This window comes from Sorghum bicolor, chromosome 4 (assembly GCF_000003195.3).
Source record: "Sorghum bicolor cultivar BTx623 chromosome 4, Sorghum_bicolor_NCBIv3, whole genome shotgun sequence".
NCBI classification, from domain to species: Eukaryota; Viridiplantae; Streptophyta; class Magnoliopsida; order Poales; family Poaceae; genus Sorghum; species Sorghum bicolor.
Genome location: NC_012873.2, coordinates 64,054,148 through 64,194,885, shown reverse-complemented (window position 1 = coordinate 64,194,885; position 140,738 = coordinate 64,054,148). Strand labels below are relative to the sequence as shown.

The 140,738-nt window shown below is 42.7% G+C and overlaps 14 protein-coding genes, 1 long non-coding RNA gene, 2 other non-coding genes and 1 pseudogene across 36 annotated transcripts in view; 9 read left to right on the top strand and 9 right to left on the bottom strand.

Moving 5' to 3' along the window:
• The window catches only part of LOC8075175 (ascorbate-specific transmembrane electron transporter 1), a 2,401-nt gene extending 1,525 nt beyond the window's left edge, over positions 1-876 (bottom strand). The window contains exon 1 of the mRNA XM_002452812.2: positions 544-876. Coding sequence (XP_002452857.1) covers positions 544-696 — 153 coding nt within the window. The 5' untranslated portion in view covers positions 697-876. The remainder of the gene's footprint in view (positions 1-543) is intronic.
• Positions 2,733-2,804, top strand: TRNAP-UGG. The gene has a single exon. It is a non-coding gene; the product is annotated as a tRNA-Pro (tRNA).
• Positions 3,301-3,972, bottom strand: LOC110434852 (proline-rich proteoglycan 2-like). The gene has a single exon (XM_021459608.1). The coding sequence runs from the start codon at positions 3,970-3,972 to the stop codon at positions 3,301-3,303; it is 672 nt and encodes a 223-aa protein (XP_021315283.1).
• On the bottom strand, positions 4,844-13,152 carry LOC8078888 (protein SHORTAGE IN CHIASMATA 1). 2 transcript variants are annotated; one of them, XM_021460434.1, is made up of 10 exons: positions 12,791-13,152; positions 12,546-12,629; positions 12,380-12,451; positions 12,240-12,293; positions 12,055-12,147; positions 9,553-11,510; positions 8,452-8,683; positions 7,048-7,770; positions 5,326-6,879; positions 4,844-5,247 (listed from the first exon to the last, which is right to left on the bottom strand). In XM_021460434.1, exons 1-10 carry the CDS (start codon positions 13,082-13,084, stop codon positions 5,131-5,133), a joined length of 5,181 nt encoding a protein of 1,726 aa, XP_021316109.1. In that variant the 5' UTR covers positions 13,085-13,152; the 3' UTR covers positions 4,844-5,130. The 2 variants fall into 2 exon arrangements, with proteins under 2 accessions (XP_021316109.1, XP_021316110.1); XM_021460435.1 differs by having other exon boundaries at positions 4,945-5,247; positions 8,476-8,683.
• LOC8075173 (O-glucosyltransferase rumi homolog) lies at positions 15,859-20,489 on the top strand. Of its 2 annotated transcripts, XM_021460473.1 has the most exons (8): positions 15,859-16,127; positions 16,858-16,902; positions 17,174-17,796; positions 18,064-18,256; positions 18,509-18,573; positions 18,654-18,683; positions 18,765-18,864; positions 19,918-20,489. In XM_021460473.1, exons 1-8 carry the CDS (start codon positions 15,969-15,971, stop codon positions 20,278-20,280), a joined length of 1,578 nt encoding a protein of 525 aa, XP_021316148.1. In that variant the 5' UTR covers positions 15,859-15,968; the 3' UTR covers positions 20,281-20,489. The 2 variants fall into 2 exon arrangements, with proteins under 2 accessions (XP_021316148.1, XP_002454569.1); XM_002454524.2 differs by having other exon boundaries at positions 15,862-16,127; positions 18,654-18,864.
• LOC8075172 (S-adenosylmethionine carrier 1, chloroplastic/mitochondrial) lies at positions 20,955-25,075 on the bottom strand. The gene is made up of 12 exons (XM_002452809.2): positions 24,817-25,075; positions 24,537-24,594; positions 23,915-23,997; positions 23,629-23,705; positions 23,220-23,310; positions 22,998-23,051; positions 22,823-22,918; positions 22,571-22,660; positions 22,129-22,180; positions 21,892-21,953; positions 21,736-21,816; positions 20,955-21,326 (listed from the first exon to the last, which is right to left on the bottom strand). Exons 2-12 carry the CDS (start codon positions 24,586-24,588, stop codon positions 21,204-21,206), a joined length of 861 nt encoding a protein of 286 aa, XP_002452854.1. The 5' UTR covers positions 24,589-24,594; positions 24,817-25,075; the 3' UTR covers positions 20,955-21,203.
• LOC8075171 (vesicle-associated protein 1-2) lies at positions 27,919-31,814 on the bottom strand. Of its 2 annotated transcripts, XM_021460420.1 has the most exons (8): positions 31,293-31,810; positions 30,930-31,000; positions 30,752-30,833; positions 30,544-30,659; positions 30,265-30,387; positions 29,752-29,793; positions 29,195-29,272; positions 27,919-28,322 (listed from the first exon to the last, which is right to left on the bottom strand). In XM_021460420.1, the coding sequence occupies exons 1-8, from the start codon at positions 31,348-31,350 to the stop codon at positions 28,215-28,217; spliced, it is 678 nt and encodes a 225-aa protein (XP_021316095.1). In that variant the 5' UTR covers positions 31,351-31,810; the 3' UTR covers positions 27,919-28,214. The 2 variants fall into 2 exon arrangements, with proteins under 2 accessions (XP_021316095.1, XP_021316096.1); XM_021460421.1 differs by lacking the exon at positions 29,752-29,793 and having other exon boundaries at positions 31,293-31,814.
• Positions 38,667-42,348, bottom strand: LOC8075170 (protein YABBY 4). Its single transcript, XM_002452807.2, has 7 exons — positions 41,534-42,348; positions 41,164-41,337; positions 40,768-40,957; positions 39,986-40,034; positions 39,758-39,833; positions 39,384-39,455; positions 38,667-39,140 (listed from the first exon to the last, which is right to left on the bottom strand). Exons 1-7 carry the CDS (start codon positions 41,645-41,647, stop codon positions 39,051-39,053), a joined length of 765 nt encoding a protein of 254 aa, XP_002452852.1. The 5' UTR covers positions 41,648-42,348; the 3' UTR covers positions 38,667-39,050.
• Positions 69,385-76,092, bottom strand: LOC8078887 (cyclin-T1-2). Its single transcript, XM_002452806.2, is given in 8 exon segments — positions 69,385-70,928; positions 70,999-71,150; positions 71,235-71,410; positions 71,483-71,617; positions 72,493-72,574; positions 72,860-73,160; positions 75,798-75,831; positions 75,833-76,092. Coding segments are annotated over 8 exon segments (2,109 nt in total). The 5' UTR covers positions 75,971-76,092; the 3' UTR covers positions 69,385-69,837.
• TRNAQ-CUG lies at positions 73,424-73,495 on the bottom strand. Its single transcript has one exon. It is a non-coding gene; the product is annotated as a tRNA-Gln (tRNA).
• On the top strand, positions 80,705-86,787 carry LOC8075169 (thylakoid lumenal protein TL20.3, chloroplastic). The gene is made up of 6 exons (XM_002454523.2): positions 80,705-81,171; positions 81,271-81,300; positions 81,785-81,891; positions 82,550-82,584; positions 86,018-86,146; positions 86,265-86,787. Exons 1-6 carry the CDS (start codon positions 80,852-80,854, stop codon positions 86,454-86,456), a joined length of 813 nt encoding a protein of 270 aa, XP_002454568.1. The 5' UTR covers positions 80,705-80,851; the 3' UTR covers positions 86,457-86,787.
• LOC8078886 (NAC domain-containing protein 7) lies at positions 86,977-91,445 on the bottom strand. 3 transcript variants are annotated; one of them, XM_021459128.1, is made up of 4 exons: positions 90,760-91,445; positions 88,293-88,468; positions 87,874-88,145; positions 86,977-87,758 (listed from the first exon to the last, which is right to left on the bottom strand). In XM_021459128.1, the coding sequence occupies exons 2-4, from the start codon at positions 88,450-88,452 to the stop codon at positions 87,147-87,149; spliced, it is 1,044 nt and encodes a 347-aa protein (XP_021314803.1). In that variant the 5' UTR covers positions 88,453-88,468; positions 90,760-91,445; the 3' UTR covers positions 86,977-87,146. The 3 variants fall into 3 exon arrangements, with proteins under 3 accessions (XP_021314803.1, XP_021314802.1, XP_021314804.1); XM_021459127.1 differs by lacking the exon at positions 90,760-91,445 and adding an exon at positions 90,391-90,747; XM_021459129.1 differs by lacking the exon at positions 90,760-91,445 and adding an exon at positions 90,391-90,747 and having other exon boundaries at positions 87,057-87,758; positions 87,870-88,145.
• Positions 99,390-103,989, top strand: LOC8078885 (annotated as a pseudogene).
• Positions 114,414-115,832, top strand: LOC8078884. Its single transcript, XM_002454521.2, has one exon. The coding sequence runs from the start codon at positions 114,809-114,811 to the stop codon at positions 115,430-115,432; it is 624 nt and encodes a 207-aa protein (XP_002454566.1). The 5' UTR covers positions 114,414-114,808; the 3' UTR covers positions 115,433-115,832.
• LOC110434931 lies at positions 119,137-123,453 on the top strand. 14 transcript variants are annotated; one of them, XR_002452518.1, is made up of 10 exons: positions 119,137-119,479; positions 119,587-119,687; positions 119,793-119,885; positions 120,463-120,623; positions 120,984-121,046; positions 122,028-122,318; positions 122,492-122,576; positions 122,703-122,774; positions 122,858-122,943; positions 123,089-123,453. It is a non-coding gene; the product is annotated as an uncharacterized LOC110434931 (long non-coding RNA). The 14 variants fall into 14 exon arrangements; XR_002452512.1 differs by having other exon boundaries at positions 119,773-119,880; positions 122,489-122,576; XR_002452516.1 differs by having other exon boundaries at positions 119,138-119,469; positions 119,587-119,683; positions 122,489-122,576.
• Positions 125,339-128,753, top strand: LOC8075168. Its single transcript, XM_021458732.1, has 5 exons — positions 125,339-125,642; positions 125,749-125,836; positions 126,101-126,293; positions 128,084-128,155; positions 128,251-128,753. The coding sequence occupies exons 1-5, from the start codon at positions 125,389-125,391 to the stop codon at positions 128,430-128,432; spliced, it is 789 nt and encodes a 262-aa protein (XP_021314407.1). The 5' UTR covers positions 125,339-125,388; the 3' UTR covers positions 128,433-128,753.
• LOC110434535 (cysteine-rich repeat secretory protein 15-like) lies at positions 128,812-133,352 on the top strand. The gene is made up of 3 exons (XM_021458731.1): positions 128,812-130,051; positions 132,875-132,976; positions 133,078-133,352. Exons 1-3 carry the CDS (start codon positions 129,280-129,282, stop codon positions 133,086-133,088), a joined length of 885 nt encoding a protein of 294 aa, XP_021314406.1. The 5' UTR covers positions 128,812-129,279; the 3' UTR covers positions 133,089-133,352.
• Positions 134,668-139,955, top strand: LOC110434652 (OBERON-like protein). 2 transcript variants are annotated; one of them, XM_021459198.1, is made up of 3 exons: positions 134,668-134,966; positions 135,908-137,124; positions 138,943-139,955. In XM_021459198.1, exons 2-3 carry the CDS (start codon positions 135,945-135,947, stop codon positions 139,548-139,550), a joined length of 1,788 nt encoding a protein of 595 aa, XP_021314873.1. In that variant the 5' UTR covers positions 134,668-134,966; positions 135,908-135,944; the 3' UTR covers positions 139,551-139,955. The 2 variants fall into 2 exon arrangements, with proteins under 2 accessions (XP_021314873.1, XP_021314874.1); XM_021459199.1 differs by having other exon boundaries at positions 134,966-135,088; positions 138,943-139,891.

The following is a 140,738-nucleotide window of genomic DNA, read 5'->3' as shown; positions in this document are numbered from 1 at the left end:
TCCTTTTCTCTCACTATAGTGTGCCAAAATCATATAAAATCTATATTTGAGCAGATTGTTGGATTCTAGAATCTGTGCAAGCTGGATTGTGCAATTTATTTTAGGTTAAAAAGCTATTACGTGTTAGAAAAGCTAGAATCCACAATCTCTAGACTCTAGCTGAAGGCTGAAGCAAAGAAGGCCATGCCACACGCTCACAAACAGAGCCTTCGTAAGCAGAACAATTAAGAATGAGTTAACAGCAAATAGGTTAAACGTATCATCATTCATCAAGACCACTGCACTATATAATTTGTTTTAATTCTAGTCTAGGTTTAAATTTCCTCACTTTCTAGCTCGTGAAGCAGCCTACAAACACTCACTGTCGACGCGACATCAAATCCTACTTTTACTGTATCAAAGAGAAAAAAAAAGAGCAAACAATTTTTTTTAAAAAAAAGAGGCTAAAAAAATTTGTCGGCGTCGAAGCAACCAGTGCCTTATCCAATTGGGGAGCACAGCACGGGGAGGGAGGGAGGGGGGAGGCACCGAGGCAGTACTCACGTTGAAGATGAGGTTCTTGTTGGTGGCCTCGATGGCGAGCCCGCCGCGGAACTGGATGGCCCAGACCAGAACCATGGCCGCCGCCGCGACGGCCAGCGCGTGCGCCGCGTACGTGAAGGGCGCCGCTCGCACGCCAAGGCCGCCAAGCGCCATCGCTCCGCGACGCTTTCTTCCTTTTCCTGTTCGTCTCGTCGGCCCGGTTGCCTTGTCCCCCTGTTTGCCCCCCGCGCTGCTTCTGCTGCTGCTGCTAACGACCAACGGCGACGCGATGAGTGGAGGGAGAGAATGCGGGAGCGTGGTGTCCCCGTACCGTCTCCAATAATAAATGGCGGTGATCTGATTTCGTTGATTTTTTGTTGTTGTTTTTAATTTCAGTTGAAAGGACTTTTTTTTATGAAAATAGTTTGGCGTTTGGATTGCCGTGACCAGGTGGGGTAAAACTTGTGCATGCTAGATTGGTGGTTGATGCGAACGAGGGAGGAAAAAAAAACTAGCACTATCCCGTCGTTCTTTGGGGGTTTTTTTCGCTGTCACTAGGGCATTCCATTGAACTTGTTCGGTTTACGGGTATCTTATTTATCGTTAAACTAAATTTCATATATCTGATTATTTGTAGATTCTCGTGTTACCGCGAGCTCAGGTTAACTGGCTACTCCTACTTCTGGCCTGATCCGTAGCCTTCGTGGCCCCGCGTGTGTGGGGGAAGAATCACGGTGCCCACCTGTGTCCGCGGGACCCAGCACGAGGAAAGCGACGGCAAATCGCTACCGTGGAAAAACTTGCACCGATCAGGCGACGACTGGTGGTTGTTGAAATTCGTGATCAGCATACTCTGTATTTTCCTGTGCTCGTGCTAATATTTTATTTTTATCAGGCTTAGTGACGACTGACATGGTAAGGCTTTCCTCCAAAACCATTTTTTTAAAAATTTTATGTCACATCGAATATTGTGGCACATATATAGAGCACTAAATATAGACGAAAACAAAAACTAATTACATAGTTTGCCTATAAATTATAAGACAAATCTTTTAAATCTAGTTAGTCAATAATTATTAAATACAAACGAAATTGCTACGGTCCCTTCTCACAAAAAAAGTATTGTTTGTAGGCCTTGTTTAGTTGCTGTTTGAAAAAAAATGAGGACACTTTAGCATTTTCGTTTGTTTTTGACAAATATTGTCTAATCATAGAATAACTAGGCTCAAAAGATTTGTATCGCAAATGATAGACAAATTGTGTAATTAGTTTTTATTTTTATCTATATTTAATGTTTCATGCATACGTCTAAAGATTCGATGTGACTGAAAATTTTAAATTTTTTTGGTTTTTGGAAGGAAGTAAACAAGTCCTTAGTGCTCAAGCCTGTTTACTATTTCCTAGCTTGCTTTCCTATTGCCTGTACTCCGATAGTCTTCCCTCCTCCAAGGAAAGGCTACATGCTGTCTTGCTAAGGCCTTCTTCAGTTGGCTGTCTTGCTAAGGCCTGGCGAAATGAAAAATTTTCGGTGACTGTAGTATTTTTATTTGTTTGTGACAAATATTGTTTAATTAGAGACTAACTAGTCTTAAAAGATTTGTTTCACGATTTACAGATAAACTATGTAATTAGTTTTTGTTTTCGACTATATTTAATGCTTCATGCATATGCTACAAAATTTGATGTGATGGAGAATCTTGAATTTTTTTTATTTTTTTGGGTGAACTAAACAAGACGCTCCCTAATGGCAGCCCGGCGGGCTGTCTTACCCAAAAATTTTTCAAACAAAGGCCTAACTGCTGTCCACCGGCCACCGCTCTAGACCGCCGCCTACAAGGCTACTCCCTCGGTTCCAAAAAGAGTGTCGTTTTAGGTTTTTATGCCACAAGTTTGACTTGATTTGTAGAAAATATATACAATATTTATATCTCTAAATAAATTTGTTAAAAAACTAGACTTAAAGATCTTTCCAATGATACTAATTATGTACTATAAATACTGATATTTTTTACTATATATTTAGTTAAAGTTATTTCTCGAGAAGCGAAAACGACACTTATTTCGGGACGGAGGGAGTATAGGTAAACTTCGTGATGACTAGAACAGGCCCGTGTGAGAGTTGCGTTTGGATTTCATAATAGCTGTTGCAATCTTGCTCGTCGCTTTGCCATAATTATTTAATACTAAATTAATTGAGCCTCTCACCATCAGGGCATTTGGTCTAGTGGTATGATTCTCGCTTTGGGTGCGAGAGGTCCCGAGTTCGATTCTCGGAATGCCCCATTTTTTTGTTTGTATTATTGGCACCCTTTTTCCGTTGATTTACTGGGTAGCATGACGTAAAACTCAGCTGGTTTCTTTTTATGTTTGTATTATTGGTACCATTTTTCCGTTGATTTACTGGGCAGCATGGCGTAAAACTCAGCTGGTTTTTTATTTGGCAATTTGTTTTGATGTTTTCAGGCATGCGAATAAGATGAGATTGATAAACATGTCGAGACCGCACTATTCCGCTAGACTCACAAAAATCGCTGTTATATTAATTCCTAGTTCTTGTTTAAAACATGAGACCAAAATTTTATATAGTATATAGATAGATACCAAAACCGTACTAATTCCACCAGTTTCAAACAGAATTACAAAATCGCTGCTTTGCAGCTTAATTCTGATCCGGGTAACCGGTGCATGCGTGCAACGAAACAAAAAAAATACTGTGCTAGAGCTAAGCTGTAGAGCTGTTTACGCTGATTTTCAGCCAAAAGCTAGTGTGCGTGTATTCTAGCTTGATTCGCTAGCGTTGGCGCCAAGGGAACTGCTGCTTGGCTCGTCCGTCTGCTGCGAGCCGCTGGCCGGATTTACATCCGCCTGCACCGTCTGCTGAGACTGAGAGTCGCCCGCCTCGCCGGCCGGCGCGGTCCTGTGCTCGTCGTGGTCGTCGTCTTGCTTATTTTTACTCGCGGCCTGGCCGGCTGCGTACCGCGTCTGGGGAGGAACCGGCCCACGCAGGCCGTACGGGAACGGGCGCTGGCGTGGCCGCTTCGGGAACGGCCCACGGCCTCCTTGGAACGGGCGGGGGCCCGGGAACCGGCGCTGCGGAGCTGGTGGGCGTTGCTGCCCTCGGAAGTGGAACGGGTTGGGCCATGCCTGCGGCGCGGGCGGGCGTCCTCGGAATTGGTAGTGGAACGTCCGGGGTCCCGGCGGCTGGGGCTGGTGGTGGTGGTACTGCGACCCGAACGCGGGGTGGCCTCCGACTCCGGGCAACGGGATCGGAGCCGGCGGACGGTCCTCCAGCACGGTCGGCGGCAGATCGCCTCTGTTCACCAGGTACTCCGCGGCGAGGCGGCCGGCTGCCATCAGAAGCGCTTCCCTCTCTTGCGGTGTCATCTGCTGTTCAGCCGGCACCGGTTGGGCTCCCCCGTAGCGGAAGCCGCTGCCATTGCCTCGCTGCATCGTCGGTCGTAACTAGACGGGACACCGGGCTTTTTTTCTCTTGATGTCCAGCCAGAAGACGAACGCCGCGTTGAAGGGTTCCACCGATTAAAAAGGCGCCCAAGTCCGATTTAGAGCAGGCATCGAATTCTTTTCTGAAACCATATGCATGCGTATATTCGTCTCCGAGTTTTTTTAACTCTACTTGGGCCTTGTTTACTTCTTCAAATATTTTGCAAAATATTTCAGATTTTCATCGTATCGAATCTTGTGGCACATGCATAGAGCATTAAATATATATAAAAAAATAACTAATTATACAATTTGTATGTAATTTGCGAGACAAATCTTTTAAGACTAGTTAGCCTATAATTAGACAATATTTATCAAATACAAATGAAAATGTTACTGTTTATATTTTACAAATTTTGCAAGTAAACAAGGCCTTGGACACACGGGGAGCGTTTTTTTATTCTCTCACTGAGGAAGACGCAGGCAATATGGCCTTTTTTGGGGGTGGGGGGGGGGGGGGGACAACGTGGCCTAGTTTTTTTTTTTGGAAAAAAAATAGCAATGTAGGGCATCTATCAGTTTTGAGTTATATATACTTAAGTCAAAAAAAAAAAAATTCTAATCTGCAACATTTCGGGAGTTTGCGGCTTTGTGCCGTCTCATAAAGTGATACCCCAAACACCCATATGTGATATGTGGACCTTTTACATGCCTAAGATATCGAACTAAGCCGTAGACAACTGAGATGTAAGCCTGATGCCCTGATAACATCAGTGCCATGCAGTCAAACGAATGGGATAGACAAGACTTTTGAGGATACGTACCCTCAGTTTCAGAAAATAAATAGCTATCCATGCAAAGCATCATAAATGCAAACACATTTCAACAAGATTACTGAAGTGAAACCTGAACCTATAGAAGATGATAGTGGCAGATAAATTTCATACGTGTAACAAGGATACTTTCAATCATTGCCAGCAGTGCTAAAAAATATGTACATTCACAGCTCCTGCCAGGTCAATGATGGTGCCAAGTTCTCAAGAAGAATTCATGTATTGTCTTAACCAATTAAAACATAAAAACCTTGCATATGGGGCCTTTTTTTCTCCAATCTCCAAGAAAGAATAACATGCTCTGGGTGTCCAGAACGTTACTAGACCTGACAATCTACGTACCTTCTTCCTGGTACCTCTTAGGGAAGCCACATCCAACACCGGGGCTGCTTTGATGTCTCCAGACCAGCTTGGTTTGTTTTTCGTTCCCATGTGTTGCAAATGTAAGTTTCTGCAAAAGATTATCTAGATTAACTGGCATCCTAAACACTAGCATCCAAAAACAAAAATGCAGTATATAAATACATACTTGTCTTGCTCTCTTGTCAAGAGGAGTCCATGTTGGCTCGATGGATGGCACTATGCTCTTTTCATGATTTATACTAGGCTGTGCCTTGAAATCCTTTCTTACCCTATGGCTCTGTGATTTAGTTCTTCCCCTGCCTTTCCCATACCTGTGAGCCTCATTTGAAGGGCCCTGGTCCCTCAAAAGCGTGTTTGTATTTCTTCGGTATCTGAAAGATTCAATATCTGAAGGGCTCTGGTCCCTGAAAGGAGTATCTGTTTTTCTTTGATATCTGAAAGATTCAATAGGAGGAACACTCAGAATTCTAGAGGAGCCATCCCTTGACCATGTTGCTGAAACATTGCATCTAGATTGCTCTTGGTGTGCTTTTCTGTTTTCATTCATCTGCCTTATATAGTCCATTTCCCAGCCTGAGCCTTGTGATGCTCCATGACAACCAAAATTCTGCTTCAGGAAGGAAAGTGAAGATGCTGGAGTCTGCATTACTTCCTGTCTTGGTTCATGATATCTGCTACCCAGATAATTTCTGCCAGAGCTTGTGGCGAAATCCCCATGCACATTATCTGTCCATGTTTGATTTATACCACATGAAACATCCCAGTTACCAGGGTCGTTATTGATCTCTAATGCGGATGGAAATGTTGGATGACTGGAAGTTATACAGGCTGATGGCATGCTGGCGGGAAAGGTACTTCTGATTGGTTGTTTAGCTCCCAATTCAGATTGCCTAGAGAAATTGCATGTGTCCACCATACTGCTAGCCCTTTCATTGTATGTTCTGAAATTTGGAGTCAGCTCATTGATGAAGTCATCATCTATTATATGAATCCCAGTTACAGCATCCACATCATACTTTCTTGGCTGACAAGAGACACCTTCACTACCCATATTCAACCTTTGATCAATCGTAAAGACTTCGGGGAGGTCAGGCATCATATCCTCTATGTGAGAGAATTTCCTTAACTTAGGTGGTGAGAATACCTTGTCATTTTCTACACAATCACCATGCAATTGAGTACAGGGATTAGTGCAAGCAGGGTGACTAACTGCTGCTGAAAAGTCTTGTGCGCCACGCCTTTTCTTTTTCCTCGCAGACTCCAACAATGCACTACTGATATCTGAATCTACAGAAGAGCATTCAGTCATAACAGACTTTGATTCACCTAGCTCACCGAATTTGCACAAAGCACTGAAGAGAGAAACGCTCTGTGGCGGCAAATGATACTTTTCAACAGCCTGAGTACGTTGCTCATGTGACCATCTGAGGAAATCCAGAAGACGGCCAGAAGAAAGTATCATGTGTGCAGACAGAGGACTAACTGAAGGGAATGCCGTGACAAATGACTCAACCAGACTTTCTGATTCAGGTATTTGTGGACAAGGAGCTTGATTTATCCTAACCGCATTCTGGATGCAATTGAGAATGATTTGATCTGTTGATTTGGGCGTTTGTGAAAAGAATAGCTGCAAGTTCATGTCCAGGCTAGCAGCTGAAGCATATAGAGAATCAGATGCCCCCAATACAGCAGAAAGCAAGTGATTTTCACCCTCGAAGACCTGCAAAAGTGGAACAGATATCTCATTGTGTTGCAACATACCAAAACGAGCACAAATATTAGTAAGAAAAACAAGTGTAACATATATGCATGCATAAGCTGTGAAAGGTATGGCATGGCCACTCTATTAGGGAAAACTGAGGACATTAACAGGAGCAAAAACAATTACCATTATGCAGCCACAGAAACAGAAGCTAAGTGCCATCAGAATGTTGGTAGCAATATCCTCTACAAAATTTGTTATGCCAGATGTGTCTGATGATACTGTTAATTCACTGGATCCAGAGGTTCTTGTATCATACCATAGTAAACAAACTGCAGCGGTAAGTATTAGGTCCACAGGCAGATCAACATCTCGCTCTACAACCTGCATACCTCCTCTCTCCAAAGCTAGTATCTGCTGATAAGATGATCTTCGAGAGAAAAGCATATTCTTTCCAAGATTTCCAGTATTTACAACAATCACTGCCTCTGGGCCAGGTAATCTTCCTGCTTTGGTGCTGTCCATTTTCTCACAGAGAGGCAGGACACCAGCAGATTGGTTGTCTCGGGGAGCTTTTATCACATTCGCAGATACAGAAGAAGTTGAACTGCTCTTCTCAACTGTAGGCACAAAATTTTGTGAATTGGCAATGCTTATTTGGTTCAACGTATTGAGCTGTTCAGATGCAGCCACAAAGTTGTGTGAATCAACAATATTCTTTTCGTTCAGATTTCCCTGATTGTGCAGTTGAACATCTGCGGGAATTTTTTTTGATGAATCAGCAGTGAGATGATTGGTCTGGAGATGTTGCTCTTGATTTGTTGCCGGTATAAAGTTTAATGAATCAACAATGCGCATTTTGTTCATCTTCTCTTGCAAGTCTTTCTGAAGTGTATGCAAAACAGCATCCTGCAAATAATCAGGAGAGGAAAACTTAGGATCTTCTGGTTAATAGAAAGATATGTACCCCATTAGCCTTTTGAGGACTCCCTCAATGACTTTTGAACAATTCAGTATGCAACTCGTACCACTTTAATTATCCAGTGTGTAAAATCCATGTTCATCAAAACTAGGAATCATGATAAGCAGATCTTATAGTTATTTACATATTTTCTATTACACATTGGAACAAATTTTGGTGAGTGATGTGTAGAAAAAACAAAATTATAGTCTGTATTTTACTTCCATTCTCTGGTCAAGGAATTTATGGAATTCCTAGAGACCAGAGAAACCTGTATGTAATCAATACTTAGTTTTATCAAAAAAATATTAACTTTAGTAGATAATACTTAGGCAATAACTAATAAAGCAGACCCACGTTTCATATTAGTAACATTTTTTTTAGAAAACCAGGAGGAGACACCCCCTACTGAACTCATTTTATAAAGATATCAGTCTGTACAAAAAGGAAAACAAACTTTTTTTCGAGACCGGGACTTCACTCGTTTTTCATTTAGAGGAAAAAAGGAAAACAAACTATACAAATACCAGTAACATACATGTGTGCTTATTAGTAAACAGCAAAGTTATGAACAGAATGACCAAAATAGATACAAAGATTCCCCCTCAACAGAATTTGATGAGTTTAACTGCGAAAAAGTGATTGATAATCACCAATGTGGATTTCAGATCCTGGTCTATGTGATTGTCCTCGACAAGAGCATTTGGAAGGTCTTCATCATCCACTGTGACATAGAGGAAATGCAGTGGTGGCAAACCATCTAATTTGGGAGCTAGAGATAACAAGATAGATGATTTATTTGGACCTCCATATTCCAGTACCATGCAAAACTCACTGAAAGGGAATGAAGCTGGGATGTTCCTTCAAGATGGAAAAGAAATGAATTATATTATTATTTGATAATAGACACACTGAAAACGTAAAGCACACAGGAAAAAATGTCGTTTATGAAAAATGACAAGAAACTTTTTGGACACCCTTATAATTTTGTGCTACTTTTCCTATAGTGTAGACGTGGCCTATATGTGATTTCTAAAATGTTACCTGTGCATAAAAATTTGAACTCTAAAGTGTTTTGTGATTTCAGTTATGTCAGAAAGTACAAAAGGCTACAAAATAATCCAATGAGTAAGCAGGCAAATTGTTAGCAAAAGAGGAAAATGATTCTAAGCATAAAAGGCTGATGCAATTTTACACTTGTGCTCACCAAAATAAATTTCAAATTTGATATTGAAATTTCTGTACATTTAAAAATGATGTGAGACCTCACCTAGTTTCAAATAATGAACATTTATAATAGATTCATAATCTCTTAGTAGACTGAAGCATTTTAACATTTCAATTAAAAAATATAGAGCAGCATATATACTGCAATGAGAACTGATTGCATCCTTCCAGAAATTACATTGATCTCTAGTGCGTACAACAGATGGAGAAATGATTTCACCAGTTACAATCAATTAGTGACATCACTTAATATACCTCTAAAATTAGGCATTTGGATTATTTGCCTGAAGCATATCTTTTATTCATCTTTATAGTTTTATTATATATAATAAATAGTGACATACCATGCTGAAGAACATATCAATATGAGAATTTACCATGAAAGACTAAGTGGCTAACTGCAGGAAAAATATGTTTTTAACATTGATTTTATTTGTAGTAACATAACTGAAAAGATAAGGAAACAGTGCAGATAAGCCTAATTTAAATTCACGTGGACTTACTTGTTATCTAGCAGAATGCAGTCTGATTTCCCTAATTCTTCCAGCATACATGTTTTAGAGTTTGTCTTGCTCACCGGATCTGAATAAGTGGTTGAATGGTATGTTCCAAACTGAAGATATGTTATCTTCATGGCAGTTAGCTTTTGACCCAATGGAAACCAGAAAGCTCTATCAGACACTATAAGGATCTTTCGGCCGATTTGGGTATTAGATCTAAGGATTGTCTCAATGACAGATAATGACGGATGAGACTCTCGTAGTTGCTTCTCAGCTTTCAACCGAGCTTCACCAATGCAGTGTTGAATATTTCTTAACCTCTCAGGAATATGTTCAAATGTTCCAGTCAAATTGCCAAGATACAGATAGGCAGCATGCAGACCAAAGAAACATAGGTAATATGCAACCTGTTTTAATGCATACAGTACAATAAGCTCCATCTTATCTTCATATTGACAGTAGCTATACAAGCCTTCTGAACCTTCCCCTGTTACCAGTTCAAGAAGCTTTTGCTTTGAAATGCTTAAACCTTGCCCATCGGACAAAGAATGCCTGAAGTATGCACTTTCTTGCAAAGCAGATGTATAACTTACATGGATGTCTTTGATAAGGCCTTGGATAAGATCTGAGAGGTTGACAGGATGAATTTCTATGAGTTTGTTAACTCTAGGTCTGGTTGAAAAAGGAGCTGCTTCTTTTGAAGAGGGGATGTCTAAGGTAGAAATATCCTCATTTTTCCTTACTTTCTTAGTGTTATTTCTCACATTTAAGTAGAAGCTTAGCCCATTGGACTGTGACGTTGACTCAAACAATGATGGTTCCTTTTCTGGATTCAACCTATCCATGTGCCTATGATCTCTGACATCACTTTCTAGCATGTTCTTCTGAGTTGTTTCCAAATTGGCTAATGGATCATGAGGTATAGGCCCAGGAACATAAATCTCATTCTTCTTGTCCTCATGTTGAAGCTTTGCACTTCTCGGAAAATCCTCCAGAAAATCAATGTCAAGCGCTGGCATCTGCTGGCAACTTATTTGCAGTTCAAAACTTAAACTGCAAGGCTTTACCTCCTCAACCATGCTCGCATAAGTAGAGCAACTCTCCTGATTGCATGGCCCTTCTGATAAAAGATGCCAATCCAAATAGATCCCATCTGCTGCAGATAGAGGAAGTGGTTTTAGGGAGCAAAGTACTTCTACAGGGGGAAGCATGGATCTCATTGCTTTTTCATCAGGTAAAATAGGTGTAGGTAGTGATTTGAAGGTATCATCAACTAGAGCCCATTCAGAGCTAACCACTGATTCATAGAAAGATTTTGCTTGATCAAAGTCATCTTTGAATATTTCCTCAGATGTATTCATCTCAGCTTTCACTGACAGTGACTGAACAAGTGTCTTAAAGGCATCCTCAGAAGGAAAGTTGATGGTCTCTACTTCCTCCAAGAGAATGGAGCAAGGAAAATCTGAACAGGTCCCATCAGGCTTGAGAGGGTATAATGCTGACTTTTTATCAAGTAAAATATCATGATTGATCTTCACAAAATCCATTTCTGCTACATCCTTTGCTGTAATTGGTTTATCTGCTTGATACTCCACACGTGGGGCATCTTTGCAAACCAAGGCAAAAATGTCCATATCACATGATCTCAAGAACTCAGTTGAGCCAAATGATGGAAGATGAACTTGTGCTCCATCATATAAGTGTTCAACAATATTATGAAAAATATTGGATACCGCTGTCTTTGCTGAGCACTCATCAAGCTCCCAAGAATTCATACTATCCTCCAACTGGGGTATTATTTGACCATTCTCTAGTCCTATGATTTCCATGCAGTAGCTATCTTTAGCATAAGGACAGTTCTCATCATCATCATGCTTTACAGGGACTTCTACTTGATAAATTGACTCTGCAAGTTCAGTTGGATATGGTATTCTTGTCTCAGTATCAGTATCAATGAAATCCTGCAAAAAATCAGAAGGAAGTTCGAGGACATGAGCACACCGAGAAACAATATAGTAAGAATATGATGCTTTGAGTTCAGACTTCATAAACCACAAGGGAATCAAATGAACAAATGAGCATGCTAATCATAAGGTGTTTACTCCTGAAACCATGGACAAGAAACTAACGTGAAAACCTTATGTTATGTTATCATGCATGTATTGCCGATGATGTACGTTCATGTTAATATTGTAAGTGCAACAGTATACAGCATAAAAAAAGCAACCATCAACTTGTATCGGAAGATATTAGATTTCAATGATCCCAGTTAACCATGTGCCAAGAGCTTGTGGTTCTAAGCACAGTATTTTCATCCACCTCTCAGAACCAAACTGCAGCACATAATGTGGATTAGTGATCCCTATTAACATGTAACTTGCCAAAGAGCTTGTGCATCCAAGCACAACATTCTGATTCGTTTCTCATAACTAAATTGCAACTCCAACAAATATGGAATGCATAGTAGTAAATAGCTTAAAACTTAAATGAGATGGTGTGGAGTACCGGATGGATTTTCACGTCTGGGACACCAAACGAATAGGTGACACAAGCATCTGACTCTTCATCATCAAGCGATGCAATTTTCTTCTGCAAAACCTTTAATACAATGAAACATCAGAGTTTGGGGCAGAGCAGGAAACTACATAAAAGTACAGGTGAAACTATTGAGAATAAGGGATGCATCTTACCAACAGGAAATCGACCTCTGGAACCTCAAACATGGACTCCAACAGGCCCCCTCGCTAACACCACATAACGCAGAAACCACAGAGATAAATCTCCTATGCAACAATCGCAGCATAAGAAAACAAGCAGAAACTACGATCACCTTGGTAACTGCTGAGGCCTCCAAACTGAGTCCCCCTTCCTTATCGCCCTTTGTGTGGCTGTCGTCCAGTCCCTGAATGAACACACATAATTTTCAGAAACACTCCATGGCGAGAACATCAAAGCCGAGAAGTACATGGAAAATCCAAACATAAAGCATCACTTGCCTTGGGGATTCTGAAAGCAACGGGATCCGTAGAGCTGAAACCATCGCCGTACACACCCCTACCGTAGAGATAATCATCTAAGCCCTGCGAGGAACCCTTGAGTTACAAAAATTTCACGCATAGAAGCACGGAATTGACAAAACCACACAAACCACGAGTTCATCACCCATCCGAACTGCCCCTCACTGAACCCAAACGGCTAGAGAGTAGAGAACTCCTAAGGCCTTAATGCGCGGCGGGCTCACCTCGTCGGCGGCGGGGATATCCGGCAGAGGCAGGGGCTGCGGGACGACGTCGGCGAGGAACTCGGTGAGCGCGGAGCCGAAGGGGAGCGAGTCGAGATCATCGTCGCCTACACTCGGGACGGGGAGGAAATCGGCGGGGAAGGGGAATGGGTTAAGGAGGTGGGGATCGGGAGGAAGAGTCGGGACCGGGAGGGAAGGGAAGGGCAGGGATGCTAGCGCTATGGCTAGGTCGGAGGAGGAGGCGGCCGAGGGCGACGGCGCGAAGTAGTCGGCGGTGAGGAAGCGGCTCCGCATGGTGCCTGGTGAGGTGCCGCGGTGGATGAGGGGAGGGAGCGGTGGGGACTGGAGGAGTGGCCTCTGGCCTGGCCGTTTTGGTTTGGAGGAGCAACACTGCAACAGGCTGTTGAGTGTTTTTGAGACGGTGAATTCGAAATTCGAATTGGAACACGAGCAGGCACTCGAGTATTGGGCCAAAACTGCTGTTATGATGTTGGGTGATGGTGGGCTAAAAATGCCTAAAGCACCCAGGACTCCAGACTACGAAGTCCAACACGAGGCCCATTAGCCCAAGTTGACTGGCTATGGAGCAAAAGCCCAGTCTCTCCACCGATGCCCCCATTGTGCTCAATCTATATGGGAACATCTATATGAATAGTTGTGTTTTGCTTTAAAAAAATGAATAGTTGTGCTGTACCCAGGAAATCTATTTTCAATTTTTTCATAGTATGCCACACAACGTTTTGCGTTGGACATGGTGCAAGCATAGAAGGATACTCTCTTTTCGGTATTTAATAATGGCTTTGTTCTACAAGGTCACTTTGTGTATGGAATTCTTCTCGGCGAACACTTGACTAGTACTTAATCTATTCTAAATCATAAGACTTTTAATTTTTTATATCAATTTTGACCACTTACTTTATTCAGAAATTTATATAAAAATATTACTTTTTCTGGCTTGATTTATTAATAAAAGTTCTTCAAGAATAACTTAATTTTAACTATATTTTCATAAATTTTTTAATAAAACGAGTGGTTAAACTTAGGGTTAAAAAATCAAACATCTTATAATTTGGGATGATAGAAGTACTAAACTATTTCTGTGTGATATCATATCCAATCTCCTATACTTAAAAACTGACACTTCAAGTATTGAAGTATTCTATCCCATCTCTATACTTAAAAACTGGCAGTTCAAGTACTGAAGTGCTGCAATAGACCTCATATCTAATCGCCCATTCTTATAATTTTAAGAAATCTCCTAAAAGAAGCACCATTTTTTTTTCTAACAACCTCCTCTCTCCTGTCGCTGAATAAAGAGAAGACAAGTTTTAGGTACTCTACAGAGGCACTCTCCTACAACAATTTATAAAAGATGCAATATAAGAAATATGGTCAGGATACTCTAACTTAAAACTGGATAACAAGCCGAACTGGCTCGGCTTAGCTCGTTCTGGATACTAAGTTAGTTTGACTTAGCGTGTTATCTTAACGAGCTAGAAAGCTGGCTCAGCTCGACTCATGACGAGCTTGGGCTGGCTCGTTAAGCTCGCGAGCTAGATATAAAAATTACATAAATATAATATTTATATTCATCTAAAGCTTAAAAATAGTAATAATACAATAATAATATATCCAATAGTCATAAGTTGAATAAAATATTCATATGAGCTAACATATTAATCATTTGTAAAATGTAAGACATTAAGTAATACAAAACTAATATAAATTGTGATGACTTTTTTTCTGAAATTGTAGCTCGTTTGGCTCGTGAGCTAGCTCGAGTTGGTTCTTATAGCTAATGAGTTAAAATCTTGGCTCGGCTCGGCTCGTTCTGAGCCAAGCTAACCATGAGCTAACGAGCTTCAAGTCTTTCGCCCAAGCTTACTCTAACTGTATATAATTCTTTGTGGTTGATGTACGACACCGAGAATTTTTTAGTTTTGTAGCAATGTCAGCATGTTCTGCAAAATCGCTCTTCATATAATATTGTGGAGAGACTTAAGAAGCAAATATTGTGGAGAGACTTAAGAAACAATTAAAAAATCAGTTTTGTTCGTTTATTCTTATAAATGGCTATGTATCATGTGGCTTCAAACATCATGTTGCTGAATAAATTGAAGTGTCTAAGAGCAACTCTAACAGTTTCTCATTTTTTTATTTCCCATATCTTAATATTTGCCAACTCCCCAAATCATATGGAAAAGGAAAAACAAGGCCATCTCCAATAGTTTCCCATAATTCACTTCCTAAAAACCAATTTTCTGGACCCACCTAAAATTTTCCTCGCACTTTCTCTTCTCGCGCCGTCTTCGCGGTCTTTTCTTCACGCCGTCCTCGTCAGGTCGCGACTCTAGATCAGGACGCCGTCACCAGGTTCGAAGGTTCGACCCATCGCCGGTGCTAATCCCAGCAGGCCATCCGTGCATTGTTGGCCAGGAGCAGGTCACAGCAAGCCATCCTCTCAGGTTCGTGCATGCTAATCTCAGCAGGCTGTCCGTGCATCGTTGGCCAGGAGCAGGTTACAACAAGCCATCCTCTCAGGTTCGTGCATGCTAATCACCAGGACAGCGACTCCTGGAACTCGCGCGGGAAGAAGTGACAGTGCGCGGGAGGACGATGTGTCGCGAACTCGCGATGGGAGACGCGATGCGCGGCTCTGAACGCGCGGAAACATGCGCTGGTTCAGATTATTTTTGCGACCTCTTCCAAAATAGAAAACCCAGATGGAAAACTGTTGGAGACATATTTTTTCTATTTTTCCTAAAAACCAAGGATGGGAAGGAGAGATGGGGAATTGTTGGAGTTGCTCTAATGATATCTTATGTTTTTTAGTGCTACTACTATTGTGCTGATTATTTTTTTTAAAGTTTGCTCTAGTAGCAACACATAGGCACACAACTAGTTATTACTGGCACTAATAAGTTATTATTAGTACTTAATTCCCTCCTAGTAATTTTTAAGTGAAAAACTATTATATCATCATCTGCATGCAGAGCCCCCGACACAGCAGCAGCACGTGGACGGTGGACGCGCCCTCCTGAGTGATCGGCGCGGACCGAACGTCCCCTGGCGACTTCCGGGCTCCTCCTGGAGGACCGGAGCCTGACGCGCTCGGAGAGAAAGAAGGAACACCTGCTGGTCCCAGATCTCTCAAAGCGAAGCGCTGGACAAGGGGGCGATGGCTTCGGCGGCTGTGGCTGTGATCCCGGACGGCCGGCGATGGAGCAATAAAGGCCCGGGCTCCTCGTCGTCGTCGCCGGTGACGACGGCCATTTTCCTCTTCTTCTTTGTCGTCGTGGTCGGCGTCCTCGTCTCCGCCCGCTGGATCACCACCACTGTAAGTGCAGAGTTCATATTTCCTCTTCTCCCATTGCGATATGAACTTGGTTGCATTTTTCGGATGTTCTTCTCTATTTAACTGTTGTTTTCGCACATTTGGATGGGATAATTAGGAGCAGTAATGGGACTCGGTGGTAGGAGGTTAGAAAATATTTTGTTTGTTTCGTGGTGCGACCGGGAATAAAAGTTTACAGAATCATCTCGCACCAATCAGTTCTCCGAGGAAGGATGATAAATGACTCTATCCTCGGTATTCGTGGTATTCCATCTAAATTCGCCCTCCGATTTTTTTCATTAGGCTGAGACTAAAATTCAAATTCCGAACTTAATTTTCTCCACCACTTAGCGCTAATTCCCGTACTCTTCCCCAGCAGACAGTAGTTGTCAAAGGCACCGTGAAAGATTGTTGACGCATTTCATCATCTATCGCTGTTCAATGATTTGCCTATTGTTCTTTCGGTTCAGTTACTCTGACTGGTGCAAAGAGTAGTTTTACTGAACCGATGCATAGGCATTATTAGCCTAGGAAGTAATTAACAATCTTTCAGTTCAGTCTGATGGATGCAAAGAGTAGTTTTACTGAACCGATGCATAGGCATTATTAGCCTAGGAAGTAATTAACAATCTTTCAGTTCAGTCTGATGGATGCAAAAAGTAGTTTTACTGAACCGATGCATGGGCATTAGCCTAGGATAGGAAGTAATTAACAATCAATTTAACATGTGCAGACTCATCTGTCAATCACCAATCTGGATCAGTGGAGCTCAAAGCCGGTAGGTAAGCTCCGACCCTTTATTTCAAAACAAAATTCATGCAATCACTTTCTTGCTTGCAAGCTGCAACACCCAAACTCCTATTATTTTCAGGATAATCATCTGGGGTTAAATTGGACGCGCCACTGATCAACTTATCATGTTCCCCTTTTCCTCCAAGTTATTTTTCCATTATTTTTTAATAATATAACACAAAAAGAAAAGAAGCTGATAGTCAACGCGGAAGCTCACTGAGACACGACCGTTGATCATCGTCTTCCTCTCCCTGCAGGCTATCCTAACCGCGACGCAGACCACCTCCATCCCGGCCATCCCCGCCGCACCGCCGCCGCCTCGGCCGACCTACTCCCTCTCCTGCACGGCGCCGCCGCTTCCCCGTGACCCGACCATCCCCAGCAACATCTCCCAGACCCTCGACCTCGTGCTCTCCCCCAACGCATCCTCCGCCTCCACCTGCGCCGCCGTTCCCGACCCGCCGCCGCTCCCCGCCAACTCCAACGCCTCCTCAACGTGCCCCGCCTACTTCCGCTTCATCCACGAGGACCTCCACCCATGGCGCGCCGCTGGGGGCATCACCCGCGCCATGGTCGACCGCGCGCGCGCCACCGCCAATTTCCGCCTCGTCGTGATCCGGGGCCGCGCGTACATCGAGCGCATCGCGCCGGCGTTCCAGACGCGCGACCTCTTCACCATCTGGGGCATCCTGCAGCTGCTCCGGCGCTACCCAGGCCGCGTCCCTGACCTCGACCTCATGTTCGACTGCGTCGACTGGCCCGTCGTGCACGCCGACCAGTACGAAGGGGAGAACGCCACGGTATTGCCGCCGCTCTTCAGGTACTGCGGCAACAATGAGACGCTAGATGTTGTCTTCCCAGACTGGTCATTCTGGGGCTGGTAAGCAGTCGATCATGCCTTTCTTTTTGGCATAAATTGTTTATTTTTGTTCTCGTGCATTGACACCGTTTTATATCAGTAGTCACTGCATTCGTTGTCTATAACACAGTTATTTCAATGAGAACCAAATGCAAAAGATCAGTGCCATTTCTTATTGTTTTACTTTGGGAGTTACTTAAGTGATATTGTGGTTGATCTGTTCTTTTGTGTTTTGATGTTCAGACAAAGCACAAACACTTATGAACTGTATGTGATGACTGATGATAGGCCTGAGATCAACATAAAACCGTGGGATGCTCTGCAGAAGGAATTGAATCGTGGAAACAAGAGGGTGAAATGGTTGAATAGAGAACCTTATGCTTACTGGAAAGGGAATCCAGATGTTGCAGTTATAAGGCAGGAGCTTGTTAAGTGTAACGTCTCCAGTGAGCATGAATGGAATGCAAGGATTTACAAACAGGTACTTTGTTTTTCTTTATGTTACATTGCACTTTCTTGTACTTGGAGAAATTGTGATGGCCCAATGTCTTTCCGTGAGTGAAGTTCCATTGTTTTGTCAATTTTATTGCCCATAAAATGTTTAAATCATTTAGAATTATTGGATAACTAATTTTTCAATGAAACAGTTCTTTTTTCTGAAAGAATCAATGAAACAGTTCTAGTAATGGTGACCCATGATTGATTAGTTTTTGTTTCCTTTTTGGTCATTTAGGATTGGCTAAAGGAGATCAAGGCAGGATACAAACAGTCAAATTTGGCTGGTCAATGCACCCATAGGTTTATTTTCTTTCCTCGCAGACAAGTTGAAATTTATGTTGTTCGGTAGATAATACTGAGATTCTTCCTTTGGGTGACAGGTACAAGATTTATATTGAAGGATCAGCATGGTCAGTCAGTGAGAAGTACATTCTAGCTTGTGATTCCATGACACTAGTGGTTACACCAAAATACTATGATTTTTATTCAAGGGTGCTGATGCCCATGCAACATTATTGGCCAATTTGGGACGACAACAAGTGTAGCTCCATAAAGTATGCTGTTGACTGGGGCAACTCTCACAAACAGAAGGTATCTTTTTGTGTACATCTTTATTATATCAGTAACAAAGCTTCACTGCATTACTTGGCTGAACTTATTGGTACAAGAGAATCAAACAGGTCCTTTGGTTATTTCCTTGTTTGATCATGCGATGTGATGCAGCAGGAGGTACATCACTAGCCTTGACAAGTTTGTGCTTAGTTGGACTTGGGCCGTTGTTTTGAGTTAGGTCCCATATATTAGTCACAGATGTAAATAGGTTAGCTAGATCCAGGTCTCAGACTTGTTACAGATGAACCTCATAACAAGAAGAGAGGACAACTTTTTAACACAAAAATTATAAGAGAACAATATATTTATTATAAGCCTTCAAAACTACTGCTAGGACTGTACAACATTTTATTAGTTGTAGAAAGGACAAAAGGTTGGCGAAAGGCGATAAGGGAGTACAGGATGGTTGAGAATTTCTTTTGTTTCCAAAACAAATGTCACCAGGTACTATTATGTGCAAAAAATGAGTTAAAAGAAGTGTGCTTTGTTTGATTAGGCGCGTATCATAAGGTAAAGAGATTGGTTGGTGCATGTTATTTGCATGAATGATGGAGCACATTGGTTATAAGGTGCATTGTGCTGTCTGAACTCAGGAGATATTTCTAGTGTCACCTATATTAATGATGAAACTACCATGACACATGTCATGCTCAACATACTTCTAGGAAGCTTTTGCCAGATTTTTTTTTGAATGCACCAGATAATTTTTTAGATTGTAGGCAGATTCATATTTTAATACAAGTTCCTCAAGCAGTATATAAGACTGGTTTTTCTCCTTTGTAGTATATGTTATGGCTGAATGATCTGTGCTTTAACCAGCACATAAGCATAGAAAATAACTGTTGAAACAATTTTTGGTTATTGAGTCATACTTGACTTGTAATCCAATTTCTCCTTGATTTTTCACAAGTAATAACATATTGGCGTTAAGAGCACCCGTTTTCTTCTGTAGAGAATGTTTTGTTACGTACATTTGTAAAGTTTTGCATCTTTTGTTAATAACCATATCCATGTATCCCATTGCAAATATAGGCACAGAGAATAGGAAAGCAAGGAAGCAACTTTATTCAAAAAGAGCTCAGCATGGAATATGTATATGATTACATGTTTCACCTCTTAACTGAGTATGCCAAGCTCCTAAGATTCAAGCCAACAAAACCACCTGAAGCTATTGAGGTCTGTCCGGAATCTTTGGCTTGCCAAGCTATAGGCCGCGAGAGGAAGTTCATGAAGGACTCCATGGTGAGATCCGCCAGCGATGCCGGCCCATGTGACCTGCCTCCTCCTTTCAATCCTGAGGAATTCAAAGCGCTGCAGCGTAGGAGAGAGAAGACAATGAAGCAGATCGAAACATGGATGCAAAAAGCTTCGAGGCCCGTGGATAAGAAGCCGTGAGAGCTTCATGCTTTTCCCTCCCCAATAGATACACCCATTTTTTTTGTAGTGCTAATAACCACAGGCATTCTTATCTGATTGAACCAAATGTATGGTTCTACAGAAGTTATAGATGGTTTTAGTTCTCCAGATCTCATCAATGTACTTCTATTTGTCGTGTGCCTTATATTTTTTCTATACTCCTGCTTTAGCTGTAGGATGTAGCGATATTGCTTGACCCTTTAGACTTCAGAGTAAGAGTAAAGAGTGTGTTTGTTTAGAGGTAGTTGAGGGGAGGGTTAATAGCGCTTAGATGGAGGGATTTTCAAAGACTTTTTGTTTGTTTCGTGGGATCAGAAATGTGGCTTTAGGAGCATGTTTGGTTTTTGTGGCTCTTGTTGGCCAAGCCAATATTTGGCTAGCAAGTTTGGCACCCATTTAGGTCTTGTATAGTTAATCCCGTACTCAACGGTATTGGAAGGGGACAAGAGGGATTTAATCCCTCTTAAGACCTTGTTTGGTTAATCTTGAATTGAGGGGATTTAGGGGGTGGGGTGACTTGTAGGGGATAAAGTCCACTTCCAATTCCCTCGGTCTGGACAAGTCCTGGATCCCCTCCATTCTCCAACAAACTAAACGAACCAAGGGCCAAGAAAACCGAGTGGCCTCGATATGACTAACACTGCAAAACAAGGTAAGCCACATATTCTTAGGTTCATCGATCACTATCACCAGAACTAGCAGCCTTGATGTGTTCAGTTGGTACATTGCTTCTCTTGTATTCTTTCTTAATCTGTCTTAAAATCCTTTGTAGGCTGAAGCACTACTGGCAAGTAAAATTGTGTATTCTGTTTATCTAATTTCACAGGATAAGGATTCAACGTGAAAAAAAAGAACTACAAGAATGATTCAACGTGGACATAAATTATTTAACTGATCTTCGTTCATTCGTCCTTGACGGGTAGCTCGCGTTTCCTCCTCTCGGCTAGCATCGACTTGGTTTTCTCCAGCACACCAAAAAATATGGATCCACCGATGCCAATCCACAGCACTCGCGGCTCAATGCCCTGCCATGTGTCAACAGAAATATATCAAGCCTAGTGCTCCGCTGCACCAACACTTGTCACTCGTCAGAGAACATGAATACCGAATTTCAGAACATGAGTACTCAGCATGTGACAACTGAAAAAAAAGGCAGTTGGACAAATGATGACAATGTCGGGGGCATGCACAACATAGGAGAGGCCGATGCAATAGAATGCTGCAAACTAGAAAGATCGTTGTATTGTGATCTGCATCATATGTTGGGCCAAAATCCCAAACTGTAACCGTAAGTCACAATTGAAAGCTTATCTAACTGGGAATCTAAAAGCTTATACAGTTTAAAGACAATAAAAAGCTTCCAGTTCACATAACGTAATCTAGTGCTTCTTTTACATTTTAAGAGTACTGAAGCTGTTTAAAGTGGTGCTTTACCTTCAAGAATGCCTTAGGGCCCTCCTCTCTGAGGATTGTCTGAGCACAGCTTACAATTCCAGTGTATTGGTTCCCTTGTCCCTGCAATTACAACCAATATGGAAATAGTCAGTAATGCAGAAGATTTGTGTGGAAAGTCTTCATACAAGTATTCACCTGAACCATCAATCTTGTCTTCATGACATCAAAGGGAGTAGTTATAGCTCCAGTGATGGCGCCTATCATAAAGTTAAAGCACAGAGTATATGGAAGCGATTCACAAAAAAAAAAAGTATGTGGAAGCGATTTTGTCAGAAAGAGGAAATACGAGAACCCATGAAAGCCAGGCAGATTACAAATACTGAGGAAGCAAGGTGAGAGTTACAAAAGATTAGACTGAGAATTTAGTTATACCAGAAAAAGCACCAATAAGCGCATTCTCTGGATCATTCAACTCCCTCCTTGCCTGGATAAATTGTCAAAAAACAAGATAAGAATCCTGGAGAGTTCAAGTTACAGTTTATGCTGGACATTAGTTACAACAATTGATATCTAGCGAGACTAAAAATACGAGCCATCAGTCAAGTCATTCAGTCCAAGAAATCATGTGGAAACAGATTCTGGTGAAAATAGTGGCATGCCAAATCACATCTGCATGATAGCAAAATGCTGATCATAGATCCATAGCACAAAATTTAACCCTACCAAACAAAAGTCATCCAGGGACAACATGGAGCAACTAATGAATGCTCAATCATATTTCTGAACTGTAAGTGCTTTCAAGCCACGGATATTCATGAGTAGTTCAACAGCCAGGAGAAAAAAAATAGTAGTCTCAGCAATGAAAGAGGAATACCACAAGTTTGTAACCAATTCGAAGCTGCTCGTAAATGCAGAATTGAATGGCATCGAATGGAAGATCTCGAAGTAGAAAGGAACCATAACCCTATAAACCAAAAGAAGCAAGCAATATAATGGATAAGATTGAAAGAATTGTGAGTGGGAATAAAATCTACAAAACAGATAAACAGTAATTCATTCTTCAAATAGAAGTCAATATTACACCTTAAAAGATTGTTGACCAAATAAGATGCCAGAATATACGTACAGCGTACAGTCCTTTAAACCCTTCTTTACCGACAATGAGACGAACAGCATCAGGCGCAGACTTGAATTGACCGGTTTGCATTCTTTGTTTGACCACCTGAATGCAATGGGCCAATGAGATCTAATTTGGATGCAGCACAACACTATCTGGAGTAGGAAAATATAAAATTACAAACCTCTGTAGGGACACGGACAAGGGAAGCAGCAATACCACCAATGGCCCCTGCAGTCTGTAGAAATCGCATTAATCAATATGCTGTAGTAGAGATTAAGCATCCACAGAGAAGACACAAACAATATTCTTTGGTGATGAAAATCCTAAAACTTGCAGGTATAAAATGAAAGTACATGGTATAAACAGCAAAGTTGAACAATAAGCTCTGTTTGTGCTAACTTACAAAATGGGCAACTGCACTCAAATTTTCAGGAAGTGTCTCCAGTAGTTTTCTTTTAGTCGGCTCATACACTCCGACGAATATTGCAGAGGCCCTGCCATAAATTACAGAGTATGCTATGAAAATCAAATGCACAGGAAAGACGGCACAACAGAAACAAAATATAGCAATTTCATCTCATGGCGTCTTCAGGAAAGTTAACAACAAATTACCCAATGAACATGAAACGAAGACAAGAATTGCACCCTATCATGAATTGTTACATATTTATTTCTTCAATACAAACCATGATGATACTTTGAGGTTGGAGCATGATGGATACATCTTGCGCACTGAAATTGCTTATAGGAAAGCATCATCATGCGCAATTAACCAACATAAGAAGTATGACCAAGAGATGTCGTGTACTCACGGCAGGACACCAGCTAGATTTCCAGCCAATCCAGAATACAAGCCTTTCCATTCAATTCGGCTTCCACCACGAGCAGCCTGCGCAGATCACAAGCTTAAGACAGCCAACTCTAATATGCCGGTAAACAATAAGCAGAAGAAAATGGATTCATTTAGGAAGCTAAAAGCGTAAAACAGTAAATTATAGACTAGAAGACAGAACACTATTTGACCATCAATGGGGAACGGGATTGAAGGCACATTTAGATAGGAATTTCGTACCCAATACACATCACTTCTCTTATTACCTGAAGCCTGGTTTTTATAGTATCAATAGGGTACAATGCTGTTTCCACAACAACACCAGCGGTTCCTCCAGCTATGCTTCCCTCTGAAATGAAAAAGGTTATACATAAGAACAAGTTTGCAACTTTTTTTGTTTATTCTTCAAAACAACAATTGCCAATTTTATATCAGAAGAAAAGAGCAGGGAAAAGTGCCAAGCCACATTCTATTTAATGGAATGAGCAAAGTTTGTAACAAAGGTACAACAAGCTTGCACACAAACCCTCCTGACAATAACCACATGTCCAAATTTTCAGAAAGTAACCTAGTAACTCCCAGACCAGCAGGATTAACATATTGCATTTAGCGCACTCCTCAATCCTCATTATGCCACCTAAATAGGGAACTGCCCAACAACACTGACTCTATGTTTGAACATTCATTTCCAGCATTGCAAAAGTTGAATTCCAGCATGAAGCATGTGAAACCAATTTTGTAGTGGAAGTTGAACCTTCCTAGCTTACACCAGTGACAATGAGCAACCACGAGAGACATCCAACAAAACGAAGCAGAGTGTGCTGCTGAAGAGATATCTTTCAAAAAAAAAAAAGTACTACTGGAGAGATATAGGAGAGACTGACGCACCGAGCAAAATTTGAAGGAAATTGAACGACTTCTCTTCTCCGCCTTCTCCCATGTCTGACTGCAGTAGCGAGCAATGCAGGAGCGGACCGGACATGGATATGGGTGTACACATATACAGCCACACAAACTCAAGTTAGTACGTAACATATCTATTATTTATTGTAATAAAAAAAATAAATGGGTCAGATTCATCAGATTCAATCCAATACAAATTACTTATAGCAGGGATTGGAGAACTCTGTTTCGCGCTGCAGTAAGGGGATAGAAGAGTCGGGCATACCTGGTGGGGTGGTCGTCGCCTGCGAAGAACTGGCTAAGGGCGGCGGCGCTCGCCCAGTCGTGGCAGCAAGGCAAGAAAGGCGCGCGCGAGAGCCGGGGGCCCGTGAGGCGAACGGGGGAAAGAAAAGGAGGGGAGAACCGAAGAACCCAAAGCAGCGACGCTCTCGAGCCGTCACTCCGTCAGGAACTCAGGATGGATGCCAGTGCCTGCCAGGATATGGCTGATTGTTTTATCTGTTGTATAAGCCTGCCTCTCAAATGTATTTTTTTTCTACAAAATACTTATATAAAGGCCTTGTTTAGTTCACTCTGAAAACCAAAAAGTTTTCAAGATTCCCCGTCACATCAAATCTTGTGGCATATGCATGAAACATTAAATATAGACGAAAACAAAAACTAATTACACAGTTTAGCTGGAAATCACGAGACAAATCTTTTGATCCTAGTTAGTCTATGATTGGATAATATTTGTCACAAACAAACGAAAGTGCTACAGTTCCGAAAAGTTTTCACTTTTCGGAACTAAACAAGGCCAAAGTTTGATATACCTAGTGCTAGGCCGCCATTGGTTTGGTTACTTAGAGCAACTCCAGCACTAGCCCCAAAACTAGGCCTCTACTTTTAATTTGGGTGATCCTCCTACTTTTGGGGCTTAACTTTTTTGCTTCAACTCCAACAACACCTAAATTTGGACCCTCAAACCTATTCTAGAGAGAATGACAAAAGGGACCCACTCGTCATTGTCTTTTTCTTCTTCCTCTTTCTTCTTCCTTTGGACATGGACACAATTAGAGCATCGAGCCGGTTACTATAGGGTATCATGCACATACAAGGGAAGAGAGAGAGGGAGCATGCGCTGGGGCTAGGACACGCGATGGAGGATGGGGGCTGTCTTGTTGGGCCAACAGGAATGGGGTCTGGGGGAGAAATATGGGTGCCCAACCAAATATGGGGTCTGGAGTAGAGGCCCTACTGGAATAATGATTTTAGCCTGGGCATCTATATTTAGCTATTGGGGCTTGAGTATGGGCTCTATTGGAGTTGCTCTTAGGTCCTGTTCGGTTCATCCTGATTTTTTTAATTCTCTAAATATTTAGACACATGTGTGGAGTATTAAATATATACTATTTACAAAACTAAAACACAGCTAGAGAATAATTTGCGAAACGAATCTTTTGAGTTTAATTAGTCTATGATTGGATACTAAATGCTAAATAAAATAAAAATGCTATAGACCATATTTTGTATCCATAATCTAAAATCCAGATTCCAATAATTTCTAGGAGATCCAAGCAAACCTTAGTCAACACCAAAACTTTGTTGAAAGTGTGTACTTACCATCGGCATATAGTTGGATTCATGTGTCTACACGAAGGCTTTTCTAACACTAAACTATGTCACTAGATGAGAATGACAAGAAGAGGATTGAGTAAGTAAAAAATAACTCGCTAATGAGTAGTCAGTCATTCGGTGCTAGCTTGGAGCCTCAAACACAACACATGAGTGATCTTAAGAGCATGTCCAATAGTTCCCAATAGATCACCTGTCAAATCTATGATTATTTCGATCCTAAGAAAGAGTAAGGATCGGATTTATTATCATCTCCAACTATTTTTTTAATAATTTACTTCTAGACATTCAAAACACAAGGACTACCAAAGTTTTTTTTCTCGGTCCTCTTGTTTCTCCTTGTGTTGTGGGTGTAGTGCATCAAAACACTTAGCTAGTGACAATAGTGTAGATGCAGTGCATCTCGGGCGACAACTATGCCTTCTAAAACAAACCACATACTTGAGACGCTCATGGTCCTCATGTAGCTGCAAGTCAATGGCCTCTATCGCCAAGATCATCATACTTGACCTCGAAATGATAGCAGAGGGGAATAATGATGGAGATGGCAAAGGGATTGGACTCGATGGACGGTGGACAACCACAATAACGATTATTGTGGTTTGTGTAGTTGATAAAAAAGGAGACGGTGAAGAAGCTATAATAAATGTATGAACATGTCTACAATGATAAGACTTGTTGTCCAAGCTAGAGATTGATTGTATCTTGATCAGAGGCCAAACCAACCTAAGGGAATAATGTCTCCAGTGCAGCACGAAATAAGAGGAGATCTCTCAATCCATTCAAAGTTGTAGCCACTAATCATGTAGTTACTAAAGCACTGGGAAGGCACTCCTAGCTCTACTTGTCTAGATTGCATCAAGCAGGCACGAAGACTTCAGCGAACCTATGACAACTCAATGAGCAAGGTTGCAAACCATTTGTTGATTCATGTTCTTGTGTCCTTGAGACGAAGCCAACAGTAGTAGTTGGTCGTTTAGGGTATTGAGAGGTGCGGGCTTATCGATCAAGTTTGATGTGTACTACGTGATAACTTGAACATCGTGGAGGTAGGAGCTTTCGTGTCTCTGAAGTTAGGTTGTGTTTAGGTTAGCTTTAAAGTGCTTCTGCTGCCAAAAAGCATAAAGCCAACCAAATGGGTGGAACGTAAAGCTGGTTTTCCAAAAACATGTACCGTTTTTGCAACGTCTTAAACCCTACTTTTGTCTTTCAACTTTTCCAAATGGATAGAAATAGAGAGATGTTTTATAGTTGTTCCAATGGGGATAAAAAGGAAGGTAGGTTTTATAGTTTTTTTTTTAAACCAAACCGCTATAGTTTTTTCACAGCATGTAGCTTACAACAGTTTTCTGAGATGAACTGAACATAACCTTAGTATGCCATATTCTGATGCTTTGTGTTATAGTTCAGATTGTATTAGCTTGGACATTCTAATGCTTTGTTAAATGGAAGCTGATAGGGTGAATAGTTACTGAAAGGAGGCGATAAATCAAGTACCATGAGATGTCTATAATTCAGATTGTATTAGCATGGGCATTTTAACGCTTTGTTAAACGTAAGCTGAAAGGCTGAATAGTTACTGAGAGGAGGCCGTCAATCAAGTACCACGAGTACCCAAAAATTCCACCTTTTGTTTTCTTTATTGATTTCCAACCTGTAGCAGAACCCTAAATATGAGTTTGGTACTTTGGTCCCTCTTAACAATGAGTAAATCACTTCACGCAATTCACAAAGAATATATATATCACCACAGTTTTAAAGAAACCATTCTGTTTATATGTGCAAAAGGATGCCAACAATTAGTCAAAATCTTTCAAAAACCAAAATGCTACACCTCAAGACCTCAAGTCGCTTGCAAGCTGATAACAGCTGGTGTTGGTAACTATGACTTATTGTTTGGCTAAAGTTTATAATATGAATCAGAAAATTACAATAGGCATCAGATCCTATGATAAACAGACCACTGAGTTGTACAACAGCAACCATACAGAGAGCACATACAATTTTGTTTAATTCAGAAAAAGCCAACCAGATAAATAATACATGCACTCATCTCTTCATGAGGAACCCTAGCAGTATTCCCAGAATAGCAACCACCAGTACTAAAACTAATGAGAAACCACCATGCTGCCTGCTGATGTCTCGCCTCAGAAGGTCCTGTCAAATTCCAATAAAATTATAATCAGAATAAATCTGCCCTGCCACTGAAATTGATCCAAGTGTTCAGGTATCCCTGTGGCAGGAAGCAATGCAACAGTAATCCATCCAAAGAGTATTGCAGGCATATTTTGGTACACAATAGTTTTAGAAGTAACTTTAACCTTTAATTTCTCTTATATTATACGTTAATTGCTACAGGATCAAAACCATATCAGAAGCATTTAAAATAGGAATTTGATATAACTTCTGTACACTAGACAAGCATATAATTTGATATAGTTGTTGGTCAAACCTTAGAAAGTTTTTTTTAAAAGTAATGGCAGGAGTGCTGCCCTTCAATTAAGGTAGGAAATAGAGGTTTTTATGTACAAATCGTCATTCCAGGACTCGGCCGAGAAAAAGACAGAACACAAACAAAACTCACTGAGGAGTTACTAAGCCAGTCTATCAATGGCCCTCTTTCTTAACATAATGTCTTCCCTCACTCTTTCTTAACCTTAGGAAGTTATACTTCAGATAAAAAATATGCTTTATAAAAGTGGATGGAGGGATCATGTGAATCTGCACATGTAGTTCTACGCTTGATGGAATCATGAAAAGGAAAAGGAACTAAAAGGAGAACGAGAGAAAGGGATGGAAGATACAAAAAGGACAAGGCTATATGTAGCCCATGTAAAACAGATGTACAAACAGGAAGGGTACAATCTGATATTTATCTGTAGAGAAATGCACAAGCTATCAACAGAGCTATAATACAACTTTGTCTAGCCTAGAAAATAAAAGCTAAATGTAGCCTACAGTCAAAGGTAACAGAATTGCAAGTCTATTAACAGTTTGCATAATAAGCAAAAAACCAATGTGGTACTGACCAATTCTTGTCGAAGCTTGTTGTTCAGTTCAACAGCAGAATTCTTCTCCTCCATCAGTTTCGAAATCAAAGCAAATGGCTACAAAGGCATAAATAGACCATGTCAAGCCTCTGATGGAATCCATGGCCAAGGCCTCGATTGCTTTGTTTTTAAAAATTTGCTGACATGCTCAAGAATTCGATACAGGTAGAATGCTAATACATGAGACCATAAGTTGAATTAACAGTTTGAAGCAATGCTACGGGCTTATAATTGAATGCTATTTGAGAGACTAGTCATAGGATATGTCATTTAGAAACAGTATCTAAGACGGACCATCTCTAATTTCTGAATCTTCAATATTTTTCATCCAGTGGCAGACAGATACCAGAATGAGCTCAAGTGATACATTTAGAGCAATGGTTAACTCCATCTACTTCAGTGCAATATTTAAGCAAATGACGTGCTGATGCTACAAACTTGATGACTTTTGAGGTATGAGTATTTCAAGTGCAAAAGTACTACATCTAGAATCTTTAGTAGGTACAGCTTGACAAGTTTTATATAAAAAGGTTCACCTCAGTGATTATTTTTTCTGATTCTTTAGGTTCTTTTGTTTCCTGCAAAGAAAGAACCACTCTCAGTTTTAGAAGGTGGATATTGGGAGAGAGAATCAATTATCAGTGCAAAATGTTATAGTCAGGAACTACAAGAGAATAAGCCCAAGTGTTCTATCACAGTAAATTGTTGGTGTAGATCATGAAATACATGCTGTAATTATAGAAGAGTAAATTCAAAAACCTAAAAAGTATTTTGACAAGGGTTGAAAACTGCAACTTCTGGGGCCTATTATAGAAACCTATACTATTTTGACATCTTGCAAAAAGCAATAACTTCCTCAAAAACATAAAACTATTTTGACATCTTATTGCAGATTGCATTAAAAAAACATCTTATTGCAGAAAAACTGCAACTTAGGTTTCTGCAATATGCCCCAAAGTTGAATTTTTTTTGCGACCTTAGTGTAAATACTTGTAGGTTTTCGAAATCTACTACTTATATAACAATCAATTCTGAAATCAAATTCTTACCTCTTGATAACTCAAACTGCCCAGATTACCATCCTCATATCCCTCGCTTTGAGAGGACGATTGCGCTAAGTAAACTACCTTCAACTTCACTTCATCCACTATATTGCCTGAATCTTTGGTAAACTACATAATCCATCATTAAGATTTTTTTTAGTGAACAGAAGGGGCACCTCTATAAAATGATAAAGAAAGTCTCCCTCTAAGTCATAATAATTGGACAGAGAAAACTACAAATATAAAACGCTGAATCACAAAACACACTAAAACGTGACTTATTACCATGTCTCCAGTGACCTCCTTTGGCATGATCTCCTTGGCCACAATGGCGCTCTGCACAAGGAACTTGTCCTTGCATTGCATGTCTGGCGGCACTTCCCGCTGCGCTTGCATTGTAACTGAACCCAAGCGATTCACGGTCAGTATAATTAAGATGTTAAAATAGAGCCAGTTATGTGATGATAATTATGCGATCGATCCACTAAATTACCAACAACATCAGCTTTGGACCGGGGTGCCACCATGCCATTGTTTGGCCGAACACAGTACTTTTTCGGGCTTGTTGTCTTAACCTACAGTCGCAATGTTGCACAAGTTTAATCTCTACGGTACCATTTTGTTTTACATAGCTTCTTCTGCCCGAGAATCCACAGGAAGGATTCGTTTACCTTGAACGCGACCTGCTTGTCTGTCTTGTTCGTCAGCTGCAGCGTGCAGGAGATCTGCTTATTTAATTCGACTGCATGATTCAGGGAGCAGAACAGAGAGAAAATCAGGAAACAAAAGAACAATACAGGACGACTGCGGATTACGAAACCAGAGAAAAATCATCGAAATGAACCCAGAAAGGATAAAAGAAATGAACCCAAGAAACAGCCCATAGAAAATTATCGAATGGAAGCTCGACACAGCACATCAAAATTTCCACGGATATCTATCGAAGCTGCGGTGATTATTCAATCAGAAAATTTCAAGGAAATCAATCGAACCCGCCCCGCGACGAAGGAAACAAAAATACAAAAGACACGTACATGGAAACCGGAGCTCGATGGGGTCGATCCCGAGCAGCTCCCCGGGCTCGGTGCTCATCCTGGGCAATCGAACGGGGCGACGCAATCCGCGGTGGTGGGAGCGGCGAGGTGGGGATTCGGAATTTCGGTGCTTCCCCTCCCCTCCACTCCCCCTGCCTCCTCTCTCTCTCTCTCTCTCTCTCTCTGTTTTTTTCTCCGACTATCTATATTCCTGAAGCAGTGGAGCAGAGGAGGAAGCGGAGGAAAACGGAGGGTCGAAATCGGGGGGAAAAAGCTCGGGATTTTGGAAGGGGCGAGAAGAGAAGCTGCCCTGGCCGCTACCGCTACCGCTACCGCGCACCGGCGACGTGGCGACGCAGAAAATTCGTGTGAACGGACACGTCCGCGCGAGGGAGGCGGGGAGGTTGTCCGTTCACACGAGCGAGGCAAGGCGAGGCGGGGAGGATGCGCGCGCGTCGGTCTCTTCCCCCAGACGGCCAGACCGCAGCTCTGAGCTGCTGCTGTCTGTCTATCTGCTCGCTCGTTTTTCTCCGGAGGCCGGAGGAGGGGAGGGGTCGGAACTCAGGACTCGGGAGGCGGTTGGTTGCCGCGTTTACATCCGAGGCCGTTTCGCGTCCGCATCATCGCGCAGGACTCGTGCCGCCCGCGCCTGCCAGTTCTACTGGATTTCCAGCGGTCGCCTGTCGCCACGCTCGGCTCGGCTCGGCTCGAATCCGGGCCTCTCGTTCCGCGACCGGCCCGGGCGTCAACGGTGTCTTCCTGCTCCTGCCGGCGGCACCAACACGCAAGTCGCGCGAGGTGTCACTCTCCGGGCCACATGTTTGTCGCGGCCGGGGTGCTGTTTAGGTTCCCGTGCCGCCATCTTGCAACGACCGGTGGCATCGCTCTCTGTATGAAGCCACTGTGAAGCTTAAGGGCCGGTCTCAATGGTCCGTTTCAATGCATTGTTTTCAAGACAAATTTGCTAACAGAGCATCAATGAAACAACATCTACAATGCATGAATTTCACCTTGATGTTTCCTAGGCTGAGCAAAGCATTTAATTACTGCAAAATGATTGGATCACATGCAAGATGGTGAAACGATTTAGTCCTCAATGGGGATTTCATCCTGTTTCACCGCGTGGGAAACAACGCCAGCGGAGTTTCACCATGGTGAAACTACTTCCTTCTCTCTCCTCTTCGTTTCATGCAAAAAGTGCAGTTTTGCTGACATGGCGCTCTAATAAATGTGCATGACATCCTGGTGAAACCCCCAAGGGCACTCACAGTGCAGACTCTATCATAGAGTCTAAAGTTATTTATTACCTCGAACAATGTGGACTTGGAGTCTAAATAAGACTTAGAGTCTTATTTTTTTCTACCTCTTTCTTCAATAAATATGCTGCCACATCAGCAAAATACCATAAATAATATGTAATTAAATGTGTTGAACTCTGTGATAGAGTCTTACATCGTGAGTGCCCTAGTATCCCGTCGTATACTCTCCTGACGAATAATATCCCCGTCACATATGGAAAAGAACATGCCAAAGGGAAAAGTAATACCTGACACTCGGGGGGTCGCGACAAGGTATACGGTATACCAGATGCACATGTTGGAATTTGGAAATAGAGAAGGGGCTAGATGAGTGGATGATCCTGGGATGCTGCTCCGTTTGTTATAATACTGTATCGTATAGGAGTAGTGTCACCAAGGAGTGACTAAGGAAGGGCTTGTTTGATAGAGCTCAATCGGATTTTAATTTTCTATGAGAGTTGATTCTTCGAGAGAAGTGATTCTATGGCTGAAAATGATTCTCTTTGATTCTTTAGCCTAAACTTTTAAAATTACGATGAAAAAATACTTTACAGAATAGTAGAGCTTTGAAAAACTATTTGACAGAGATCTAGCTGCCATTTGAGGCTTAATGTTTCTTCACGTGTCTATGCTAGCTTCAGATGGCTAAGTTATTAATAAATAATAGAAATATGCTCCTTCCATTTTCACCTAAACTCAGTCTTGGAATCTCTATGAAAGCTACGACAACTTGCAGAGAAAAAAAAATCTCATCACGTAGACTTCTAAGAAAAGAAGTTTCCCGTGTACAAATAGATCAATGATAAGCTTATAACCTTAGCATCAGAGCTTCCGGAATTTCCTGGAGCAAGTATCGATTGTCGCTCTAGTAGCCTAAAGAAGATTGCGGACAGTGGCAACCACTTATTCATTCACTCAAGAACAATGTAATTCTAGCTACATGTGTTAAGCACATAGTTTTAGATTGACCAATTAATTATTACCGTCAAGCTAATTTTCCTTTTGACATTCTCATGCCACCACATAGAGGCATGTAGATATAAAAAGGGGATTCTTTTTAGCGTGAAACAAGGTTAACTCAAAATACTCAATAAGCAGAAGCATTAGTTATCCTTGAAAATGAGATAATCCACCCACACCTTCTAGTAAGACTATCTTGTTATGACTTCACTCTAGTTGCAAGCCTAACCTTAGGCATCCCTCTCCTTATGGTTAAGGTTAAGGGTAATGATTTCAAACCTAGCGAACTCCTATAGTGTGATGGGTGGAGTGTACAAGGCCTAGGAACAAATTTACCGCCTATGGATAATTGGTGATTACTAGCGATTTCTACTTCATGCAAGTGAGTTGCAGCCTGCAATCTGAACTACCAAACTCGACAAATTAGTACCCTTAAGTTGGGACATGAGAGTAACTAGGTCTGGTGATACTAGATTTTGAGAATCCATACCATAGTTCTACCCCTCAAACTAGGGTTTGTTTTGTCGACAGTGGCCCAAATGTCTACCAATTTGTACCCCCTAAGTTGGGACATTATTTTCACCATATCATTAGATGATCGTTATCTTCTTGGCTGACATAGTGGACCCCACCGTATGATCTGACGGGCCTGATCAAGTAATCCAGTGAATGCTACAATGAAGAATCTTTGTCGTTTGTTCTCCATTTTAACTTGGATCTTGATCAAACTTTAAACTTGCATCCCTAGGACCTATTATAACACGTTTAACACATCTTTAACACACATTAGTCTTAGACTTGTGTTGTTGTCTCAATCACCAAAACTACAAGATATAATCATGGGCACATAATCATTACACGTGAGGGTTAGAAATTAAAATATGAGTAAGGTTATTTTTAAAATATGAGCTAAAATGGGTTAAAATAAAACTCCCAAAGCAAACCACACTAACTGTCAAGAGCGAAGCCATCCATGAGACAGGGTGTCGCGGTTGCCCCACCTACCACCCCCTCTTTTTTCTCCCTCCTAGTGAGGCAGCGACTCCTGAGATCTTCAACAAGGTTGGTGGCATGACTAAATTGCAACATGACTATCGAGGAAAGAACTATGTTGTTGTGGACTGAGGTTGCCATGGCCATGGCCCATGGCCCACTTTGAAGCCCAAAACATTAACACAATAGACGTTGAGGATTTAATTAAGGCCCCTTCTCTTTGTTGACATTAGGTGGCTCGTCGTTGCTCCTAATTGTAGTCCACCACCATGGGTTGGCCGGTCCTCTTCTTTTTGTGTGATCGTACATTGTGGTTATGGAGAGGTGGAGGATGGTGTCGAATTGCAGGGGAGCAATGTCAGCAGTGAGGATTCTGTCCTTGGAGTGGGCACCGTCGGTTCTAGGCCAAGTGAGGCCATGGATGAGGTGTTGGCACTCTAAGCCCAGAGAGAGAGCGCGCGCGAAAGAGAGAGAGTCATTGTTGGGCAAGACCAAGGCACCCTTTCACTTTTTGTCTAAAAAAGACCTGCAAATCTTAAAAATATAAACAAAATCTTAATAAGAGTCAGTGTTATGAGTGCCTTGGTTCTTTTCTTATTAAGATAAGACTAAGGCACCCATAACACTGGCAATCTTAATAAGAATATGGTGTGCATATATGACCTTTCATCGTGTTAGTTATGTCATGTTATTTGAGAACGGAAATCGTCAAGTAACACGAAGTTCCAGCTACGTTTTAATTTCCACCACGAACACGCGTCCTCTGGCTGCGACAGCTAGGCTACATTTCTTTGATCACTTTGAGAAAGTCAGAATTCGTAGGAGTTTCGTGAAGGATATCAGACACTTCACCTACAGTATATGGAGAGAAAAATGCTGAGCAGCTACAGACAGTGGTCACGGTCCAACAGTGCGACGCACGAATGGTGTATAAGTCCTGGTCACACACAGTCCACCGTGACGCTTGACGAAGCAACAGATCGATCAACAAGCGAAGTAGTTGGGGGATTTGCTACCGTGCGTCATGCACAGGCCTACAGTAGATGCGTAGTCAGTTGCCGTTCTTCTACGGATGACGGACAGAGACGTGTGCGCCCAGCGAAACTAGAGGCCATTATCTTGACTTGAGATACTGGGCCTTGAATGTCGTCTGGTGGGCTTGAGGGGTTTAGGGCTTGAATGTTGTCTGGTGGCATGGGTTCGCAAAAGGCCCGCGAAAGGAATGCAAATACTTTATTTATGTGAACAACCATACTTATATATTCATTTGTACAGGGTGGTGATTTTTACGTTTTAACTCAAAAGTTGACAGTAGCCCGATCAAAAAGAAAAAGAAAAAGTTGACAGTAGCTGGCGCCACGGGCACCGGCACGCGTACGCGCGCTACAGCGGCCAAGGAAGGACCCATCAGCGACGATCAGGCGTGAGCGTGACCCGCGCGCGCACGCGTCGCTTCGATCGGAAGCACGACCGTGTGACAGCCGGTGCCGGCCGGGGATCAGTAGTCACGTCACGGGGGCGCAGCCTCATGATTCATGGGCACGCAGATGCAGGCGACGCGCTCCGACATGCTCCGCCGCAATAATGCATCGCGCTGGTGGATCAGACACTTCGTACACAGAAATCACGGCGCGCACCCGTCGCGTCAAGGAAAGCACACGCACGCCGCAGGGCGGCAGTGCTGGCCGCCGGCGGGTTTCTTCCTTTGCTCTCGCTCAGGCCGGAGGATATTCCGGGCGCGCCGTGCAGTTGTAGCTTCGCTCTCGGCTCTCAACAACCCTCGTTGTTTGGGCCGCGCCGCGCCCGGCCGGGAGCGTACGTATGTACGTGTTCGTCCAGGGAGACAACAAAAGCAGAAAGCACGCTCTCTGTCTCGACGCATGCATGGTCACTGGACGGATGCATGGGTTGATCCACCGGCCGGTCCGGCCGGGCAGCAGTATATCAGGACTTTGGAACAGCTTGATTTTGGCACGTTTCGGACTAGACTGCATTGCAGGTTGGACCATGCATGTACACCATTGCAATTAGCCAATTATTAATAACTAGGAGCACATATACTCCTACTATGTGATATTCTAAGGCCGATCCAAATACTTTATGGATTTAGGCACTATAGCACTTTCGTTTGTATTTGATAATTAGTGTCTAATTATAGACTAATTAGACTGAAAAGATTTGTCTCACGATTTGCAGGTAATCTGTGCAATTAGTTATTTTTTTTTAATCTATATTTAATGTTTTATGCATGTGCCGTAAGATTTGATGTAACGGAGAATCTTGAACTTTTTTTGAATTTTGGGGTGAACAAAACGAGGTCTAAGAGCATTAGGTCAGATAATCTATTCCCATATCCTAAAAATTTATATATGTGATCTTCTATTATTAGTTGCGTATTTTTTCTTCTTCTTTTACCTAAACAGATCACTGATACGTTTTTAAATTGATACTAGAGAGGGCTTAGAGGTAGACGATTTAAGTAATTATTTAAAACTTGCAGTAAGAAGTGATATGGTTTTTGAGAAGAAATGCCAACCCAAATCTCTTGCAGGTTTTATTCAAAAGGAACACACTAGCTATGACATTGGTCACAGTTGCAAAGATGTGTGATGAAATCAAGGACCTTCTCTCAAGTTTGACGGGTGCTAGAAATCAAGGATTGATTTTTGAGTGGGTTTGGTTTTATATGTTCCTCAACTTTTGTAAAAAATTGGTCTGATTCTCTTGGGTTCGAGATGAAGCCCAATCCTTTTCATTATCTAAAAAAAGGTATGAAAATATATAGGATGAGTACTTTATTGGATCAACCACAATCCGTTATAATGCATTTAATTGACATTTGTGGATGAATTGTTACAAAGCTTGAATACTAGTATAGCATATTACAAAGCTTGAATACTAGTTTCCTTTTCCTAGCTTCCTAGCATAAAAATAAATGAATGAGATGTTGTGTTCGTGTTGCTATTTGTATTATGTGTGTATTGCCACCTAATCATTAAAAACGTATGGGAACACTCTTCCTCCAATGACCACATAAAATATTCTCATTAACAGTTCCAAACATAAATTGTAAACACATAATATAACATGTTTTCCCCAATAAAAAGAAGAACAAACATTCATTTTTTTCCTATTCAAAATGGAAAAGTACATATAATTGTCTTATAGATGATATATTTTAGAATTCACTACTAAAATGGTGGAGTTCTCCTAGTGTTTTTAATTAGTAATAAAACGATAGCACTAGGAAATCCTCACTAGGAGAGATTTAATAGGGAAAGTTTGTACTAAATTTTGAATGTTAAAACACTAGGAGAAGCCACATCATTAGGAGAAGTTGAAAATTGTGTTTGTGATTTACTGCATAAATTACTCCATTAGGCGAAATCAAATTCCATTTTCCTGCATTAATGTTGATGATTTTTTTTTCACAAATTTTAATTATTGAAGCGGAAAATACTTTGTGGGCAGGGGGGCGATACTCGGACGCACTTTTACAAATGATTTATGCACTATTGAACTAAACAATATAGCTAGTTTATTTTGGGGATTTAGTTCGACTACTCTCCATTCAATTTTGATTTCCCAAGGGAATGGTGCATATATATAGATCTAATCACCCATATGGATTACTTTGCAGATCACTTTTTCATTAACATGGGAAACATAATTATTATTCCTAAGTTAGATTTGAATTGTACACTTTCAAAGGATTCTTAAGTAGCCCTAAACAGTATAGTTCATTTGGTGAACTTAATTTGTTTTTCCTTCTGAATTCCATTCCCAAGGGCACAGTGCAATGTGGATCAAACAAGTCAAATTAAAATTATTTACCTATGTTATATTTTGCAATCCCTTTTTCATTAGAAATTGTGCCTATTAATATAGACTATTATTTTGAATTGTCCGGAGTCCGGACAATAGTGACTGTGCAAATTGACAGCTAATTTAACCGCAAATGAATGCAATTAAACCCACACGTTGAAAAAAAATCACATAGTAGCAGTACATGGAAAATGACAAGAACACGAAGGAACATATATATATATATATATATATATATATATATATATATATATATATATATATATATATATATGGCACTGTTGCCAGATTTACCAGATGCCGATCGAACTAGTTCTCCATGGTAAAAAAAGATGTCCTTGATGAACAGACGCAAACATGGGACTGGAGGAGGCACAACGACTTTTCTACAGGCGAATTGAAGGGGTCCAGGAACAAAAAAATAAAAAGAGAGAGACAGAGAGAACATGAAATGAAAGGGATTGTTGAAATAGAGAGGAGACAATCAAGTCTGTACCTATCGATCGGATCATCAGTGGCCTAGGTGTTCTGACTTGATTCTCCATTTCTACCCTCAAACTGGAAATACTCTAGTTAAACGACACGCGATACTGAGATCAAGATCTGAGATGAAACCCTAGAATGCAGCACAAGGGCGATAGCCACTCTGCGTGCCAGATTCAGAACATGCCTGCCTAACCGGCTAGAATGGAGTGATGCCCATGTTGGCTGCTGCAGCCGCTGCCGCTGCAGCGTAGAGTCCATCTTTGAGAAGCATGTCTTCAGCGCCATCCTGTATATCACAGCCCAGGAAACCGCTAAAATTAAGATGGGTGTGTGCTTACAAAGTACAAAACATTGAATTACTAAATTAAACTCATCAAGAGAAGCATATATATAATATTATATATGGTAATAATATAGTGTTGCTGCTGGGGATGCTCTGAATTCTGTCAAAGTGTCAAGTGAGGATTTGGAGACATACAAATATACATCGAGTTACTACGGTTTTCAATGTCAGTTTTATATTTGATACCTGAGTCTTGAAGGTCTTCTTGAGGCCCTGGTCCGGCATGAGGCCGAAGTGGATGTGTGGGAAATGGGCCCACTGATAACAAACACAAATGAGAGGAAGACAATGCAAAATCAGGATCGCATTAGTATAGAGTACTTCGAAGCAAATACTGAAAACGAACACTATCTGTATGCTTTGGCTGTGCCGGTGGGGCAGCAAACAGAGCCTCAGCCCACACCCAGGCACAAGCAGCCAGCACCAGACACATGCTGTCGCTGTGTCCATGCTGACATTGTAAAGTGATGGGTCAAATCACAAGACACGCAGACAGCAAGCTAGCCACGAGTATAGTTGTTGTTACTGCTGTGCGTCTGGGGAGGAAGAAGAAAGTTTACATTCTTTGCGGCTGCGCTGAACGCCTCCCGGTGGGTGATGTCCGGGTTCCCGGCCTTGATGCGCTGGATCTCGTCCCTGCAGTGCACGCAGCCAGCAGCACACATTTACTAGCTAGAAGACGATAGATGAGCAAGCATGCAGGAGCAGGATACGGTGGCACATATGATAGAGCTAACTGGTAAAGGGAAAATGCATGCATTTTATATGCAGGGGGGAAAAAATCTTACTTGATGAACCGGTTGTATGCCGACGGGACTCTCTGCCGCTTCTCCGGAGCTGCAAAGTTAGATTTGTAGGGTTAGATTCGAGTCAGCACACAGCATGCACATCCATAGGAAACATGGCAGAATGGGTACGCTTATCTAGAGCTAGCAGCAACTACTCCACTATGCTGCATGCCGACTGTTTGCAACAGATGAAGAGCGATGGATATGGGCAACCTCTGCCTACAACAAGACATGATTGTATGTCTCGCGCGCTAGGCTTTCCATCGATCCCGATAAGGTCCTATATTTTTAAATAGAGTAACCCCCTATGTATGTTCCACGCATGGACATGGTGAAAAATGTTCATGTAATTTAACCTTAGCTTTTGTATATGTATTCTAACACTGCACGCAATAAGAAGGGGTTGTCATCCATCCAGTTTTAAGCACAAATAAAAAAACTGTTATTGTTATTCCAGCAGACTGCACGAACACGGTGGTCTGGCGTCTGCGTTCCCCTCTACTCAATGCAAAAAACTGTAAAACAACAACAAAAAAATGTACGGGAAACTAGGGCGGTGTTTGTGCTCCCAGGAACAAACAGTGCGTTGCACGGCTTTCCCGAGTTCACCCCCTCCACACATCACGCTGTTTGCTTTGAGCCTTTGATTAGCGTAGTGATTAATACCCTTGGTTCGGAAAAGTAATGCAGAAGTACCCAAAAAAAAGAGGGGTGAGAGAGAGACAGAGAAGATCAGGAATCCAAGGATCGGATCGGAAACAGAAAGAACAAGAAGTCCTTACGCCTGTTCACCGACGGGGCGGTGGTCTTGGGCAGTTCGGGCTCCTGCTGCACAGGCTTGGCTGCCGGCATCGGCCCGGCCGGCAGGTTGCTGGCGCAGCTGCTGTTGCTGCCGCCCGTCATGGTGCTGCTGCTCAGGTTGGCGCTCGCCTGCTCCATGAGGAGGCTCGGCGCCTGGAGCGCCAACTCGTCCTGCATGCGCAAAGAAGCAAGTTACACACACACACACACTCACTGATCTGACCTCAGTTGTCTGAGGCTGGCTCTGATGAGCGCGCTAGCTAGCTGCAAACTTTTGAGTACTAGATTAAGCTAACTAGGGACGAAGAAACGTCGAAACTTAACATGCACTAGCAGAAGGTTAAAGTGTTAAACTGATGGGTTTCGTCCATACATACCAAGAGGCCATGCGGGGATGTGGGCGAGAGCAAGGAGTGACCGAAGTTGAGATGGTTGGCCGGCGGCGCGGCGGGCGGGAGCAGGAGGCCGCGGAGGTTGACGGAGAGTAGGTTGGCGCAGTGGCCGCAGCGCACCGTCACCGTCTTGAACAGGCTGCTGCAAGGCACGCCGACCTATATAGACAGCTGAATCGATCAACACAAAGAATGGAAATGGATAATACGTAGTATATAACAAACACCGGCCCCGGCCGTCAACAAGAAGAAGCCGGGCGGCGCAAACACAAACAAAGAAGAAGCGCGCGGGGGTGTGTGTCGGTAGGTGGGGGTGGGGCGCTCGAACTCGCTCGGCGCCACCGCATGCACGTACGGCGAGGATGGTGTCGCAGCAGTTGCAGTGCACGTAGCAGAGCTGCTCGGTGGGGGACGGCGCGAGGTGGTCCAGCGGGAAGGCGGCCGACGACGAGGACGAGGACGACATCATGATACGATCTCCAAGTAAGACCGAAATGTAGCAGCTAGCTCCCACCACCACCTGATCCACCTGAGGCGCTGACGCTGTCGAGAAGATCGATCGATCCGACGAGCGATGGAGCGAGGAGTCGTCGTCGAGGACTCGCCTTCTTGCTCGATCCGGCTAGCTAGGGCAAGCAAGGAACGGATCGCAGGGAAAGCAAAGCAAAGCAGGTAGCAGAAGAGGGCGCGTGGTGAGAGATCGGATGAGGAAGGAGGCCGGGCGGGGGGAGTCGAAAGGGGAATTTTATACGACTACTAGGAGAGGGCCGGGGCAGGAGGCCAGAGATATCCTTTTGGTCCCCTTTGATTTGATGAGTGTGATTTGATGGTTAGCTAGCTGCGTTGTGGGCTGGCTGGCTAACTTGCGATTTGATTTGATGGACCTGCCCGATTCGAGAAAGCCTCGGATCTGTCGTTGTTCCTGATTTGATTGAAAGCCACAGCCCACAGCACGCAGCAACAACAACCAACCAACCCACCCAAAGCAAGGCTTCTACTCTTGCTTGCTTGCTTGCTTGCTAGTTGCTACTCCTACTACTACTACTACTACTGCATGTGGATCTTGCCGCGAGCGGCGAGGGAAAGGCAGGCAGGCAGGAGGAGGAGGAGGAGGAGGACGGCATGGGGTGTGGACCGCGGCGCGGACAGTGTGGTGGATATATGGCCCCTGGACAAAGGGAAAAGCGAGCGAGGTGCAGGAAAGCGAGCGAGAGCCGTTGGTATATGTGACTGACGACGGGCGGCAAAGCAACACGCCAAGCGCTACCGGTCCGCCTCGCCTGTCTCCGGCCGGCTCCGCGCACTGCACCGGGCCGGTCGGCATCTCGAGACTGTGTTGGCGACTGCGAAAAGCGGGATGAGTGGTGGGGATCGCCCGGGCCCCGGGCCCAACTGTGCCACGATGCGCGCGGTCTCCCCGGCCTCAGCTCGCTCTAGCTAGTCCCCCCTGTGCCCCCGCGCGCGCGATCCATCCATGCATGCATCCATCGGCAGGCAGCCCGGCCGCCGGGGCGAGGGGCGACGGCACGCAAGGTCGTGCGTGCATCCATGCGACCGATCGGTGTCGTGCTGTACGTGACTCGTGTGCGTGCGCGGGATATACGGAGCAAAGCGCGATCGACGGCCGGCCGCCGGCGCACCGTAGCATACGTGTGTCGTGTGGTACGTCTCTCTGTCTTTCTCATCAATGTGCCTGGACGCGTTGTGTCGCCACGCGCGCAGGCCAGCTGATATATAGAGCAGTCACACCACACGTATAGGAGGAGTAGTATATGTGAGGGTGGCCGGCCGATCGATCTGACCGGTCCGGCGCGGGGTGTGTTTCGTCGCATAACCGGGAGCGTTTTCGCGAGACAAAAGCCTGACCGTGGCTCGATTTTCCTGGGCACGGTACGGTACGGTGGAACCCAGGCTTAAATGGGGCCGAGCGACCAGGTACTTCCTATATACCTACGTAAAGGTAATGACCCTAGTACGTACGTGCGTGTATGCCTGTCTCTCCGAGACATTACGGCTGACGATAAGTATATCCTACTTCTTCCTACGATAAGCACCGGTTCAGGAATCTCTACATGCGCGCGGACTGCAAAACTGCTTGGTCTCAAAAGCAACTCAATGTTGGGAATCCTATCTGCCCATCTCTTTTCCCCGTCATGAATCATGTTGTCGCTTGAAATTCTGTGGGACGCTTGCATGATATTAAGTCAATACACATATACTATCTCCTGATTATATATCTTGGAATTTTTTTCGATTATTAGGTAGGGCTCGGCTCACGCTTACTCTCTGTGGCTTCAAATGTAGGTTGCTATATAACCTTCTCGACTTTTCTCTAAGCATAAGTAACCCTACACTAGTACAACCAATTTTTCTACTGGTTCGAAACGAACACACGCCAGTAGAAAGAAAACGGTGGGCCCTCGACTAAAAACCACCAGTGTAAACATACTTACATAGGTGTTTTTGTAAGATAACCACCTAGAAAAATATGTAGTTTGTCCTAACAGTTTTCCTTACTAAATCGCCTGCAAAAACAATTTACACTGCCGGCTTTCATGGAGAAGCCGCTTGTAGAAATTGATTGGCGGTTTCTTTATCCAACCGTCTGTATAAATGAATTTACACTGACGGCTTTTGTTGGGCAACCGCTTGTATAAATTGAACCATTTCATTGCTTGTTTTCTTTACCCACCCGCCTACATAAATGAGTTTACACTCGCGCCTGTCATTGGTCAACGCTTGTATAAATTGACATGTTTCACTATTGGCTTTTAATGTCAGCTCCCTGCAATCTTCAACGGTCGACTGACCAATAACAAGAACTTATTGTAACAAACAGTTTAGCAATTTTCCTCTTCAGGAGTACCGGCCACTCCCCATTTCTGGCGACTTGGATGGAGCTCCAAACACCAAAAATATGGGGGCACGAAGAAGGTTAGCGATCGCGGAGGTGCTGGCTAATAAATAAAGAAGGTCAGTATGTGTACTGCCACTCCTTTTGCATTAGTGTTTAAGCTTTCTCACTTTCGGGTTAAAACTAGCTAGATATAGAGAACTTAATTTCTTGCATATGGTTGTGTTTTGTGAGACGCTTAGTGCATGGTGGCTTCGAAGATTTGGATTAGTGGTGTGCTCTCAAAGTTAAAAACAAGTTATAGTTATTGAACCATAATTTCTGAAGTAAATTAGAATGCTGGTGGTGAACCAAACTTCTGATTTTCGCAGAGAGATATTCATGCATGATTTTCACATAGAAAGATTTTCGCATGCAATCCTATGTGACAAGCTAAAAAATATGCATACAGAGCACAACCTAACTTCAATAAAACAAGCCAAGCAGTTTTCCTTTTCACGAGGAGGTGCCACAGTCATATGCATAGAAACATATAGTCCTATGAGAATTGATATTGACAAAGATGGAAAGTATTTTGATCCTCATGGCGAGTTAGCTAAACCAGAGTACCAAGATATGGTTGTTGACACCTCGGGTGGCACACAAAATTAACCGCAAGCGCACGACTGTGAGTCGTAGCTTTTCACTTAAGGAGTACTCTTAGGGTTATCGAATCCACGAGGAACGTGAAGTGATCTAAAGGCTAGAGGGAAAGATGACTATGGGGATAGAGGTATAGAGGCTAACTACTAGGGTTGGTCCACCACCATCACTACACTAAGGACTTATATATATTCCTGACTTATGCACTATGAGCGTATGCGTCCTAAACTCACCCAAGAGGGTTGATTAGGCACGACGCACAATGAGCTCTACGTTTTAAGAACTAGGCCCAACGTGGTGGAATACATAGGCTAGCAGGGTTGTCACCACCTGCCGCTACCATAGCTATCCGAAGGCCTAGCCATATTCAAGGGTAAGTTATAGCCTAAGCACCACGCTTAATCTACGCACTTACTACTCTAATCCAGATCCTAGAACTAGAGCACTCTAACCAAGCAATGAAACAATCACATAAATAGGAATAAATAAGTACTTAGAGATAATAAAGGTTGATAGGATTACCAAAGAAGAAGCATGGAGTAGAGGGAAGCAGAGGTCGCTGACAAGCACAGGTCCTCTCTTGACTTCTCCTCTTGTCCTCTCTAACTCCTCTTCCATGGGAGGCAACTAGCTACTCACTAACTTTAGGAGTCTAACTATCACATGAGCCTGCCTACTCTCGAAGTGACCCGAAAGGGGGGGGTTATAGGCTGAAGGTGATGGGGGCACTATGGGAGCTCTGAGGAGTGGTGGGCACCTGAGTGGAGTGGCGGACGCCATGCCCGAAGTGGCGGCCGCCATTTGATTGAACCGCTTTGCCATCCCATGGTCTAGTGGCGACTAGAGGCAGTAACTCACGCCGGTGTAACGTTTCCCATGTGCCAACCATGCCATTTGGAAGTGGAGGTTGGGCAAAATCCTTGTGTGCTATCCCTGAGCCGTCCATGTCAAAGCGACTTAGTTTTGATGGCTGTGGACGCTTGGGAGAGTGATGCGACACATCGGTGACATGGTAGAGCTGACTTGGCGAAGTCAGGCTGGCGGGCGCCACCTCCTGGCTCGCGGGCGCCACTTGGCAGCGTGCCAAGTATGCCACTTGTCTCCATTCTAGTTGATTTCGCCTTGTTTTGCCCTAAAAATACCTATTTTGCCCCTGCACTCACAATTCTCTATGTACAAGTGGAACCAAGTGAAATATGACATAAAAATTAGGCATATGTTGATTTTGACCACTTATTTGATGATATGTTGATGGCAAAAAGGTGTGTTAAGACTTAAGAGTCATAAACAATGGTTGATATTGACAGGCTACAGCTGAACCATGAGGATTATTAGAGTAGTCATGGGAACTAGTAAGGAATGAGTGGAAAACTTTGTTGTTGACACTTGGGTACGATGATTATGGATTTATAATTGTTTGTAATCTGCCATTACACTTCCTACAAAGAAAAACACTTCCTATCATTTATTTATATTTATAATTGCCTAAGATATAACTCACTATGATTTTAATTTATATATAATCTTGAACTTCTGATAGGGATCAGAACTTCTGACCTTCGAAACCGCAAACGGTCGATCAAAAGCACCGCTTGTGCAAAAAAAAATCCTAAGGCAGCTTGTCCAACAAACTGCCACCGTAGAAATAGACTTCACACGCGACTAGCGTGCAAATCTGCTAGTGGTAAATTCTTTCCACAGGCGCTTGATGTAACCAACCGCCTATGTAGCTGGCATTATCGCTAGCGGTTGACTTATAGAACTGACAAGGTTATCAGAATTATACTAGCGTCTAGTTGCACGTGAAAATGGTATTATCGCTTGCGGCTCACTAAAATGTACCACCAGGGAAAGTTGATTACCACTTACGGTTTCCAGGTAACCGCTTGTTTATTAGTTAGTTTCTACTGGCCTTTTCCACTGGCTGTTCCAGCAACCGCTAGCAGAAATGCCTCTTGAACCGCCAATGGAAAGCTCGGCTGTACCAGTGCAACTTACTTGGTGATTTCCTTGTGCACTGCCTATAGAAAGCTAAAAGTAATTTCAAATGATTTCTCTATGAAGGAACACACTATCCTAAGATATCAAAACAATGACGTGACCAAAAGTTAGTGTGGCATTATTAGATCAATAATACAATTCATGAGTGGATTTAGTAGAGAATAGGTCTCATCCCTCCCGGTCCTCCAACTCAGGAGATGTTATTTTTGAGTCGTCAAACTTTGCTTCAGGTGTTATTTAGTTCCATAGCTCAAGAAATGCCTCTATTTATAACCTGGTGGGGTGAACGCGCGCCGTTGGATGAAACCGACTTAACAAGCAACCGAGATGACTCCTCAAAGGCGGTGGAGAAAGCTTCTAGAAGGGGAGGCCAAACCCTAGCCATAGAGGGTCCCCTTGCTTTGAGAGTCTTCTAGAGTCTTCCTGATCCCTCTAGTGTCCTCCTTCCGCCGCGGATAAGTTTCGTGGTTAATTGGCACTTAAATCCCTCTTTTAAGCTCTTTCTGAAATAATCCATGAAAATTACAGAATATGTAAAACTTGTGAAAATTGTCACTTTAAACCCTAGATTAATATGGTTTCATATTTTCCTTTGAGTTTTAAGTTCTAATAAAATTGACGTTATCAACCGTCGACACAGACCCAGGCGTAGGAGTCTAGTTGCTTGGCTCTAGCGGCGACTGCTACGTGGAGTGATCCGGACCCTAGGGGCGTGTAGATCCAGACCTAGTGTTGCATGTCCGGTTGTAGGGTGCTCAAGAGAGGAGTTGATGTGGCACGATTATGTGATCTGCACTCCACGGCGGTGGGTCTGGTCAGTGATGTTGCACCTAGTCTGGAGCTCTTGGGAGCTCTCGATGTGGAGTTGATGTCGACCGGACCGTGGAGCTAGTGAGTCCGATCAGGTGATTTGCACTCCACGGTGGTGGGTCTGGTCGGTGATGTTGCACCGAGTTCAGAGCTCTTGGGAGCTCTCGGTGTGGATTTGACGTCGACCGAACCCTAGAACTTGTGAGTCCGATCAGTCTCGACCAGGAAGTCTAGTTTGAAGACTTCGCACCCGAACTGAGATAGCCATTGGAGATGAGCGATATCAGTTCAACGTAGGCACACATGGTGTCAGCTGGCGATCGAACCCTATGAACAGTGCGGGTCTAGTCGGCCAAGGAGGGTCCAGTCCAGACCCTGCGCAGAGGGGTTTTGAGCAATGGCTCTTTTAGCCCCTTGGGCTACAAATAGAAGTCTTGGCCAGCATTGGAGTGGTTGCTGAGCATCCTTTGGGCTTGGTGGCTTTGTGTATGTGTGCTTGGAAGCCCTTTAAATCACATACACTTGATAGTGATCATCCGATTGAGTGTGAATGTGATTATTGTGAGAATTAGATTTTCTTGGTTATTATGAGAATTTATAGGGTTTATGTTTCTTGCTTATAGTGCATCTTGTGAGGATTAACATGCAGAGTCTTTTTTTGAAACATAAATATAGAAGCAGATGCTCATATAAGTGCATGCGTACTCACTCCCCTATGAACCTGTGCACACAACGTACCCTACTCTTGTAAGCACCTCTAAAAGGCTAGGATGCTCGGCCAATCGATTTTGAGATTGACGAAGTTATTATACGGACCTGGTTGATGACGAGTGCTGCCACTGAAATAATCTTATCGTTAAATCTAGAAAAAATACGCACACCCCTATTAAGTCGAAGATTTAACCTAGTTAAACAACTTTCACCACAAAAAAGACCTAACCTGCTGGACTCACTCAGTTCTCAAGGTGGAAAACTCCTTTGGAGCCTCTAATTACTAATAGTATAAGATTAAAGGTGAGGATTTTTATATATAAGCGACCATTGGTAAAGGCATTCTTGCTTCACCGACACACATTCACACATGGAACAATATTTTCTCTCACAACAAATCATCAGCCAAAAAACAGCCAGCCAAACTAAGAAAAATCGCTGGTCGTTATCGTCATTTGAATTGTTATATCTACTTTGGCAATGTGACGTGTACTCATATGGACTACTGTGGGTTGTTTTGCTTGCTTGAGACGATTCACTTTGTTCCTGTGTTAATAAAGGAGTGCTGAGTGCAGTACACACCTGAAGTGCCTGGTAATGGTAGTGCCGTAATCAGTGAACAGTCGCTATGAGGGAAATTGTAATCAGTGAACAGTGCAGCATTAAAACTGGAGCACCCAAAAGTTTTCCAGACGGCCGCCTGACAAACGATGAATTTAATTTGACGAAGACCATACATATACGGAGGTAATAAGGCCACTCGTTCTCAAATTTACGAGAAAAATTGACGTAGAGTATACTCCTGTCTACCGTTAATCTATTCCTATCCAGCTACGGGCAATATATCGAAAGATGAGTTACCCACCGCCGGTGGTGAAAATTAGATCACGCAGTGACCTGAGAAAATGCATAGTAGTATGCTCGTAGCTCGCTGGCGCTGCCGTTGGATGATGGATCCCAGTCCCAGCAGTATTCAATCGTTATTCCCGAGAGCTTGCGCGCTGGCTGGCACAGCGCAGCAGCCGCGGCACAGCAGGAGCAGGAGCAGGAGCAGTAGCAGTTCACTAGAGCACTGCACAGCAGCAGGCCGGCCAGGCAGCAGGGCGCGACAGAGGTGGGGGGACGGAGAGGAGGATGGAGGAGCTGAGGACGACGACGATCGAGCAGGCGACCAGGAGCCACGCGCCGGGACGAGAACCAAGGAAAAAACCTAAAGAAAGGGAGGCGCGAAAGGGACGTGTGCGTGAGCAAGGTTGCTTTCAGCCTTTCACGCGCTAACCAGTCAGTCGTCAGCCCATTTTAGTTTGTCTTCACACACAGGATCGCCGGCCGGTTTTGTCTAAAAAATCAGTAGCAGAGAAATGCCGGCCGAGGGCATCCTGCAGATCGGCCGATCGATGTGAAGGCATGCAGTAGTACAGCTCGTCATTGCATGCGTATACGCGCGTGTATGCTCCTTCCTTCTAGTACATGCCATGCGTGTATGTACACGGCCTACTCTCTGCATTCGCATGTGATGCTTGCAGCCTTTTGCAGGTTGTCGTTGGTTCGATCGATCAGCTAGCTAGGTCTAGATCCTCTTCTTCCTCTCGCTCCTCCCGTTCGCCATTGAGGGTATTGTTTAGTTCACTCTAAAAATCAAAAAGTTTTCAAGATTTCCCGTCACATCAAATGTTGTGGCACATGCATGAAACATTAAATATAGACGAAAATAAAAAAAACTAACTACACAGTTTAGCTGTAAATCACGAGACGAATCTTTTGATCCTAGTTAGTCCATGATTAGATAATATTTGTCATAAACAAATGAAAGTGATACAGTACCGAAAACTTTTTACTTTTAGGAACTAAGTCCGAGGTGCTACAGCGGGTCGAGTATGGCCGCAACAGTTGCCCTAGCTATAGTATGTCCGGTAGCTAGAGCTAGCCAGCTATAGCTACAACGTATTACTCACATCTCCAACTGGTGCAACCGTCCGCTCCTGCTGTAGTAGTGGCCAGTAGGAGGGAGTAATCGTAACCTTGTAGACGGACGCGATAGATACCTTTGCCGCGATGAAAAGCTCATGGCCGGAACGGGTGCATTGAAGATGGTGAATGTACTAGAGGCCTCGCATAGGCAGAGACAGGGAGAGACGAAGGCATGGAGGGCAGCAATTATAAAGAAGGGAAGGCTTTTCCAGGAGTACTTTTTGATGATTTGACCTCACACTATCCCATCGACGCTCGGCAACAAAAGAGTCAGCAGCAGCTGCTGCTGCTGCACAGCGCACAGGGAGAGAGATCCATCGTCTATGTAATTGCACACTACACACTGCATGCCACTTTTTTCTCTTTTCCCTCGACATCGCCGTGCTACACATACTACACTTTTGATGATTCCTCAAATTCCTCCCGCCCTATGCTTTCCCTGCCGACTGCCGAGTTGGTCTCCCGGGGACACAGGGGATTTTTTAGTATACCGCGCCGCGCCGGCCTTATCGATCAAAGCCGTGCATGGGATCCTAGCAAAGCTACAGCTTGCTGCTTGGCGTGGCCGCCGCAGATGCGTGATCGCCGGCCGGCGATATATGATCAATCGCAAGCTCTTGCCCATCGATCCGCATGGATTTGATCTTTTCCTGCGTGAATCGTGATGACAAAATAATGACAACACATACCTATCTATAGATGAAAAACATTTATATATAAAAAAATAGGTTAAAACCATACAATACCTTACTGAAACATTACTCATCTCTACGTACCCACTGCAGCAGTATTATCTTAAAAACTCCATATTATTTTATGCGTGCTGTTGAATATACTACATCCATTTCTTATGTTAATGACACATATATAAATAAAACCAGGAATGTCAGAAACTGTACATGACTATAGAAAAAGGAGCAGGGGGATCCATTAGACAAATATTAAAGCCATGTAAAGATTTTGCACATACATGAAATACATTCTAGAACGTAAGGTAACTTGTAATCTTATATACTAATTGACATGTCAACCCATCTCTACGTACCCACTGCAGCAGTTGGTATATGTTTAAGTGCCTAGAAATTACACTTCCTCCAACCAATAGATGATAAAGACATTCTATACATGGTCAAAACGCATTTGGCAGGTAATTTGAAAACATACAAAAATTGACTTGTAGGTGGTTTCATGAAAAAAACACCTCTTGTAACAGGTTTTGAAAGTTCTGCCATCTATAAATAGTGTTATTCTAAACGCTAAACAGTAAACAGACATCGATCATCCTCTGTTTACTGCTTAGACCATATATGATATTTGAATGGAGTTAAGCGACCTAGATTAGTTTGTATAGTACCATTAAAATTAGCATATTTATGCGAGTAAAAGTATGTATTCTAACAACCAAAAAAATGGGAAGCAAGTTAGATCCCACTCCCCTCATATATTTATGATCAATGCCAGTTAGGTGGCTGCAATTCAATTTGGTCGCTGAATATCCAGTGTTCTATCGCAAATCTTTCTATTGACTAAATGGTGAACTGAACAGGCGTTTAGCCCATCTAATAATGTTTACACATGTTCCATAGGTTGTTTTATTCCCCCATTTAAATAGTCAAACCGTTTAATAGATAGATCGTTTAGGGTCTAAGGACACTCACAATGCAAGACTCAATCACAAAGTCTAAGACAATCAATTACATATTATTTATGGTATTTTGCTGATGTGGTAGCATATTTATTGAAGAAAGAGATAGAAAAAATAAGACTCCAAGTCTTATTTAGACTCTAAATCCACATTGTTCGAGGTAATAAATAATTTTATACTCTATGATAGAGTCTGCATTGTGAGTGCTCTAAATGACATGGTTAGCATTTGTTTAATGTTTAAACGGGAACTGTGCCTAGAAAACCCTGCACGTGAATTTTGACATAATCATATTTGGTAGTTAGTAAAAAGGACCATAGTTATGATAACTTGGCAAACTTGACGTATTGTAAATATGCCTTGTGAAATGCATAGGAGTTTTTGCAGTATACTACATCTGATTCTGAAAGTATATCATTTTGGTATTCTCTTCTGTTAAACTTTAACTTAGACTATCACTATATTATAGGTTACATAGATTCATAACACATAGTTGATGTGTTGTCATATTCATCATGGTGCTTTGCATTATATAATTTCTACTATACAGAATGGTATGTTTTAATGAAAAAAATGCGAGCCAAAAAGTATCACATTAGATACTATGTCACTACATATATCCTAAACGACCACCTACATTTGGAATTGTAAGGAATATATATATATATATATATATATATATATGTGTGTGTGTGTGTGTGTGTGTGTGTGTGTGTGTGTGTGTGTGTGTGTGTGTGTGCACGAGGTCATGCTGCAGGAAAATAATGATCGAGTCCTGTTCATCCATGTGCTATTTTCTTTATTGACGTGATAATAAGCATCTTGGATATATAATTAATCATACAGTAGATGCTGGTTGACCACACCAGGCATGCTCTTAGATTTTGCCAATCCACAAATCCAGAAGTACTATGTAATATCACATCATGGAGTTCACTTTACACTGGAGCTGTTCGTTACTGTCTTGGCGTAGGTGTTGCTTTTTGCTCATGCATGTGAAGCTGCTGGCCCATCCATAATCCGCTGCTTCCACGAGCAAGCTGCCAAGTAAAACCAATATAAAAAAACCACATGAAGCTGCCAAAAGCAGTGAAGCACCCACATGGGAAGACCAGCATCCCAATCCATCTCTCCCCAATCTTGTCCTCCAATATCCATTCCCTCTAGTAGACTTGCATTGCATGGCTGATGGCTGATGCTAATCCAGACTGCTTTATTTCCCTCCATTTTACACTATAGCCTGCTGGGTGCTGGGCACAGCTCCACGCAAACCAAGAGATATGCCCTTGCGGTCGTCCATCTTTATTCCCTTCTCAAGTAGTGCTCGTGCCTACACCAATTGTTCGTGGACAGGGCGCACAGGCAAATAAACCTTTTCAGAACGTGGGGGATCACTAAAGATAGCTACAGCAAGTTAGTGTCACCGGCCGGCTAGCTGCTGTTAGGTTTCCACTCCAAATAGCATGGTAAAATATCTGAAAAAACGATTGCATCTCGATCAGTTATATGTGCAATAATCCTGTTCCGGAAATGCGGTTCCAATTCACACGCCTATATTCGCACGCCTAATTAGTCTGTTGTTCACCCATTCTGAATTTTAGGCAGAAGAGATACCGATTATATTAAAAAGAAAAGGTTCGGCCGGACTAGGTAAAATGACAATACAACGGTAAACCCTGGTCAATATAGTCACAACAACCGAAACAACTAATCACAATGGCCACCCCATCCCGCGGTTCTACCAGTAGACAATTTTTGCACCTACACCCGTACCTACTACTTCTCTAGCAACTAACAACCCTAGAGCAAGCGAGGCCTCTTTAATCTTTGATGATGAATTGATGATCAGTTCGTTGGGAGATATATAGCTAGTTCCTCCGTCTGGGATTTGCAGAACGTGGCGGAAGGAAGGCAGCACTCTGGGCGGCGCCTCTCCCGGCCTGCAAAATTGCAGATTTGTTTTTGACGCAATAGGTTTTCCGTTTCATTGGGGCATGCAGCTTGCAGAAATGCAGAACAGATTTGCAGACCGGCTGCAAATTACAGAATGGCAAAGAGTAATAACCGCTTTGTGACATTATTTTCTCTGTGCAGCCGGGCGCATGCATGCATAACACAGGCTAACAGCGATCGGGCTGATGCCACTGCCGGAGCTAGATTATGTCCTTACGGCCGGCCGGTTGGCCGCTAGCTCTCGTCGGTCTCTCGAGCATGCAGCTGGTCCCCGTATACGCGTGCAACAGTCCACAGCTAGTACTCCTCTCTCCCTTTACCGTTCTTGGAGAAGAGAAACGGACAAAAGAAAAGGCAAGGCGCCCAGGCAGAAACTATGAGATAGTCTCCACACACTTGACAAATCATATAGATCATTACTCACATAGAAACCATATATATTAGCAATGGTTGGTTTCTTCATGATAACTTTTTGTTCTAATCATTTTTCTTCTCATTATATCATCTACCTATCACATATTTTTTTTCTATCTTGTACTACGTTAGAATCTTGTATAAGAAACCATTACCTTCTCTCCCTTCCCCAGTCCCAATATATGTCACATCATCATTTTTCTTAGTTGACCTCCTAATTAATAGCCATACAAAAATCATCATAGCTTTTAGGTTGAGACTGGCCTAAGGCATGCTGCATTGACACCTTAAAATCGGGTTTGGTACAAGAACCATGGATCTTTTTGAAGGAACGTATATATAAGTTTACATAAAACATATGGGGTCCACATTAAAAGTCATACACTGGATTTAAAATCACCTTAGTTTTTTTAATCAAAATTGGTTAAAATTTGTTACAAATGATTCAATACAACATGTACTGCTTTTCTGCCAATTAGCACACTGCCAGATCAACATGTTAGCTCCACATTAAAACTGGAGCTTAGAACCAAAAGTTCGTGTTTACACCTTAAAATTAACAAATCTGACTGAAATTTGTTATATATGATTTAAAGTAATAAGCTACTAGGTGCCAATTAATTAGGCCATGAAGATAAGGGTTCCACATTAGAAGCTGGACCCAGAAAACAAAATCTTGTGTTGATACCTTAAAATTGTAGTACAATCAATGACTCAACCTATTAGACACGATGTATACTTGTAATATATAGAAAACCAAACAACACCCAATGGTTCAATTAACCAATAAACTCAACAAAGGAAAACCCCAACAAAGTTCTATCGAACCTAGCTAATTTTTTCTATTAAACCGAACCCAATGCAACTTACTAAGATCCATTCAAACCCATCCAAAATGTACCCACTGGAGGAAACCAAACACATTAAACCTATTTCATCAACACAGTCCATTTTGCAGACCTTGGCTAGGCATGCATCCGATGCATGGAACGATCGAGCTAGCCAAAGGTGTGTCTTGTATTCTTGTGTGGCGGTCTCGATCTGTAGGCGGCTGCAGACCAAAAACGCGACTGTTGAAGCTATTGTGGGCGCATGTGGCGCGCCGCTGCAGCTGCATGCGCATACACGTACAGGGGCACCGCGCACTCATGTTCCCATCGCCATGCAGTAGTCACGCAGAGACGCAGCAGATTAATTGATGCAGGCATGGGCGCGTTGCAAGTGCGGCGCATGCATGCGTTAAATATGATCCCTGCATCTCCTCGGATCCATGCAATGTGCATTATTTGTGTCGTGTGTGACGCCGGAAACCGGTGTGTGTGTAAATCGATCTCGAACCAATCCATTGCGCTTGCAGGAATCAGCTCGAAACATGCAGGCATGCAGGCACACAGCTGCTTTGGCTCCGTGCTGACCGGAACGGCCGCCGTAAGCAGGCTAGCTGGAGCTGCAACAAGCTGCTACTTGTGCTGCCGTGCCGCTAGCTCAGAACGCAGAAGCAAAGGCCCCAGCCCCACAGGGCTAGTCGAGTAAACAAACGCAAGGTTGCGGTAGTAGTAGTAGTAGTAGTATAGGATCTAGGGGATCCAGAAAAGCAAAGATGGCCGCCACGCATGCAAATATAGGCCTTGTTTAGTTCCAAATTTTTTTTTGTAAAATCGACACCGTAGCTTTTTCGTTTGTATTTGACAAATATTGTTTAATCATGGACTAACTAGGCTCAAAAGATTCATCTCGTCAATTTCGACCAAACTGTATAATTAGTTTTTATTTTTGTCTATATTTAATACTTCATGCATGTGTCTAAGGCCTTGTTTAGTTCGCAAAAATTTTCAAGATTTCTCGTCACATCGAATCTTTGGTCGCATGCATGGAGCATTAAATATAGACGAAAATAAAAACTAACTGCACAGTTTATCTGTAATTTGTGAGATGAATCTTTTAAGCCTAGTAGTTACTCCGTGATTGGACAATGTTTGTCAAATAAAAACGAAATGCTACAGTAGCCAAAAACAAATTTTTTACGAACTAAACAAGACCTAAAGATTCGATGTGACGGAAAATGTAAAAAATTTTGCAAAATTTTTTTTGAACTAAACAAGGCCGCAGTGTACTAGTAGCTAGCTGTAGGATCGTCTACTAGCTCGCAAGGTCAACTTAGCTGCAGCCTGCTGCCTGCCATGCAGATGCAGGAGCTATTTAGCTTGGGGTCAATATATACTCCCTCCGTTCCTGAAAGAATCAATTTCTAGAGTTGTCCTAAGTCAAACTTTTTAAACTTTGACCAAATTTCTAGAAAAAAAAATGCTAAGATTTATAGTATCAAATTAGTATTATTAGATTCATCATAAAATATATTTTCATATAATGTGTATTTTATATTATAGATGTTGTTACTCTTTTATATAAAGTTAGTCAAACTTTAAAAAATTTGACTGACACAGATCCTATGAATTGATTCTTTCAGGGACGTTCTATAGGAGTACATAGGACTATGTAGGAGTATGCATGTACGTATGTATATAGTCAGTCAGGTGTGCCAGACCGGTACGTAGAAGCTACAAATAATTTACACAAGGATCTTCTATTCGTTATGATATCAGGGCCTTGTTTAGTTTAAAAAATTTGCAAAATAGACATTGTATCACTTTCGTTTGTATTTGACAAATATTGTCTAGTCATAGACTAATAGGCTCAAAAGATTCGCCTCGCAAATTACAGACAAATTATACAATTAGTTATTATTTTTATCTAGATTTAATACTCCGTATATACGTCGTAAGATTAGATATGATGAAGAATCTAAAATCTTTTGTAATTTTTTTTAAAAACTAAAGAAGACCGGATCATACAAGGGCCAGATCCTGATCGGAATTCAGAAATGGATTGACAGTGCTGATGCAGTGGTGCACTGGTGCTGGTGTTGGAGCAGATATGATTGTGGTCGGGTTGGGGATTCCAGTCGTCGATCGAATTTAAGAAGTTCCTTTGCGGAAGACTACAGCCTTACACTTATAAGCTCAAGTGAATAGTTATCGTTAGGCCTTGTTTAGTTCGCAAAAATTTTCAAGATTCTCCGTCACATCGAATCTTTGGTCGCATGCATGGAGCATTAAATATAGACGAAAATAAAAACTAACTGCACAGTTTACTTATAATTTGTGAGATGAATCTTTTGAGTCTAGTTACTCCGTGATTGGACAATGTTTGTCAAATAAAAACGAAATGCTACAGTAGCCAAAAACAAAAAATTTTGCCAACTAAACAAGGCTAGTTGGCTGCAGCTATCTACAAGCATACTACTCTTTCCGTCCACAAATAAATGCACATCATCTCATTTTTTGAGGAATCAATTTTTTTTAGTTTAACCAAATATATACAAAATGTACTAATAATTCTTATATGTAATATATATCATTAGATTGAGCATTAAATATATATTTTTATAATATATTTATTTGTAGATACAGATGTTCATATTATTTGATATATTTTTAGTTAAATTTTAAAAAGTTTATCTTCTTAGAAAACGAGACATGTATTTTTTTATCAACCATATCTGTATTAAGTTAAGGAAACAGTACACGTACATGTAGAAGTACAGATACGGTGGAGCAGGATACAGAGTACAGCTCTACCACCATAACAACACAGATGACCTTAACAAAAAAGAAAATTACACATAGACCCTCCACGCCTCGAAGCATCCGGAAGAAGCCACCAGCCACCGCCGACGACCACCGGAAGCCATGGCCACAAACCCGAGGTCGGAAGGAGCTCCATCGCCACATGGCTTTGAGAAGAACCGCAGTAGACACTCGCCCTTGGACGAGATGAAGGCAACACCGAGGAAACATCGGTCGGGGACACACCCCAAGCTCCAACGACCATGGAGCAGAGCTCACCGACGGCGACAAAAATCACCGCGGGAAGACGAGCCTGCTCCACTCGCCATACTACCACCAGAACCGGAGCCAGCTCTGCACCTACCAAGCAAAAGGCCGGCGTACATACCTTCGTCGCCGGACGCGCCCCCAGCGCCACCGCGTCAACGGGGCCCCAAGCAGCGCGGTCTTCCTCACAGATCTCGCCGACCTCCTCACTGGTGACGCGGAAGAGGACAGCACCGGGGCGAAGAGCAGGCCGCGAAGGCTTATTCGCCAGCGCCGTCGACGCATCGCCTCGCCGCCGACGCCGAGAAACAGCAAGCCGCAAAGGAGATAAGCCCCCCGGCAAGCCCTAACTCCGTCGCCATAGATTGACGACGAGTATATACTAGCTACCCTAGCTATACAGGCCCTCCCGCCAAGGAGCCGGGCGCCCCTCTCATCCCCATCGCCGGCGAGAGCGCCGGAGGAGAGGGGGCCGGCAGATCGACGGAAGAGAAGAAGGTCGCTCTCGAAGTCGCCCTCTTTCACTGTAGAAAGGGGAAAAACGATTCGACTGACCTACGGGGGGTAATAAAGAAACACGAGACATGTATTTATTTGTGAAGAGATAGAATACACCACAATGTGACAGGTGTGAAAGGCAGAAAGAACACAGCTACCATCCAATTCCAGAGGCATGCAGAACTGGCTAGCGTGCTAGCTTCAGCTCCGACCAAGCACGTGGACTCGCAAAGTGCCATAACGAGTTAACGACCTATCAGATCAACGTCATCCCCCAATGCAAGTTGGACGTTTGCGGAAAGCTAATTGTTCCGTTCATCCATTTTATTTACAGGGACATGAGTCGACACTGAAGGCATGTTGATCCCGTAGGGTTAGTTCATAGATTTTCCCTTCCTTTTATTTACCAAGCATTTCTATATTTTCTATATATATCATAGCTATTTGAAATAATGGGACAACTTGATCTGCTTCCCTAGTGTTCCCAGATCAAGAGTTTACGTTTTGGTATATATATAACTATTACTCTGTAGCTGGCTATAAAATAATTTATTTTGTAGCCACTTTAAATTACGATAATTACTATATTAATTTACGAGATTATAGTAACTCAATACTAAGTGGTTTACTATAACGTTATGGTAAATATCTCCAACTATCGTAAATATGTATTGATATTATCGTAAATTAGTATATAAAATTATCGTAAATGTAGGCGGCTACAGAATAACTTATTTTATAGCTCGCTACTTGTGAGGGTATAAACCCCTATACCCTCATGGGCCGATATGGGCCGCACCATCAGAGGTGGCTCGGCCCACAGGATGAAGATGTGCGGCGCACGACTGGTCGGCGCGCACCGCAAGGCTACAAGATATTGTACCAAATAGGATACTTTGCTTGTAACTCTGTCCCTTCAGGATATATAAGGAGGGGTAGGGGTCCCCTAGAGGACAGATCATACATCATATTCTCTCAACACAAATCAATACAATCAGACGCAGGACGTAGGTATTACGCCAACTCGGCGGCCGAACCTGGATAAAAAGCTTGTCCGTGTCTTGCGTCACCATCGAGTTCGTAGTTTGCGCACCGTCTACCGATAAACTACTACCGTGGGTATACCCCAAGGTAGACTGCCGACTAGCTTTCGTCGACAGTGGCGCGCCAGGTAGGGGGTGTGCGTACAGCTCTCCTAGACGAACAAGATGGCCATCATCCCCGACTTCGCGGCCATGGCGGGCAGCTTCACGTTCACCGTCAGCTTCAACAGCTTCACCGCCACGACCACGGAGGAGGCGTAGATCCGATTTGCGCCAATCACTTCTTCATCGACGTCGGCCGCGGCTTCAACCATGCTGGCTACGACTCCGACTACTCCAGCAACGTCTCCGACCATGCCGACAACGCGTCACCTGCTTCCCTGCTACAAAGGAAGGCAGATCGACGACACCGACCTGCTCGGGCTATCGACCAAGTTTTTTAGCCTACTTGCTCCTCCCACCTGTCGCAATAATAATCGCCGCGAAGAACGGCGTTACGACAACCGCGACCACCGTCATGACAAGAAGTCAAAAAGCTCGAGGTCCAGATAATTTTGTCGTCACCGACCAGACTTTCGTCCAAAGATAAGTATACTTCTAATATTTTATTTATTTTTGGCATAATATTTTTAATATTATTATCCTTCAAAACAACTTTTTGCTTAGCGGACTAGTTTTTTCTCCTACACGAGTTTTCCAGAGCCGGTACTGTCTCCGACTCCTCCCTACACGTGCATGAGATCCGCCCTCTGCGTTCCGGGTGGTCGGCAGTAGCTCTCTGGCGAGGCTGGCAATCCCACGCATGTCTAGGTTCCGCACCTCATGCTGATTGTTGGCTAGACCAGAGTTGGTACAAGCTCTAGGATGAATTAACTACTCGTGCTAATTTTATAACAAAAAATCTAAAACTTATCTCAGTGCTGATTTTTTATCTAAAGTTTATCTATACATCATGTACTACCTATTCTCTATATTTATTTTCCAGGTGTAATACCCGATTTTATGGACAAAATCAGATATGCACCATATGTGAGTCTTAAAAACCAAATCTCACATATAGCTACAAATGAGGGGTAATATCAAAAGACAATGCGTAAATTATATAGCGTACTTAATAAATTAGAGATAACCTTAAGCAGCAAACAACGAAAGATAACTCCAACTTCGGGTATTAACTCCACTCTACAGGATCCAACTGACTGGTTGATCACAAGCCTAAACTCCTCCTGAAGTTTGGGGGAAATAGCAAGAGTGAGTCCATGTCGAACTCCACAAGTATAGCAACTAGATTGTATAGCTCCCACAATCTCATGATCAATGTGACATAAATAATGTAGAGCATTAAATAATTAATAATGAGTATTTTAACACACAGGAATCATCACCCTTAATGTAGATGTCCCCAAGGCCGCTCCTGACCGTGAGCTCGGCTAGTATACTAGTTTTAACACTCTGCAGAGGTTGTACATCTTTACCCATGAGTCATGATTTACCCTTTCGCCCGAGGTGATCAGCCTCTTAACCCACTTCCAAGGAAGGTCGGCAGGGATCACTATGAAGCCTTTCAAAAGTTCGTCTAACATGTTAGGGCCGCAAGGTTTCCTTTGCGCGCAGATATAGAGCCCCCCTTCCGATGGCACAATGACTCGCAGCCTATACACATACAGACAGAGGCCACACTATACCCAAAACGGTTCAGCCCCTCCGCCCTTTCGGGTAACCTCTAACAAGCTAGAAAAGGTCTTCATACTGAGCTAAAGCCAGAGCCATTATAGCCCTCATGGTTGCACTGTTATCCCGGTTATCACTTACAGATAAATCATCAAGTGGCTAAAAAGTCATTTTTATCATTTATTACTTAACATTAATCTAGTCACACGATCATGGTCACAGAAATAAAATCCAAATGCTATACTTGCCTTAATCCAATTGCTCTTGCTTATCCTTTTGGTTCAGCTGGTCTTACTTGTTGCCAAAGCTCTTATCTTGATCACCAAAAACTGCTCTCCGACTAAACTCGATCATCGATCACACAAACAATCGAAGAAAACATACACGAAGCAAACAAGGCTACAATTAGAACAGTACACCAATCAATAAAAAGGTTTGAAAACAAATATACGCAGCCCCAATCATGCAGACACGAAAAGCACACTAATCGGAGTTACGATGAATAAGAAACGACTACCGAGACTTTTATATTATATTAAAAAGACTATATATACTTGATTTATTATTTTAATTGAGCAAAACTATGTAAAAAGTTATTTAGGTTAGGTTAAAAAAATAATTTAATCCAAAAACTAACCTAAAACTACTCATATTTTATTTATAAACTGTGTCATATAATTTAATCAAATTAAACGTTATTTTTGCAAAAGAAAAAAACATATATGAAAGCAACTAATTGAGTTATCACATATGCAACGTATTTAAACTAAGCAAACTTAGAAATATATTTAAGTTTATTGTTAATAGCATTTATTAATAAAAAGCCACGGTGTAAACCCATGTTTGTTTTAAATTGCAAAAGAAGTTCCTATACTTTAATTAAATTAATATTTAATTATGATAAATATATAAACATATGGCATGGCAAACATCTCTACTAACTTATAGATCATGTGGTCATAAATACAACACAAAAGAACAAACCGAAAAGAGTCAAAAGGATGAAACGCATAGACGCTAGGAGTACGACTGTAACACCTATTATTGTAATCAAGAGTTATTTAATAGATCAGCAGGACATAACTATATGGAATTAACATAACAGGGTTGATTAACCGAAAGCAACATGGCATAGAAGATAGGACCTGCCCTAGCACGTCTTGAAGCTTCGCTCGTTCCTAGTAGAAGCTTCTCTCCAGGTGGGCATCAACCAACAGAAACAACGGCACGGTGACAGGCAGCAGCATCGGCATCGCAGGGGCTGGTGCACCACGTCGACGTCGTAGGAGTGTTGGGCACGTACAGGAGCCGGAAATCAGGTGGACTGCATTGGCTTGGTTGGAGCTTAGAGAGGATGACCACCACAGCGGGGGCGGCCGGGGAAGATGTACTGCACGTCTCGGCAACGAAGTATGAAGCAGAGAGACAAAATATTATTTACTACTTTAAGAGATTTCCAAACTAGACTCTCTTTATGTAGTTTTGGTGTAATTTGACCAAGGGGTTAGTACATATATATATAGGGAGAGAAACTCCCCACCTCCGCGTCAACTAGCGATATGGTACTAATTGATTTGCAACCTTTATTTTTACTAATAGGCCTAACTAATTATTAAGCCCATTAGTAAAAAAAACATTTGGCCTTTGAATCATGATGACGTTGGCCTAGGGTAAAATGAAGGATTTATTATTTTCGAGATTAATTATTTTCATGGATAAAATAATTCTAGAAAAGTCCAGAATTAGTAGTTAAGCCACGAAAAATACTTCAAAAGCTCCGAAAATTTGGGAAAAATTCTCAGAAACAATATGAAACATGAAGAACCCAAATAAAGTATTTGGGGCTCATGATAAGATAATTTGGAGCATCTAAAATTTAGATTATGCTCCACGGAAAAGGCCAGAAAAATTCCCGAGAAGTTTATAGAGATTGGTTGATGGACCAGGAACTAAAAGAAGTGCTTGGAGTGACAAAGAAAAGATTTTAGGAAGGTCCTAATCAAAATTTGAGCTTAGAAACAAGGAATTTGGTTGTAGATAAAAGATAACTACGTGCCAAATAAGGAAGATCGATCTACTAAACGTATTTTAAATATTTTTCTTACTATCAACACATAAAGGAGCAACAAGCATCACTTCAAAACATATGCACCAGCATGTATGCATAATAATATTGCTATGCCTTATAATAAATTTTAATTTAATAAAAAATATTATTTTTCCTATATTTTCATGAGCACAAAAATACAAAATTAAATAATTTTATCTATATTTCAAAACGAGTAAATTTTAGGGTGTTACACCAGGAGTTTGGCCCAGTCGACAAGCTACGCTCGGAGATTCGTCGACTATTCCCTACGCTGTGCCCGGGGACTGCTCCGACCACCGAGCACGTTTACGTTCCCAACCACGCTCGGGGACTTGTCGACTACTCTCTATGCTGTGCTCGAAGACTGTGCCGACCACCGAGCACGTTTACGTTCCCATCCACGCTCGGAGACTTGTCCACTTGTCCCTACGCCGTGCTCGGGGACTGTTCGACCAGCTCACCAATTTGAGAGTTTTGGGACTGCACCGACCACCGAGCACTATACGCTCGGGGACTGGTCGACCAGCCCACCAATTTGAGAATTCGGGGACTGTACCGACCACCGAGTGTTATATGCTCGGGGACTGGTCGATTAGTCTATTCAATTGCAGACGGACTGGTAAATTTAATTTTTTAGACCTTGCTATAATCGATTAGTCTCATACTTCGCCTTCCAGCAAGCTCGGGGACTACATCGGTGCGATGCATCTGGCGATACATCTCAGTTTCAGAATTTCCTTGAGGACTTTTCTTTTGACCCTGGCACCACGTGCCTACGTCACCTACTACCAGGCTCGGGGACTAAGTGGGCACACTTCACCTTGCGGTGAATATGCTTGCTTTTTGAAAGGCTATACTTTTCAGAAAAGTAAAGTGGGCACACTTCACCAGGAAAGAAATCTTTTTTGATTAAGAGCACCATGCATTCTTCGAACAACCTGCTTCTTCGACGTCAATGTTGATCAACTGTCTTTTGAGTTGGTCAAAATACCGTTGCAACTGTTTGGATGACTTTCCTGCTTATTGAAGACGTCAAGTCTCACTGGTCGAAAAAGCTCAAGACGGTGTGTTACATCACAATACATGGTGCTCGGAGACTAGCTGTGGGGGTATAAACCCCTATACCCTCATGGGCCGATATGGGCCGCACCATCAGAGGTGGCTCGGCCCACAGGATGAAGATGTGCGGCGCACGACTGGTCGGCGCGCACCGCAAGGCTACAAGATATTGTACCAAATAGGATACTTTGCTTGTAACTCTGTCCCTTCAGGATATATAAGGAGGGGCAGGGGTCCCCTAGAGGACAGATCATACATCATATTCTCTCAACACAAATCAATACAATCAGACGCAGGACGTAGGTATTACGCCAACTCGGCGGCCGAACCTGGATAAAAAGCTTGTCCGTGTCTTGCGTCACCATCGAGTTCGTAGTTTGCGCACCGTCTACCGATAAACTACTACCGTGGGTATACCCCAAGGTAGACTGCCGACTAGCTTTCGTCGACACTACTGAATATATAATCACGTGTGTGTAGTATTTCTTAGAGGAGAGAGAATGCAAGAAATACATGTTGAAAAAAATTCCACCCAACGCATAATGTGAGCTTGAATCTTGAGAGCTTGGAATGATCAATATATGAATGCTTACCGAAGACATTAACTCTTCCTCTAATGCATATTTTGTTTTTTATCATCTCTACACTACTAGAAAACCCTCATCACCACTGGTTCATAACCCATCTTCACCACTAGTTTCAAACTACCGATTAAAGAACATGCGCCCACTGTCACGCCCTCAGCCGCCGCCCATGCCCTTGGTTGCCGAGAGGGAGGGGGTTTCATTGTGTCCTCGGTCGTCATCATGCCCTCAGGCATCTTGCCTCGGGTGCAAATCTAGAAGGCTGGTGCCACCACACCTTGCCTGTTGGACAGAGAGAGGAAGGGGAGGAAGGGAGGGGGAAGGGCGCAAGCCTCGATCGACTAGTGACTGATCGAGAGAGGGGGTGGATGAGGGAGAGAGGGGGCAGGTGATGCGAGAAAAGGGGGCAAAGATTATTGTAACGGGGACAAGGGGGAGGAGTGTAGGTGGGTCGGGATGGGTGTTGTCTAGGGTTTCCCACTTATATATCAAGATCATTTTGTGGCTTGAATCGGTCATTAAGACTAGGCTATTTTCACCTCTTGTGCACGACATGAATTGGCGGTGATATACTATCACCAACGGTTTAAATAGAACCAGCGGTGAAAATGCTATTGACGAAAACCATTTCTGTAGTTGTGTTACTATTTCAAGCCAGCTTGTTTCTATACTTGATCCATGCTATTAGTTTCATTTTTCATAGAAAGCTTAGGTTACATGGGCAATAATGAACTTTAGGTACTTTGACGTCGATGTAGGATTAATAGGCATCGTCATTCTTGCCTCTTTTACAAAGAAGCTTGGTAGGTTCATCTTCTAGACTCTAGAGTATGTTAGCTATTGTGATTAACATGTGTTTTGTGGAACAATTTGATGCTACGTAACAAATAAGCACAAGAGGAATGTGACCCCCAATTTTGATGCAAAGGCAATCAAGGACATGGATTCAAGGCTAAGGACATTTTAATAAAATCATGTATCACAAATTATATGATGAAAAATTTGGTAGACAGGTTTTGCTAGTCTTTAGTGTTTCACCATAATATAAAAGGGGAATGAGAGCTAGTATCTTGATCTTTAAGTTTTGTGAGATTAGTGGTGCACATTTGGAGTGCAAATAGTCTAGAGAGGAACCTAAGGAATCAAGATTGACTCAAAGCTAAGCAAGAATGAAGAAGTTGGACTCAAAACAAATTCGTGAAAGTTTGAAAATTGTAACACCCCTGTTAAGGGTATACATTTCGTGTGCATCATAATTTCTAAGCATAACTAAACATTTTATAATTCATTATTAAGGATAAAATTGATTTAGAATAAACTCCTTGCTAAAACCCTACACGTGAAATGCATACCAGATCAATCACCAACTGGCCCTAACAACTCGATTAAGCACAATCAGTATGAAAGTCTCTAAGACTGTAATAGGTCTGAAGTGTAAGTCTAGTTGACTGACAATGTTACTAAGATGCTATGTTTAAGGCTGAGTAACTAGCTGTCTCGATTAGGTACTTAATAAATTTCAATAATAAAAGTCATAGTATTAAACCTTAGGTGAAGTTAGAAAACACTAAGTCTGCGGTTGAAAACAAAAATGCATAAATGCTTAACCTGATATATCTCGAATCCATGTAGAAACCTAGCCAAAAGTTGAAATGATGTGCTTCTTGACAATTTCAATTTTAGCCTCTTGGGAAATGATTAGTGGATTTACATTTGGGGCAGCTCCCTTTTCTCTTTTTTTTTAGAACACGCTTGGCGCGTATTTCATTAAGGAGTTCGATAATTTTACACGGCCGACACCACATGATGGCGAGATGCCATTTAGCAATGGGCCGGGTAAACATGAACACAAAGTACCGCTAAGCGGTGGAACACATACTGTTGTGATTACTAAAAGACCCTCCCTTTTGCAAGAATGCCTACAGAACACTTATAGGGTTAGCTTTTGCACCATGGCCTTTTATATCGTTATGGAAAGCAGTTATAAAAGGCAAGCATAAATTCTTTTTTCTCTCCTTCTTTTGTTCAGATTAAACAATAAATCTCCTCCAAAGAAAACACTTTTCAATACATTCTTTTGATTGTGTGCTTGCAGTTGTGTTACTGAGGAGACTTTGGAGCATCTCTTTACTTGTACCTTTTGTAGGTGGTTCTGGCGTCTTATTGGGGTACCATGGAACCTAAATGTTGATCTTATTGACAGAATTGTCTTGGCCTGAACCTTTTCCTTCAGCCTATTTTTTTTTATAGAAATAATCATGGTGACCTATTGGACTAGAGGACAGTGAGGAATGGCATTATCTTAGACAAAAAAGACCCTCCTTGGTCAGTGGGAGTCCTGCTTTAACGAGGATTTAGCTTTGTTAGTTCTTATATGAAAATACTTCCTCCGTCCCTAAAAGCTTCAATTTCTAGAGTTGTCTTAAGTCAGACCTTTTAAATTTTGACCAAATTTATAAAAAACGTTAAGATTTATAGTACCAAATTAGTAGCATTAGATTTATCATAGAATATATTTTCATAAGATGCTCATTTTGTGTCATGGATATTGATGTTATTTTCTATAAAGTTGGTCAAACTTAAAAAAGTTTGACTAACACGGATTCTAGAAATTGAAGCTTTCAGGGACAGAGAGAGTATTCAAACAAATCTCTTCTTAAAAATTGACTCTCTTTTTTAAGCTTTTGTTTTCTTCTCCTCTTTTTTGATATAGCAGGGGACCCCTCCTGTTTTCTAAAAGAAGAGTTTTAGGTGTAGATGACATGCAAATATATCCCAATTTCATTTAAGTTGGTTTAGTCTTGAGTGATCCAAGTCAGTCAAAAGTAATCCAAAGTCCATATCCAAGTGAGACTCCTAGACTATAGAAAACACTTAGTTTGAGGTTGAAAACAAAATGCACAATTTTCTAACCTGATATACCTTCGAATCCATATAGAAACCTAGCCAAAGTTGAACTAGGATCCCAGTCTCAAATGAGTTCATTTAGTTATTCAATTTCGAACTCAAACGAACTAGGGAAGAATCGAAGGAACCCAAGTTCTTAACTTGAATTCTAAACTTGGAGCACTAGGTCCCTTCATTTGTGGATCCAATACCTAAGTGTCTAAATGAAATTTGTTTGTCTTTAGCCGATGAACAACTTTCGTATTTACAGCTCAACAAATTTCCATTTGAAATCACAAAAGAGAACGCATTTGTGCTTGTTATGTGGTGCTCAGATAGCATTTTGATTGGTTAGAAGCAGACATATATGGAGTTTGAGGGGGTAATGTGGGATTATGCCATACACAATATATTTGATCTCTGTGGACTATGTCAGTACTCCTTCCGTCATAATAAATTATAATATATTAAGGTATACGAAAATTAACTTCCTAAGACCTCAATCACATGTGAAGTTACCATTGATGTCTTTGTCAACTAGCCACCAGGCGCAAACTACAGTAAGCACCACTATTATGGGATCGGAAAGTTAAATACACGACCATTGCACGGAGCGCAGACGACGTGACGCGGCTGGCCCACCCTTTCTCTTGGGCGCATCTCCCTCTGACCCTATCCCTCTTGTGTTCTTCCTCCCGCCCATGCCCACGCCCGCACTCGCGAGCTCCTCCCTGTTCCCCTGCTTGCGCCCCCCCCCATGTCGGCGAGCTCCTCCCTCTCTCCCCTTCGGCGGCGGCGGCGGTGGATTCCGGCGGCGGCACCGGCGAGGTAGGCGTCCTCCTCCTCTTGGATCTGCTTCTTAGGGTTTTGGCGAGCTCTCCCTCCCTTCTTCCCAAACTTCGGCTGCCTTAGAAGAAAAGGGGTTGGGGAGGAAGACGGATCAGGCTATGGGGATGCTAACGAGCGGTTTAGGGGCCCTGGCGGCGGAGGAAGCGGAGGGCCAAGTCGAGGCAGGGGCGCCATGTCCAAGGCGACGGCAACAGCCATGGCGGGGGGAGAAGGTGGCACCATGGGCGAGCTAGGGTTTCGCTAGAGCTCCACGGCCGCGGAACTTCAGTGAAACCCTAGCTCGCCGCGGCGGGGTGGTGGGCGTTGGCAGGGGCGAGGACATGGTCGAGGGAGGAAGATGAATAGGATAGGGGTCGTGCGATGCGCTCTCCTATCGCGTGACGGGCGTCGCGCATATTATCTTTTATATTAAGGTACATAGAGAGATAAAGGAGAGAGATTTAGAAATGTATAGATAGAGATTTGGGCATCCCAAGAATATCCGGATGTGTGTAAAGAAAACAAATGACTCGACAAGACAAACTCGAACAGCTAAATCCATCAGAAAAAAAAAATCTTTTTTTTAAAGAACGTGAGAAAATAAGTCAACACGATACGATTTACGATGCCGTTCAACGGAACATTCATCATCAATTTATAAACATCATATCATATACAGCACTAACTACCTTTTCTTTTGTTAACAATAAATTTACACCGAAAATAACTACTACTTTTCTTTGGTTATCAGTAACAGTTACACTGAATCGTTTTCTCGTCGGGCTTAACACCAGAAAAACCCTGCTACAGTTACACCTACAATCTAAAGCCGAATTTCAGGCATGCTAGATATACACTCACAACAAGGAACAAATACAATGGATACGATTCTGCATTCAAGAAACTGGTAAGGTTCCACTGTGCACACACCCCTTGTGTCGAACTATTCCGAGGTGTTTTGGTTAAAGAAATAAAAAAGGAAAATATTTGATGGTCTCATCGGTGCGACATCTATCTTTGGCTTCAATGTGTCCTAGTCGCAAGGTACTATATCTGCCATTATTCAACCTGCTTGGAATCTGGCCTCTGAATGCAGGGGCTTAAGAGCTAACACCTCGACTCCAGCCTCCGCTTCTTGATAGCAGGTGCTGGCTCAACGATGATCCCAGACTCAAGCTCCCTCTCAATCCAATCATTTTCACTCAAACCATCAAAAGTGATTGCCTGCTCATTTCTTGGTCCTACCACAATCCCTGACTCGAGCTCTCTCTCAATCCAGGCTTCATCACTTAGTTCATCTGAGATGGCAGCACAATTGGCTTCTTGTTTTGTAACAATCCCAGTCTCAAGCTCTCTCTCAATCCAGGCTTCTTCACTGAGGCCATCTAAAGCAATGGCTTGCTCTTGGATCTCTCTCCGGCTCTTCCTCTTCATCAATAAACCTTTTATCCTGGCAACATCAATATTTTCAAGCTTTGCACTCAAAGGATCAGACTCCACCTTGGCCAGAAGCACGGATGGTGCATCATCTGTAGGGCCTGAAGCAGCAACAGCCAATCTTTGATCAGGGCATAAGCTATCCACATTAACACTGTCAGTACAGCAACTGGAGTTTGCAATCAATGGTTCCACACACCGACTGCTTTCCTTGTCCACCTTGGCATCCAGTGATACCACGTCAGGTAATGGGACACCACCATGCTGATTTCTTGACACCTGGTTCAAGCTTTCGTCATTGACTCTGATATTGAAGTCATTACAATGGCTTACATCCTGCTTCATAGCACTGCCCTCAGTGCCTATAGTAGCATCTAACGATGTCTGATTACTAGAAGACATCATCCCATTGTCATGTTTGGTTATTAAGGCCTGATCCAAGCTCTCTTCATCATGTGCTTTACAAGAAACATTTCTATTAGCACAAGTATTCAACAAACTGCTGTCAGGACCTGAGACTCTACAATCACCCGTGTGACTGCTTATCAAGTATTGACAGGAATCCACCTGCACTTGGTCAGGCTCGCCAATATCAGGACTTGAGCTGCTTATTAACAAGCTTGATTGATTCAACACAGAGTCTGGGCTATTAGATAAGCTCAGTTTAGCTTCACATAAAGTTTCCTTTAGCTTAACCGGATTGGGACGAGCAGGCATCAATTTTTTCACAGCCGTAAGCTCCATCATTTGATGAATGACAGCTGCAGAAACACATCTTTTCATGTTCCAAAAAGTAAAGAGTGCAATGATGATATGATCCACCAAACATACCTTCCAGCGGCTTTGGGGCAACATCAAATTGGTGCCACCAAACTTGCGCTCCATGCAAAGGAAGCTTGATATTGTGAAGCTTTGCAGCCAGGTAAAGGGAACCAGCAGCTATGTACTGGGGTTTATACTGTAGGCACAATGTTGTTTTAAGCCTGAACATAAGTAGCAGAATTAATCCAATTTGCAATCTTAGAAATATTGGCACTGATAAATATTGAAATAGCTTATTCATATACCAGTCATTCACAAAGTTCCATGCTACTTGTTTCACTTCTTTTTGATTGATGCCAAGATTTTGCATAGCATCAAAAAGTGGTCTATAAGGATGCTGAATGTTGAAATCAAATCGAATAGTTGTAAGAAGCAATCTCTCTCCAATCAAAATGAGCGCTTTCTGCTTCTCAAAAACATCCTGTATAATAGATGCTGATCAAACACTGAATGGACAACAACATAAAAGTTTCAAACATTATTTTAGTGGTACCTTCTGGCGGATCCTTTGAGCCGCAGCAGTGTCCCGCCTATACATTGTTTCATAGGCTACTCTAACTACATAGTCCAGGGGGCAAGGAGTATCTTCAACTTTCGACGCCAGAAATACACATACTGTTGCAACTGTCTGAAATAGGGTAATAACAAAAGGAACCATTAAAACCAGTATAAGGAAATAAAAGTAAGTTCCAAAAGAACTACTGGTCCACAATGAACATACCACAAATAGATCATGCACTTCGAACAGAGTAAATATTATGAATCCACATATAATAAAACAGAAATTTCTACTAGTGTTTCATAACTAGGGGCTGCATGATAACAGAGAGATGATTTCTGGAAAAGTGATCTGGTAAATATGAACTAAACAAATCTTACAAAACTAAGAAAAGAAATGCAGTAAAGTGAGCCATTTCTATAGAACTTACTGGTGAATATGTAATTTACAAGATGATCCGTCAAAGTATGTCAAACTTGCTTAAGTGGTAACAGTAAGTTGCAACCCAGTTGGCTGGTCAGGGTTAAGTAACTTCAATAGGAAATTTCTGAATGCACTTGCCCAATTATGACGAAGTATTGCACTTAATCACACTAGTATTATATCTGACAAACACAAATTTCCCAGGGTAAACTGATAACAACTGTTAACTACCTCGAAACTTTTTAGTATATTAAGAGAAGTGAATTAAGACTTAAAGTTCTAGAAAAAATGTATTCCAACAACATTGTAGCTAGGTAGATTCCTTTGAAATATCCAATCACGAAGTGATCTTGAGGTAGAGTAGCATCAAGTTGAATCAGCAATTAGCATGTAATCAGAAAACTAAAATAGTTATAGTATTACAATATAAAATACTTCAAATGATTTGAAGGATATTTTGTAATGTTAAGTTAGACATGGAGAACATATTGCCAACAAATGCTTGGCAATGAAACTCTGCACTGTTGTCACTTTTCATAGAAATCAGCAACCATCACTGCCACAACAAAATAGTCTCTCACCTGCCATCCATTTTTGGCAAGGGACTGATGTAAATAGAAACGATGGCAAAGCATGACTGCTGTTGCTAGAGTCATCTGAGGTCTGTGGAAAAAAAAAAGATGTTACCACATATAGAAAATCTTACCAAGTTGCCAAAATAATACAATCTGGTAGCAGAGTCAAACATATTGGTCGTATAACAAAAAAAAAGAAGCTTTGTCTTAGAGAAAAAAAAAAAGGAAGTCACTTATATTCATGACAGATTGGGTCAATGTAAACAATCATGTTATGAGCCACAATATATATAAAGTAGTATAACTAAGAACACCCTAGAATAAGGTTGAACAAAGTCAATTTCACTTATGAGAGTCAAAAGTAGTTTCGTACAGCTTCAGCCTGATGCCGACATCCCGGATAAATGAACAATATAAATGCCGAATTTCTGACTCCTTGTTTTCAGTAATACCATCTTTCCTTGATGGAGAAAATTTCTCTAGTTCTTCCCTGGTGAAGTACCAAGACTGCATGCATTCATGTGACGATTTCTCAAGGATGTTGGATGCCCCATCCATCAGTATGTCTGAGACACCCTGCTGGATGGGCTCTCTGCAACCTCCTCTAAATCCAGATAAGGTTGAAGGAACCTTAATTAGTTGTATCCTGGACGTTGCAAGTTTTGCAAAGCAACCTGTAGAATTGACATATCTTTAGAACCAAATATCCACTGCTTTGCATTGATATACTGCTAGAGAAAAGCAAGAACATATAAATGTACAGACAAATAAAAAATAATAATAATATATTTATATAAGTAACGACTAAAACATGCATGTGGTACCCGATCTTGTCAGCTATAATTCTATGTGTCCATGCATGTCCAGGTTTATCATGTCTAGGTGCATTCTTTAGTATTAGCAGATTTTTAGCTAGTAGTTTTGACGGAGAAAAAATAGGTCCCACCGAGATTTGAACTCGGGTTACTGGATTCAGAGTCCAATGTCCTGACCACTAGACCATGGGACCTTTGATTTTTTCAGCTAGTAGTTAAGGAGAACAATAGGCAATCATAGGAGTTATGACTACAGGAATTAGGAGGATATCATGGCAGGTGTATCAGCTATATATATGAGAAAATGGTGATGGTTGAGAGAGAAGCATCAACCAAAAGAAGGGAGAGGGAGTGATTTCCTAGTGTGTTTCTGTGATAAACACTGAAGACTAAGGGGAGTGATTTTCCTAGTGTGTGTTTGTGATAAACACTGAAAAGGAGAGGGAGTATTTCCTAGTGTGTGTTTGTGATAAAACACTGAGAGGGAGTGATTTCCAACAGAGCTTATTACTTTGCCAGCATGCTATGACTGTTCTCCAGGACCTAGGCCATCAACAGTTTCTCATATTTCCATTTTTCCAGTTGTGCAAGCAGCACAGTTTCCTCTCTCCTAATATTGAATGGGGGAATGAATGGCCATTCTCCTACAGGGTATAAACGTTATATTTTCTTTACTGGAGTTGAGCATGCTGGAGAGAACCAGTTTCAAAACCTGACAAGCTTGTGTTAGGGAAAATCACCGCTTGAGAATGGTTGTAACCAGCTCATGGACCTGTTTGGTACAGCTTAAAATTATGGAGAAGCTAGCTTTCCTCCTGCTGCCCACAGCAGCCACTTAGTAGGGAAGCTCGGGCCCAAAAACTGTTTGGCAGGCTCTAGCACCCATGGTCGTTTCCACCACCACCTTGGGGGCAGCAGATTCAGGAGTTTGGATGCAGAGGAAAGGGTGACAGGTGGAGGGGAGTCGCAGCGGAAGGGAGCGTGAGTGCGGCCAGAGTGGAGCTCGGTGCCGCTGCAGAGGAACTCAGCGGCCTTGGGAGCGTGAAGGTGCTGGCCGCGACAGGGTGGAAGGGCGGTGGAAGCAAACTAGCAAAGGGGAAGTGGCACCCATGTGGGAGAGGGGGGGGGGGAGTGAACTTCAGGGACTGTGTGTTTGGCTGCTTTAATGGTTTGTTTTTTTATGGGAAGCAATTCAAACAGCACCCATACTGGTTGATAAGTCATGGACTTTTTGGACTTCCACTGTTAAGTGAGCATAGGCCTGATCAACATGCTACAATGGACTCTATTTCATCAGTAATAGAATCACGATGTGTTAAACTATCTCTGTGTGTGTAGGGTTGATGGGGTCGAGGGGGAGTTTTACGCCTGCCAAGTCTCTCTCTATTGTTGTATAAACAATATGTTTCTGATGGTCATTCATGAGAGGTCTTTATGGAATATTGTTGAAGTGGATGGTTACTAATAGAACATTCTGCTTCACAAAATGGTGTCACCAGTTAGGTAATTCTCATGGAACTATCTTGAAAACAAAGTTTGCAGCCTAGCCTGGGTATTTCAGACTCACTAACAACAATCCATGTTTAGGTCAGAAATACTAAGAAGATTCTGCAAGCAATGCATGCCCTCCACTCATGAACCATAGTGTTTAAAGCTTTTCAGAGACAGCAAAGAAAAAATAGTTGAGAAACAAGATGTGTAGATATATTTCTGATTTACTGAGGTATTGTTTGGATAAAAAACAATCTCTCCCAATCCATATGGAATGGATTGGAAAATGACCTAATTTTCCACCTCTACCCCTTCTAAAACGTATGGATTGAAGGGGATTGCTGTGTTTCCAAACAAGCCCTAGAGGTAAGTAAGTCAAAACTCATGACTCCCATAGCAATTGGAACTCCAATCTATTTAAGGCATCATTATAAGATGCAATACAAACACTGTCAAGCACACTACAACTACTGCTCTTTTGGTTGAATATCAATAAGTTTGACTTAAAGCTCAGCTCGCACCATCCTCAGAAGAAAAAAAGTTGCTACATGATTTTCAGGTAGGTAAAACAGGCTGATTCAGCAGGTACAAATAGAGCTTCTGCCGAGCAACAAGGTGGAGTAGCACTAAAAGCTTTGAGAAGACGAAAACTTGCAATTATTTAAATACACCAAACAGCAACCTAACCTCCACCAAATTCACCCTGTTAAGGGGGGCAATTTCTATTTCTACTCATGCACCTTATATATATATACAGAAATAAAAGTTAACAATCTTAAAGCCTTAAAGGACATGGGTGTACATGTAGACCCAATTTTTTTTGCCAAAAACGAAAAAAAAAATCGAAGTTTGCAGGCATAATCGTGTATACTACACTAATAATTGGATCAGGTCAGATCAGATCCAAATAGAGATAGCTTGGGTTTGGGAGCTCGGTTTCGCACGGCAGGAACGGAAGAGAAGGGGTGGGAACAGAAGGGGCGGGGAGAGAAGGGGTGGGCGTACCTGGTGGGTGCTCGTCGCCGGCGAAGGTCCCGAAGATAGAGGGCTGGGCACGGCGGCGACCGCCAAGTCGTCGCCACCAGAAACAGATAGAGCGCACGGGAGAACGACGCGAGAGAACAGAAGCAAGGCCGCAGGGTAGAAGGTTTGGGCCATGCATTAATCTCTGGGTACATGTAAGTACGTTTTCCCAAGTCTGAAGTCGTTTACGGAAAAAAAAACCGATATTTGGGCCACATGTGAAATATTGTCCGACTTGCTACATTAAAAGATTCATCTTGCGATTTACAAGTAAACTATATAATTGATTTTTATTTATATTTATATTTAATGTTTTATGCATGTGTTACAAAATTCGATGTAACGGGAAATCTTGAAAAAATTTTGGTTTTTGGGACAAGGCCCAAGTTAAACCAGACCTCAGTAAAATTTTTCACAAGCCCATTCCACGGACGCTCAAGTTGGGTTATAGGGGGATTTAAAACTTGCCTAACCAAAATTAAGAGGGTGTTTAGTTTCCTTTTTATTTTAAAAAATTTTGAGTTTTGGTCCATTATTTTGTATAATAGAACTAAACACCGTGTAAAATTATTGGCAAAAGGTGATTATTCTTCATTTTGGATTTTGGCCTCAAGATGGTAAAAAAGACCAAAAGAGTCTCAAAAAGCCCTCATGAGTGCAATAAATTCTACATTTGAACTAAATATAACCCTAAAAATTTTGGCATTTTGTATTCCATCATTCCAAAATAGTTAGCATTTTACATTTTGTGTTTTATGGGGATCTAAACACCCATAAAATGACTTCCCATCCATAATTTTTTTAGCAAAATAAGAAAAAAAAAACTTCTCCAACTGTTTGGAAACCCAATTCTCCATATTTTCTAACTTGACATATATGCTTGTCTAGCACGTAAATATGCGCGCGAGCTCCATGCTTGGTATCGGTCTTTCTTCTCATGCTTAGCGGGGCTCCGTTCGCTTAGTGGGGCTCTTTGTTCACGTAGTGGGGCTCTTCCTTTCGTTAGCGAGTTTTTGGGTTTTTGACAAACTGTTGGAAATGGAATCTTTTTTTTCTCTCCATATTATTTTTGGGAGTGTTGAAGATGCTCTAAGGCATATACCTTTAAAATCTAGCTATTGATTGGTCCATCTCTATCTCTATCTAATCTTATCTTATCTAATCCAATCTAATATATTTTTTCTATCTATCTATCTATATAATATAAATAATATAATTATAATTATATAATATTATCAATCTACACCTAAAAAGACTCTAAAGTCATCATCTACCCAATAATATCAAATCTTGATCTTTTTTTATATAGAAGACAAAATTTTGATCCTCGTACTCACATATCTGCGTCCGACGCGAATTCTATTTTTATCGAAGCTCACACATCCATGTCCTATTTGATTCTGGTCCGAAGACCGGATCCACACATCCACCATCCAATATGAAGTCCTCGAATCTCACTGCAAAACGTTGTGACCCTGGTGCATTGCATGGACATATATATCTAGTTACAAAAAATTGGTAAATCAATTTTTATGGCTAAAATCATGGCAAAACTAAATTTCTTCAATCTCATAAAAGGAAAAAAGCTCACTACTATGTCATGGCACTCAACCAATTGCGTCTTTACATTTGTTGCCCTAACTTTGACAAGCCTTAATTTTGGCTTGCCATTATTTTGGTTGGGCAAGTTTTGAAACCCAACCAAGCAGGCCTATAGTATCTCGAATTTAGTCCATTTTTTCATATTGTGTGAGAGTTTGTTTTTTTCTAAATCAGGTTTGGAATCAAAACTTATGGACATACCTAAACTGATGGTCGTTGATTCAATTAGCATGTGTTTGGTTTTGGGATAATAGAGAATGGGATGGGTGAGTACGTCTTTTGTGGTGTTTGGCTCCGAGGCAATAGGGGACAAGACGGTTCTAAGTAGAATATATGTCGTCCTTCGTGGTCCCTATGAATCGAGGGGATGGAGATAGAGGAGTCGTTCGCGTGAGTGCGTGGGGGAGGAGAGAAGGACACGTCACATACCTGCTGAGACTAGTCAAACCCGTGGAAGTGAGCACAACAATGGGCGAGCTCTGCATTGGCTACACATGGATAGTCAGGGCGGCGATTGCGTAGATAGGAGGGTGCCAACATTCGAGGCCCGCACCAAGCATAGACCAAGGGCGGCGATGGCACGCGTTGAGAGCCGAGGGTGGCAGACATGAGGAGAGTTTAAGGCACTGGCATCTGAGTCATGCACCAAGCGTGGCCTCGAGGGCAGCGGGCGCGCAGGGGTGATGCCTATGACCATGATCTTGGACGAAGAAAGAACCAAACGAGGAGACAGATGGTAGAACATCAAAATATAAAGACTAATAGGTCAACACTAGCCCCACATATAAGGTGTGTGATCTAAAATTTTGGGTTCATGAACTAAATAAAAAAAGATAACAAGAATCATTCCACCCTCACCCAAACAAAGATCATGGATTGTTCCATTCCTAGAAATTAGGTTAAGTCCATCTCATTGCACCACATCTTTATAATGCATTAGTTGGTCAACTTAGACTTTTTTTTCAAGCGGATTATCTAAAGAGGTGACTAATCTTTTTTTTTTTTGAAAATGGTGTCTTGTGTAGTGTCTATTTCTTTTCAGTATATAAAATGATATATTACTTAATTTCTACATTTAGCACGATGAAAACAAACCTGGCTCAAGCCCACTATGATGGCAGGTTAAGCTCGACTCACGCCTCTTGTGTTAGAATCATGACAGCAAAATACAAATCTCAAAATAATTTAAATCGGTCTATTGCTCTTACTTAATAACTGCAAAAGTGGATAGAGACTTAATATGATCCAAATAGGGCGTCCAACCCCACTTATTCTTTCAAGACTATAATTATCCATGACCTTGCTCAGGGCTACAACATGCACCAACCACATGATCTGGGGACTAGTTTTGCACATTTTTTATTGTACATGAACATATTCTAGCGCTTCGTTATGGTTAAAAAATCAAGATACAATATAGTTAGCTTGTTGAAGCTATTGCAACATAGTAACACCACATTGTAACTTGTAATTTGCCATGCATACCAAGAAAAAGATAAAAAAAAAAAAGACTTGTAAAGGTGCATCTAGCCATCTAGCTAGCCCTTGGATTTTTGTGAGTTGTAATGACAAGGTGATTAATGATTAATTGAGATGAACTGCATGCTGATATATACCGATGACCTCAGCTCTAAAATTATTTAGATTGAAATTATGATATTTAAAGTTATTACCTAGAGTTTAATTCTTTCATATTTTAATTTTGTTTATCAGACATGTCATGCTATTAAAGGAATATATAATGTACTCACTAAAACATGTATTATAAACACTCATTAGTTGTCATTGTAGATGTCGGGCTGTCCGGATCTCATACGGAGTGTGCGGCCGTGCTAGGTCCCATTAGCCTGGGGAGTATATAGCGCACGGACGTCCGGCGGACAGCACGCGTCTGGACGCCCTGCCCGCAAATATGAAGATGGGCTTCATCCCGCACTAGCATGCCCCACCAGCGTCCATCACACGCAGTGCCCTGCGTACGGATGCAGCACCGCCGCTCGCATCCCATCTCGCTGAAGAAGCACTGAACGCCACATCAAGGATAAGCTCAAACTGTTGCGGAAAAATGAAGAGAAGGGAAGGGGGAAGGAGAGGAGAGGGTGAGGTGCGCCGCATGAGGTAGGAGCCAAAAGCCCTGCAACAAGCTATTGTTCGCCAGTCACCGACGCCATTGCAACATGTACAAACACCTCCGAACTACTTTTGAAACATGGAGATTGAACAATTGCAACATACTTTTCAAGGTAGATGAAACACTTAAAATATATTTGTGAAACACATATGAAACACACTTGAAAGCCATTGCAACAATACACAATATCCGAATAAAACACTGCAACATCCACATAAACACAACATCAACGTGCATCCAGAAAACACACATGAAGCATACCTCTTATACATCTGAAACATTTGAAACATGCTATTGCAACATTCCCTTGAAAATAATTACAACATATGCAACATGCCCCGATTTACTTTTGCAACATCTATATATAGATTTCACTGAAACATACCTCTAGACCTTCTGAAACAATTGAAACATACAATTGCAACATAGGGTGGGGAAGAGATCCTAGCACTGGGAGCGTCATGGCTGTCGGGTGAGAGGAGCTCAGTCACCGGGGGTGAGAGAGTGCCACCAGAGGATGGGGATGATGCTGTACCGAGGTGGGGAGAGTGTCGCGCTAGGTTGGGGGATCCTGGTAGGAGAGTACGCCATGGTGGAGGAAAGCAGCCGAGGGGACACCGGTGTGGGGGAGGACGCCGCGCTTTTCACCACTGTGCCTCACCTCGTCCTGGTGTGGGGGAGGGCGCTGCACCGAGGGTGGAGAGGGCGCCGCGCGCTTCGCCACGGGTGAGGGAGGGCGTCGTGCCAGGGGTGGAAGCGCATCGCGAGCCTCGTCGGGGTGTGGGGGAGGGTGCTGCGTCGGGGATAGGGATGAGGGAGCGAGAGGCTGATTGGGCGTGTGTAGCGGGAGTGGATAAGGATGAGGGAGGCAGAGCGAGAATTATTGCAGCTGCAACGCCGAGTCGATCGAGTCATTCCGTGAGCGGTCTGTCCGGACACGACGACGGACGTCTGATAGGGAGAATTACCGATTAGCTTTAGCTATTATTGGCCTATTGACCGAAATATCTAGTTTCATGCTAGATAATCTGACATAGTTACTCAAGCGTGGGAAACTTCTTTGGTTCTCTCCCTAGAGTGTTTGTCTTCTATAGAGAGCGTTTAGGCTGTGAATGACTGAATGTGATGGAATGCAGTAGGCAGTTTCCTTCGCGTCCGTGGCCCGACTAGCAGTTACGTGTTCGCGCGCAAGCCACCACTACCCGTCTGTCCGTTCCCCACCTCACCCACACCCACCCAAGTCACCGTCTTCTTCCCTCTACTCCCTGCGGCCACTGCTCCTCGCCTTAAACCCGTCGCCGCCATGACTCCCGCATCCACCTTCCCTCTCGCCGCCGCCGTCCTACCCACGAACTTATCTTCCTTCTCTCGCTGCCCCCCTCGCCGCCTCCCGCGCGTCTCCTGCCTGGCGGCGCCCGAACGCCGCGGGGGCGGCAATGCATCGAACGCCTCGCGGGCGCCGCAGCAGCAGCCGGGGTGGCGCGCCGCGGTATCCGCCGTGCTCGCGGCGGCCGTGGTCGCCGCCTCGATGCCAGCTTACGCGGACCTGAACAAGTTTGAAGCCGAGCAGCGGGGCGAGTTTGGCATTGGCTCCGCCGCGCAGTTCGGCTCGGCCGATCTCAAGTACGCCAGCACCTCTGCTTCTTTCGCATCTCTTCTCCATGATCGTTTTGTTGTTACAATTGCATTGCTGATTTGCTTTTTGTGTGTGTGGTCCTACAGGAAGGCTGTCCACGTTAACGAGAACTTCAGGTGGGTTCTTAATTTCACTTGTTCCGAGTTAGAAAACCCCAATTATTCAATGTCACCCCTGTGATAGATTAAAGGAATAGTTAGTAGAAAGGAATCCTATTTTTTAACTTTCTGCCAGCTTCGGTCTGATGTGATTTGGCCAAACTCGATGGCCACTTCCCAGATGTAACGATTGATAACTGTGAGTTTATAAACTGTATTGTTGCCATAATTGTTCAGCACTGTGTCCGTATGCATTTTCTGACCATTGCTTTTAGGTCATATATGCTAGATGTTTACAACTTGTTGTATAAAATGCCTATTTATGGAGAAAATGTGTAACAAATATGCTACAGAATTACTGTAAGTATACTGTTGTGTTGCCAAACAAAATTTTAGCAGAGTAAGAGTAATTATCTGTGATATGGATAAGGATAACTAAAGAAACAATAGATTTTGCTATTCATCACCTCTCCTTTACCAAATACATCATTTATTGATGTAGGCGAGCCAACTTCACATCCGCTGATATGAGAGAGTCGGATTTCAGTGGTTCCACATTCAATGGTGCCTATCTTGAAAAGGCTGTTGCTTATAAGGCAAATTTCACTGGTGAGTGAAACAACAGCTTTTTATTATGCAGATAGGTTAATATTTTCTTTCTTGAACACGTGGGAGAGGTGCGTATTATTATATTAAGAAGAAAAAATGGAAGAACCCATACAAAGCTACACCAACGCACACCACTAGGAATTATTTTCATCATGATGTGTGTGCTTGATGCACATAACTACCTTTGTATAGTGGTCAGTGGTCCTCTAATGTACCTTACTCTGGAAGTTACTCAACCAGAGATATCATAGAGAACCTCTTATCTGCTACTTGCCTCACCACCATTTCAGTATAAAATCACAACAGGAAGCTAACTGCAGTTTTTTTTCCTTTTTCTTTTTCTGGTTTCAAGTTGACTAATCATGCTATTTATATCGAAGTTCGGTAGTAGTTCTGGTCTTCTGGCATTCACTGAAGCCTGGCTATGTGGGATTCTTATATCTGTTGTTCCAGCACTTTATCTAGAATTGTAGAAACTTCCCTTATTTTGAGCAAAAACAAAGTAAATTACAGAACTTGAACTCTATATCTGAATCTTTTTTATCCTGTTGATGTGATTTTTACCTCATTTGAGTATATGACCCTTGGAACATTTTAGAATATTCATGCAGTTATTTTGTGATTTATTTTTAACAGTGCCGTTGTTTTACCTTTCCAGGTGCCGATTTGAGTGATACATTAATGGACCGCATGGTAAAAACTGAATTAGTACTTTTAGGTTTTAGCTTTGTCATATTGTTGACCCATACTGATCTTTTTTTCCAAATGCATGAGATTTCTTATGTTTATTGAAATATATAGTTCATATTTCCAGTGATAATAGGCATAGATGGAGCATACACAATTACACATTCTAGGTCAGCTTTAAAGGTTGTCCCTATGTTTTCTCCTTTCTGTAGTAATAAACTATGATGGCGACAATCCTTCTTGATTTTTGAGGTTAATAAAAGATATCACAATAGGACCCAAGTTGGTTAACTATTGGAATGTTATCTCCACTTTTAGTTCTACAAATAATATCGATGGCATTGGCTTCCTCTGTTTCTAGTATCCTTTCAGAAAATGTTTGAATAGCATGGATAAACCTTTGGCATTTGGTACATATTACAAGTACATCTAACTGAGACTAATCAACAAGACTGACACACTGCATCTTCTTCTGGGCCATGGATTTGTTAGGAAAGTGAACTCTGTATTCAGTAGAAGGGGCTGAAGCCCAATATGTGTAATGTACAATATGCAGGCAATATACAAATACACATATCTCTAACAGGATTCATATACATCTAGAGGCTCAATTTAAAAGAAAAAAGATAAAAAGAAAGGAAGAAGGAAAAAAAGCATCTGTTGTGCAGTGGAAAGTCATTGGAAATTTAGGAGCAGCACTACTCATTTACTCTATGTTCAAGATATCTATACATATACCACTTTCTGAAACAATGTAAACATGCGCTTGGTCGTATTTTGAAGAATTGTCTGCATTACTAGAATAAAATATAGAAATTTATAAGTATGTTATCGGCTCTATAGTTATATATGGCCAAGTTCAAAACATATCCTCTCTTAAGGAAAATTCTACATCCTTTTGGGAATGTAATATCTCCCTCACATTCTTCCATACTACCCTCACATTTGTTCAAGTACAGGATTTTGAGATTGGGGTGTTAAAAATAATTTAATGAAGCATAAGTCTTGCTCAGAGTAGATGTACTTTTTTCATAAATTTATATGTAGCAGAGCTACCCACATAAATATATTAAAAAATGGCCATGGGGAGGGATTTCCCTTTGGTTTTTCTTGAGGGAGGAGTACCAAGTACCCAACCTTTAGGTACTCATGCAACCTTCGAGCACCTGGGTTCGAACCTGAGTGGGCGACCTCTCAACTGTTGGGGCTCCACCGACCAAGCTATTGTTCGGTTCTCCCCACAATTATATTAGAGATGCAAAATTATTTTACAAATAGCCTAGTGGCAAGCCATTCTTTTAAAAAAAACTACTGGAAGAGAAACTGAACAAAGATTAAGAAACATAAATAAGCAAAAGCAGTAGGCAAAATCCTTCTCTTTAGGCCTTGTTTAGTTCCCACCCAAAAACTTTTCACCCCATCCCATCGAATGTTTGGACACATGCATGGAGCATTAAATATAGATAAAAAAATAACTAATTGCACAATTTGCATGTATTTTGCAAGACAAATCTTTGAAGCCTAATTGGTCCATGATTGGACACTAATTGCTATAGTTACAAATGTGCTATAGTACCCAAAAACTTTTCTTTTCACGAACTAAACAAGGCCTATATTCTGAGACAATCATATGCTCCAAAGTTCTCCCATGGAGGCATTTTGCTCTAGCCAAGGTCTAAGTGATGCTTCCTCCATGAGAACAAACTTAGATTTGCAGTGTGGTGGCCAATTTGTTTGGAAGATGCACTTGTTTCTTTGTTTCCTTTACTAGCAAACCTTTTGAGTCATTAGTCCATTATTTGGCAGCTAACCCAGTGTCCAGTAGATGGGAGAGAGTTGCTAGCAGGCCTATTCATCCACGGTTTTGGGAGATTTGCTCTGGTTTCTGAAACTAACCTGTCGATCTTAGCTGAATCGGTCTGTTTTCTATGGTTTTATGGCTGATAATTGCTGGGTTGGTTTTGTTTGGGTTTTAGGGTTTGGCTGGGTTAAACCATATCATACACCAGAAGCATCTAGATGAAGCTCGCACCCAGCAAGGGGCACTTGAACTTTTCTGGTTATTCCTCTATACATCTGTTGTTGCATGTCAGAGAGAGGAGCGACATCATGGATGCCACTGCTAAACAAGGGAACGAGTCCCACCCTATATACCTTCTCTGGCTGAAACAGGGAATGGCACATCACCATGGTTGCTGCCTCCGTTTGGGATGAGGAGTGGTTCTATTGTTGTAGCTATCAAGAACCAGAGTGATGTGACAAGAAAAGAACAGCTAGAGCTGAAGAACAGAGAGGGGAATGCCTTAACTGGCAGATAACTGAACTGATTGAAGGATTCAAGTACAGGACAGCTGCTTTACTCGACTACCACTACAGAACTAGGGTTCTTCGATTAAGCCTTACAGCCAACACTCAATCTCCTTACAGACTGAGGCATCGATGACTACATAATTAAAAGACAAACACTTTTAACTTCTGAAAAATAAGAAAGTAAACATAGTTTGGTGCTAAGCAAGGCAAGTGACTCAGTTGAAGCAAATTCGTTGGATAGCAATCAAAATGCTGAAGAACGGAGTCTTTGAACTTGAGCATTCAGCACTGGCTTCCTTTCTGACGAAACTGAATGAACTAACTGAAAAAAGTTCAGATAAGGATCCTGACAGTAGCTAATGGCCATATTAGGTTGCATTGTGGATGCTACATCAAGCCGAGACGGTAACCGCCGGCATGGATGACAGCCTTGGCCCTGCTCAAATGGCCCTGTGTCATCTATCTGGACCCCCCTGCTTGGCATGGATAGACTACACTGTACTCTGCGCTTCCTCATCTAGATTTGCACCACTGTTGATGACTCACACCTGCAGTGATGTTCCCACTTGTCGACGATTGCACATTTGTGGTTTGCCTGGTGGTGCTTCAGCTCAACCATTGTCTCAACTGCATTCATCATGCGGCCATGGTATATGGATGTGACTGACGCCATGAGCGCATGCACAGATTGGTATGGCTGGCAAGTTTAATGGTTTAAGACCAATCTGTGAACAGGGATAGTTGTCAGGAAGCAGTTATTGACTACTGTTGCTGACCAGCGAGCAGTTTCTGTGTGTGTTTGAGCTCCAGTTACACATTGGGGCGAACTATTAGTTTGAGAATCCTCTTCCATTAGCCATTGGGCCGTCCAAATTATGTTTATGTAAGCAAGCCAGACGAAGAACTGGGTGTAGTAATAGGATCTTATATTTGTTCTGGTGTGGCGTAGTTAATGCTTGCATTGTTAGACCTGCAAATGTCATTTCAACATTTAAATCGCAATATACCATGGTAACTAGTGGAGTCTATTTTCCTGTTATGCATTTGACATAGGAAGTTGTCAATATACATAATTCCCTGATAGATTTTCAGTTCAAATAAGTTTTGAGGTATTGCATGTTTGTGGCAGGTTCTAAATGAAGCTAACCTTACAAACGCTGTTCTTGTACGGTCAGTCCTAACACGTAGTGATCTTGGAGGAGCGATCATTGAAGGTGCTGACTTCAGTGATGCTGTTATTGACCTACCACAGAAACAGGTACGTAGTTACTTAAATGACAAATTCTATTACATAATGATACTGTTATTCTTGGAGATTGTCTGGTTCTGTGGTCAATGCTTGTGTGATCTCTTGATTTCTGATATTATTTTTGCAGGCATTATGCAAATATGCAAGTGGGACCAACTCCATAACAGGGGTTAGCACCCGAAAAAGCCTAGGATGTGGCAATAGCCGTCGAAATGCATATGGGAGCCCTTCATCCCCTCTGTTGAGTGCCCCGCCACAAAAGCTTCTTGACCGAGATGGTTTCTGTGATCCAGCTACTGGAATGTGCGAAGCAAACTGAAGACAGGATTGATCCAACGTGGAAAATGGTCACTGGATGGTGTACATACATTGGAGATTGAGTAAGAGCAGTATAGTGCGGAGAAACCAGTCGTTTTTCTTCTCGTCTTGCAATTGTTGTAACGTTGCAGCGGAATCGGGTAAATTCAGGATGTAGATGAGATGTGTGCGCTGAGTACTGAATACCATATATAGCATAGTATGTATATGAAATAGATCATATCATGCGCTTCTTGCTCGAAAGAAGTGGCCCCTGCTTTGTTCTAAAGCCGACATATCCAAAAGCAGAAGTTCAACAGGGGAGTGTCTCAGTAAATAAACTTTCCACTCCATTTCACAAGCATTGCTGATGCCTCGGCAGCAACCAGAGCTGCCGTTCTGGATGGACCTCAAAAATAGACGTCCATCGACAGCTTGACTATTTTTACAAATTGTCAAGTCAGTTACTGAAGCTCCTTAGCTTCAGCTTTCAGCTAGCTACCTTATTAACATGAGGTCTCAGGACCTGATGTCAAATAATATATATAACCACTTCGGTTACATGTTCATTATGCATATATGTATATATTTTCATGTGCCATCACACGGATTGCAAGCTATATATTTGTACACTAAATCAGGTTTCTGAGGCATATATTATATAGATGAATTGTATAGGGCATCCAATGGATTCGTGTACGTTCTGTAGTAGCTATTTCCACATGTTCGCTTCGCCGCCACCAGAGGCAGATGTGGAGGCGTAGTCCAGTGCTTCTTCTGGTTGCTTGTTCTCAGCCTGAAACACCTGCGCCGGACTGGAGTAGCCGGCCTCTTTCGCTGTGCCGTCGCCGTGGCTGAAGAGCTGAGACGCGACGAACTTGTCGAGCACTCTCCAATCGGTGACCGAGTCGTCCATGTAAGCGGCGGCCTCCATCATCAGGGCCGGTTGCTGGGTGGTGTACCCAGTGGCCTCGTCGGGGGACTGGAGCTGGAGGCTGCAGCTGCCTTGGGCGGCGGCAATGTAGGCGGGAGGAGGCTTGGGGCTCTCCACCAACTGAGGAAGCTGCTGCAAGAAGGCGTCTTGGCTGGGCAGAAGGTGATGGTACTCCAGCTCCGGCTTGCAGTGGTAGAGCTGCTGCTGACCGCCGCTGTACACCGCGTTTGGGTGGTGGTGGTGGTGCATCAGCTGCCTCGGCGAGCCAATGAGGTCCGGCATGAACCCGCCGCCGGCGACGTGGTCGTCGAACCACGGCGCGCCGTCGGCCATTCTCCGCACGGTCGCCACTCGCTTCTTGAACACCCTGCAGACCACCCATCCTTCCTCCTGAACCACCATTTCGTGGGGCAAGCAGAAGAAGATGCTTTCAGCTGAGCTGAATGACATGCTCGATCACATCGAACGGCGATTTTTTGTTGTTGAGCTAGGCAGGCTTACGTACAGGGGCGGTCCCGTTCTCGGTGGTCTCGAGGCGGTACTCGTGCATGATCCAGTCGGACTTCTGGCCGTTGGGCGCACGGCCCCTGTAGAAGACGAGCGTCTTCCTCATCCCGACGAGGCAGCTCTTGGTGTAGATGGGCTTGTCGCGCCCCGTCGCCTTCCAGAAGCCGGCGGTGGTCGCCCGGTTGGTGCGAGACCCCGTCGGGTACTTCTTGTCCTTGTGGCTGAAGAAGTACCACTCGTTCTGCTCCTCCATCCCAATCTTGCACTTCTCTGTGCCCATTCCAAATGCATGTGTAATGTCATGTCACCAATAATAGATTGTGTGCATCTATATATATACTAGAAGCAAGTCTATATGTACTACCAATGCAACTCCGTTGCATGAACTACTTGTTTCAGAATGTATTTATTTCTTACCTTGGAGATCCCAGGGCTCAATTTTGTACAGATCGACGTCTTTTATGACGTCAAGGTCGATCTTGTTGGACGCCACCTTCTTCCTGAGGTAGTAATCGACGAGTTCCTCGTCAGTGGGGTGGAAACGGAATCCAGGGGGTACATGAGAAAAAGTGTCCATTCTTTCAGCGGATCCCCTGCACGCGGTACAAAGGTTTCATCAGCGATTTAAACATGCCAGTGCCAATGGAGTAAAATTAGCTCAAAGCCATGTAAAAGGTTGCCTGTCATACGCCCTACTAGCTAGAGTTATGTGCATCCACGCTGACGCTAATAAGAAGCCATAGGAGAGAAAAATGAGTTATTAGCACCAACATAATATAGGTATAAGGACAGTCTCAATGGAGGTTTCATTAGAGTTTCATGCACACTAAATATGCTGATGTGGCGCTATATTAATGAAGAGAGAGATGATAAGAGTTTCATGGGAGTAGAGAGAGTTTCATCCCCATGAAACTCCTATGCACTGTTTTCAAAATATTGATGTGTTAGAAACTGTGTCATGAAATTCCCATTGAGGATGGCCTAAGGTATGTTAGCCAAGACTAGCTAGCATGCATGACACATCAATGCTAAGGCATGTGCTAGTGGTGTTAAGACTATTGTTAGTTTAGTGATACAAGTAAATACTTTAACAACCTTAAACCCCGGCCCTGCTAAGTGGTGCAAGGTATTAAGTTAATAATTCTGATAGAGAAGAAGCAATGCTACATGGTAACTAACCTAGCACCCAAATCAAGGGATAACATATGTACATGCTACGATTCATCTTATATCTAGGGTGGGCACACATATATGACCATGATCACGATGTACACAACTAGCATGTCTATATATACAGACACAAAGTTTGAAGCACAGTTGGCACATATATGATCATGATGTACAAATCTAACCGTTTCAACTCTGCCCATACATAGAAGTCCAATAATATTTTTTTGTTGCCCCAAATTTTATTTGCTACTCCATACATATCAACTTTAATTTGGCATTGGTTGACGATATATTTAGGTACATGTTTCAGTTTCCAACAAATGGATCAGTTTCTTTATTTCCACTGGGATGATATTTTCAGGAAAAAGGCGAGTAATCATGGCAGTAGATAAAAAGTAGATACTTTCATCATGTATACGATTACCAGATTAATTCATTGGTTCGCTTGGTTCCTTTTGTGCCAAGGAAGCTAACTTAGTGCACATGCGGACCTTTGTGATGAAAGAAATATACATGATCTAAACAACATATGAATATGCATAAGCGCAAACAAATTTATGTGCCCCATATATGATGATAGATTATATGGCTAAATAGTTCTAAAAAGATTAAACAATTAATTGGGAATGTTCATGTTAATATATATTTGGACAAAGGAAAATACATCGAAATGTATAGTACCCACATATAGCTTCCAAATTGTGAAGAAAAAAAGCACACGCTTACACTGGCACACACATTTACAGAAGATAGAGGGTCTGTTCTGACATAAAATAACCTATTAATATGTGAGCCTAAACTGAAACAACCTCCATGAAAGAAAAGGAGGTAATGAGAAAAACTTAAAAGAAAGACAAGAGAATCTGGCTCCTTAAAATACTGGAAGACTGTAGAAATTTCATAATAAATATGGTTAAAAATTTCAAACAGGAATTGTTGGGACTAATTAAACCTCTTGTATCAAACTTAAAATTGTTCTAGTTTTTGTGTCTGCATTAACTTAATTCTACAAGGACCTCTGTTGTCCAATAACCCTATTAGTTATTAATTTTATACAACAGAGGTTAAACAACCTAGCTAGGCCTTAATTATTTGGGGTGCATGGATTTGGATTTTGGAGTAGCCAACAGCATAAATACCAATGTACCCCCCCCAAAAAAAGACCTTCAAATTTAAGAACATAATGTACCCAAATAGTTAGCCTAGTTATTATTAGCTAGCTAGTATTGCTGGGTCACACTACACGTACAGCAGCTAGCATCGACCCAATCCAAGAACTAAGCAAATGAAAGAAAAAAAAAAGCAGTGCACTAGTATGAACAGGAAGAGGTGATCGAGGCCTCACCAAGCTTGTTGTGCACCAAATCTAGCTCGCCCAGAGCCCACCGATCGAGAGCCAATGACACTTATCAGAGCACGCTCTCAAACTCACAGCTCGATCCTTTGATTGTCCTTCACCATGCACCTGGACAGCAGCCATTCACCACCTGGCCAACAACCCCTCTTGATGCATGTACCCTTGCTTGTTGGGCCCCGGACGAGATGGATCAGGCGATCAGCTAGGCACGCTGCACCCAGTCAGTAACCCACGACCAGCTAGGATGCACGCGTATGGAGCTAGCTAGCTAGAACACACAGCGAAACGTACTAAAGCTGAAGATGAGAGGAGAGAGGGAGAAGAACATGCATGCATGTATGGTTATTAGGGGCTCACCACCAATCTGTAGGTCGCCTCCGCTTTATATATACCAGCAGAAGCGCAGCTGTCCAGGCCGGTCAGGAGGCTAGCAAGGCAGCACGCTGGATCGATCGCTTTCACCGCCCAGGCCGGGGAATGAGAGGGAGAGGGACGACACGCACGGAGACGGAGACGGGAGCGGATGGATCGGAGGCCGCCGGCCGGGTTGACGCGGACCGGTGGGGCGGAGGGTGTGCGCGGAAAGCGCGGATGGATTGCGGGCAAAGTCTGGGCGCAGAAATCCTGGGATGCCTGGATCTGCTGCCTGTGATGCCCGGGCCTTTTCCCCGATTGGCCGCTCCGCCCGCCCGCCCGCGTTGCCTTTCCCCCACTGTAACCGCCACCACCTCCACCAGCCACCAACAGCGACCGCCAGCAGCTCCTCCGCCTCCGCTCGTCGTCGTCGTCGTCACCTCGATCGATCGCGCGCGTGAGGCGCCGGTGTCCCGGCCGGCCTGCACACGTCTCTGTCTAGCTAGCCGCGCCGCCCCGCGTCCCGGCCCTCATCACTGCTGGCAAAGAGAGGGAGAGGGACAGGCGGCAGAGAGACGCCGACGGGCCTCCGGGAACGCGGTGTGGGATGGAGTTGGAGTGGAGTGAAATGTAACGGGGGACGCGGAGTTGCGCCCACTTATATACCGTACGTGGTGGCGGCCGGTGGCCGGAGAGGGCCGGTGGTGCCACTGGAAGCTAGCGCATAGCTGGAGTCCTGGAGGCGGAAACATCACTACTGCTAGTGCTAGTACCTCTTCTCAGCAGTAGGACTCGGCTCGGTTGGCTCTGCGAAATGCCACATGCACCAAGGCACCAATTAATCGTGTAGGCAGATAGGCTGAGCCGCTGAGGTCGATCGATCGGCCGGCGCCGGTTTCGTTCTCCCGCCGTTATAGTTCATAGCATCACGTTAGCTAGTATAGCTAGGGGTAGGGCACACCGTACCCTGCCCGATCGACTCCAAGCTTGTGTATGTCATAGTTTTCACATCGGTTCCATACTTTTTTTTTAGATATGAGGGATCTTCCCTCATTTCTATTGCAACCAACGGAAATACAGTTTAAACATAAAGTTTTTAGACAGAAACAGACATCCAGATCTACCACTTACGACTATCCAGAAATTCTAGCGAGCGTACTACCAGCTGCATTAACTAACCACTAAACTGAAGAAGAAACCCCGAAGGGACAGTCACAAAAGGGAGAAACAAATGACGGAACAATAGCAGAAGTTTAGCAAAAGCAGCTCCCTCCAAGCCTTCTTGTCCTCTTCAGCTTCATCGTTGTCCTTCAACACTTATGTCTCTTGGGGCTCATTGACTTGCCACATACTACTTCCCACAACTTGATCACGGTCACTCAGCCGATCTCTGCCAGGACGACACGATCCACGTCCAGGCCGGCCGACCGACCTACTAGTATATTTTGATGGCGACCCTTCTCCTAATGGAAAATCCTGTTTAAAGGAAGCCAAACATCTTATCCTGCTAGTCCATAACCTCTTATCAGATCGATGTTGTGCCTTAATTTAGTAAACTGGCCGGTAATCAAGTACTGGAATACTAGTAATCTATATAATCAGTGCTGCAATTTAATTATTATATATATAGTTTCTGGCAATCTGCTGGTCCTGCCGGTGTGCAAACAGTACTGGCATAATAGCAATCCAACCACTTGGTGAATTGGAACTATAACCTCAAAAGGCACAAATCAACATATGCATGCAGTCACCTACCATATGGCAGCAGTAGTCGAGGACTACTATGTAACAAAACAAGGGTACGTGTGAATGAGTATGTGTCGACGAAACAACAAAAGAAAAGAAAAAAAAGAAAGGAAGGATGAAGAGAGCTGACTAAGAAGCATGTCGTCTCTATTGATGGACGACTCTCAATCTCAGAATAGATTAGGTTATCAGATACATGTTGGTTAAACTTTCTCAACTTTAATTAGATTATACGAGCAATATTTATATCTCTAAATAAATTTATTATGATAGTATATTCAACGATCTATCTATAATAGTACTAATTGTATATTATAAATATTATTATTCTTTTATATATAATTGGTCAAAGTTTTTAAAAGTTAACTTTTCAGAAAGCGAGAATGACTATTTTAGAACAGAGCGAGTATGTTTTAGCTACTAAAGGATAAATAAACAATGTCTATTTGTGAGGCCATCGAATCGAAGAGGGAGGCTGCGTCGTCGATCCTGGCGCACGCCGAGGCTGGCTGGCAGTGGCAGGAAGAGTCGTGAAGCCGTGGCGGCGGGTGGTCCGGCCGGCGTGGGCTCGACCTGATCATTAGCAAACCTTGCTTTTTTCTCTCTTTCCGTAGATAGCTTCCTTCACCTTCTTCCTCAATACTCCTGTGATCAGTGACCTCTTCTATTCGACTATTCCCTACAACAGCTACTGGAGCTGAGAGCAGCTGATGGTGGTGGTGATGAACTCGATATATATGGGCTCCACACACGCACGAGCGCGCGAGGCTAGCTGCTGGTTGTCCCTTTCGCAGAATGGGAAAGTGATTTTCTCGAAGATCCCGGCCCTACTATATAACAACCCGTCGATCGTTGTCATCGGTAAGTTTTGCCCAATTAGTCGTGACGAGAGAGGGGATCTACAGATTTGATTAGCAAAGGCCAGCATGCATGTGACAATATCGTCGTTGGGAGCGAACGAATGGTCCTGAAATGAAGAGCACAGCGAAGCTACAATTAACATCATCAGAGCTAGAGTGGACTACCTAGTAGGCGTGACTAGACATAGACGCAGTTCAATGTGGGAACCCTAGCTAGCTAGATATAAATATATAGCACTTGATACTAGATATAATAATCCAGCTTTGTGGGCATGCGTAGACCGATCCATGCATTATGTACTATTGTGTATAGTGTGGTCCTCAATATGTGCCATGCACGCGCTTTGTTCGCACGCAAATTTGAAACAGAGGAACGATTATAGATGGCTGCTGGAAAGATGGGTTTTTGTTGCACATGCATGTTTCATCTCTCAACAAAAGATGGATGGATGGATGGAACAACTCACATCACACGCGCGCCTTTGTGATGTCTTTGTACTCCTCACGTGCACGACTGTTTGTCTGTAGTTCAAGCCACAATCCAATGCTTTGATATGCAGCAAGCTCGTTGTAAGACTTAATGTCCTCTCACACAAAAAAAGATGACTAATGGATGTATATGCATATATTTTTGGCAAATCGGCAAATCTAAATATGACCTTTAGTTGATGCCAGGCAACTCTAAGCGACTCTTCATATCCTTCCTATTAGAAATAAAGATTATGATGAAAAAAAAACTCTCTAACAACTTATTTATTTGGTTCTCGAAATATAACCATCTTCTCTATGTTTTAGATTTTTCGCTAGCCCAAAATAGAAAACGAGAATGTCTGTCTAGAGTGCACACAATAATTTAGAGAATGAGCTTTAGAAAGACTCTTGGAGAAATGCTAATCTTAGCTTAAGATATGACGCCTTTTGTTGTAGCCTATGTCTTGTGATATAGTTAATTTAGATTTTGACCTTCAATTTTTATATTATTTGTTTACACAAATTTTTATATCCTAAATGAATTAAATTGCAACTATTATACTCATTATACCATTTATTTAAAATTGTAACCATGTATGTTATTAAAAAGTAAAGATTTTGGATCGCATGTTGCACTCTTGTTACTATATGAGGGGACCGAGGATGCTAACCTTAAGAATATGGTTATGCTTCACATAATTAATAGTTACTAATTACTACGAAGGAATTTCGAAGACCAACGAGATCATACATCTCTGATATATATATCCTCCGCCACTGCTCAAGATACTAATTTTTCATCTCAAAAAAATATATGCATAATAGTATTTTTCTAAAAAAATATAAAATGATAATATCAATGTAGATATGCCATAAAAATGTTTCAGTTAAAATATATAAAAAAATCTAAATATTAAAAATGATATTGTCAATATAGCATGTCCACTTCAACTTTTTTTTTCCTAAGGCTAACTTCTCTAATTTTGATCATGTTTTTTTACACTATCAAGATATATTACATGGATATTTTGTCGAACTAATTAGGTGCTATATAGATATGCTGGTGTATATTTTTTAAAAAAGAAATATTCAAGATTGGAGATTTTAGGATAAACTCAATTGGCTTACGGTAGCTAGAGCGGAGCGGGCCGGATTAAAATCATCACAAAACTAAACAAAGCTGTCCCACTAATAAGCTCATGTTCCGGTCGACACGTACACAGATATACAGGCGCGCTCGACCGTTCGAGGCTCGACATGAATCATCATGATGACGATGTCGGGAGCACACGCCGCCGCGCGCGGATTAAGCAGCTTTTTTAGGGCTTGTTTAGACGTAAAAAGTTTTTAGATTTTGATACTGTGGTATTTTTATTTTTATTTAATAAATATTATATAATTATAAAATAACTAGACTTAAAAGATTCGTCTCGTGATTTACAGGTAAACTGTGCAATTAGTTATTTTTTTTATCTATATTTAATACTTCATACATGTACCGTAAGATTCGATGTGACGAGAAATTTTATTGGATTCACGGACATGGGGTTCGATCCATCAATCCCCAATTGATATACTAAACATAAATAAATAAAAGCCTTGAAGCTGATGGACTCTGATGATGATGACGCACTAATTCAATCGACCGATCGAAAACGGCATATATATAGACCACTACATATATCTACAATACAAGTTGTATTAATTCTCGGATAGATGCATTATATTTTTGCCGACGACGCTAGCAGCTATTTGGTCGCATCTTGTATATAGTGTCGATCACTTGGAGAGAAGTGAAGCAAAAGGGTTGAATCGTATCTATCGGTCTGCATCCTGCGCACGTATATCCGCGCCGCACGCCTGTATGCTGCTGTGTGCTGTGTATACACGGCGCGGCCATCGTCTTGCATGTACTTGTGATTTGAGTTTGTTCTCGGAACTTTGTAATAACCGTACGTTACGTTCAAAAAAAAACCCTTCGTAACAGGGCTTATTATATTGCTGCTATTGGATATTGTTTATGTTTAGTAACTTCGTGCCTTCCACGAAATGTGAGTACGATGTATATTTGCGGCTGTGTCGTCCCCGACCACATGCGGTGACAGCCGTGTGCTGTCAGACTCCGAAAGCGCCCGCTCTAGCAACGAACGGCAGGTGCAAAAGGTGCAGCCGCAAGCGTGAGGCGGCGCCGGCCGGCCTCCCAAGAATTTCTGCATCGTGGCTACCAGTGGTAGGGTGGGTGACCCCTGTCTTTTTTTTTTGTGCAACGCATTGTTCAGGTTTCGTTTCAAATTGCATTTTTTTTTTTGCAGAAACTAGCTACTCCCTCTGTCCCATAAATAAATACAATTTTAGTGATGAATTTGGACATAGATAGTGTCCAGATTATTCATCGCTAGAATGTGTTCTTTTTGGAACGGAGGAGTAGTACACGTAGACACGGGCCTTGTTTAGTTCCAATTTTTTTTCAAAATAGGAATAGTAGCACTTTCGTTTGTATTTGACAAATATTGTCCAATCATGAACTAGGCTCAAAAGATTTGTCTCGTCAATTTTGACCAAACTGTACAATTAGTTTTTATTTTCGTCTATATTTAATACTTCATGTATGCGTCTAAAGATTTGATGTGACGGGGAATCTGAAAAATTTTGCAAAATTTTTTGGGAACTAAACAAGGCCCGTATAGGAAGCTTGTGAAGCATTTGTTTTATTTTTAATTTATTTTGAACCAGAATTTTAAAACATATCCAAAAAAGATTAGATTAACCCATTTGGTTGTGCAAGTCTGATCTAGCGGCGTGGCAAATAATCACGCTGTCAAGCTAATTAAATCATGTACTAGTTTCAGCAATTTGTAAGTCATTCTATCTTTAATAGATACATGACTTTTATAATATATCTAGACATAATATATATTTAGATACATAGGAAAGCTATAAATTTAGAAAAGCCAGAACGACTTTTAATTTAAAGTTAGATGGAGTATTAGTTAATTTCATATCTGAGTTTGGTTGGTAGGTTATTTTTAAAATATTGACTAAAATAGGTTTAAATAAAAAGACACTTCAGATGGACTTTTTTTAATAAAAATATTGCTCAAAAAAATTACATGCGTGTCCGTGCTAAGAAACACCATGTAGTTGTGATTTGCAAGCATGGCTGATGGACATCTACCATTATTTAATTGCATGCTCACTAGTTTGTCACGGTTAATATAGTTGTGAGCAGGGTGTTGTCTTTTGTTGGTTGGCCTTTCCCATCGGTTTGTTTTTTGTCCCTTTACCATGTTGTTGTAATAGGAGCACAACAGGTTTTTTATATAAACTGCATACAAATTAGCTTGATGGTAGAGCATCTCCAAGAGTATTTCTAAATCTCACTCTCTAAATTATTATTTGGAGAGTCATTTGTATAAAAATAGTTTTCTATATCTTTTCACTCTTCAACAGTTTTTCTACATCTCATATGCACTTTAGAGAGTCATTCTACTCTTCTATATTTAGATGACCATTTAGAGAAGCTATTGAAAGATAGTCTTTTATCAAAATCTCTATCCCTAGCATTTTAGGAAGAATATTGAGAGTCTCTTAGAGAATTGACCGCTGCTCCTTCAATTTAGCTAGTGATGGCATTTAATTTCATGACTTGAGTGGAGGGCCTTTCACAAGTAGAGAAACGACTTTTCGTCAATGGCCAAAAAAACATTTAGTACATCCCTGTTTGAAATTACAAACCGAGACTAAAAGAGGCATATGTAAGCTTGGACTAATTCCACCCTTTAGTCCTTATTTGAAACAGTTATCAAGACATGTCAGTGACAAGCTTTAGCCCCGATTTGAGACACGAACCCAGATTAAAAGTATGACTTTTAGTCCCGATTTGTGTCTCGAACCCAGAGTAAAGGTGCATCCAGAATGAATTTAAAAGAAAAATATATCTTATCTAAGTCATATGTCAGATGTGTGGTGGGATTTAAGAATGGCAACACGCGCAAGGTTTGAAGTAAGAGGTCTTGCGTTTAAATTTCCACAACTACTACAGCTTTTTTTAACTCAAAAATCAAGACCTTTAGTCCCGGTTGTACAGTCCGGGGACTAAAGCCAGCTTCTCTACTGGTGATTTCACATGCCGATCTACTGATCTTGCGCACGTTACGTACATTGCTTGATGCCTTGATGCATTGACATGATAGACTGCATTATCTATCCGATCCATCGATTGAACGTCTGCCGTCTTGGAAACGTGGGGCTCAGCAGCAGACACACAACAATATCCACTTGCATGCAGAAATATAGAAAGGCCGGCCCTGCCCTTATATATGGAGAGCGAGCTGTAACTTTTGCTCCCTTTCTGTTCTTCTACCCCATCGAGTGCCACCCTGGCTGTAACTTTCGTCGTCAGGTAAAGAAAAGAGATCACAATTCACAGGCGGTGGCACTGACAAAGCGTGCACCGCCAGGCGCAAGGACAGGCAGCCAGCACCTGATCGATGGCTGATAGACGATGCAACAAACCGCCACTCGATCGTGTGTAGCAGGATCGGGTCGGAGTGCGTGGTGGTTAAACAAGGAGCTAGTTGCCGCAAACCTTTTCTGTTAAAACTTCAGCTTCAATCCGTTTTAATTTGACCTGCTGATGGTAGAAAGATCTTACACTTTTGCACGGTGTCTGCATCGCAGTGAAAAAAGAGAGGCGATCGATCTCCTCCTCGAATTATTTCAGTGTGGATGTGGAGGCGGTGGTTACGCCTAATGATGCTAGGCATCATGGTAACCCCAAAGCAAGCTGCTGGGTAATTACTAATTACCCGGGGCAAATCCGCAAATCAAATCACCTGTGGCCGTGGCCGTGGCCAGCCGCCACACACAACTCATGAGCCGATCTTGGCGATGGCGGGGAGGGCCGACGTGGCGCTCGTCGGTTGGTCGCGCAGGGTCCCGGGCGGCCAATGGGAAGGGGACGTTGCGGGCTGGCCAATCCTCCTCGGGCCCCACCAGAACCTGCAGCTGCAGCTGCACGCACCCACCTGCTCAGTGTACACCATCATGGCACTACGGCTGGCTGGCTCTACGCCACCATACCGCATACAGTAGTACTCCTACGTCTGTACGTGTACGCACATGCATGTAACCTGGTGCGGTGAGAAAATGCGCGAGGAAAAGTCAAAAGCGCGCGCGAAAGGCTGCGTAACCGCGTGCCCGCAGATATGTATTTACAGATCTATTTGCGGTCCCACCACGCAGTGGTATGAGGGTCCCACATGTCATAGGGAGAGGCCACAACAGAGCTCAGGGGACGGGAGTATGCAGATGCAGGCCTGCAGGCAGAGAGGCAGCATGCATGCAGTGTGTGCTATGCTATGCGTGGGTTCTGAATTCTGGTGTACGTCTCTGCAATCTATCATGTATATTTCTCCAGCTTTTCTTGCGGTTGCGAGTGTATTTGTACACAGCTTGCGCAGATTTTGCAATTGCAACTGGTGGGCCTATACATCTGGAGTACGTAGTAGTAGATCGAGCCAGCTAGGTATTTTCTTTTACTACCTGCTGGCTAGGATGCTACCAGCTGCTGCTGCTGCTGCTGCAAGTGTTTCTGTGTGGCTGCCATTGGTCACTTGGAAGAGCAGCGAGCTTGCAAAAGGCAAACGAAAAGGTAGCTAGGACGTTTGGTACGATTTGTCTGTGGAGTGTCTACTCATGTAGCTAGGCTGTGTATATGTATTAGCATACAAGGCTTGTCTGATCAGTATACTTGTGTCTTCCTCTATCGGAATTCAGGTTTGTATTTTAGCTAATCCGTTCGGCCTTTTGGTGGTCTTGCGCAGCGTACGAACCTTCTCCATTTGGGTGCGTCATAGGCTCATAGCAGTACAATGATATGGTTTTGGTTTGATATTGACATGATATGGTCGAATAATAGGGCGGCGTCAGGCAGAGACCAAACTAATGAGTAATGACTAATGAGAGATGCAATGCAACATAACAGCGAGTGATGTGTATTAACTATTGATATTTTTAACTTATATAAATTTAGTAAAGTTTAAGATGGTTTGATTCAATATTATATTAGAATTATACTGTATCTTTTTTTAGACAGAGGAAGTATATGCATTATGCCTAAGTATCTAGAAGAGCATGAGAGTTGGTTTGGTTCTCAACTCCAGCAGGTGATTGATGTTTGCCGCTGGGGATACTGACTGACTGACATGGAGCTACTACTAGCAAGGATGTGTACACTACTGCTAAATGCTAATATACGGATGGAGAGGTCTTGTCGTCTTCACTGTAAAGGTGATCCTGGAGTGTAAAATGTTGATATTTTCATTATTGCAAGAGCCATAGCTGTCGATTAGCTACTGAAGGTCGAGGATTAAAAAAGAAGAAGCCATAATGAGGTATCGCTGTCAAAATCATTAGAAGCAACCGGTGAAATCTGCAAGCTTGTTGATAATTAGAAACAACAGGAACCGCTTTTATACCAACAACCTTGTACACCGATTTATAGTATCATCAGTTATAATGATGAAATTAACTTTAGTTGATAAGTTATAATATATAAATAGGGCTACTACAATTGTTGGCGCAGAAGAAGCCCTCACAAGAAACTGTTCTAGACAGGCTATATTACACTTTACACGTTACTCTTCTCTGATACCATTATACCAAGTACAGTAGCAAATGAGAAAGAGAGCCAACAATTCGCATTCATGAGTCTAGAATACCCTAAAGCCCACTTTGTTTGGTCTAGGCCCATTTATCTCTATGTATTCCAAAGGCGAAATACTAGCCCATTAAGTTGCACAAAAGCCTATTGTTGCTTTTGTCTTCTTCTTTCTTGGGTTCGAATCTTGGGATCGCATTCGCTTCTCACAGCGGCGGCGCCCACAGCCACACGACCACACGGGCGAGCGCACACAAAGAGGCAAGAGAGTGACCGCACGCGACGCAGTGGCGGCGGTGAGGGCGAGGGCACTAAGGACGCGGTACTCTCCTCTCCGACTTCTATCTCCTCCAACGGCCGCCGCCTCACTAGTAATCCTCTTCCATCCTCCCTAGTTCTGCCGCCTCTCAGCGTTCTAGGGTTCTTGAGTTGTTTGCGATTCTAGTGTGGATCCACTACTTTGGGAGATTTGGGCGTTCCTTCTTAGGAACAACCGTTTTTTGGATCCAGCAGCCGTCAAGAACGGGGTTCTTTCTCCTCCAGCTTCTTCCTCGATCTATAGAGTTAACATCATGTGTCTTTTTTTCAGATTTCTTTTGCTTCTAGTAGATTCTGTTTGCAAAAATTCCTACATTTTCACCGATTGGCTTCAATGCATCTATTTTGCTCCAGCAAGCTGATTTTGCATTGATGCTTTAGTTAAGCATGTTAATGTATTTCTATTCCCTTCCATACAAAATGGAATCGGTACTAATGTACTTTGATTTATTTATTATTGGAAGAATTGGCTGTGGAACATGTAGAATAGTGGCCATTTGCCAGTGGTGTCGACGAAAGCTGGTCGGCAGTCTACCTTGGGGTATACCCGCGGTAGTAGTTTATCGGTAGACGGTGCGCAAACTACTAACTCGATGGTGACGCAAGACACAGGCAAGCTTTTTATCCAGGTTTGGCCGCCGAGTTGGCGTAATACCTACGTCCTGCGTCTGATTGTATTGATTTGTGTTGAGCGAATAATGTGTATGATCTGTCCTCTAGGGGACCCCTGCCCCTCCTTATATATCCTGAAGGGACAGAGTTACAAGCAAAGTATCCTATTTGGTACAATATCTTGTGGCCTTGTGGTGCACGCCGACCAGTCGTGCGCCGCAGGTCTTCATCCTGTGGGCCGAGCCACCTCTGACGGTGCGGCCCATATAGGCCCATGAGGGTATAGGGGTTTATACCCCCACAAGTGGACACTAGGAAAAATTAGATTGTTCAAAGATACTTCGTTTCTTATCAAATTTGCTGGCGGACACTACATCTAATCAAACATTATTACAAAATAGATATAAAATCATATAAGTGCTAGAAAATTATACTATAATTTTTTTTACACTCTACACGATGAGAACTATAGTGTAAAAATATTGTTTTGCACTGAAATGACCATTTTGCCCCTCTTCATAAATAGACAAAGATAACCATGGTTAATTAGTTAATATATTAGTAAGATACTAAAAATACTAAACAATATTTTTAAACTATAGTTCTCATCATGTAGAGTGTAAAAAAATTTATAGTATAATTTTCTAGCACATATACGATTTTATATCTATTTTATAATAATGTTTGATTAGACGTAGTGTCTGCTAGCAAATTTGACAAGAAACAGAGTGTCTTTGAGCAATCTAATTTTTTCTAGTGTCCGCTGACAAATGGCCATCGTTCTGCATGTCCCACAGCCAATTCTCCCTTTATTATTTTGTAGATCGTGATAGCCCTGGGATAGGATTTATCCCACCATTTTTGGGACTCTGCAGTAATTTGACAAAGGCTACCAAGTTCGTTTCTCGGGGACCTTCTCAGTTCAGGGCACCAAGTATTAGGAGTCCTCAATTCCTCATAGACAGTCTGAACTCTTCTGTATTTGTTTTTCCTTGGACAATTTCCATGCATGCTGACATATACATTGCCGTTATATGAATGTTAGTTGACATATACATCGCCATGCATGCTGCCAATATATACAATGTCATTTTCAAATGAATGTTAGCTGATGCTATGGCATTCTATGTTATTTTAGTTTTGCAACAAATATGGGAGCACAGGATATCACATTAGATAGAGGAGGGATGACGACGACAATGATATGATGTTCTTTATTTTCCCTGTACTACATCTATTGGGTTTAAGTGGGGGGAAGGGAAAAGAAGCGGTGACATATATCTATCGGGTTTTTAGTTTTTGTTTTTGACACATTTACACTTCTTTAGATGAGATTATGACACAAAAAGTTGATTAGACTGTACAGTTCTTTTTTCCCCAGTAGATTGCAGCATCCGCTGTCCAATACATTGTCTCTTGGCTATCCTGGTTGAGCTATGTTTTACATGCTCCATCCACAAAAGAATGCAAGAACTATGTGTTTTAAGCCTTCTATGGCTGACTAGTGAGCCCGATCGGGCAACGAAGGCCTGAGGATGAAGCCCTCGATGTGATTTGCATATTCTCCAAAGCATTAGAGGGTTCTGTCCTGAGATATCTGAATATCTCTGACGATGCTTTGGGTGAGAAGGGTGTGAGGGCATTCAGTGAGCTCTTGAAATCACAGGAATCTCTAGTAACTCTATGTGATGAATGATGGCATATCAGAGGAAGCTGCAAAAGCTCTATCTGAGCTTATTCCTGCAACTGAGAAGCTTAAGGTTCTTCACTTCCACAACAATATGACTGGAGATGAAGGTGCTATGTATATTGCTGAGATGGTTAAGCGTTCTCCAAATCTAGAGAGTTTCAGGTGCTCAGCAACAAGGATAGGATCTGATGGTGGAGTTGCATTGTCTGAGGCATTAGGGACATGCACTTGTTTGAAGAAACTTGATCTCAGGGACAACTTATTTGGTGTTGATGCAGGGTTAGCTCTCAGCAAAACCCTTCCAAAGCTTCCTGATCTAGTTGAGCTGTATCTCAGTGATCTCAATCTTGAGTACAAAAGCAATTGCCAGTGCCCTCAAATAGTCAGCACCACAGTTGGAGGTCCTTGAAATGGCTGGAAATGAAATAAATGCCAAAGCAGCCCCAAATTTGGCAGAATGCCTAGCAGTAATGCAGTCACTCAAGAAGCTGACATTGGCTGAAAATGAACTGAAGGATGACGGTGCTGTGATTATTGCAAAATCATTGGAAGATGGCCACACAGATCTCAAGGAACTTGATGTGAGCACAAACATGCTGCAGAGGGTTGGAGCTCGGTGCTTTGCGCGAGCAGTCGCAAATAAACCAGCTTTTGTGCAACTGAACATCAATGGAAATTTCATCTCCGATGAAGGGATTGATGAGGTGAGGAAAATTCTGAAGGCTGGTAAGAGTTCCTTGGATGTTCTGGGCTCACTAGATGAGAATGAACGTGACGGGGAGCCTGATGATTAGGAAGGGGACGAGGATGCTGTGGACAATGAGGACGAGCTGGACTCGAAGCTGCAGAGTGTGAAGGTTGAGCAGGATGATTGACCATCCTTAAGTTAAAGAGGATGTAGCCTTTTGCGTCGCCAGTAAAGAAGATGTTCTGACCGTTCATTGTTAGATAAACCTCTTGTTTCATTGATGAACACATCACTTTTCAGAGGATCTATTCTACACGTGTCCACTCCTTGTGAGTTATTGCACGTGCTCTTCCCACATGGTAAACTTTTTTTTTTTTTCTTCACGGGCCCTGATGTGTTGATTACTGGATTTGAAAGGTGTCTTTGGTTAATGTCACAATATATACTTCCAATATAAATGTTAGTTCAGGAGGATTAGAGAACAGTCCCTGCTTATATCGACGCAGATTTTCACATGGCATCTGGTTTGCTTTGTATTTTTGTTCATGTGATGCGAGTCGGTATTAAGATATAAGCTAGTAGCACCGTGGTTCCTTGGTCGGTTTTTGTTATGTAAAACCAATTATCTTGTGCAATCTCATTCCTGATTACATATTATTATATGCTGGTCTTATTTATTCTGTTATATAACTTATATTCATGACATTGTTCCATGATATAAATGGCCTGATTTGTAGATGCTACCTATTTTTCCCAACAATTTTTTTGGGGTGACTGCGCACTAGTAGTTGACCTACTACTATAGGTTGTCTCTGTGCGCTTTGGTCAGTAAATTCACTTGCTAAGCACCTAAGCCTGAACCAGTTACCCGAATTTGACCAAGGGAAACGTTAACTACTGTCGACGCCTCATTGGTGACAATGAGCGCTGGAGGAAGGCACTACCTGGACCTGAACTCTCACTTTCACCATATGGCCGGCTTGTTGCATCATTTCTGCATCTTGTTATGTAGGTGCCAGTGCGCTGTTTCTCGACTCTTTTGTTTCTTCATTCATAGTAGGTCCAGAATCTTCGTGCTGGACTCTATTATTTCTTCAGAGCCTGGAATCAGTTTTGTTTCAAATGCATATGTCAGTCCTCAGCAATGTCCGTAGCCAGCAAATGAGAAAGAGAGACCACAATTCATCTTTGTGGGCCTACAATATCCGAAATCCCACTTTGTTTGGTCTAGGCCAATTTATCTCTCTACAATAACAGTCCTCTATAATAACAGTCGAAATACTAGCCCGTTACGTTGCACAAAAGCCTAGTGTTGATCTGTCGAAAGTACTAGATTTCTCTCTATATAATAACATTTAGGGCGCGAATGCAATTGAAACCTACAGCCCAGTGTTGCTTTCGTCATAACAGCATTTATGTGCACTGCCATAAAATCTTTCTAAAGCACAAACAGAAACCTACAGAGAAATGGCGACTACATAAAAATCTCAGTGATAGCACTAGATTATAAATCACTAACAACAGATTACACAGACAGACAATTAAGTAATGGGACGAAACACGGCATGAACAGACATTGGCTTGGTGGTCTCCTTCGAAATAACTGTCCCGCGACGCATACGTCGAGTGCGACGGCGACCAGCGATTAGAGAAGAAGGGAGCTAACGCGGCGTGCCATCGCAAGCAGAAAACACGAGGTCGCCGTCTCCCGTGGTCACTTGGTCCAAGGAAAGCTGCGATTTTTCGTGCAGCAACGAACTTGTCACCAGCAAATTTCCAAAGGGTCAATGTTTCATTATGTTAACTGAAAGACAAACTAATTCAAGTAGCTAGCTCTATAATTGAGGTCTATGCAATTGATTGAAAGGGAACAATATAGTAGGAACGGTATCAGGAGTTCAGACGAAACAGGATTCAGATATTGTTAACTACTACTACCGCATAATGGTGACTGTAGAACATGAGGAAGCTTCAATGTTCAATGTGAAGGCACAACTACAATCCCAGCACTGCCTATTTCTTCTCCCAAGCACTGTTAGCTCGTCGAACAGCTTATCTACAGTAAACAAGATCAGTAGCTGAAGTGCGGAATGATATTGTGGAGGTACAAGATCACCTCAACTGAAGAATATTTTAGCATGGACATGACGTAATTCTTCACTAACTTGTAGAGGTACATGATCGTGCTAGCTTTTATGTGCGTCCTCATCAACCAGCAATCTAGCATGGCCAGTTTCCCAAATTGCAGCCAAAGGCCAATATAAACCCAAATTCACCGCTTGAAACAGAGAGCAGATCAACTGACCTTCCAAACTCCATAGAGTCAGGGAGGGGGATTACGGATGCTTGGCTACTCTGATTGCAACAGCCCATTAGTCGGCATAGAAAGACTGAACAAAGAATATGATAGTGTTTAGAAGCAGATCACTAGGGGAGATTTTGAATGTCCCCGCTAAACAACAGGTCACTGTTGGGAACAGGTGAGTTGGAATCATGTGTGTTATCAGAGCAGATCTCTGCGGTGCAGCTGGAGCATCGTTCTGGCTCCGAATCATTCGGTGACTGCGACGACCGAATATGCATGGATCTTCGTTGATCCGGCTCAGACTTTTTTTTCCCTCCATTCAGTTCTGCTCGATATCAGTAGAGTACAACTAGCTACGTACTTAAGTTCAGAAATACCTTTTTTTAAAAGGAAAAAAAAGAGGTCTTACTCACTGATCACTGAACTGAACGTTAGTTGTAACCAAATACCAATAGTCAGTAACCTGTCAGTGCATCCCAGTAATATATATATCTCCCATAACCGATGGACGATTATGCTTGGTTTAAGACCTACGTACGTTGCGTATTGTTTCTGAACAAAAATAACATATGTATTGTGGATCTTTGTAGCATATATACAATACAACCATATTTTTATCTATTATTTTTACTTTGTCTTGGAATAGTAAGAGCACTGTACAGACTGCAGACTTTGCAATAGTCAATTATAGTATAGTAGTAAATGTTAGATGCGTTCAGCAACGAAATACGGAAGTACTGTACTTGTCATCTGTCCAGGTCTCCCGGTAGAAAGTACGCTTATTTTGGGAGGCGGTCGCTCGTCAGCTTGGCTACTATTCAGAAAATTCAGTACCCACCCAGCCGCCCAGGAAAGATGATACGCGATCCATGAAGAAATCAGAGAAAGAGAAGCTGACCAGCTCTCCCTCCGTTCTCAATTTCTAGACGTCCCTGCCGGTTTTGCTCAGGGGAGGCTGCAGCTATGTATGTAACTGCTCTGACTTTATATATTGCGAACATGCACGTCTTCTCCTAGAGTCCAAGTTGAGGGGCTGTTCCAAGGCCCAAAATTTCTCCAGCAGATAGCACCTACGAGATGGAGCTTCAATTCGTCATTATTTAAGACTAGAAAAGGTTTCTGATCAGGTACTCACTCGTACAGTTGATCGTACTCTCGAGGTCCTTTGGAGGTACTTAGGGCCAAGACAGTGCAAGTTGTTTCATCAACCTTCAACAAGAGAATCCGATCAACGTCGTCAGTCCAGCATGGATCCAAACCAAAGTGGACAATGGAGTGCACGCATGATCATCATCGCCAACGGCAGGGGCCCAGGGGGGTCTGTCAATTTCACTCATCAACTTGCTGTATGCATATATGGGCCCCCTCCTTCATGAGTTTATGAACTCGAAAAGAAACTGAATGTGTATTAGTAACTTCCAAAAAGAGACTAATTGCGTGGGCCCGTCAGCCTGATTGATCAATCCGTTGCTCGTAATCCTCGTCAGCTCCAACCAATGACTAGGATAAGCTAGTAGAGTAATTAATCGATCAACAAACTGATACATAAAGCTTAGCTTAGCTTTCTAGTCTTACTAGCCGTGACGCGAGCCATTTGCCGGTTGTCTTCTCCCTTGTTATCCTTGTTTAATCACAACACAAGTGGGCGTTTTGTTTTGCAGTTTCTCCGCCACTTTATCTATATATGCCAAAGTAAGCGGCCGTCCGTGTCGTCCAGGCTTATCTACCAGCGACTGCATCATCCGCATCCTTTTTGCGCTTTCACGGTAAGTACGGTCATGGTACGGCGGCTCTAAACTATCTTGAGAGCTCGGCGTTGTCGCGCCACCATTGCGTCGCCGCCACCCACCTCCACCTCGATCAGATTCAGACCTCACCATCCGGGGACCGGCCAGGACCACTTCTCGTCCTGCGCGCGCCAGGGCTCGATCTGGGTCGTCTGGGAATTGAACTCGGATTCAGATCAGATGCCCAGTGCATGCTGCTGCGAGCTGCGTAGGATGTCACAGGATCAACAGGGAGGTTTTCTATTGCTTCTGCCCTTCTGAGGTGGTTGGCGACTTGGCAGCTGTGAGGTCAGTGGCGAACTGCCCTTTTGTCTGACGCTGCTCAAGGTAGAAGCTACACATATATCTCCCCTCCATGTCACTCAGGAACCGTATCATATCCCAGCAACATCGAGTTGTTTAGAGTTTCGGCTGGAAGGAGAGAGCTGACCTTTTGATCCATCGATCAGGCAGAGGAGAGCTTCCCGCACGTGACAGATCGAGATGCTTGCATACCGCTCTACTACCAACTAACGGTTAGGGAAGCAGCAGCAGCATATAACGTAGTGATTGATCGGTAGTGCTGCAGGGTGCGTGTGCACAACTTCATTCTGCTGTTGGAACGAACCAGGAACCATGGGTGTGCATGTAGTTCGTTGCGATTCTTGTCAATCATGCATGATTTCGACGCCGCCCGACTAGTCTACTGGCCGGCCAGCTGGATATTAGCGGCGGCTTCACCACGCTGAGAGTGCCGTACGGTTCGTACTACTTAGGCCTTGTTTACTTCCAAAATCTTTTGCAAAATATGAATAGTGACACTTTCGTTTATATTTGACAAATATTATCCAATCATGGACTAACTAGGGTCAAAAGATTTATCTCGTCAATTTCGACCAAACTGTACAATTAGTTTTTATTTTCGTCTATATTTAATACTTCATGCATGTGTCTAAAGATTCGATGTGACGGAGAATCTGAAAAAGTTTGCAAAATTTTTTGGAAACTAAACAAGGGCCTTAACCTTCCGATCCAGATACGTAAAACAAAGCCTATGGTGTTGCGTTACTAGGCGGGCACGGCAGGTTCGTCGTCAATTGTTGCTTCGGCTGGAGAAGACAAAGCGAACCACTGCACGGAACTCCTAGGTCCGTACGGTGCCGTACTGCAATCCTGCTGGTCTACTACAGCTGCCTACGGCCTTGTTTAGTTTCAATTTTTTTTTAAAATAGATAATGTATTATTTTTATTTGTATTTATTAAATATTGTCCAATCGTAAACTAACTAAGTTTAAAAAATTAGTCTCACAAATTACAGATAAACTATGTCATTAGTTATTATTTTATCTATATTTAATGCTCTCTATATGTACTGTAAGATTTGATATAATAGAAAATCTAAATATTTTTGCAAAACCTTTTAGAAACTAACGTTCACAGTGGCATGACACGTTTGTGGAGGAGTAAAAGCAGAGACTACGGAGCAGGAGTAGCAGTATTCCTACCACAAAAGTCAGTCTCATCCATCTGTACCCTTTTAAAGTGGGTTTAATTTCTTGGACCACATCAAAAAGCCGGATTTAAGCGAGTTTCGTCACGTTAAGTTTCTTGGTTATTGACTCAGATGCAGAGCATTTCTCACGTGGATCATGGGTTCGTCAGATTTCCGTTCATCACATCGACATGGAGTTGACTAGCCATATGATAATTTGTGAAAAAGTCTCCCCATAATATTGGCTTATATAATATTTATAAGATATGTAACACGAAGCTACTACTCGTCTTTTTGGTAGCTGGACATGGTATTAATACTTCATCTATTCTAAATTATAAATATTTTGATTTTTCTAGGTAAGTTATAGTAATTTAGATATACATATTTCATCCGTCCCAAGAAAATATAATTCTTGCTTTTCAAAAAAAAAATTTAAACTTTGACCAAAATTATATTAAAAAAATACTACCATTTATTATAAAAAATAAGTATCTTCAACTTAATTAGAGAATATATTCTTATAGTAAATTTATTTGGAAATATAAATGCTAATACTATTTATTATAAATTTGATTAACCCCGAGTCAGTTTGATTAGCATGTCTCCCTAACCTCCCTAATTACATTCTTTTTCGCACAAAGAAAGTATATAGCAAAAGTAATACATCTTGAAAAGCCAAAACATCTTATAATTTGAAATAAAGAAGGTGACACTTAAAAGAGTTAGTTCTAGCTTTTCTAGATACATTGATGTGATAGACTTTGGTCGGGGTTGAGAATGTGGTGTAGGTGTAGGGGAGGAGGAAGAGGCAGCTAGGGCAGCGACATGGGAGAGTGAGAGGGAGGCACAGATAAAGATAGACCACTATATATGTCTTTTAGATTTGAAACAAACTCTATTTTTTTTAAATTATAAGACATTTTCATTTAGATAAGTGTATCTAGAAAAAGCCAAAATGTTATATAATTTGAAACGGAGAGAACACTATGACTAGCCTGTAACAAAGAATCGGCCCAAAGAAAAAAAAGAACTCCATATTTTATTGGAGGAAAACTAATATAACACAAGCTTGGAGAAGTGCCACGATAGATGAAACAATTGCATAGTTCACTTGAGGAAACCACAACCCTTGTAACTAGAGGTGTGGCATAACAACTAAAAAACACCACTATTCCTTATTACGACTACGCACTTGACACAAAATGCACACTAACAAAATCTGACATGAGTAATCATTGCTAAGCTCACATCAAATTTGACTTCCCGCTGAGACTGTGAGCCTCCACCATGAACTTGGCATGATGTCATCCAGGACTTAACACTTGGAATTGAGGGTGGGGGAGCAATGCATACATTCCGAGCTCATCTAATGCCTTGATGCAATAGCTTTGAACGAGCAAGTGGTGAAATGCAAAGAAGGAGAAACCCTATCAAAGAATCAGATGAAAAAGCAAAGCATCGAGTTGACATCCTAAAGACACTTGGCCCCCTTTGGAATAAAGGAAAAAATAAAGGAATTCTAGAGTATTGATATCTTGGAGGGGGGGGGGGGGGGAATTATATGAACCTATTTGGAACAAAGGATTAGGTTCCTAATAAATTTTCTGAATTTTTTTTTATGCAATGGCATGTACCAAATAGACACGAGAGGAATTCTACCAAAAGGTTGAATGTCAGAAAAAGTTTTCTTTATGTCACTCACATTGCGCTGAGAAACTTCCTCGTTTTAGCATGGCTCTTCTTCCCACGAAAAGAAGATGCTACTACTACTACTAGGGCCTTGTTTAGTTCCAAATTTTTTTGCAAAATCGACACTGTAGCACTTTCGTTTGTATTTGACAAATATTATCCAATCATGGAATAACTAGGCTCAAAAGACTCGTCTCGTCAATTCCGATCAAACTGTGCAATTAATTTTTATTTTCATCTATATTTAATACTTCATGCATGCGTCTAAAGATTCGATGTGATGGAGAATCTGAAAAATTTTGCAAAATTTTTTGGAACTAAACAAGGCCTAGCTGGCCAGAGGGTGGTATCGGACGGGGACGGACGACGGACACCTCACACCACACCCAGGCCAGGCATCCAGCCCAGGTGTACTACTTGCTGCCATTGCTGCTCCCAAAATGTGCTGCTAGCTGCAACACCCAATGCGAATCCATATAAAAGAAAGGACGGCCACGCTCGACGAACTTGAAACCGAATCTGAGCTGACAAATCTTCCTGTCAGCCGCCGTGCACGAACGCGGCGGACACGGCTGCTTTGTTGGGATCTCCATCCATGTCGATCTATCACTGGCGATGGCGAAGTGGCAAGCACTCCGGATCGGATGCCGCACCGATCGAGTGTCGTCCCCGGTGAGTGGCCTTGAGCTTTCAGCCGCGTGACGGCCGACCGGGCCTGTGTGCGTTTTTGTCTCGCGTGATACACGCTCGATTTTGTGGGACTGGTACGTCTTGGGACGGCGTACCACCACGCTTCTGACTGAGGCTGCCTGCTGGGACTGGGAGGTGCTCCCTCGTCCGTTTGTGCCGACTTTGCCAGACGCCCTTTGTCCGTCGTTTGAAACGACAGCTACCGACGTGTACAGGCACACCGTACGTACAGCTTACAATACTGTGCCACAGAGAAATGCCTTGTTTAGACTATGAAAAACTTTATTAAGAAATCAGAAATGGGATACCTTACCTTGCAGCTCAGAACGGTCTTCCAGGAAGGACGTTTCGCAAGTCAAGTACTGAAGTCCACTTTGCGGAGATGGTGCGATGGTGGGACCGGATCCGCGTCCTGCGCTTGCGCCATCTCAAAATTTTCGATAGGACCAACGGAATTTCACCTTGAGAGGTGTATATATAATTCCGACAAGACCTACTTGGAATATCCATTCAGGTTAACTCACAACTTGTCTGTCCAAGTGCCGAATAAATTTATACTCCTATCCCGCTTTTCAAATTAGCTCCAAGTTGCACGCCTTTCTTGGCATGGATCCATTCGTGTATATACTCTAGGCTGCACTGTTGTACGCTCTTCGTTTTTGTTGTTATTGGGCTTGGACCTACCCTGCGCTCAGCAACGGTGCTTTTACAGCCGCGCTGCCCGCTCTGGTCTCAGTTCGTACCTTTTTATCTTCGAAGGAAAACCTATGAAAACGCCAAGAGACTTAGAATAGGCTGCCTCTGCCCGCCTATAGCTGGTCTTAGAATACAGATTTTAATAAAAAAAATATCCAAAAGCAACTTCTTTAGTTGATTATTTAAGAGCATCAGTTCTATATGTCTTCTCTAATTTATAGAAATAGAGATTCTTCAATTGAATATCCAAATTTAAATATATTTTATTCCGGATTTCTCGCTAGACAAAAATGAAGATCGAGGATGATACTCTAGACCGCATATAAGATATAGAAAAGTTGTTGCGGAGTATAAAGATATCAAAAATGATTTTTACTCAAATGACTCTCCACATAATGATACAGAGAGTAGATTTTAGAAATGCTCTTTGTAAGACCTCTCCAAGAGTTTCTAACAATTTTTTTTCCAAAATCATAGAGTTTTCCAACTAGCTAGCCAAAAAGTATTGGGAGGAATGAACGAGACTATTTCCAACAATTTACAATAATTTACTCCTAAAACATATGAGACGAATTTACATCAAAAAGAAATCCTATACAATTTATAAATTATCCTAACCATTTTTATATATTTTTCTTTCTTGAAGATATGCATCAAAAACTCTCTCGTACTCTTTATTTTTTCCCACGCACTTCCACCCTAGATTGACAGACTGATACTCCCTCCATAACGGTAAAGAAACTCGTTTTGGACAAGATTTGGGTCAAATAATGAGAATATAAATTGTGAATAACTTTTAAGTTGACGAGTTTGAAAATGTGAAAACCATATGAATTTGTCTTGAAAAATACTTTCATAAAATATACATATACCATTTTTGATAAATAATTTTATAAAAATAAGAAGGCAAAGTTAGGCTTTAGAGACTGTGTCGTTGTCCTAAACGACTTTCTTTACGGCTATGGAGGAATTACGTGCGTGGAAGACGCACGAATATTTGCACGCGCTCGATGATTTTTTTCGAGTGCCAAAAGACTAGGAGGTGAGATGAGAACTCTTGACGGTAGATTTTTTTTTCTATTCTTATAAAAAAATACTAGATCAGAAGGCTTTGTTGGGAATTGTTGGAGATACTCTAAGATTCTTTCTAAACTCATTATCTATATTATGATTTGGAGAACTATTTGTGTAAAAGTCTCCTTCTTTATCTTTTTCACTCTTCAATTGTTTTTTTTTATATCTTGTGTGCACTTTGTGAATCATTATCATTGTCTTTTTTTTTTGCTATATTTGAATAAAAAAATAAAAAAGCTATTGAAAAGTTTTTTTTATCAAAACCTCTATTCCTAACAATTAGGAAGGATATAGAGTCTCTTGAAGTTGCTCTAAATGAAGCCCATACTCTATCCTAGATTTCTCGCTATCCACAGGAAGATAGTGAGAATGGCTTCTCTAGAGTATGCACAAGATATAAAAAGTTATTAAAAAAGTGAAAAAATTATAGAAAATATTTTTTATATAAATAGCTATTCACGAGATGACGATCAGATATGATTTAAAGAATGAGTTTTAGCAGAGATGCTCTAAGAACGTACAGCGGCAGACTAGTTCCATGCACAGTTGGGAAATGTCAAGTCAAAGAAAAAGAAGAAACGACCGACGTTTTTGTTTAGTATGCATGAGAAATTTGGCAAATGTTCATTGGACCACGTTAGCATTGATTGTTCCACTTATAAAAAAACCGGAAATGAAGAATCCTTGAGAGATTTGAGTCATATACCCCGGGCCCCTGGCGACGAAAAAAAATAAAGCTTAGCCAACCAAATGTGGTTGAGCCGTCCCGCATAGTACGGTGCTGGGTGCACCGTGTACCACACCGTCCAAAACCACCAACCGGCAACGGGGCGGGACCGACGAGAGCCCGGAGGGTCGCCACCTCAAGCGAATCTCGCCATGTTCCACACAAAAACCGCGCTGGAATCACGGCCAAAACGATCAAAATCCCCCCACTCGCTCTCGCCCGGACTCCCCCACCCCACACGGGGCCGAAGGCGCGGAGTCCGCTCGCACCCCCACACGCACAGGAGCGCTGATGAGTCCTGCGCTTGCCGCCCGCCCGCGTCGCGCCCCACCCGCCATTCCGCCGCGCACATCGCAGCGCCTATAAGACAACCCGCGCTGTCGCGCTCCCTTTGCCACCAGCCACTAAGGACGACGTCGCAGCTTCCACGCCTCCTTGCGGGTTTTTTATCCATCCAAGCACAGCGAGAAAGCGGAGACGACCACCACCTTTGCGCGAGTTGCGCTCGATCTCGTTCTAGCTAGCTAGCTCCAACAGGCAACAGCAGTCGTCAGTCTCAGTGGTATGCTGACGAGGCGGCACGGAGGGTTCCGGCTCGGCCGGAAGCTGCTCAGCGCCTGGCGATGGGCGCTCTGCCACCGCCGGCGCCGCCGCGGCCGCGGGTACCTCCGCCTGCAGCAGCCGTGGCAACAAGGAGGACGAGGCAGCAGCAAATCCCCGTCGACATCCCCGCTGCCGGATGAAGCAGCGGTGCGCGCCAAGCAGCAGCTCGTGGTGCAGCAGCAGCAGCAGCGCGATGAGTCTGGTGGCTCGCCGCGGATGCTGACGTGGGGGCGGTCGCTGGCGCGGCGGATGAGGCTCCTGCGGCGGCGTGCGGGAGGGGGGAAGGACCACCACCGCCACCGGCTGCTGGAGGACAACGCCGCGGCGGAGGCCACGACGCCCAAGGGGCAGGTGGCCGTGTACGTGGGCGGCGCCGAGCCCGGCGGGGAGTCGATGCGGTACGTGGTCCCCGTGGTGTACTTCAACCACCCGCTGTTCGGGGAGCTGCTGCGCGAGGCCGAGGAGGAGTTCGGCTTCCAGCACCCCGGCGGGATCACCATCCCGTGCGCCGCCTCGCGCTTCGAGCGCGCAGCCGCCGTGGCCGCCGGGAAGAAGCAGGTGCCTGCTGGTGCTGGATGGTGGTAGCAGCACGTGGCCACACGGTGGCCGGTGTACATACACACATGCATGCCTCTCAGGCTCTCACCCTCAGCTTCAGCCTCAGGCAGGAGGATCCCGATTCCCATGGGGACAGATCCTTCTTCTTTTTTTTTTTCTCTCTCTCTCTCTTCCTCATTAGTTTGACTTTTTTTTGTGCCCCCCGTTTCCTTGTGTGGATTGAGCATGTGCATGGGATGCGAGGAGGATGCATAGTTGTAGTTTGAGAAATGAACAAGGCTGTTTAATTTTAGGGTCAGCAAAGACATGTTCCGATTCTGATTCCCCCAACTTGCAAGTCCATGTTAGAAAGCATCAAATATGTACGTCAGGTGTGTTCTGATTCTCTTTGCAACTAACCCATCGATCCAGCTCTATTTTTTTTAAAGATACTACTTATGTTGAAGTAGTGATGCTACTTTGCGCTAAAAAAGGAAACACCGGAAACGGAGCAATTGAGCGTATGGAATAATCTCGTTGTTACTACTTGTTCAAACTGAAGTTGTCCCTCAGTGTGTTCTGTTCTAACGGTTAGAGTCTCCGCGTCGCGCGCTAGCTCCGCCGCGGACTGCCGCAGCCGGTCCTCCGCGTCGCGCGCCAGCTCCGCGCAGTCCATCGCCCCGCTGCTGCTGTCGGCGCCGTGGATGTAGGCGGAGCAGTTGCGCGCGCGGTCGGCGCCCACCACCAGCGCCGCTCGCGCCAGCCGCCGCGCAGGGGACCAGCGTGGTCTTGCACACCCGTGGGTACTCCGTCGACCGGCACGACCGCCGCACGAAGTTCTCCGCGACGCTCGGGGCCGCCGCCGTGGTGAAAGAGGAATCCATCGACGCGGCGGTCGCGACGACGAGGAGGACCAGGAGGCCGGTGAGCGTGGAGGAGAGCGGCGGTGGCGGAGGAGCGACGGGATGTGAGACCGAGTAGGGGCGGTGAGGAGGGCAGTGAGAAGACACACGAAGAAGGTCGAGCCTAGCTCGGCTCCACAAGAAACACCAACTTGGTGATTCAATCTAGATCTGGCTAGGGGGGCACTTTTGGCTTCCTAGAGTCTGGCTAAATAGGCTGGCCAGCCGACCAAACAATCAAATGTTGGCCCAGCTAAATCAAAAACCAGCCCAGGAGACCCAACCAAACACACCCCTAGAGACCCTGGTACTCTACTTCCTCCAAAGCTTGCTATATTCTTGTGCAGACTGCTCTACAAGGTACGCATTTCATTAAGAAGAATAAGAGTTGTTAAAGTATAAAGCTAGCAAAAATCTAAGGATTAACGCGCCCAACAAATAGTGTCTAAAACACAAGCAGGAATAGAAAGCAAGGCCTTGTTTAGATCTAATTTTTTTTAGATTTTGACATTATAGTATTTTTATTTTTATTTGATAAACATTGTCAAAATATAGAGTAAATAGGTTTAAAAAATTCGTCTCGCGATTTATAGGCAAACTGTACAATTAATTTTTATTTTTATCTATATTTAATGCTTCATGTATGTGCTACAAGATTGAATGTGATGAAAAATCTTTGGTTTTTGAGTAAACTAAACAAGACCCTGACACAAAGCGACACACTCCTGCAGTACACGCGATTGAATTGAAATGATACTGATCCGCGTATCATGCATCGAACTCCAACTCCAAGACCAAAGAGGCCATCATGCTGCAAATCAACTAACTAATCAAGCACGCTGGTGTCCAGTTCGCATGTACACATCAGGATATCAGGTCCTTTTTATTGCGCTCGCGTTTGCGCGGCTGGCTAGTTCCCATCGACGCTGACATGGCTGCGCATGCACTCGTTGCGCGTGCACTGTTCCCCCCGGATGGTGGCTACGCGAGCTCCGCAACGACGTTACACAACCGGTGAAGGCTGTTTAGTGTTTACGCGGCTACTACTACTGTGTGGTGTTGTGAGATACTCTCTCCATCCCTAAATTGTAGGAGTAAGTCATTTCAAGAATCTTGAAGAATTAAAATATCTTAAATTTAACTAAATTTATATAATAGGATAATAACATTTATGATATCAACTAAGTATTATTAGGTTTTTTATTAATTATATTTTTATAGTATATTTATTTGATGCCATAAACTTTTGTAAATTTTTCTATAATTTTGGTCAAATTTAAGATGCTTTGACTCACTAAGATTCTTAAAATAGTTTACAATTTGAGATGAAGGTAGTAGTATGAAATCATTGAATGGGGGTTCTTCCTTGTCAAAATCTCCTAGTACTACTTGGACACAATCACCCAGGCCTTGTTTAGTTGCCAAAACGAAAAAATTTCGGCCACTGTAGCACTTTCGTTTGTTTATGGCAATTAATATTCAATTATGGACTAACTAGACTCAAAAGATTCATCTAATGATTTATAGGCAAACTATATAATTAGTTTTTGTTTTTGATTATATTTAATGCTTCATACATGTGCCGTAAGATTCGATGTGACGAAGAATCTTGAAAAGTTTTTGATTTTTGGGATGAACTAAACAAGACCCCAAGCAAAGAGATGCCGAGCTAGTGGACGGAGCACACAAAATGCTTGTTTTCCTTGAGAGCAGCGGTAGGTACATTCTGCCTGCCTGCCTGGGTCGTGGTACTTGTGTACTTTGGCCTGTTGGAACGATTACCGTGAAAGGCACGGGAAAGCGAATGAGCGCGACTACGGGCACGGGGCACCAGGCGGGCAAAAAGATTCTTCTTTCAGGGCTCTGATGAAACTCTGTCCACAGCTACAACAAGTGCCCAGCTGATTTGCCAGCGTGCATGGTAGATTGAGATTTGTAACCTACGTACTATGGAGGAGGAGTAACACAGGGCACGGTCCCCCGAACGACCAAGTGAAGAGGCATTAGGACATACTAGCTAGGAGTAGGCCTACCGTCATTTTCGCTTAATTTCCTTTCCATTTCTTCAAGAACTGGTGGAGCCAAGTCTATTCTGTTCACACCTGCAAAGCAACAAGCCATACATACTCAGATTGGCCTCGAAGCAGACGCAGCAACGAAGCTGCTTGACGTTATATGTCGACATGTATGTCGGCTACACTACATAACATTCAGAGTAGCGATTCATATGGTGTACTTGTACCGAACGGCTGCGGACAAATGGCTTGAGAGGCCTCGTGGAAATTTTAGGTTATGAAACGACTGAACGGGACTTCCACACAGAATGAACGTAGATTCATCAGGGAACGCAGTTGTATAGCTAGGGCTTGTTTGGTACAATTTGTAAGTTAAGTTTTTATCTGGCCGCAGTTCTCTCCACAGGGCCCCTTTTACTAAAACGTAGGAGTAATAATTTAGATCAGCTTATCCCGGTCACGTTTTCTTCCATCTCTGAAGCTGTACCAAACTGGACTCATACGTGATTAATGAGAAGAAGATTAAAGTTGCCAACTACGAGTAGACGGCGGAATTCTGCGGGTTGCTCCTTCCTTGACAGACGGTTATACAATTTTAGAACGGGAATCTGATGCGTGTACCAAATGAAGCTAGAGAGAGAGAGAGAGAGAGAGAGAGCAGGTGACCAGGCCCAATTCACCCCTTTAATTCGGAACGCGCCCGGCCACGTCATTGAAAAAGCTTTAGGCCATCAGATCTCCATCTCACGGCTGTAGTTGACTCCACCGGTAGTTTACTGTGTAGTGCACGTGTTAGCCTTCCAGTCCTCCCCAGCAAAATATCTCCTCCAACCGAAGCCGAGAAGCCTTTCGTCATTCTCTGAGGAAAAAAACGCTTCTCTTCTTCTTCGACGTTAGCCCCTCCGCTCCGCTCGCCGCCACCTCGGAGCGCTGCGCCACGCCGGGCCACCCCACCCTCCCCTTCCTTTCCCTCTCCCTCTCTTACACCGCGCAGCCGCACCGTGCAGGCCCGAGCGCGGTTGGTTTCCACCGCGGCGACGCACTGGACGCCCACCGGCATGGGCGGCGCGACGCACAGGCACGGCCACCGGCGTTCCCTCCCCCACTCCCGCCTGCACTTCGTCTCTCTCCTGACGACCGCAGCCACGTGCGCTCCGAGGAACCCTAGGTGCCTGCAGGTCGTCCTCATCTCCTCCGTTCATGGTCATCCTGCTGGGCACAAACTGAGATTTGTCCCTCCTCGATCTCCATCTGCTATTTGATTTGTGATCCTTTCTTCTCTCAGATCCGACTGGTGGAGGATGCCTAGGGACTTCAGAGATCCAACAATGAGCTCTAGAAAAAATAAAATATCTAAGGATGAATAAGATGACGTGCTGCCTGTAGGTTGTCCTCGTCCCCTTATTTTGCAGTGTCCCATTTTGGGCTGAAGATGATTTATTTGATTTGATAAGTGCTTAAACTTTTGCAGTGTCTCATTTTTGGCTGCAGATGGTTCAAGATGTTGTTGGTGCTTTGTAGCAAAAGCTCAACTTCACGTCAAGCGCAGGAGCAAATCGATATCGCACAATCTGTCCATGTAAGGTAACTGCATATGCCATAGCTTCTATGCAGATTTGTTAGCTTCTCATCATAGCATTGTTGCAAGTTTAGATGGTGATTATGCAATATCAGATGTGCAGATCAGTGCCTATCCGTTCATCCAATGGTGTGCTCTGTTTTTCCTGGTTTCAAAATCCTAAACATAGATTGAATTCTAGCTTCATCTTATATATGTTAATGCATATTTATTTTGTCTGACTTCAAAATCCCCACTACAACTAGATTGTGTGTTCCATGATCTACTCTTGGAATTTAAATTGTTCCTATTATAAATTTAGTAGTCAACGTGCGGTTTAGTCCCAACTTGAATATGTAATTCCCTGTAGCTAATGTGCTCCTTAGTCCAATGTGATTGCCTTATTCATGATGTCAAATCTGAGTTTCCTCTCAGATTAGACATGAATGTAGGAGAACATATATCATATGCTTGCTGAGCGATGTTCTCGCTACTAATTAGGTTGTCGTTTTATTGCCTCTCTAGCTAACTACACATGCTCCTTTTCTGCATTGAGGATTGACCCTGTGTTTCTTGCTTGGTTTCTGTGGTACACTCTCGCAGTTCATGGGCACGGCGATGACGAAGACTGTGTGCAGATACTGTGTACCGGCAGATACTTACTCCTGCATTGAGCATGGTTGCCATTTTGTTCCGCATGGCGATGAGGAAGACTGTGTGCAGATACTGTGTACCGGCAGATACTCACTCCTGCATTGAGCATGGTTGCCATTTTGTTCCTTTCTTTCTCAGATTTCTTCTACCATTGTGCTATTTTTCTATATATATAGAACCTTGGTTTTCCAGTTTGATACAGTTTCAACCTATAATTTATATCATGTTGAAGGAACTTGCTTCATTTTTGTGAATTTATACTATGTTGCTCTTTTTTCTTGAATTATTTACTGAGTGGTAAGTATCAAGTTTTTAGCTAAGTTGTTTTGGTTAATGCTTGCTTAGGTTTCTTAGAATGACTACCTTGTGCGTGAATTTTGGATTGAGAAACACCACATTCCATAAGTGAATTTTTGAAAGAGCATTTTGAGATAACATCATCATTTCAGTTATTTATTATCCCCTTGCAGGTCTTGGTTCCTGAGCTACCCATAAAAGGAGAGCGGTTCAACTAATTTCAGAGATAGCATTTGGTCTGTTTTTTACTCCTATGCTTGCATATTTGCACTTAGAAATTTTTGAAATCCTACTATACAGAGCTAACACTCTTCAATTTTCCATTCTCAATTAGCACTGCCTTGGTTGGTCAGCCTTTGGGTGATATCATGAACTAGCTAGGTTTTTTGATGTAGTGCTCGATAAGTCCTTTATGACGTATGTAACTTCCAGTAAAATGATGCAATGGCTAATAAGTCCTTTATATGGTCCCAGTTAAATGAACAATTGTTACCTATCCATAATTTGTTTTAGATTTAATTTACCCTGATTGTTCTATAAAGAAAAAAAGAATAAGACTTATGTACCCAATGCAGCAGTTACTGCAAAATAACATTCCTCTTTTCTTCTTTTTATTGTCTCTCTATAGCTAATAGCCTGAAAGCAACCATCCCTATGATCTATCATTAATATTTTTGCCCTGCCAGTGATTGATCCTTGGTGGGAGCTCAAAAATAATTAGTCCTTTTTATGACCTGTATGTTTTGCTCCAATTAAATTGAAATGCATGGTCACTAAGGACATGACTTTTGGAGGACAACACCTGAGTTAATGTTTCCATAGTGCTGCTAGCACATGTATGTGTTAACATCTTTTAATTATGTATAGTGGCCATTTAGGCAATCTCAGTGAATAGCCTAGGCCTAGAGATCATGTTTCATGAATGCATCTTTATGTTGCTCTCCCTTCTCTCGTCCCTCTTCCCCTCTTTCTGAATTTCCTAGAACAAGGTAAAGTAGCATATTTTTAGAATTTATTTATAAGTTAGACTGAAACAATATAAAACTACCAGCAAAGATACCTTAATCTTGATTTGGGGAAGATTACCTATACCTTGGTGTGTTACATTTCTTATGTTATTGTAATGCCTTCAGCTAGCCAAATATAAATATAGCAGCAAACATATCTTTAATTGTTATCACACATGTCTAAAAAAATTGTGTGAACTCAAATTGCAGATACCTTCCGGTACATCACCACCAGGAGCAACTCAGGGCGAGCACGAGCTGCCATACTTACAAACTACTAACATCATCAACACTGTTGCATCCATTTGTGTTTCTATTATCCAGAGTTTTTTTGGCTTACAATCACGATTACACATCAGTGACTCACATAAATTAAGTCATCACTAAAACTCATTGTTGTCTCTTTCTATTGTTAGACACCTCCACCTGGATCGGTTCTTCAAAAAAACCTCCACCTGGATCCAACCCTGAGGAAACACCTACGAAACAGATGGTGGCCATGTAAATAAATCCATATACATTTTATTAATAACTCTCTTTTTTAAAAAAGTTTTATTTTTTCTCCCCCCTGTCCTAGCCCACACCACATCAAAAGAGTCTTCCACGTCTCACCAGCTCCACCTTTTTCTGCTACTTTATACTGCTAACAAGTTTTTTTTTGGTTATTTCAGCAGTCCTGCTACAACAACTGGATCCTCAACTTTGGCCCATAACAATGTTCCTAAACATTTGTTCGGGGACACTTCACTTGGGAATCAGGTGTTCAACAATTTCCCTCACATCTGCATGTGTCATCAGCAATATATCCACAGTGATCCATATGGCTCTTCTTTCAGTTTATCTTGCATATGCCTCATGCCTTCACATTTATTCCATCATGTGCAGGATGACAAGAGCTGTGGAGAGGAAGGCCATAACAGCACCGAGAGCAATGGCAGAAAACAAAAAACAAATGTGGTACGCTCATCAACATAACTGCATCATATGAACACTCAATCTACCTGCCTCCAATGAAATATCGTGTGCTTTGTAAAATGCAGTGACATACGTGAAGCCCCTAGGACCAGTGATTCAAAGCAAACACATAGAAACAAGACCCCAAAGAGAGCCTAGAGATACATTGCAGGTTCACCCTGTTACACTGTGTTTAGATTCTAACCAACCTTATCAATGCCAAGTACTAGGATGCATCCTTATAGCTCGTTCTATTTTTGCTGGACACCAACTACAGAAAATCAGCGTGTAACACTTTGCCAAAATCTGCATTTCAGATCTACCTAGGATGAACGACAAGCCAAAAGTGTCTTCTACATGGTGATCCAGCCTTTTGTCGACCAGCGACCAGCATAGACTACACATTCGTTGCGTCGTAGCTATGTGTTATCAAGCAGATTTTAAATAGTTGTGGACTGTATTTCTGCACCTCTAGATGAATACCATGCTTTGTTGTGTGGCCTGTGTTCACACCCGTGTACTGCTCTAGAATATTGAACCACCACCTCATAAAGATGTCATATCCTTTCAAGGCTGCATATGTTATACCATTGGGTAAACACACACGTGTATGACATGTGCATTGTATATGAATAAATCTTACTATGGTCCTTAACCCTCGCGCGAGGGCGCGCGTTTTTCACTAGTGCCTACTATGCTGGTACGAGTACGTGGATTCGTGAACACATTACAGTGGCCAGTAGGACAGGAATGACAGAAGAGTGACTGGTTCTGGTAGTAATAGGTAATACCCATGTATCGACTCTGTAACGTACTCCGTACTATTGTAAAAAAACGTAATCCGTATGAGTTTGATGCTAAATTCCTTAAGACCTCTCTTTTTTACATGCTAAGGAATGCCCTTAGCAGCAGAGGAATTGGAAATCAAAATCAAAGCCAGAGCCGTTACAAAAGTCCAGCCCAACCCAGTGTCTTTGCCTACGATCACCAATCCTGTTCGGCCCAGATACAAGTGTCCCAACCTACTAGGCTCCTGAAGAATCATTTTTTAGTGTATAGGTACGTACTTCCTCCGTATAGAATAACGACACAATCTAGCTTATAAAATTAATTTCCATCTATATGGATGGTCGAAAGCAGAGTTTAGGTGTGTTTTGGGCATCTATTTTACTACAAATTGCTCCTAAAGTCCGAGATAGAATCGAACTTAACTTAGGTTGAACCCTGACTTGGCTTGGACGACCTAGCTGACCTCTTAAGGTTGTGGCTAAGAGGGAGAACGTTCAAAAGCTTCCTTTGGGTGTTCTCCATCTCCTTGGGGTATGATCCAACTTGGACCAGGATCCCAAGAGTAAATAATAAGCTGATGATGTTAACGTAGCTCCCAACAGAAATAACAATAACATGTCTTAATGATTTTGAGGCCTTGTTGACATGATATTGAAGTCAAACTAGATCCATTTGAAAGGTTATCAAATAAGTTTTTCATCAAGTATGCATGGACCTCAAATCACTTTGGACAAAGGAAGTTATAGCCTTCGAATGAAGTGTTGTCGAGCCACTAGCAAATTGAAAATTCAACATTGATGACTTTGCACTTTGAGAAACATTCATACCTATAAGTAAATAATGATATGTACATGTGGAACCAAGTGAATTATACCAAAAATCATTATGCAAATATATGAATGAGTACATCTTATAATCTAGTAATATACAAAAGTGTTATGTCCTTATCACTCGAGGTGATCCCTGTCGCCACCGTGCCGGCTAAAGCTAAGAGAGGGGTGTTGTCTTGTCTTATCTAATGGTGGCGATTCAGCCCTAAATGTCCATGCTAGGCCGGCAGGCACAAACTCCATGGCACTCACGTCCGCCCGGTAATGCAACATTCGCATATCCTTCTCTCCAGCATCGTCTACCTCCCTCCTCTTCCTCTACCACCGCTGATGCCGCCGAGACAAGCAAGGTGCGATCTTGATGCCGGATTCAGCTCCCCTCGCGCTCTGCTCCCTAAAGCCACCGCCTTTGTTTTGATATGTGGTTTTGTGTGATCACAAGTTACTTGTGATCTTTTCTTTACGAGACGATTGGTTTTTTGACTGGTTACTGACTTATTATTGTGGGGGTTTTTATTGGGTCATTAGGCTGTGCATTGTCGCTCTACTCTCCATGACTAGTAGTTTGACAAACTTTCAACCTATTCGCTTGAGCTTATCAGCCAAATCTGCCAGCCAGTCATCAATATTTTTTCTCTCACAACAAATTAGCCAACAATACTTTCTGTCATGGATTAAAATATTACTTTAACGTTGATATTTAATTTTACAGTATTGTTATCTTATCGTGCCATTTATATGTTTTTATTAAAAAAATTTAATTGTACACACTACCTAGTAAATTATAAATAGATAAAAACTTGGTTTTTTTCTGGCGATAGAACTGTGGAACTAGAAATCTATTTTTTTGGCGATACAACTGTAAAATCAGAAATCTAAACATTTTCTTTGTGTAAATTATAAAGTTATCTGTTGGTAGTGTGAGCCCATCGACATACTTATAAGCCCACAAGAATTACTACAGTTCATATCCAAAATGGTTTCTAACCATCCCGTCCATGGAGATCGAAATGAGCTCTGCCGCCGCCGCCGCAGCAGCAGCAGTGGAGGAGCAAACTCGTCATCTACTCGGAGTTGGACCAGCGATTGGTTCGACGGAGGCGGCCGCATCGGCGACGCGCCGCCCTTCCCGTCGTGACTGCTGCGGGTGGCTGCCGCTGCACTGGTTCGCCCGCGACCGCGACCGCGCCCGCGCAGTCTGTAAGCCGATGACCGCCGAAGAGTTCAGGAGGCATCGGGAGAATAGGCAGAAGTAAGTCTATGCAGATCCCATTTCACATCGCCCCCATTCGCCTTATCCTTCCTTCTAGTGCTAATTGCCTTCAATTTCACCTTGACCATGTTGTACTGTATGCTAGGGTTCTTGAGCAGGGCCATTTCGAGCGCTTAGCCGCCAATCGCAAGGTTGTTCTGGAATGTCTTCGCCACTACAACTCTCAGCACCCGGTTCGTTGGTTCCCTCCCCTCCTCATCTGTGCTGTTGCTATGAAATATGCATGCTTCTTCCTTGCCCACATAGCTTTCCCTGCCGTGCCCATCATCATCTGCAGGGATAGGGGCTAGGGCCGACCACTCCCACACATTAGAAACAAACACCACACCACTGTTGGTTTTGTCAAAATCTTAGATGTTTAATTTCACCTCGCAATTGCTCTCTGTTGTTCATTATCAATCTCTCTTGTTGTATGCATTCATTGTTTGATTCATCAGCACGATGAGTATGAACCTGCTCCTGGTGAGGTGACCACACTCGTCAGGAAGCACGACATGGGATTCTTGACTCATGGCAACTTTGTGGCTCGCCGCAAGCGCTGCTCCTTTCTTCCTGCTTCAAGGACTCTCTTCTTTTTTGAGATCAAACGCACCAGTGACTTCAATGGAGTTGTCACATGCGTCCCCTTAGGTACTTATCATGAATCCTACCTATTTTAATGCATCTGTAACTGATTGAACAGTGGACGTGTTTGTGGCAGAAGATCCTTCTCTTTTGTTAGTGCCGAATATATATGTCACTTCAAAATATAAAAGTTTATTAAATGATGGAATGCCGCTACATAAAGAGCTCCATTGAATTAGGGATGGAAGTCCCACATGTTTTGTGTGGGTCAACCCAAAACTTTCTAAAATGAAATAGAATAACATGCCACCTAAATAATTCAGGAGTACAAGTGAACTAAGCGATATGACCCACAAAATGCCATTGCATACCCACTTGCATACTTACGCTCAATGCTTGAGATCCATTGTAGCATTTAGTGTGTTACTCCCTCCGTTCCAAATTGACGTTTTGGCTTTTCTAACTTAGGCCTTGTTTAGTTCACCCCAAAAACCAAAAACTTTTCAAGATTTCCTGTCACATCGAATCTTGCGGCATATGCATTAAGTATTAAATATAGACAAAAACAAAAACTAATTGCACAGTTTGTCTGTAAAGCACGAGATGAATCTTTTGAGCCTAGTTAGTCCATGATTGGACAATGTTTGTCAAATAAAAATGAAATGCTACAGTACCGAAATCCAAATTTTTTTGAACTAAACAAGGCCTTAGATATACACTATGTCTAGATACATAGTAGCAATGTATCTAGAAAAGCCCAAAGGTCTTATAATTTGGAAAAGATGGAGTACTTCATCAACAATTTCTCTTGACGCTAGCTGTTAAAGCCATTTTAGGTTGGATTTTGACCATGTAAAATTCGAGGAATCCTTGATTCTTACAGTTTTATCAAGGCACATAGTCATTGCTAAGTCTTAGCAATTCTTTTACCTTGCTATCGTTTGGTATATATGTCCTTATTTATCCTGTGACGATTAATTTAAGAGATTGCATTATGATCGCATTCTCACAATGGAAATATTTGTTGCACTTCTTTTTATTTCCTTGTGCATCAATAACTTTTCAAGAATTAAATTCTGTACCTGCAGAACAGCTTTATCTTTTCCCCTCCTGGTGCACTACATATGTTTACGTTTACTTCTCTCTCTCTCTCTCTGGAACAGTCTTAATCATGGCAACTTGAATTATTTTTTGGAAGCTTATTTAATAGCCTCATTTTGTTCTATGTATTCAATTACTGTACTCTTGTTCTTCATATTCCCTAGATTAACCCTTCACCTGTAGCACCTTGTACAGGAACAATGACCTGGATATTTTGAAGCAGCAAATTTTAAGATAAATAAATTTTATGTCTGAATGCTCTATCCATGATCCAAACTTCTACCCTTTGTGCTGGAAAATTTTAAATTTCATTATTGCCCCAGCCAACCTAGAATTCATATCTTAGCCTCATCTTCTCCATCTCTAAGGCTTCCAGATGCATTCCCAATACTGATTAATCTTTCAAACATCAGTTGCTGTGTTTTACTCTCGTTCTTGTTGTGCATTGAATATTTCAGCAGTTTAACAGCTAAAGGAATGATCAACTTTATAAATAGTGGATGGTCCCTGTTTAACTGCTTCCTGTAAATTTTATCTTGATATTCCCCTGATCATGCATGTCCTTTGCATAGTCAGTATTTTGAGTAAATTCTAGCATGAACTACTCTGATTGTGATTCCAGTCATTACATTTTGTGAACCTGATTTCTCCTATGATAAATTTATTGGAGAATAAACCTGATTATTGTGTTCTCTACTGCACCGCATTTGTGTGAAACTGATTTTTGTTTTTGTTGTTTTGGCTTTTGTTTTCAGATGAACCAGTTACAGAAGCATATAGTGTCCTGGGTTTTCCTATTTGGTGGGGTAGTCGTCGTGATGGAAGATGTATTTCTCTGTCTCTATCTGTGTCTCTGTATCTCTCTTGTAGTCCTGTTCCCTCACACTAACTCAATATGTTATTTCTGCCGTTTGTTTTTCAGCGGATTGCATTTGCAAGACCTGTTATCGTCGTTTTGATGCTGCACACAAGCCACCAGCATGTGAGCACGACAAGGCAGAGAGGATCTGTGAGATATGCCATCATCGCTCCCCTGTGCTGCATCCATTCCCTGGAGAATTTGAATATGGCTATCGCGAATACCTTCACCGCTGTAACAAATGAGCACTGACCTTCCATCTTCTGCCTTAACCACAGTCCATTGACATCACATTCCAACACTCACAGCTCACGTAGTCATGTCGATGGCACGTCGCTCCCGGATGTGGCACTCGCAAGCATCGGGACGCGGCCGACATCATCCACTGTGCTACTACACGCTACCGCGACGTGAACCCGGCACATTGCCACATCCCTGAACATAAACTATTTCACCTTTTAACTCGTGCTCATACAACTTTGCACCATCGAAAGCTTGAGGGGCTATTTAGTTAGTTAAAGTTTAACAAGTATTATAACTTTTTTTATTTAACAATTATTGTTTAATTATGGGTTAATTAAATTTAAAAGATTCGTCTCGTAAATTACTTTCTAGTTGTATTTTTTGTTTTAGTTATGTTTTTTGTTTTATAAATAATCTATATTTAATACTCCGTGCATATGTCCAAACATTCAAAACATATCCATCTCGTCGAAACGGCAGCAACTGTTGCTGGCTCATGCCGAAGTTGCCATTGCTATTGCTAATTTGCTACACCACGCAACGCACGCGCCCAATGCCAAGCATGGTCGCCCACGGCCCACCCCCAAAAGGAATTGTTTTTGGTCGTGATGCCACAATCTGATGCGGGCAGCACCAGCACAGCACCAACCGTCCGTAGATCGAAATGAAGCATGCAAATAAGCTTCCAGAGAGCTAAAGTCAAGCCCGTATAAGCCACACGCACATACGTTTGGTCTTCGCAGCAACCGAGACCGAATCACAAAATCCCTGGCCAGTTTGGATGTCCTAGCTAGTAGCCTATTACTGTTGTCCAAGCTCAAACAGTTTCAAGCCTTCAAGGCTTCAACTATGCACCTCATCATCATCAGCTGCCTCGCGGCCGTATTCTTCCTCCACGTCGACGCCGCGCCGGGCACGTTCGTCTACACAGGGTGCTCGCCGTCGAGGTACGCGCCCAACACGGCCTTCGAGAGCAACCTCAACTCCCTCCTGGCATCCATGGCCTCCACCGCGTCCACCGGCGCCACCTACAGCAGCTTCACCTCCGGCGCCGGCCCGGAGTCCGAGTCCGCCGCGGTCGACGGCGCTGCGTCGGCCGCCTACGGCCTGTACCAGTGCCGCGGCGACCTGCGCCCGGGCGAGTGCGAGGCGTGCGTGCGCGACACGGTGTTGCGGCTCGGCGCGGCGGTGTGCGCCGGCGCGACCGCGGCGTCGCTGCAGTCGGACGGGTGCTACGTGCGGTACGGCGCCGCCCGGCGCAACCTCGTCGGCCGCGCCGACGACACCTCCGTGGCGTACCACCGGTGCAGCGCCGGCACGAGCGGGGACGCCTGGTTCCTCAGGTCCCGCGACGCCGTCCTGTCGGAGCTGCAGCAGGGCGTGGACGCCACCGCCACGGCCTCGTCGGGCGGCGGGTACAAGGTGAGCGCCTCGGGCCCCGTGCGGGGCGTCGCGCAGTGCCTCCTCGGCGGCGTCGCGGCGGCCGACTGCACCGCGTGCCTGGCGCAGGCGGTGGCGCAGGTCCACGGCACGTGTGGCGCCGCGCTCGCCGCCGACGTGTACCTGGTGCAGTGCTCCGTGAGGTACTGGACCAACGCCAAGTACGTCCGACCGTCGCAAGGTACGTGGTTGCAGTTGCAGATGCAATGAGCACACTCTCACGCCCTAAATCAGCATCAGCGCATTCCTATTATATCTATAAGCTGATGAAAATGACAAGGTTTGGCTATTTAAACGTTCTTTTATCCTTTTGCACTATATAAGTATTTTTGTAGTCTCTCATGATTAATATGTTTTGATGCGCACGAACTCGAATCTGTAGGACTAAAAGAAAAAACACCTTTTGTTACCGAAAGTCCAGATCTTAAAAGCAGAAAGAGCGGAGGGGTCCTACAGGGTGCCATAATCGCTGGGTTGCAACCAGTGTGAGTGTGACTACTGGTGAGTGGGGGCGATATGGAACTGGGAATAGATTCCGGACTGGTAAACTTCCATTCCATTCCAAAGCTGATAAAGAGGACAGAAAGAATATATACCCCCGGCATAAACTTTGCGGCCTTTTGGATCGATGTTTACATAAAACACACCGTCACTACCCAGCTTAGCTTATTACTCTAATTGGTTACCAGTATTAGTCTGCATATAGCCTTATGCTGCCAGTTTGACCATGTTTGGTTCGTAGCAGATGCTCTTATGCAGACTTACACAGTGTTCAAAGCAGCCCAATGCATCATTAGTTTTTTTTTTGACAACAAATGCATCATTAGTTAGTACACAGATTTTACATAAGCCTTGAGCTTATCAGCTAAGATCAGCCAATATAAAATAATATTTTTCTCTCACGATAAATCAGCAACAACATCAATATTAGCCAAGAAAAACACATTCTCTATTGATAGTATAAACATGAGACCTCTACTAAAACATATAAGGTAACATAGGCACATTTAGGGGTATTTCCCAATATTTCTGAGAATACCTAACTATTTTGGTATATTTTTACGTATATATATATATATATATATATATATATATATATATATATATATATATATATATATATATATATATAATATGCTATAATCTATAGTATTTTCCCATATTTAAGCTCAAAACATGTAAAAGAACTGGTATTTTAATTAGAAGTCTAGATTCTAGAAAGTAAATATTGGTTTAAAGTTACTGATTTGCAGTGTTATTAGCTATATTTTAAGCCTAATAAATTCGAATTTTTTCTGTGACATGGAAATGAGAATAGCTAAGTTTTAAATCCTAGCTCTGCCATGTAAACAAACACACACGGTTTTATCATATGCGACTTATGTAAGAAAAACAACCAACCATGAAGGCGCTATTCTACACCTTAGGTGTAGAATATTATTTTATACCGCAAGTTAAAATTGAGCAGAAAAAATACTGAGCAGTACTAAACAACGTTCAGTATCATCCAGTCGTACACCTAGGATCACGAAAATACTGAACAATACTGAAACACGAGTACTGAACAATACATTCTCAGTATAACTATATATATATATATAGTTTTTTTTGAGAGAAAAATACTGCTGAATGACTACCAGATTCGATAGATAAGCTCAAGCAAATAGGCTCATGTCTCGTGGTGATCCTCCATATGTTGATCCAACATTTTAGGTGATTTGTTCATTCTCTTAGTGTAGTGGCAAACCTTAGTTCATCGATGAAATACTTCCTCCGTCTCAAAAAATATAAATCTTGTTTCTCAAAGAATCAATTCTTTGTATTTCAAAAAAGGAACCAATTCTTTGTAAACCTAACATTTGAGTCATTGAAAGAGAGATTTACTTTTTTGGACAGAGGAAATACTAGAATAAAGTTACATTTATTATACTATATTCCCTTTGTCTTGAAATATTCTGGATCTAGAGTTTAAAATTTGTATCGAAGTATAAGGGGTTCTAGGTAGATAAACACTCAAAAGACAATATTCACATGCATACCTACCATCAAAAAGTCTATTAGGAATCTAAATATGGTATTCAGGGAGGGTTATATATTTTAAGACGTTTCTAGTATTTCATTTGGGTGATCTTCTCTTAAAATTTGTATCGAAGTATAAGGGGTTCTAGGTAGATAAACACTCAAAAGACAATTTATTTTTTAGGCTCAAATATATTTTTTGTGGCTTAAAAACCTTATCTTGTGCTTATATTGGTTTTTTGAACTAAGAAGGATGGCGTGGCTTAAAAAACACTTTCAGGGCCACTTTTAACTGTGAGAGGGGTAATTTGTCTGATTTCAAAAGTTAGAGGACAGTTTATGAATTCATGGAAATTTTTTAGACTCAGTGATATGTTCAGAGATTAAATGGACTTTCACTCTAAAAATATAGGAGGGTGGCAAATACTATTGGGAAAGACGATGGGCGGCAAGCAATTAGTCGGCGAGTGCCATCAGTACATCGAGCTGCCTAAACAAGAGACAATGCCCACGTCTAAACTATAAATAAAATAAAATAAAATGAATCATGTAAATGCTCTGAATGTACATTTAGCTCTAGACATAGAATTTACTAGAGTTATAAATAGCTAGTTTCAAGGAATCCGAGAATTTCAGGGAGCAAGAACTCTGCCACCGTATACAGACGTGCGCTAGTCCAGTTTTCTTTCGAGTTGATGTCATACTCTAGCTATTACTCAATCCATTCCAAATTGTAAGTCGTTTGACTTTTTTAATATCAAGTTTGACCACTCGTCTTATTCAAAGTTTTGTACAAAATATCATTTTTTTTATTGTGTATTGGTTTATTAATAAAAGTTCTTCAAGAATGACTTAAAATTTGACTATATTTGCATAAAAATTTTGAATAAGACGAGTGGTCAAATTTGGAGTAAAAAAAGTCAAACGACTTACAATTTGGGATGGAGGGAGTATTTTATAAATTCTGTGCATTGCTTGCTGTCAGGTAACCCGGAGGATGACGCTGGGAGGACCGTGGCAATAGCAATCGGTATCTCGGCCGGGGTAGCAGCACTCGTGGTGTTCATTTCTTTCCTCAGAAAAGCATGTGAGCTCCACTCTGGTTCAGTTATCTCTCTTGTGTTTTTTTACCCTGCTTTTTCTCGAGTAAAAAGACGGAAGGAGCCAACCTGGAGTATCTGATCGCAGGCTCAAGCTAGCTACCCTACAAGGCAGAGACGCTGCGTGAAAGCACGGTCGTCACCGTCGATCTCGTACCGCTACCGTCACGTTCATTTTGCCGGGGACAAGAGATTGATTCACTACCTGCTTCTGCTCTTTATAAAGCTGCCCGAACAGCAGTGTCATGTACGTTTCTGTTCAGCTGTTGGATATGGCTTGATTATGAACTACTCCTACTACACAGGGTTGCCTTGCAAGTTGCAAGCAACATTCGTCTAATAGTTGGGCCGTGTTTAGTTCCTCGATGAAAAAATTTCACGACACTGTAGCACTTTCGTTTGTTTGTGTTAATTATTGTCCAATCATGGACTAACTAGGCTCAAAAGATTCGTCTCTTAAATTCTGACTAAACTGTGCAATTAGTTTTTATTTTTATCTATATTTAATACTTTATGTATATATCTAAAGATTTGATGTGACAGAGAATTTTGAAAATTTTTAAGATTTTAGGTGGAAGTAAACAAGGCCCTTGCTCTGGGCTTTTGCCCTGGCGAAATATACAGAAGCATTCACGATAACTGTACAGTACATTCTGTCGAAATATCCTGCTATTATTCTTCAGTTTTTCAGTGACAAAGATATCTTGGTATGGATACATGAAATATGGTTAAGTTTGGATTTTTACCTTAGTTTAAAGACATAAAATTTTGAAGTGTCACAGACAAGGGCCCTATAGCTGTGATAAGTTGTGATAAGGACCTTATAGCTGTGACAGGCTGTGACAAGGGTCTCTATGACAAAGGTCCTATAGCTGTGACAGTCTGTGACAAAGGTCATATACCTATGATAGGTTGTGACAAGAGTCTTATAGCTGTGACAGACTGTGTTAAAGGTCCTATAGTTGTGACAAGAGTCATATACCTATGACAAGCTGTGACAAGGGTCTTAGAGCTGTGACAGACTATGACAAGGGTCTTATACCTCTAACGTGCTGTGACAGGCTATGACAAGAGCCCTATAGCTATGAAACGCTGTGGCAAAGGTCATATGACTGTGACAGACTATGACAAGATTCCTATAGCTATGACAAGATATGAAATAGCCACCTTATAGTTGTAATAGTGAAAGAGTAACTTGGTATAGATACATGATATATGATTAGGTTTTGATTTTTATCTTAATTTGAAGACATGAAATTTTGAGATGTGACAGATAAGAGCTCTATAGCTATGACAAGCTGTGATAAAGATCATATAAAACTATAAAAAACCCTCTAAAGCCTATTCACTTGTTTTATCAACTATATTTTTTCTGTCAACTAATAATATTTTTTTCTTATAATAAATTTGTGTTTTTAGTCGTAGTATTTTAGATCAGCAAACAGGCTACGCACCCCGATCCCGAGCGTCTCACCGTGAGCGCCGCTCGCACGGTCGCGCCGCTTCACGGCTCCACCTCGTGCTCGCCGCCCGCGGCCCTCCGGAGCAGCACGCGTCGCCCTCGCCCCTCTCCTTGCCTACTTGGGGTCGAGGGTCGGGTCGGGTGCACTCCTTCCCCACCTGCGCTCGGTGGGCTCTACCCGCCTCCCCGCGTCTCCCACCGGTCAAACCGGTCGCCCGCACCGCACACAGTCGGCACGCAGCTTGTTGCCGCTCTACCTTACCGCTCAATCAGTTCTGACTTTCTGACCCACGCGGGTTCGTCTCGGTTGGACTCCCCCAACTCCCAGGCCATTCCTCGTGAGGATTTTTTTTTATTTTGAAAAAAAAGGAAAGCACCACAGACTGGTGGTGGGGAAATTTTGCTGGGACGGGACGGGACGCGACCTCGCCGTCCTCATCGGTCAAAGACGGAGGCGGAGGCGCCTCCTGCACCGGGTTCACGCCGCGCCGCCGATACGGCCCGCCAGAACCGAGGTGAGTAGCTTGGCTAGCCAATTCGCCCCCGCTTCGTGTTCACCTGCAAGGGTTTGAGCTTTCTGTAGGAGGAGGAGGACATGCGGCTGGGGTTGGTTGGTTGCTTGTGGTTGGATGGATAGGTCTGGTTTCGCAAATCCCGCTACTGGTTTGTGCTCTAGGGGTTCCTTCGCGTAGGAAATCGAGCAGGGAGGGTATCCAATCGACCTCTGAGACTCTAATTGGTCTAATTTGGGCCATAGTTAGCTTAGATCTAGTTAGTGTTTTAAGTCGTAGGCAGGACAAAAGGCGATTTCATTCCTTGATGATTTAGTTAGCAGCTTGACGAGTCCTATGCCTTCAATAGCTTAATTACTACCTCTTTGAATTAAAAGTGACGAAGCCTATTGCTGTGAGGGTCTGAGCTTTCTGTAGGACTTAGGTGGTGAGGCCATGCGTCTGGATTGGTTGCTTCCCTTGTTGCTGTTTCCTGTTAGCTTATTCCGGTACTGATTTGTGTTCTAGGCGTAGAGCTGTAACTGTGTCACGGGAGCATGGAGTATTGTAAAACAAACTTTGACCGGTTCAGTAGGAAGAATTTTATTCCTTATTGCTGTGTTGCTTAGATCTTGTGTGGAGGTTTCCTTTTTAGTTGGGATAAAGTATGTTTTCTTTGCTCGTTACATGATGGTTTAATCAGCAACTTGTTGAGCACTATGTTAGCAAATTTCAACAATGGGTTGTGCTCTAGGTGTCCCAAGGATAAAACCAAGCAGGAATGATCAAGGGGGAGGGGATCCAGTTAGTTTAGGAGAAATTTGGTTCATAGGTGTGACCTTAGATCTAGTTGGTCTTTTCAGTCTTCGCTGGGACAAAGGCGATTTCATTGTTTGATGATTTAGTTAGCAACTTAATGAATTTTATCTGTCATTGAAAACTGACGGACCTGTTGCTCCTTGTAGGTTAAGGTTGCAGGCTTGCAGCTTGGGATTGTGAAAGATGGGGACCTCTTCTGGCGCGAATTTCCATCAGCAACCTCCTTCGACCCAGGGGATGTTGCCACCAAGGCATGGTCCTCGCCCCTCAGGGTTGCAGACCTCACTCTCGCTGGCCTCTTCGGAGCAGGTTGGCTCGCCTGACATGCAGGAGCCTGGTTCAAACTCGGACCCAGGGCATGACTCTGCCACTGAGAGCGCCAGTTCCAAAGACACATGGCCTGCTGAGCCGAACCAGAGCAATGGTGGGGTAGCTGCCAGTGGTGTCGTGAGTAAGGCGGCGGAGAAGGAGAAGGAGGTGGCGAATGGTGTATCCAAGCTGCAGGTTATCCGCGGACCCTCCTCTCGTGTGGGTGGGATGCTTCTGCGGGAGGTTGCACGGGAGAGGGTTGATCTGGTTGCTGAGAAGATGAAGGTGATGCCGGAGGAGCACCTGGAGGAGGTCAAGAATGAGCTCAGGTCGATTCTGGAGGGCACTGGAGGTTCTCACCACATCGAGGAGTTCTTGTACTTGCAGAAGCTTGTCCAGGACAGGGATGATTTGACACCATCCATGCTTTCAGTGGCGCACCATGTGCAGCTTGAGATCCTTGTTGCAATCAAGACTGGGATACAGGCCTTTCTGCACCCCAGCGTTACCATTCCACACAATCGCTTGGTGGAGGTTTTCTTGTACAAGCGGTGCCGGAACATTGCTTGCCAGAGTGCTCTCCCTGCTGAGGAGTGCAGATGCAATGTGTGTGCTAGCAGGAATGGCTTTTGCAACCTGTGCATGTGTGTCATCTGTAACAAGTTTGATTTTGAGGTCAATACATGCCGTTGGATTGGTTGTGATTTCTGCTCTCACTGGACACATACAGATTGTGCAATTCACAATGGCCAGATAGGAATGGGACAATCAGTGAAAAGCAGCATTGGTCATGCTGAAATGCTTTTTAGGTGCCGAGCTTGCCAGAGGACCTCAGAGCTGCTGGGTTGGGTTAAGGATGTCTTCCAACAATGTGCTCCTGGTTGGGATAGGGATGCTTTGTTACGTGAGCTTGAGTTTGTTTGTAAGATATTCCGTTTAAGTGAGGATACAAAAGGGAGAGTGTTGTTCAGGAAATGTCTAGATCTGATTGAAAGGCTGAGGAACGCTCCGGCTGATTCCATCAATCCTAGGGTGATACTACAAGCACTCCAAGGTCAGGCACTCACTCCATCTATTTTCCCTGGCTGAAAGTCTATATTTTTTTCTCGAACACGCTGGAGAGCTGTGTATCTTTGTATTAAGAAGAAAAGGGGACAATAGCACAGCACACACCCACACTCCTAAGCTCTTAGAAAAACACATGCACCTTTTACTAAGACAGACTATTTTCCCTGGCTGAAACATAAGTTTGCATTCGACCTGTTAGCTTCTTATTTTGTTCTGTTCCTCTCATTTACTAATACTAATTTCTAAGTTTGCTTAGGTACTGTTTCATGACACCCTGTTGACTATGAAAATTGTTTACTCCTTCCGATCCCAAATATAAGTCCATTTATCTTTGTCCATGGTCATTTTCCCCCCTTTGGCCATCATTGACCAAATAGTTATACAGATTGATAACATTTGATGTTACTGCATGTCTGCATTGATCATGAAACATACTTCTGTAATATATGACACTTTCTACTATTAGTCAAAGCGTAGAAATGGAGACCAAATTGATGTCCTAGTGGACTTATTTGGGATTGGAGATTATTTTATTATCCAGCAAGTACTGCTAGATTCCAGTTGTTTATTTATTTGCTTTCCCTTGTATATCAACTAGTCAGACAACTTGATGATTTGGCATTTCTGGGATTGGGTATGAAGAAATGCCTTCAATTTCTTTTACTCCACTAAATCACTTTTTCTACTGCATTTTCCACCCACCTTTTTTTTGAAAGCTCATTTTCCATGCACCTGAATTGACTCTTTACAACATGATGAAGTCTTTTTCCTCATATGGAAATGACAAATTTCACTTGCCTTTGCATTTCAGACATTTTTTCCTATAGTGCAAATGCACCTGAAATTTGTCATTTTTGAACCTTTTGATTTTTGTAAACCAGATCAAATTTGTGAGCATCAAATTTCGCACATATGTTGAAAGTAACTTCATCTATGGGTTTGCAAAGTTTTTTTTGAAAGAACTTCTGGATTGGTTTTATGTCTTCCTGACCCTGCTCTTTCCACTACCCTCTAGTCCCATCATTCATTTGCTCTCCAGGATTGCTCCTGTTCCTAATCCTTAGTGCCTGTCATTGGTGCCTCCCTGCATTTGTCAATACCCCTGTGCCATGGTCTCTGCTGCCTCATCCAGTCCTTGTTGAGCCTTATGTTGTAGCATTCAGCAGTTTATGCTGCCCCATCCAGCCTTCCCCTTAACCCAGGCAGTGGAACAATGTCAATTCATTTTCACTGTGTTAACATGAAAAGATATTGAATTGGTCTAAAAACAGGGAAAAGAAATCAATCACTTATTTGTTCCTGTTAGGACTTGTTTTTTATGTTGTGTTGCAAAGCTACGGATTCTTGACAGTATGGACCATGGAGAGATGCTTGCATATGATAAAGAGTTAAATGCACTAGCGGCCCTCAAATTTGTAAGGGCACGTCACTTGGTCCACGAACTTTGAAAATGCATTTCTGCATTCCTAAACTTGTTAAATGATGCACCGCAGGTCCATGCCCACTCCATGCTGATGCGGCATGCCAGCGTAGTATGCTTTTTATATTTAACCCCTCCTCTTTCCTCTTCTTCCACGACATAAACAGAATCAGTATACCTTAGGCATGTAACTCTGTATTCATCTGATTCATCACATAAATTTTTGGTCTGGGTGATGTTCTTCTTCTTTTTTTCGTTACGGTTAACATGACTTGTTTATCTGATCCTTTTTTTGCAGCAGTTGTAGATACTACTATTTTGTTTTCCTGTGGTAGCTTACTGAGAATTGATTGGTTGATTTACTATGGACATATATTTACACAGAGCTTGAGATGGACTCCCCCAAGATCTCCGAAAATGAAGATGTTGGGCATCTAATCACACCCCAGGAAGCTTGCAACCGTATAGCAGAGGTAGTCCAAGAGGCTGTGAGAAAGATGGAGCTCGTCGCTGAAGAAAAGATGCGACTTTACAAGAAGGCCCGTCTTGCTGTGGAGGCCTGTGACCGAGAGCTGGAGGAGAAGGTTAGGGAAGCCCAGGAGCTGAAGGCGGAGCGTCTGCGCAAGAAGCAGCAGGTGGAGGAGCTGGAGAGCATCGTGCGGTTGAAGCAGGCAGAAGCGGAGATGTTCCAGCTGAAGGCGAATGAGGCCCGGCAGGAGGCGGAGCGGCTACAGAGCATCGCGCTCACCAAGTCCAAGACAGCCGAGCAGGACTATGCCAGCATGTACCTGAAGCGGCGCCTGGAGGAGGCAGAGGCAGAGAAACAGTTCCTTTTTGAGAAGATCAAGCTGCAGGAGAACCAGAGGCCAGCCGTGGGTGTGGGCAGCAGCAGTGGTGCTGGAGGTGACTCCGCACAGACGATGATGCTATCCAAGATTCAGGACCTGCTCAAGAACGTCCGCAGCAAGCCAGCGAAGTCGGAGGGTCACTAGTTGGAATAAGAGCTGCTGCTGAGATTTTCGGTAATTATATATACGTGTGTTCCACTGATTTGTTCGAGTAGAGGTGTAACGAATTGTGTGGTGCTTTGAGAAATTTGGATCCCTTCACGTTACTGTCGCTAGGCGTCTTGATGCTTTTGAGTACTCTTGTAGGCTTATATACACGTATCTGTTGTTGCAGGTGGCCACAGTGTGCTTCAAACAATGTTTTTTTTTTGACAAGTGCTTCAAACAATGTTAATGTTACATCGTTAGGCACGAAGCAACCACCAGTTGTGTCTCTCTTTATATCTACATATATATACAAATACAAACATGCATTTGTAACGGAACCCTTGACCAAACACGGTATGTTTGGTGAGTACTCCGTATGTATTGATCTTTGTCCGATGCTTACATATATCTTATTCTCCGACTGATCTCTGTACCCGTGATAGGTTGTTATGTACTCTATCCATCTCAAAAAAAAAAAGTATCGTTTTTCACTTTTAGATATCTTATATGATCATCCGTTTTATTCAAAATTTTTTACCTAAATATCATTTATTTTGTTATGACTTAGATGTCTTTGGTTTCCTAATCCAGACTAGGCATCTATTTTGACCAACATGAATGGCGCTGATCATCTTTTTTTTTACTTACATCTTATTTGACCATCTATTTTGTGGCGTCGGACATCAAATTTTGCAGCAATGACATGTAGCATTAGATATAGACAAAAAAAACTAATTGTATAGTTTGTAATTTGCGAGATAAATCTTTTAAGTCTGGTTAGTTCATAATTAGATAATGATTAGACAATATTTATCAAATACAAACAAAATGCTACAGTGTTTATTTTTTTTAAAAAAGTAGAATTAAACAAGACACAGTGAGCACAAGCAAGAAGCGACGCCAGCTTAGTGATCGCTCTCATAGGTTTCATTCGGAGGACCAAGTAATGACTGACGGGTTGAGGGCTTCGTGCTCTCGTCTTAGGGGTATTTGGTTTGGAATGTTAAACTTTAGTCCTATTTAGTAACTCTAGAATTGCTAAAGAGAACTAAAACCCATTTAGTCCTATTTAGTCATAGTATTTAGGTAAAAACTCATGTTTTAAATAGCGAGCTAAGATTAAGTTGTTTAGCATTTTATAAACCGTAATTAGCGTACTTTAGTGGCAAAATAGCGACAAAATTG

Coding starts and splice junctions, on each gene's coding strand:
- LOC110434852 (XM_021459608.1), bottom strand. CDS start 3,972: ATGCAGCGAGGCAATGGCAGCGGCTTCCGCTACGGGGGAGCCCAACCG.
- LOC8078888 (XM_021460434.1), bottom strand. CDS start 13,084: ATGCGGAGCCGCTTCCTCACCGCCGACTACTTCGCGCCGTCGCCCTCG. Junction 11,511..12,054: donor CAGACGTGAAAATCCATCCG/GTACTCCACACC, acceptor GATTTTTTGCAG/GATTTCATTGATACTGATAC. Junction 8,684..9,552: donor TGCATTCTGCTAGATAACAA/GTAAGTCCACGT, acceptor TCCATCTTGAAG/GAACATCCCAGCTTCATTCC.
- LOC8075173 (XM_002454524.2), top strand. CDS start 15,969: ATGGCTTCGGCGGCTGTGGCTGTGATCCCGGACGGCCGGCGATGGAGC. Junction 17,797..18,063: donor GACTGGTCATTCTGGGGCTG/GTAAGCAGTCGA, acceptor GACTGATGATAG/GCCTGAGATCAACATAAAAC. Junction 18,865..19,917: donor GCAACTCTCACAAACAGAAG/GTATCTTTTTGT, acceptor TTGCAAATATAG/GCACAGAGAATAGGAAAGCA.
- LOC8075172 (XM_002452809.2), bottom strand. CDS start 24,588: ATGGGAGAAGGCGGAGAAGAGAAGTCGTTCAATTTCCTTCAAATTTTG. Junction 23,706..23,914: donor CTATAAAAACCAGGCTTCAG/GTAATAAGAGAA, acceptor TGATCTGCGCAG/GCTGCTCGTGGTGGAAGCCG. Junction 23,052..23,219: donor TGAGTGCAGTTGCCCATTTT/GTAAGTTAGCAC, acceptor CGATTTCTACAG/ACTGCAGGGGCCATTGGTGG.
- LOC8075171 (XM_021460420.1), bottom strand. CDS start 31,350: ATGAGCACCGAGCCCGGGGAGCTGCTCGGGATCGACCCCATCGAGCTC. Junction 30,388..30,543: donor AGGAGGTCACTGGAGACATG/GTAATAAGTCAC, acceptor TGGATTATGTAG/TTTACCAAAGATTCAGGCAA. Junction 29,794..30,264: donor GCAGTTTGAGTTATCAAGAG/GTAAGAATTTGA, acceptor CTTTCTTTGCAG/GAAACAAAAGAACCTAAAGA.
- LOC8075170 (XM_002452807.2), bottom strand. CDS start 41,647: ATGATGTCGTCCTCGTCCTCGTCGTCGGCCGCCTTCCCGCTGGACCAC. Junction 40,958..41,163: donor CATCCCCGCATGGCCTCTTG/GTATGTATGGAC, acceptor TTGCGCATGCAG/GACGAGTTGGCGCTCCAGGC. Junction 39,141..39,383: donor AGAAGACCTTCAAGACTCAG/GTATCAAATATA, acceptor TGTGATATACAG/GATGGCGCTGAAGACATGCT.
- LOC8075169 (XM_002454523.2), top strand. CDS start 80,852: ATGACTCCCGCATCCACCTTCCCTCTCGCCGCCGCCGTCCTACCCACG. Junction 81,892..82,549: donor TTATAAGGCAAATTTCACTG/GTGAGTGAAACA, acceptor TTACCTTTCCAG/GTGCCGATTTGAGTGATACA. Junction 82,585..86,017: donor ATACATTAATGGACCGCATG/GTAAAAACTGAA, acceptor TGTTTGTGGCAG/GTTCTAAATGAAGCTAACCT.
- LOC8078886 (XM_021459128.1), bottom strand. CDS start 88,452: ATGGACACTTTTTCTCATGTACCCCCTGGATTCCGTTTCCACCCCACT. Junction 88,146..88,292: donor TGAGCCCTGGGATCTCCAAG/GTAAGAAATAAA, acceptor GAATGGGCACAG/AGAAGTGCAAGATTGGGATG. Junction 87,759..87,873: donor CCGAGAACGGGACCGCCCCT/GTACGTAAGCCT, acceptor ATGGTGGTTCAG/GAGGAAGGATGGGTGGTCTG.
- LOC8078884 (XM_002454521.2), top strand. CDS start 114,809: ATGCTGACGAGGCGGCACGGAGGGTTCCGGCTCGGCCGGAAGCTGCTC.
- LOC8075168 (XM_021458732.1), top strand. CDS start 125,389: ATGGAGATCGAAATGAGCTCTGCCGCCGCCGCCGCAGCAGCAGCAGTG. Junction 125,643..125,748: donor CATCGGGAGAATAGGCAGAA/GTAAGTCTATGC, acceptor ACTGTATGCTAG/GGTTCTTGAGCAGGGCCATT. Junction 126,294..128,083: donor TGTCACATGCGTCCCCTTAG/GTACTTATCATG, acceptor TTTTGTTTTCAG/ATGAACCAGTTACAGAAGCA.
- LOC110434535 (XM_021458731.1), top strand. CDS start 129,280: ATGCACCTCATCATCATCAGCTGCCTCGCGGCCGTATTCTTCCTCCAC. Junction 130,052..132,874: donor GTACGTCCGACCGTCGCAAG/GTACGTGGTTGC, acceptor GCTTGCTGTCAG/GTAACCCGGAGGATGACGCT.
- LOC110434652 (XM_021459198.1), top strand. CDS start 135,945: ATGGGGACCTCTTCTGGCGCGAATTTCCATCAGCAACCTCCTTCGACC. Junction 137,125..138,942: donor GATACTACAAGCACTCCAAG/GTCAGGCACTCA, acceptor ATATTTACACAG/AGCTTGAGATGGACTCCCCC.